The sequence below is a fragment of the Oncorhynchus masou genome, chromosome 19 (assembly GCF_036934945.1).
Source record: "Oncorhynchus masou masou isolate Uvic2021 chromosome 19, UVic_Omas_1.1, whole genome shotgun sequence".
In the NCBI taxonomy this organism is placed as follows: domain Eukaryota; kingdom Metazoa; phylum Chordata; class Actinopteri; order Salmoniformes; family Salmonidae; genus Oncorhynchus; species Oncorhynchus masou.
The window spans coordinates 19,634,358-19,756,934 of NC_088230.1; the positions used below are offsets into that span (position 1 = coordinate 19,634,358).

At 46.2% G+C, this 122,577-nt stretch overlaps 4 protein-coding genes and 1 long non-coding RNA gene across 9 annotated transcripts in view; 3 read left to right on the forward strand and 2 right to left on the reverse strand.

Annotated features, from left to right (window-relative positions):
- Positions 1–3,680: 3,680 nt before the first annotated feature.
- On the reverse strand, positions 3,681–8,502 carry pex3 (peroxisomal biogenesis factor 3). Its single transcript, XM_064925248.1, has 12 exons — positions 8,284–8,502; positions 7,869–8,000; positions 7,627–7,708; positions 7,485–7,528; positions 7,281–7,402; positions 7,029–7,095; positions 6,842–6,896; positions 6,547–6,697; positions 5,565–5,635; positions 5,342–5,473; positions 5,093–5,189; positions 3,681–4,996 (listed from the first exon to the last, which is right to left on the reverse strand). The coding sequence occupies exons 1-12, from the start codon at positions 8,354–8,356 to the stop codon at positions 4,913–4,915; spliced, it is 1,110 nt and encodes a 369-aa protein (XP_064781320.1). The 5' UTR covers positions 8,357–8,502; the 3' UTR covers positions 3,681–4,912.
- A 51-nt stretch (positions 8,503–8,553) lies between these two features.
- Positions 8,554–13,203, forward strand: adat2 (adenosine deaminase tRNA specific 2). 5 transcript variants are annotated; one of them, XM_064925252.1, is made up of 7 exons: positions 8,554–8,783; positions 9,232–9,336; positions 9,895–10,045; positions 11,385–11,494; positions 11,675–11,747; positions 11,863–11,937; positions 12,331–13,203. In XM_064925252.1, exons 1-6 carry the CDS (start codon positions 8,685–8,687, stop codon positions 11,889–11,891), a joined length of 567 nt encoding a protein of 188 aa, XP_064781324.1. In that variant the 5' UTR covers positions 8,554–8,684; the 3' UTR covers positions 11,892–11,937; positions 12,331–13,203. The 5 variants fall into 5 exon arrangements, with proteins under 5 accessions (XP_064781324.1, XP_064781323.1, XP_064781322.1 ...); XM_064925251.1 differs by having other exon boundaries at positions 13,054–13,203; XM_064925250.1 differs by having other exon boundaries at positions 11,863–13,203.
- A 1,859-nt stretch (positions 13,204–15,062) lies between these two features.
- Positions 15,063–68,076, reverse strand: aig1 (androgen-induced 1 (H. sapiens)). The gene is made up of 6 exons (XM_064925249.1): positions 67,704–68,076; positions 59,981–60,136; positions 50,633–50,734; positions 29,331–29,446; positions 17,667–17,830; positions 15,063–15,815 (listed from the first exon to the last, which is right to left on the reverse strand). The coding sequence occupies exons 1-6, from the start codon at positions 67,842–67,844 to the stop codon at positions 15,781–15,783; spliced, it is 714 nt and encodes a 237-aa protein (XP_064781321.1). The 5' UTR covers positions 67,845–68,076; the 3' UTR covers positions 15,063–15,780.
- Positions 68,077–77,732: 9,656 nt separating this feature from the next.
- Positions 77,733–85,957, forward strand: LOC135505558 (uncharacterized). The gene is made up of 3 exons (XR_010450287.1): positions 77,733–78,139; positions 84,842–84,957; positions 85,904–85,957. It is a non-coding gene; the product is annotated as an uncharacterized LOC135505558 (long non-coding RNA).
- Positions 85,958–112,960: 27,003 nt separating this feature from the next.
- Positions 112,961–122,577, forward strand: part of hivep2a (HIVEP zinc finger 2a) — a 51,650-nt gene continuing 42,033 nt past the window's right edge. Inside the window, exon 1 of the mRNA XM_064925255.1 lies at positions 112,961–113,465. The gene's annotated coding sequence lies outside the window, so the exon portion shown is untranslated. The remainder of the gene's footprint in view (positions 113,466–122,577) is intronic.

The following is a 122,577-nucleotide window of genomic DNA, read 5'->3' on the forward strand; positions in this document are numbered from 1 at the left end:
CAAGACAGGAATGTCAGTGTTCTGCCATTGCCAGCGAAGAGCCCAGATCTCAATCCCATTGAGCACGTCTGGGACCTGTTGGATCGGAGGGTGAGGGCTAGGGCCATTCCCCCCAGAAATGTACGGGAATGTGCAGGTGTCTTGGTGGAAGAGTGGGGTAACATCTCACAGCAAGAACTGACAAATCTGGTGCAGTCCCTGAGGAGGAGATGCACTGCAGTACTTAATGCTGCTGGTGGCCACAACAGATACTGACCATTACATTTGATTTTGCCCCCCTCTCCTTTGGTCAGGGACACATTATTCAATTTCTGTTAGTCACATGTCTGTGGAACTTGTTCAGTTAATGTCTCAGTTATTGAATCTTCTTATGTTCATAGAAATATTTACACATTGTTAAGTTTGCTGAAAATAAACGTTTATTTTTTTGCTGAGTTTACATGTGAGATGAGTAATGTGAGATATGTAAACATTATTAAAGTGGCATTATTAAAGTGACTAGTGTTCCATTTATTAAAGTGGCCAATGATATCAAGTCTGTAGGTAGGCAGCCGCCTCTCTGTGCTAGTGTTGGCTGTTTAATAATCTGATGGCCTTGAGATAGAAGCTGTTTTTCAATCTCTCTGTCCCAGCTTTGATGCACCTGTACTGACCTCACCTTCTGGATGGAAGCGGGGGAACAGGCAGTGGCTTGGGTGGTTATTGTCCTTGATCTTTTTTGGCTTTCTGTGACGTCAGGTGTTGTGGGTGCCCTGGAGGGCAGGTAGTTTGCCCCCGGTGATGCGTTGTGCAGACCGCACCACCCTCTGGAGGGCCTTACGGTTGTGGGCAGTGCAGTTGCCGTACCAGGCGGTGATGCAAACTGACAGGATGTTTTCAATCGTGCACCTGTAAAAGTTAGTGAGGGTTTTCGGTGACAAGCGAAACATTTTCAGCCTGCTGAGGTTGAAGAGGCGCTGTTGTGCCTTCTTCACCATAGTGTCTATGTGCGTGGACCATTTCAGTTTGTCAGTGATATGTACACAAAGGAAGTTAAAAGGTTCCACCTTCTCCACTGCTGTCCCATCGATGAGAATAGGGGGTGTACCCTTTGCTGTTTCCTGAAGTCCACGATCATCTCATTTGTTTTGCTGACATTGAATGAGAGGTTATTTTCCTGACACCACGCTCCCGGGGGCCCTCACCTCCTCCCTGTAGGCTGTCTTGTTGTTGTTGGTAATCAAGCCTACCACTGTAGTGTCATCTGCAAACTTGATGATTGAGTTGAAGGCGTGCATGGCCACGCAGTCGTGGGTGAACAGGAAGTTAAGGAGGGGGCTGAGAACGCACCCTTGTGGGGCCCCAGTGTTGAGGATCAGTGGAGGGGAGATGTTGTTTCCTACCTTCAACACCTGGGGTTGCTCGTCAGGATGTCCAGGACCCAGTTGCACAGGGCGGGGTCGAGACCCAGGGTCTCAAGCTTAAGGATGAGTTTGGATGGTACTATGGTGTTGAATGCTGAGCTGTAGTCAATGAACAGCATTCTTACATAGTTATTCCTCTTGTCCAGATGGGATAGAGCAGTGTGATGGCGATTGCATCATCTGTGGACCTATTGGGGCTGTAAGCAAATTGGATTGGGTCTAGGGTGACAGGTCGGGTGGAGGGCATATGATCCTTGACGAGTGTCTCAAAGCACTTCATGATGACAGAAGTGAGTGCTACGGGGCGGGTCGATAGTCTTTTAGTTCAGTTACCTTAGGTTTCTTGGGAACAGGAACAATGGTCGCCCTCTTGAAGAATGTGGGGACAGCAGACCGGGATAGGGATTGATTGAATATGTCCGTAAACACACCAGACAGCTGGTCTGCTCATGCTCTGAGGACGCGGCTAGGGGTGCCGTCTGGGCCGGCAGCCTTGCGATGGTTAACACGTTTAAATGTTTTACTCACGGGTGCCACGGAGAAGGAGAGCCTACAGTCTTTGGGAGCGAGCCGCGTTAGTGGCACTGTATTATCCTCAAAGAGAGCAAATAAGTTGTTTAATTTGTCTGGAAGCAAGACGTCGATGTCCGCGACAGGGCTGGTTTTCTTTTAGTAATCCGTAATTGTCTGTAGACCATGCCACAAAGGTCTTGTGTTTGGGCCATTGAATTGCGACTCCACTTTGTCTCTTTACTGACACTTTGCTCGTTTAATTGCTTTACGGAGGGATTAACTACACTGTTTGTATTCGGTCATGTTTCCAGTCGCCTTGCCATGATTAAATGCGGTGGTACGTGCTTTCAGTTTTGTGCAAATTCTGACATCAATCCACGGTTTTAGGTTAGGGAAGGTTTTAATAGTCACAGTGGGTACAATATCTCCTATACACTTCCTTCGAAACTTGTTGACCGAGTCAGCATATACGTCAATGTTATTGTCTGAGGCTACCCGGAACATATCCCAGTCCACGTGATCGAAGCAATCTTGACGCTTGGGATCCGATTGGTCAGACCAGCATTGGATAGACCTGAGCATGGGCGCTTCCTGTTTTAGTTTCTGCCTATAGGAGGGGAGCAACAAGATGGAGTTATGGTCGGATTTACCAAAAGGAGGGCGGGAGAGGGCCTTGTGTGCATCGCGGAGGTTAGAGTAGCAATGGTCGAGCGTGTTACTCACTCGTGTATTGCAATCAATATGCTGATAGAATTTAGGTAGCCTTGTTCTCAAATTAGCTTTGTTAAATCCCCAGCTATGATAAATGCAGCCTCAGGATGTATGGTTTCCAGTTTGCATAAAGTCCAGTGAATTCCTTTATGGCCGTCTTGATATCCGTTTGCAGGGGGATATACACGGCTGTGATGATAACCGAGGAGAGTTCTCTTGCGAGATAATACGGTCAGCATTTGATTGTGACAAATTCTAGGTCAGGTGAACAAAAGGACTTGAGTTCTTGTATGTTTTTACAAGTACACCATGAGTTGTTAATCATGAAACATACACCACCACCCTTCTTCTTACATGAGAGATGTTTATTCCTGTCGGTGCAACGCACTGAAAATCTCATTGGCTGTACGGACTCCGACAGCATGTCCCCAGCTAGCCATGTTTCCGTGAAACAGAGTATGTTACAATCCCGGATATCTCTGAAAGCAACTCTTTCCCTGATTTCGTCGACTTTGTTAACTAGGGACTGGACATTAGCGAGTGGGTGGTGTGCGCGCATCCGAAGCCTCACTCAGTTCAAATTCCCTGGGAGGTGTAGACAAAGGAGCCACTTTGGGAAAGTCGTATTCCTGGTTGTAGCGCTGGTTGTCACAAAAATATGTATTTGTTTATGTTTCACCTGAAATGGCCATTTTATATTCAAACACTTTACATTTAATCATATCTTTTCTACCCCGTAACATACTAAAATGTGTAGTCAAGTGAAAAAATAACAACCAGAAAAGGAGCTTAAAATGAAATTGAAATGTGAATCAATGTGTTTATCACAAAGGTCAATAACTAGATGTGATGTTTAGTCACACACTCATATGAACGATGTAATCTTTGAAAACAAGGGTTTAGGAGGTTTTGTTTGCCATCAGTATGTTCTAGGACTCATAAAACATGCCAACTACACAAAATACATGTTTTTGGTCATTTTCTTTAGGTTTAACTTCTTAAATAATGGTGGTGGATCCATTTGTTAAAATACTGTGAAATTAACAAGGTAGGTAATATAATGTATTTCCTAATAACATTTAATAGAGCTGTACTTATTCCATAGCAAGTTTTTATAGAGCAGGTTGACATTTATTGATATGAATCTTGTCCTGGAGGCAGTACTAAGTGAATTCCACAAGATGGGCCAGCTGCTAAGTCAAAATTGTCTATATATCGTTAATATATATTTTTTTGGTTTGTTTTAAGATTTCGGGTTTTAATTTAAGGTTAGGGTTAAAATCAGATTTGATTAATTTCTAGCTGTGCCATCTAGTGCTACCCTGCAGATGAGTCATCCGAATAAATGCCAACCTGCCTTTATTGGCAGCTTGAGGGAGTCAACGTTAGTCCTTAGTTCTGTGCTGCCCTCTGCTGCTGCGCAAAGGAACATCTTAAATCAACACTACAGTATGATACAGAAGCAGCAGTCAATGAAACGGCAACCTACATTTCTGTATAATAGGAAACACAAATCAAATACTGAATATATTAAATCATGTGTTTATAATTTTCAATGTCAACACTACAGTACTTACATTCTGTTGTCATTTAGAATGTTATGTTACAAAATATATAATACATAGGCCTACATTCTCACCTCCTGAAATTTCCCAATTTCCATGATTTAAGAAAACAAACCTTAAAGAAAACATTTCCAAAGAAGAGACAACATAAAAAGTGCAGAATGATGTATTAGACAATACTGAACATTGTTAAACAGGAATTAGACTGAGGTGTAATGAGAACTTGCAGCCTTGATGACACAGCACTGTTGATATTGGTAGATTAAAGGTCAAAATGGAAGGTAAGGGTTGACTCTTCAACAACAGTAATAGAAAGGAGAAAATAGTTCAAACTCAAAGCGACAGTAGTTCAACTTATGGTTAATGTATCGAAACAACGTCTATGTAAAGTGGGACAAGGCTTTCAGGATTTTATTTATTTTTTATGACACAGGAAAGTTACTTTGATTCAGAGGAGTCTGGCTGGCTGACTTTAGAAACCGTGAGCCAAAAACTCAACTTCCCAAGATGAAGTGGGTATCTCACCTTGAGGTCTACAGCTGGAGTAGGCGGCAGTTCATGGCATTACATTCCACAATGGAACAGTCCTCAAGTATTCTGACATGGTACAGCGAATAAGAGCATTTCTTCCTCCATTCGTGATGTCCACAGCAGGCAGCGTCATGCAAAGATACAGAGCAGGAAGAGCAGGCCAGGTCTACCAGGAATATGTCAACTCCCTTATTTCTGCAGTTCATGTGATGTGCTGAATGTCTCATACACATTGGCAGCAAACTCCTTCACTTGGTCTATCATCAGGAGATCCTTCAAAGAGGAAAAGTGTCATCCTTAGACTCTAGACTTAAAACATGCTGGGATTCAAAAATGGAAATCCTTCCCAAAGGCACATGAGCATCTTACCTGTACAAAGTGACTTGGTATTTCACTGCAGATGGAGTGGATCTGTCCATTCACAATGGGGATGATTTTGGCAACTGGGAGACTTACATGAGAGAGACTGGAAGAGATTGTGGAGGGGGCATTAATTGACAGGTAGATTCATTTTATACAAAAAAATGTTTTCATTTGTAGAATTCAGAAAGTGATTTACTATGACAAGTGACCTCCCATAAATTGCTGCCAACTAAATTCATCCACAAAAAAACAGACCTATCAGGTGTAGTGATGGGGGTGGAGTCTCCTTGTGCTCCGGGTGGGGGCCGGAAAAACTCTGCCATGTTGTCAAGGAAACGGTTGAAGCCCCTGTTCAGGCAGGTGTTGAGTACAGTGCCGAAGTCCGGGCTGGAGAACAGAGGGGGCACAGTTCAGCACACCCACACGCAAGATAAACCTCTCTAAATAAGGGTCAATGAGTGTTAGGCCTCCATTTTACCTTTCAAGCATGTCTCTGGTTTCATTGAGCAGCTTTATCGTAGTGACATCATTCTCCGTCAGACCACAGGCCTGTCAAACAATTAAATAATGTAAACCCCAGTTTTAACCCAAATAAACAAAACAAAAAAATACATAAAGGTGTATTGTGTATCAGTTCATGACCATTAATCTGACCAGGGTTGACAATCCAGCAATGGTTGGAACCGGTTCAGGGAACAGAAACGAAAACCAGATTTGTATTTATTTATTTAGGAACAGAACCGGAAGCCATCTATACTATTCCGGAACCTAATCGTTATTTTAAAAGCATGGGAACCAGTTAATATCATTCCAGGCATTTTTTCCAGTCCCACAGAAACTCTAAGAAATTGCCTATGCAAAGCCCTCCCTCTGTCGCTCAGAAACGTATATGCCAGTGTCTGCCTGCCAGCTGCAAATCTTTGCCAGTGGGTGTGTGTGTAGGCTACCTACCCCTCTCCTCTGAAGTATAGGTTACTGTAGCTTACAGCTGGCCAAGCTAGTGGAACTCGCTTAGTACTGCCTCCAGGACAAGATTCATACCAATAAAAAGCACGATTCAGGCATTAGGGAAATATGTTTAAAATAATAGATTAACTTTTTCCAAGTTAAGGATACTACAGCTTCACATTGGAAGTATTAACTACAAGATATAAGACTTGTTTTTAGCTTGTTCCCTAGCTAACATTTGCTCTGGTCCAACGTTAAACCAACTCAGAAGTCCAAAGATATTCAAAGTTCCTCCATAGAAGCCACTCTCTTTCCATAGGTATAATTCTGTGGGCCTAATTCAGATAATGCATGTCATAACAAGATGCCTCCATCCCCTCTCGCTTCACCCGCAAAATTTCAGTTGCATCTTGTGCCCTACATTGTTTTTGCTGGTTTAGTTTGCTGGTCTGCTGGTCGGAACAGTAAAAAAAAAAAAAAAAAAATAAAAAAGGGCAGGTGGGGGCTGTCACCTGTGCAGCCAGAGTGTTCTCCTCATCAGGCATCATGTACCAGGAGAGAGGTCTGTGTGTGGAGCCCCCGTCTCCCTCCTCCACCTGGGCTCTGATCTGGTTAAGGTGCTGCTCCAGCTCCTGAAGGGACAGATTCTGCTTCAGGGACACCCTGGGTGGGTGGGTGGGTGGGCGGGGAGACAGACAGACACACAGTCACTGACAGACAGGCAAAAGCATCACACGTGACTTAATCCTCCTAATGTGGTTTGAGGTGCTGCTGTGCAATGCGTGCATGTGGCTGGCACTGACTCACCCGCCCAATGTGTTCTGCACAGCTTTCTTAACAGCTGTTATCATCTCACTCAACCCTTGGGAGTCAGAGAGAATCCGTAAAATGCAAGGATGCTTTATAGCCTGTGGAACTCATTTAGGCTAATCAACAGAGGACTTGTTATACTAAAGGCCTAGCTATTTCAGAAAGCAGAGTAATTGTCTCTTACCATCCCCAAGGAGGTGCTGGATGCTGGAGAGGTATTGTTGTTGCACATCTGGAGGGGCCAAGGGCATCTGGTGAAGCAAAGAACACACAAATGGCATTTATAGACCACCCCACATCCAGAGGTGGTTTTATGGACACAGAGCCAATTCCTGAACAAAAAAAACATTTTAAATAGAGATTCTCCAGGCTAAATGTTTGTCTGGGAATTAAAACTACCCCATAGGGTATACGAGACTGAAGCTTAAAGGCTTACCATGCCACTCTTGCTGACAGAGTTGTCCAAGTATAAGTAGCCACCAATGATATTGAGCTGGACACGGAGTAAAACAACCAACATACATGTACTGTACACAGCCACAACACTTCGGGTGAAACCTGGGGGAATAGGAAAAAGAGTGATCAAATGACTTTAGTTATTGATTCACAACGTAATTGCTGTTAAGGAACAATAACTTACTAATAATCTTCAGGTCCTCCCATATGTCAAGTTTATTTGCTGGTCTAGAAGAGAAACAGCAGATGTCATTAATACCTTAAACTAATAATTTTGTTTAACTATAGCTTTAGCAATCCCCCGACAGAGGTCATAAGACACTTACTTGCTCTTCAGCAGTGTAGTGAGGCTCTCAGAGTTCAGATGATGTAAAATGGCTTCTCTTAATGTAGGGAGCATTGACAACACTAAAAAAAGGGGGAAAAGCATTAACAGGGTGTCAAACTGCACAAATAAGTGCTGTAAGTAACTCAATCGCTTGACATAATGAGTGTTGCAGGAGATTTCTTCTGGGACTATTACTAGGCTGAAGATGATGTGCCGATCAGGTAGACAGCAGTACTGTACCTGTCATGTTGCACGTTCTCTGGTTACTCTCGAAGTGGAACTGACGTCGGGCTTGAGCGATGTACTCTGATGCCTCACGCTCCTGCATCTCTCGGATTTTCTTTTGAGCATATTTACCAAGAAAGTACACACCTGGAACCGGCAAACGTAAGGTCAAGGTAGCTAGAATGAGATTAGCTATTAACTAGATTTACCTACCACGATTATCTTTCAGGACATTCATTTTCTATCCATTTACATAACTTAGCTTTATATATGCATAATCGTCAAAGTTTACATTAAACATTTCTGATAAAGTCCAGACCCACACAGGTAAACATTATGGCTTGCTCGCCAACTTTTCTAAATTATGAAAACGTTAGCACTTGGCTAACTAGCTCAACGTTATCTTGATAGCGTAGCTAGCTAACGTTACCTCCGACAAAAGCTCCAGCGAAAATAAATTTCCTTTTGTGGCGCTTCAGAAAATTCCACGTAGACGAAAACATTTTTGAGACGATTTATAAAGCAGAAGAAACAAAGCACCCAACCGTGTTATTTTCCACAGTCGCACATGACACGAATTTGAACGCTAGCTACATGTCAAACACGGAGGTGGGAAGCTGCGCAAAGCAACATCGATTGATCAGTGTTTCTGCGATCATCTGCAAAATAAATGCCTGCGTGGTCCGTCCAATATTATCTTCCCCTTCAATGTGCGCAAATTTGTTCCAGGTAGACGGTGGGAATTTTATAACTGTCGCATGAGCTCTCTGTAATTGGAGTAGCTAGTTGGTGTAATCTAATTTATCTAGTTTCTCAGACTGTACATTCAACATGGGGACAGAGCATGTGGGGAATGATGTCGTTTCTAAAGAGAACTTCCAGCCATGTGCCGAAGACATACAGAGGTGGATGGCTAATGCCTTTGACATGGTTGGTTTGGCATAGGGCAGCGTTTCCCAAAGTAGTTATTCGAGATCCCATGGGGTGCAGGTTCTGGTTATTGCCCTAACGCTACACCGCTAATTCAATTGATTAAAGCTTGATTAGCTTTGTAGTGCTAGGGCAAAAACCAAAACGTGCACCCATTGGGGGGCCGAGTTTGGGAAACCCTGGCGTAGGTGCAGGACCTATAGCTACAATGCGCCGTTGGTGGTCGGTGTTTAGTTATTTAGGCGTTTCAATAACTTTTAGAGGACGCCAAAACAAATCAGTTACTTTTCTTTTGCGTTTTCACTATGAAGACGCAAAAGAAAAGGAACGGAACCGCGACCACCAACGGCACGTTTTGGCAAGGCAGGACAGGTCAATCCCACCAGTAAATTACAACACACTATTTTAAATGGCTGGTGTACTAATAATAATCTCCACCTCTTTACAGGCAAAAGAAGCTTTGGAGAATGGTGAGGTGCCTGTTGGATGTCTCATGGTCTACAACAATGAGATTCTTGGAAAGGGGAGAAATGAAGTGAATGAAACAAAAAATGTGAGTAACTTAATCATTTCAGCTGAGCTATCACAGGCAAACACATCTCCTAAATGGTTATTTGCTGTGGTTATTGCCTTGTACGTGTCCAAACAAAGGCATTTACCAAAGCCATACCGGTGCCCTAATCTAGTGGTTCTCAAGCCTCTCCTCTTGGATCCATAGACGTTTCACAATGTTGTTGTAGCCCTTTACTAGCTCACCTGGTTCACCTAGTCATGGGCTTGAACTGGCTCACCTGGTTCACCTAGTCATGGCCTTGAACTGGCTCACCTGGTTCACCTAGTCATGGGCTTGAACTGGCTCACCTGGTTCACCTAGTCATGGGCTTGAACTGGCTCACCTGGTTCACCTAGTCATGGGCTTGAACTGGCTCACCTGGTTCACCTAGTCATGGGCTTGAGGATTAGTTGACTCAGTGTTTGGTCTATTCCAGAGCTAGCACTTGGAAGTGCTGGGGATCCCAGAGGAGAGGTTTGAGAACCACTGGAATCGTTATCTTTCTCCTATCCTTCCAACACCATGCCTGTTAATGTTAGCTGTCTCTGTGTGTTCCAGGCCACTCGCCATGCTGAGATGGTGGCTCTGGACCAGGTGCTGGAGTGGTGTCGTCATAGAGACCTGGACACCAGGACAGTGTGTGAGAGGACTGTGCTCTACGTGACTGTGGAGCCTTGCATCATGTGTGCAGGAGCTCTTCGCCTGACCAGTATCCTTATGACCTCATCAACCAGTCTCCACTTGGGTTCACCTAGTTTACTGTAGCATTTGTGTAGGTTTGTTGTGAGGGTTTACCTCAAATGATTCTGTATAGGATGGCCAATCAAAAATGGATATTTTGACCAATGGGTAAAATAATATGTTGTGTAAATAATCCTCCAAGAAAACCAATGGTCCAAACCTCATGTCTCATCATAATCTGTTCAAAAATTATTGTAGTTTTGACCCTTGTAAAATGGGGGTGACTAAATCAATGGAGGCCAGAGGGAAAAAAGTGGTCAAAAATCTGGAAAAACAGCTAGGCTGGATTCTGTGCAAGAATGAAGGTTACTGACTACCTGACAGGGTGGCGTTCCTGTTGAAATCGTCATCTGTCTTCTCGAATCCGCAGGACATAGATTAATATAGACATAAAATGGTTAGCGAGTTTGAGACATGGCATGTAGAATTTTCACATTTTAGTACACATTTGAAATTCCTGTTCTTTTCAGAAGATTTCTCACAAAACAAGCGTATCTGTGAAATGTCAACGGAACACTGAGCGTATACCAAGCTTTTTATTTTCAGTCGTTCACCTTTAATTCAGCTCTTGTCAAGCTAATTTAGCCTTTTGCGACCCGCTGATACAACTCTGAAGACGACAAATGTAAAGTCCTCAAATTGTTACGAGAAACCTGCTCCGCTATGTCAAAAGAGCCCAGTGCTTATTATTGGATGTATTAGGTTAATTAGGTTATGAAATCTGAGTTTTAGGATATCATGTTAATAATCTGTTAGAGAAAGACCCCACTGAACGGTTCAGCACATTTACAATCATATGTCTTGTTAAAATGTATTTAATAACATAAGGAAGTGGAATTTCATCACCAAAGCTCGTTTTCCACCCACTCTTGGAAGAATGGGTGGACACCCTACTCTGTAGGACATGTCCGAGAGCGAGTTTGTTTTGCCTGATGCCCCGGGTGGGTGGAAATTTCACTTGAGGCCCAATAGAATGGTCTAAAATGTGCGAACTCCGCCCACCCGCGGCACCCGGGTGTTTTAAACCTCTTTTTCCTTTTTAAATTGTATTTATGTATATATATTTTTTTTTTACCCCCTTTTTCGATCTTGTCTCATCGCTGCAACTCCTCAACGGGCTCTGCGGAGAAGGCCGAGTCATGCGTCCTCCAAAGCGTGCTTCTTAACACCCACCCGCTTAACTCGGAAGCCAGCCGCACCGATGTGTCGGAGAAAACACCGTCTAAGGCACCACCAAGTCTGTAGTGCCTTAGACCGCTGTGTCACTCGGGATGCCCCTCATGATCAATTTTACCTTAACAGTGCAGCAGACATTCCTCTAGTGGTCTATGGATGTAATAATGACAGGTTTGGTGGCTGTGGATCTGTTCTAGACATCCCCTCGGCTGATCTACCTCACACTGGCTCATCATTTAAGGTACAATATGTCGTCCAGTGTTCACAGCATTCTTTTTGAACCCAGTTTCTCTTTGTGCTTTTGTTGGAAAGAGACTGATTATCTTGTGCTGAAATGCATCAGAGCCTAGTCTAGAGTTGAGTAGGATCATTAATTGACTTCAGGAGGGCAATGATTAAACAATTGCTCCTTCATTTTCAGTGTATCTCTGGCTTCAGAGCAGAGGAAGCAGTGGAGATGCTGAAGGCTTTTTATAAACAGGAGAACCCTAATGGTAAGAACTGCTCATTTAGGATTTATCTCATTCTGTAACCAGCATTATACGTATCTAAGTATTATCATGTACATTATAGTTGCACAACTTTAAAAGACAGTGTTTTCCATTTCAGCTCCCAAGCCAAAGACGAGGAAGGAGTGATATTTTGTTGGTGTCCAGCAGGGGGCTCTAGACTTTAAGAAATGAGGTGTGGAGCAGAGAAGGATGATGTAAATGGAGTAGCTAACAAAGCTCTTTCCCTAAACAGACTTGGATTTGTCTTTCTGACAAAGGAATCAAATAGATTTTTTTTGTGTTCTCACTTATTTGCTCAGGCGTTTGTGTTAGCACTCATTTTCATTTTCATATTATTGACAGTGTATTAGACCCTTACAGTATAGTTTGGCTGGACACAAACGTCTGGAAAGTGGCTTGATTGTGACGCTTTGCAGGCTCTGTATCTTTCCTGTGTGGTTGGCTATGTGAGGAGCTGCTGCTGACTTTATTATGGTTATTAGTGTATAGTACCAAGTAGACAGAAACTGTCCGGACTGCATTATTGTCTGGGTTCTCTCCTTCTCCATGTTCTCATCTAACCCAGAATGTGATCTCACTCTGAGCACCCTGGGTCTAGGATGAGCTGAGCTTAAGGCAGGTACCGGGGGCCTCTCAGCAACCTCTAAAGGAGCTCTCTCTCTCTGGCGTCAGTCATCAACCTCCGTCATGGATCTGAAATCAGTGTTGCCCCCCGAGGCCATTTCCCACTCCAATGTATCATGTCTGTGATAGTTTCTGGGTTTGTTATGCATGTCTTGGATTGTTAAGTACTGGCGTCGTCATGTACAGTAGGATGGCGGTTCTCTACTTTGAAAATGTTGTTATTACTAAGTGGCATAGCTGCTTTGTGATTTATTTATTTTCTGCTGAAGAACAAATACGTATTCACAGCATTAGTCTCAGCGGGAGAAGGAACACTGAATAGTATAATAGATTGGGAGCGCCCATGCAGACAGTCCTGTCTCTCCTACTGAATGACTAGGCCAGACTTCACTGCAGAGGGACCATATTTCAATGTGGGACCAACTTATTTCAGATCAGAAAGGAGACAAATGTCCGCTCCATCGACTCCCGCAGGTATTTTGATCTCCGTCTCAGTAGCCACCAACACTCACACCAGCACTGCAGTTTGGTGTGTGACAAACGGAATGTGTTTGTAGCATAGAGCACAGCTGTGAGGGGTAATAGTCAGTCTGAAGCGCCTCCCCTTCACTTGCAGCAGGCAGGCAGCATCCCTCAGCCTTAAACCCTTCTCTTCCCTGGACAGGATCAGGAACAGAGGAAGTAACAGCCCAGTCAGCATCAGACAGCTCCGGTTGTACCAGCTCCAAGTGACTTCTCCACACTGACCTGCTGTAGCTTTCACTATGGTTTCAAACTCTCTCTTGTATATCTAATAAAACTTTTTTTGAAATGCACAAAATGTTCTCTTTATTTAGTTCAACTACCGTATGTAGTTTTATTCACCAATGTAAATGTTGTGGATAAACACTTTCTGAAGGTGACAATGTAAGTTTGAAGAATTGCGAACCTCTAGCTAGTGATCACCATTGCTATATCTACAGGACATTTGACAATTTATTTCAGATTTTCAGTAACTGACTGGTGTTTGAGAGTTTTCTACAATAAGAGAACAGTGATTATCACCTACCGGCTGCAGTGTAATTATTCTTAATCACTTAATACCGTCACGTCCCCCTGGATTTGTGTATTATGACTCATTCCTTTAAAGGTTTCAAATCTTTGATTGCGGCTGTGGTGAGTTAGATGCAATCTCTTGCCCTTGGCTACATTCTAACTATACAACCCCCCCAGAAAGTCACTCCTGCAGAGCTCTGCTGCTCCAGCCAAAGTACCACTCAGGATCCCTGTCTCAGACTGGCACAGTACACTTGCTCAGCTGCCCGCCCGCCCACACACATCCGGCAGACTCGCACACACACACCTTGCCAACGGATCTGTACTCTGTATTTTCTGTGCTTGGAGGCTGCAGGGGTTGAGAACCATCACAGTGAGTACTTGGAGCCACGATGCAGGGCTATATCTGGGCCGCCATCTTGTGGCTGCAGATTTAGCTGCGTTGTTTTCCACCTAGTGGGGCCTGGAGACAAAGTTGCATTTAAACAGCTTTTACCTCCACTGATGTCGATACACGTTGAGCGGTAATGTTATCTGGCTCTGCCATTTCTGCCTGTGAGTTTGTAGTCATGACACTTTTGATTGGCTTTGACTAAGCCTTGCATGTTGCTCAAGCTTTTCCTGCTTACCAAACACTGTTTTTGCCCTAATTACTATGCTAATGTATGCCAGCAAAATCCTTCAAAATGCATTCAATTTGTCACCTCCACATGGGGGACCGGCAGTGTTAATGAGAAGACTGAAGTGTCGTTCTCTTGTTATCAAGCTGACAGAGCCTGTGACTGTGCACACATTCCGCCATTACAAAAGTGTATACAAAACAACTTAACCGGGCAAAGATGTCATTCTCTATCAGGATGAAAAACCACAGTTGTCAAGACCACCTATTTCTGTTTCACTAGAGAGGGATGGATGAGAAGGGTTTCATTTTTCCATCTAATTGAGCTGACAGCTGTTATTACAGGAGTTGGTTCTGGTGGGACACTTTAAGAGGTTTTGTTGAATATAAAAGTGAGGATAGCTAGAGAGGAGATTTAGTATGCTGTGGTATTTGCCTGTTTTGGCTCTGTTTAAACATTGGTGTTAATAGGGTTGTAATAAATTGGCAGTCTGTTTAAAAATGATAAACAGCAGCGGAGATCATATCACTCTCGAAATAAACGTACAGCCACTCAAAGAATGTACCAAATGTTTCTATTATATACTGTGGTATACTTACATTATAGGCTAACATATTATTTCGAGAGAGCTTTTGAGGTCTGTCTCCCAGAGTCACTAGAGCCTTGGAATAGTTGTGAATAAAAATACATATTATGGGTACATTTCTTCTGCATTGAGCTTCTTGGTTATTTAGTGTGTCTTTATGGACTGGAATGTGTGTGTTTCTCGTTAAGTGCTTGTCCAGCGCTGCACAAAGGAATTGTTATGTTTGGACCGAGTGTGTCTGAAAAAGCAAGGCAGAAATTGCCAGTGAAAATATAGAGCAAAAATGAAATCATATGTGTGGTTATTTTTAATTGAATGGCTGGGCTGTCATTCCCATGGAACTTAGTGTTGTGTGAGTCTGTGCAGAGAAGAGCTGTAGTGAGACTGGCTGACACACACACACACACACACACACGTCCACGACACCTCTGACTCGCTCTAAATAACAACTTTTTATTGAAAGACCATACACTTTAAATGCGGTCATCCTTTTTCTTTTTTTTTTACGAAAGCATTAAAACAAGAAAGGTTATTTTGGAGCATCGGAGCTGCCAGTCTGGCTGTCCCAGAAAATAACATTCTGTGGTACAGCTGTTAGACAATACACATCCAAGAAAAGGCCATCATTCATGCCACTGTAGGAGATGCCCTCGCTGGAAAGCACTCCAGTCAAAAGAAAAAACAGAAGAGAATTTGAATACATGGCTTTTGCTAACTCTGCTGGCGTGCCTAAGCATCTTAAGATAAATATCATACCGTAGCAGTTAGTTCATTCCACTAATACAGTACACTCTGTGTTCAGATAATAACTTGAGCCTTTGAGGTGGATGAACAGGATGATTAAATATTAATAAGTGGGTAAATGTAATGTCATCGTCATACCTCCAGTGAATAGAAAGGTGGAGAATTCATATCCCACCTTGTCATCGACAGAAAAAAGGCATCTCAGTTCTTAGCTACAGTCTCAACAATTTTAAGAGGAGGACTCCGAACGCAGCTTTAAAAGCCAACATAATATTCCCACGTATTTTTCCATCATTTATTTACACAGTGGTTGTTATTCTGCAGTCCGGGTCGGGATTGGGCCCGTCTTTGCGGCAGCCCAGTGAGGACTGGGTCTTGACGGCAAGGTTCCCACACGTGTTGGCCTTCAGTCGGATTTAGCCTTGTCTGTGTCTAGAACACCTGGAAGACAGAGAAATATCAAGGCACGGTTTTCTCTACTTTAATCGTACACAACTCAAATCACTGGTGCTGAGGGAAATATGAAGTTGTATAAGACAGAACAGAAATATTAACAGTTTGTAAATGTAGAGAGTTTTCAGAGACCATAGTTGCAAATACCACTTTATATCCAAAATGAAAAACCAATTGAACATTCATAGCTGACCAATTGGCCTCATATATCTATCATCAAATGTCCCATATGGGCAAATTGAGGTTATGTTGGAGTGGTGAGATGGGAACATGAGCTCTGAAGGATGGAGCTAAATCACAGCAGGACTAAACCAAGGAGAGGAGAGAGGGGATTGGAAAGGAGAGAGCAAAAGAGAGAGCCAGGGAGAGTGGATTGGAAAGAAGTGAAGTGGGAGAGAGAGGATGGACTAGAGGATGAAGGGATTAGAAAGAAAAGAGAGGAGGGAGAAAGAGGAGAGAACATGGGTGAAGGGAGGGGAATGGTAGAGAGAGTGAGAAAAGAGAGGAGAAGAGGAGACCGGAGAGGACAAGATAAATGAGAATGGACAGAGAGATGAGGGAATAATGAGCAGATCAAAGGATGTAGAAGTTTGTGATAGGAAATGGAATGGTTGTGCTGATTTGTTGGGTCGGTGTCAAACAGGTGGGAGGAGAAGGGATGGAGGGATTTGGTGTCTGCTAGCTGCAGTCAACTCTTCTTCTCTCCTCTCATTTCCCATCTGTTACTCAGCACCGCAGGTAGCACTACTCCCACAGACCTCCCAGCCCGCACTTTTAATGGAAATGGGTACAGGAATGTGTGTGTGAGCTCAAGTTTGTGCAGGTGTGTGAGTGTATGTGCAGTGTGTGTGTGTGTGGGTAAATATGTTAGTGTTACACATTTTGCACTCGTTTGCACTTGTGTGTGTGGGTGAGTGCTGGTGTGAGTGCAAGAACTAATAGAGGCTCTGAAATCACAGGGATTCTGTGCAGGGATTTGCGCCAGGACAGGCACCTAACATGCTATTCTGCTTCGCACTATGGCTGGCTGGCTGGCTGGCTGGCTGGCTGGCTGGCTGGCTGGCTGGCTGGCTGGCTGGCTGGCAGGCAGGCAGGCAGGCAGGCAGGCAGGCAGGCAGGCAGGCAGGCAGGCAGGCAGGCAGGCAGGCAGGCAGGCAGGCAGGCAGGCAGGCAGGCAGGCAGGCAGGCAGGCAGGCAGGCAGGCAGGCAGGCAGGCAGGCAGGCAGGCAGGCAGGCAGGCAGGCAGGCAGGCAGGCAGGCAGGCAGGCAGGCAGGCAGGCAGGCAGGCAGGCAGGCAGGCAGGCAGGCAGGCAGGCAGGCAGGCAGGCAGGCAGGCAGGCAGGCAGGCAGGCAGGCAGGCAGGCAGGCAGGCAGGCAGGCAGGCAGGCAGGCAGGCAGGCAGGCAGGCAGGCAGGCAGGCAGGCAGGCAGGCAGGCAGGCAGGCAGGCAGGCAGGCAGGCAGGCAGGCAGGCAGGCAGGCAGGCAGGCAGGCAGGCAGGCAGGCAGGCAGGCAGGCAGGCAGGCAGGCAGGCAGGCAGGCAGGCAGGCAGGCAGGCAGGCAGGCAGGCAGGCAGGCAGGCAGGCAGGCAGGCAGGCAGGCAGGCAGGCAGGCAGGCAGGCAGGCAGGCAGGCAGGCAGGCAGGCAGGCAGGCAGGCAGGCAGGCAGGCAGGCAGGCAGGCAGGCAGGCAGGCAGGCAGGCAGGCAGGCAGGCAGGCAGGCAGGCAGGCAGGCAGGCAGGCAGGCAGGCAGGCAGGCAGGCAGGCAGGCAGGCAGGCAGGCAGGCAGGCAGGCAGGCAGGCAGGCAGGCAGGCAGGCAGGCAGGCGTCCTGAGGGCTTACATTTGGAGCCGTCCCAGATGTAGCTGTTGAGGATCTCTCCCAGGACGTAGTAGATGTTAATCAGGACAGTGAGGCAGAAGAAGAAGGCCACCTTCGCCAGGGGACTGATCTGCTCCAACAGGGGGTAGACCCACACGCCGGTCACATGGTTCACCCAGCACATCCTGACATGAGAGCGAGAGGGAGGTAGGGGTTAGACAGAGGACAAAGATATAAGGAAAGAGAGAGAGTGCAGAGTTTATACTTTTATATTACAGCCAGCTGTCTGTGTCAATAGAGGCTCAAAGTTGGCCAAAGTGGAGATCCTTTGTTGCTGCCATACACCCACTGTCTGTGTCACTTTGTCTGTCTGCCTTCTAGAGTATTCAGCCACATCCCTTTCATAAAGTCAGTCTGGTCCAGCGAGTGTCTGACAGACAGCACACCCACATGGTTGTCTTACTGTAGGAATCCAGACTAAACATTTTTAATAGTGAGTTGATGATATAAACGTACCCGTCCTAAACTATGCCGAACCACTGAAATGGAGTACATACAGTACATGTAATGCTATACTTAAACATACAGTACTACCGATACAGTACAGTGGTAGAGGACATTAGAAGGACCATCAGTGTCAGTGGATTGAGGCAACGTGCCCTCAAAGGAGAGAGACACTGCTAGGAGAGGTCTGAGAGAAAGAGACACTGCTATGAGAGATCTCAGAGAGAGAGAGAGACAATGCTAGGAGAGGACTCAGAGAGAGAGAGAGACACTGCTAGAAGAGGTCTCAGAGAAAGAGACACTGCTATGAGAGATATCAGAGAGAGAGAGACACTGCTAGGAGAGGTCTCAGAGAGAGAGACACTGCTAGTAGAGGTCTCAGAGAGAGACACTGCTAGGAGAGGCCTCAGAGAGAGAGACACTGCTAGGAGAGGTCTCAGAGAGAGAGAGAGAGACGCTGCTAGGAGAGGTCTCAGAGAGAGAGAGACACTGCTAGGAGAGGTTTCAGAGAGAGAGACACTGCTAGGAGGGGTCTCAGAGAAAGAAACACTTCTAGGAGAGGTCTCAGAGAGAGAGAGAGACATTCTAGGAGAGGTCTCAGAAAAAGAGACACTGCTATGAGAGATCTCAGAGAGAGAGACACTGCTAGGAGAGGTCTCAGATGAGAGAGTTTGCTAGGAGAGGTCACGAGAAGAGGTCTCAGAGAGAAGGACTGCTAGGAGAGGTATCAGAGAGAGAGACACTGCTAGGAGAGGTCTCAGATGAGAGAGTTTGCTAGGAGAGGTCTCGAGAAGAGGTCTCAGAGAGAGGGCCACTGCAAGGAGAGATCTCAGAGAGAGAGACTGCTAGGAGAGGTCTCAGAGAGAGAGAGACACTGCTAGGAGAGGTCTCAGATGAAAGAGACACTGCTAGGAGAGGTCTCAGGGAGAGGGACACTGCAAGGAGAGATCTCAGAGAGAGAGACTGCTAGGAGAGGTCTCAGAGAGAGAGAGAGACACTGCTAGGAGAGGTCTCAGATGAAAGAGACACTGCTCGGAGAGGTCTCAGAGAGAGGGACACTGCAAGGAGAGATCTCAGAGAGAGAGACTGCTAGGAGAGGTCTCAGAGAGAGAGAGACACTGCTAGGAGAGGTCTCAGATGAAAGAGACACTGCTAGGAGAGGTCTCAGGGAGAGAGACACTGCTCGGAGAGATCTCAGAGAGAGAGAGACACTGCTAGGAGACGTCTCAGAGAGAGAGAAACTGCTAGGTGAGATCTCAGAGAGAGAGAGAGACACTGCTAGGGGAAGTCTCAGATGAGAGAGACACTGCTCGGAGAGATCTCTGCGAGAGAGACACTGCTAGTAGAGATCTCAGAGAGAGAGATAATGCTAGGAGAAGTCTCAGATTAGAGAGACTCTGCTAGGAGAGATCTCAGAGAGAGAGACACTGCTCGGAGAGATCTCAGAGAGAGAGAGAGACACTGCTAGGAGAGGTCAAAGAGATAGAGACACTGCTAGGAGAGGTCTCAGAGAAGAGAGAGATACTTCTAGGGGAGATCTCAGGGAGAGAGACATTGCTAGGACAGGTCTCGTAGAGAGAGATAGAGACACTGCTCGGGGAGGTCTCAAGGATAGACACTGCTAGGAGAGGTCTCAGGGAGAGAGACACTGCTCGGAGAGATCTCAGAGAGAGAGAGACACTGCTAGGAGACGTCTCAGAGAGAGAGAAACTGCTAGGTGAGATCTCAGAGAGAGAGAGACACTGCTAGGGGAAGTCTCAGATGAGAGAGACACTGCTCGGAGAGATCTCTGAGAGAGAGACACTGCTAGTAGAGATCTCAGAGAGAGAGATAATGCTAGGAGAAGTCTCAGATTAGAGAGACACTGCTAGGAGAGATCTCAGAGAGAGAGACACTGCGAGGAGAGATCTCAAAGAGAGAGACACTGCTTGGGGAAGTCTCAGATGAGAGAAACTCTGCGAGGGGAGGTCAGAGAGAGAGACACTGCGAGGAGAGATCTCAGAGAGAGAGACACTGCTAGGAGAGATCTCGAGAAGAGGTCTCAGAGAGAGGGCCACTGCTCGGAGAGGTCTCAGAGAGAGGGACACTGCAAGGAGAGGTCTCAGAGAGAGAGACACTGCGAGGAGAGATCTCAAAGAGAGAGACACTGCTTGGGGAAGTCTCAGATGAGAGAAACTCTGCGAGGGGAGGTCAGAGAGAGAGACACTGCTAGAACAGGTCTCAGAGAGCGAGAGAGACACTGGTAGTAGAGATCTCAGAGAGAGAAACACTGCTAGTAGAGGTCTCAGATGAGAGAGACACTGCTAGGAGAGATCTCAGAGAGAGAAACACTGCTAGGAGAGATCTCAGAGAGAGAGAGAGACACAAAAAGGAGAGGTCTCAGATATAGAGACACTGCTAGGAGAGGTCTCAGAGAAGAGAGAGACACTTCTAGGGGAGATCTCAGGGAGAGAGACACTGCAAGGACAGGTCTCGGAGAGAGAGATAGAGACACTGCTCAGGGAGGTCTCAAGGATAGACACTGCTAGGAGAGGTCTCAGGAAGAGAGACACTGCTAGGAGAGATCTCAGTGAGAGAGACACTGCTAGGAGAGGTCTCAGAGAGAGAGGCACTGCTAGGCGAAGTCTCAGATGAGAGAGACTCTGCAAGGGGAGGTCAGAGAGAGAGACACTGCTAGGAGAGATCTCAGAGAGAGAAACTGCGAGGAGAGATCTCAGAGAGAGAGAGAGAGACACTGGTAGGAGAGATCTCTGAGAGAGAAACACTGCTAGGAGAGGTCTCAGATGAGAGAGACACTGCTAGGAGAGATCTCAGAGAGAGAAACACAGCTAGGAGAGATCTCAGAGAGAGAGAGACACAAATAGGAGAGATCTCAGAGAGAGATACACTGCTATGAGAGGTCTAAGAGATAGAGACACTGCTAGGAGAGGTCTCAGAGAAGAGAGAGAGACACTTCTAGGGGAGATCTCAGGGAGAGAGACACTGCAAGGACAGGTCTCGGAGAGAGAGATAGAGACACTGCTCGGGGAGGTCTCAAGGATAGACACTGCTAGGAGAGGTCTCAGGGAGAGAGACACTGCTAGGAGAGATCTAGGAGAGAGAGACACTGCTTGGAGAGGTCTCAGAGAGGAGAGAGAGAGAGACACTGCTAGGAGAGATCTCAGAGAGATAAAAACTGCTAGGAGAGATCTCAGAGAGAGAGAGACACAAATAGGAGAGGTCCCAGAGAAGAGAGAGAGACACTTCTAGGGGAGATCTCAGAGAGAGAGAGACCCAGTTAGGAGAGGTCTCAGAGAGAGAGAGACACTGCTAGTAGAGATCTCAGAGAGAGAGACAATGTTCGGAGAAGTCTCAGATGAGAGAGACACTGCTAGGAGAGATCTCAGAGAGATAAAAACTGCTAGGAGAGATCTCAGAGAGAGAGAGACACAAATAGGAGAGGTCTCAGAGAAGAGAGAGAGACACTTCTAGGGGAGATCTCAGAGAGAGAGAGACCCAGTTAGGAGAGGTCTCAGAGAGAGAGAGACTGCTAGGAGAGGTCTCAGAGAGAGAGACACTGCTAGGAGAGGTCTCAGATGAGAGAGACACTGCTTGGTGAGATCCCAGAGAGAGAGAGACACTGCTAGGAGGGGTCTCAGATGAGAGAGTTTGCAAGGAGAGGTCACAAGAAGAGGTCTCAGAGAGAGGGACACTGCTTGGAGAGGTCTCGGAGAGAGGGACAATGCTTGGAGAGATCTCAGAGAGAGACACTGTTAGGATATGTCTCAGAGGGAGAGACACTGCTAGGAGAGGTCTCAGAGAGAGAGACACTGCCAGGAGAGATCTCAGAGAGAGAGAGACACTGCTAGGGGAAGTCTCAGATGAGAGAAACTCTGCTAGGGGAGGTCAGAGAGAGAGACACTGGTAGGAGAGATCTCAGAGAGAGAAACACTGCTAGGAGAGGTCTCAGATGAGAGAGTTTGCTAGGAGAGGTCACGACAAGAGGTCTCAGAGAGAGGGACACTGCTAAGAGAGGTCTCAGAGAGAGGGACACTGCTTGGAAAGGTCTCGGAGAGAGGGACAATGCATGGAGAGATCTCAGAGTGAGAGACACTGCTAGGAGGGGTCTCAGATGAGAGAGTTTGCAAGGAGAGGTCACGAGAAGAGGTCTCAGAGAGAGGGACACTGCTTGGAGAGGTCTCAGAGAGAGGGACACTGCTTGGAGAGGTCTCGGAGAGAGACACTGCAAGGAGAGATCGCAGAGAGAGAGAGAGACACTGATAGGAGAGGTCTCAGATAGAGAGACAGTGCTAGGAGAGGTCTCAGAGAGAGAGACACTGCTAGGAGAGGTCTTAGATGAGAAATACTGCTTGGAAAGGTCTCGAGAAGAGGTTTCAGAGAGAGGGACACTGCTAGGAGAGGTCTCGGAGAGAGGGACACTGCTTGGAGAGCTCAGAGAGAGAGACACTGTTAGGAGAGGTCGCAGAGAGAGAGACACTGCTATGAGAGGTCTCAGAGAAGAAAGAGACACTTCTTGGGGAGATCTCAGGGAGAGAGACACTGCTAGGAGAGGTCTCGGAGAGAGAGAGAGAGACACTGCTAGGGGAGGTCTCAAGGATAGACACTTCTTGGAGAGGTCTGAGGGAGAGACACTGCTAGGAGAGGTCAGAGAGAGAGTGAGACACTGCTCTGAGAGGTATCAGAGAGAGAGAGACTGCTAGAGGAGGTCTCAGGGAGAGAGACACTGCTCGGAGACATCTCAGAGAGAGAGAGAGACTGCTAGAGGAGATCTCAGAGAGAGAGACACTGCTTGGAGAGGTCTCAGACAGACAGCCACTGCTAGGAGAGTATCAGAGAGAGAGAGAGAGACACTGCTTGGAGAGGTCTCAGGGAGAGAAAAACTACTAGGAGAAGTCTCAGGGAGAGACACTGCTTGGAGAGATCTCAGAGAGAGAGAGACACTGCCAGGGCAGGTCTCAAGGTGCAAGACACTGCCAGGGGAGATCTCAGGGAGAGAGAGCTCATACAGTACTGGACAAGGGCACATTAGTGAGAGGCAAAAGAGTCTACTGCGTCAGCTGGCCCACTCACAGCCTCCCCTGATTCCAAAGCAATCACTCAAGGTGACTGGCCCTTACCCTGGCCCTTACCCTGGCCCTTACTCTGGCCCTACCCTGGCCCTTACCCTGGCCCTTACTCTGGCCCTTACCCTGGCCCTTACTCTGGCCCTTACCCTGGGCCTTACTCTGGCCCTTACCCTGGCCCTTACCCTGGCCCTTACCCTGGCCCTTACTCTGGCCCTTACCCTGGCCCTTACCCTGGCCCTTACCCTGGCCCTTACTCTGGCCCTTACCCTGGCCCTTACTCTGGCCCTTACCCTGGGCCTTACTCTGGCCCTTACCCTGGCCCTTACCCTGGCCCTTACTCTGGCCCTACCCTGGCCCTTACCCTGGCCCTTACCCTGGCCCTTACTCTGGCCCTTACCCTGGCCCCTACTCTGGCCCTTACCCTGGCCCTTACTCTGGCCCTTACTCTGGCCCTTACCCTGGCCCTTACTCTGGCCCTTACTCTGGACCTTACTCTGGCCCTTACCCTGGCCCTTACCCTGGCCCTTACCCTGGCCCTTACCCTGGCCCTTACTCTGGCCCTTACCCTGGCCCTTACCCTGGCCCTTACCCTGGCCCTTACCTGGCCCTTACCCTGGCCCTTACCCTGGCCCTTACCTGGCCCTTACCCTGGCCCTTACCCTGGCCCTTACCCTGGCCCTTACCCTGGCCCTTACCCTGGCCCTTACCCTGGCCCTTACCCTGGCCCTTACTCTGGCCCTTACTCTGGCCCTTACCCTGGCCCTTACTCTGGCCCTTACTCTGGACCTTACTCTGGCCCTTACCCTGGCCCTTACCCTGGCCCTTACCCTGGCCCTTACTCTGGCCCTTACCCTGGCCCTTACCCTGGCCCTTACCCTGGCCCTTACTCTGGCCCTTACTCTGGCCCTTACCCTGGCCCTTACCCTGGCCCTTACCCTGGCCCTTACTCTGGCCCTTACCCTGGCCCTTACTCTGGCCCTTACCCTGGCCCTTACCCTGGCCCTTACTCTGGCCCTTACCCTGGCCCTTACCCTGGCCCTTACTCTGGCCCTTACTACCCTGGCCCTTACTCTGGCCCTTACCCTGGCCCTTACTCTGGCCCTTACCCTGGCCCTTACCCTGGCCCTTACCCTGGCCCTTACCCTGGCCCTTACCCTGGCCCTTACCCTGGCCCTTACCCTGGCCCTTACCCTGGCCCTTACCCTGGCCCTTACCCTGGCCCTTACCCTGGCCCTTACTCTGGCCCTTACCCTGGCCCTTACCTGGCCCTTACCCCCTGGCCCTTACCCTGGCCCTTACCTTACTCTGGCCCTTACCCTGGCCCTTACCCTGGCCCTTACCCTGGCCCTTACCCTGGCCCTTACTCTGGCCCTTACCCTGGCCCTTACCCTGGCCCTTACCCTGGCCCTGGCCCTTACCCTGGCCCTTACCCTTACCCTGGCCCTTACCCTGGCCCTTACCCTGGCCCTTACCCTGGGCCTTACCCTGGCCCTTACCCTGGCCCTTACCCTGGCCCTTACTCTGGCCCTTACTCTGGCCCTTACTCTGGCCCTTACCCTGGCCCTTACCCTGGCCCTTACCCTGGCCCTTACCCTGGCCCTTACCCTGGCCCTTACCTTGGCCCTTACCCTGGCCCTTATCTTGGCCCTTACCCTGGCCCTTACCCTGGCCCTTACCCTGGCCCTTACCCTGGCCCTTACCCTGGCCCTTACCCGCTGCACAATACGGCTGATCCCACTAATATGTCAAATTGCACTTGAGTCCACAGACGGAAGCTGTTGGGCATCAGTAAGGCGGTGAATTATGTAAATGCTTCAATTAGCTGAATTCAATAATTGGGCAATTAGTTGAATGGCACTTTTAAGTCTTCAAGTTGCACATGTGGAGGTAAACAAGGTGGTTTCTAACAGTGACATTAGTTGTTACATCCGTTGACCTCTATCCTCTTTTATTACGTTCTGTATAATTCCTTCCTAACCAAGAGGGATTTTAGACTATGTTTCTATGGATTCAGGGGAAATCCTTACATGCGATGTTCATTTTAGTAACATAGCATTTCATCACTTGACAATTTGTTGGTGTCTGACAGACTGTACAGATCAGACATGTCTGCCACTGAAGCTTAGCTCGTCCTACTTTAGGCTTGACATCTTTCTCTTTCGCTCTCTCTGTCTATTCCCCTCCCCCTCTCTCTCTGTAACTCCCTGGCTGGGAATCCCCATTTAAGGCAGCCAGAGGAGGCTGCTGAGGGGAGGACGGCTCATAATAATGGCTGGAACGGAGCGAATGGAATGGCATCAAACACATGGAAACCATGTTGGATATATTTGATACCATATTCCATTCATTTTGCTCCAGCCATTACCACGAGTCTGTCCTCCCCAATGAAGGTGCCACCAGCCTCCTGTGAAGACGGCCTATGGATTTACCCAACTCCAGCATAGGGAAACGAGGCAGATTCTCTGACCCTGTGAGACGTGTGGGGATATCATCATCTTCATTTAGCCAGGGATTAAAATGAAGAGAGGTGTTTGTTGCCTGAGGCTCCTACACGTCAGGTGGGTCTGGCAAATCGCCTTTTCCTTGCTGTCGGCCCTGGTTAGCTATGGCTGCAGTAGAGGGCTCCCTTGGCTCCAAGCCTCTCCTCTCTGAGAGCATTAAATGTGCCGTGCTCAGGACTAGGGTCTGGTCCTCTGGTTCTGTAACATGTGTTGTCACAAGGTAGGCCTCCCTGCCAGACCAGAGACAGATCCCCCTCTCTCTCTTTCTTTCTCTCTTGCTTGACTGATAGAGGAGGTTTAGAGGCTGTTTTTTCTGCAGCAGAGACTGTGTGTTACCATGCTCTGAGAAGGTCATCCATCATAAGTGCGTGGAGGGACAGAGCCATGAGGAACGTGGGAATGCAGCTAGCTGCCAGACCTCCGGGCCTGGGGAGGCAGAGGGGAGGGGCGGGGCGGCTGGACATCCCTGTCTTCTCATTAGCCACACAGATCACATTCATCATCAAGACACACAGTATACAGTATTTATACTGTGATGTTGCTGTCATGGTTTCTCTGTTCTGTACAGTATGTACTTATATGTGTCTTATGCCTGTTTTCAAGAGTCTGTTTTAATGGCCCCAAGTGGAAATGGACAATAACATTTTAGGCCTTTTCACACTGCATTGTTCTGAGCCCCTGGCTATCTTAGCCCTGGGCTAGTTTAGCCTGTGTTCACACAAGCATTTGTTAAACCTAGGCTAAGCTTTAGCCCTGTGCTGAGGATTCACACTTGTATTCCAAAGCATTGCACTGTAACAAATTGTTGTACATTTACAGCAACACTTTTAGTTAGCTACTGTAACTCTATATTAGAGTACAGTACTGTAAAGAGCAATGCATTATGAGGGCTCAATGGCATTCTGCTACACTGCTGTACAATTACAGCAATTTTACAGTGACATTCTACAGGCGTGCCTTGTAAGAGGCTATATTTGTTGCACCCTATTAGTGAGAATGCAGTAGCCCACAGAATGAAGTACCATACCGTATTTTTGTATATTCGTCCTGTAAATCTACAGTAATTTACTGGCTAGTGTGCTGTCAGTAATTTACTGTAATTCAGTACCACCTCACAGAATACAGTACCATACTGTAATTTGTGATCTGCAAAAAACTTTTGTGGGTGCATGGTATTGTTGTGGCTCATGAACCAATGTTGAGGCGTGCCTTGTAAGAGGCTATACTTGTTGCACCCCTTAGTGAGAGTGCTGTACCAATTTAAGTGATATGTGGTAGTAGTTCCCTAACAATTAAATGTACAGGGGACAGATTATGGGACGGATCAGAGTGGCTGCAAGTCTGTAATGGTTGGAAATGAAGCCATGTCCTTTTCGATATGTTTTGCCCTGTAGTCACATCCAGTTTGGGAGCTTTTGTTTAGGCCTCTAGAAGTGCAAGTGATGTAAAACACCACATATTCATAAATAGGCTGTAATATACAAATACCTAGCAGCCAACCTGCTTGTACTAATCCCATGTAATTATAGTAAAGTACTGTAAAATATCAACATGATTACAGTAGCATTTACTTTCTTACATTATAGTAGCCTAATTTTACAGTATTGTACTGTCATTGCTCTGCATTTTCCAGTAACTTACAGGACGCTGGTGGGAAGTTACTGTGAATTTGACAGTAATGTAGCCAGAGATAGGCAAAGATACATTCAAAAGGTAACTTGTAACAAATACAGGATATGTGGAAGACCAATGTATCCTTAACTACAACACCTTCCCACAAACGATCCCAGAAACGTGTTAGTCGCTTTGACTGTGATGTGCTGTTTTTGAATCAACCGTAGAGGAACGCACTGACTGTATGTCGCTTTCGACCAGAGCGTCTGCTAAATGACCAAAATGGCAATGTTAAAAATGAACATTTGCAAAGCACACTGGATATTATTCTAATGAGCTCCGCCCTCAAACTATTCGTATTTTAATCAAATGTGGCCTCGTTTGGGGGCAAAGGTGCTTAGAATAATATCCAGCGTTCTTTGCAAGTGTCCATTTTCACATTTACATTTTGATCATTTAGCAGACGCTCTTATCCAGAGCGACTTACAGCCAGCGTATTAAACTAAGTTAAACAAGAATATACCATAGTCATAGCCAGTGAAAAGATGATGTTACCGTTACAGAGAATGTTGTAGTTATGCGTGTTAGCACAACGAGCAGTATTTCTGTTACATATATTTGATATACTGTATGTATTTCAAAATGTGCAATTCCTATTTTTGACCTGAACAACAATTCATGTGACCTATTTTGTAACGGTTTAATTAGAATACACATATTTTCTAATACAAATATATACTTGCAAGTAGCCCGCATAACTGTAAATCTACAAGATTTTACTAAACACTGTGCTTCCACTGTAAAATCTAGAAACACAGCATGTCGCTGTAGTCAGGTGTTCCAGTAATATGCTGTAAATTTGTGTTCAAGTCAAGGTCTTGTAAATCTACAGTAATGCACTGGCTTATGTGCTGTAAGTAATTCAATGTAAATTTACAGTAACCTTCTGGCTACAGTGCTGCCAGTATTTTACAGTAAAAATTACAGGAAATGTTTTACAGTGTAGGCTAATGGACAAACACAATAATATAAGCAATTCGACATCAATTAACACATGATTTCATCTTGCTTCTAGCTAGCCGAGCATTGATTTCCAACAGTGATGGTTTGTATAAAACTTGCTGTCTGCCTGTCTGACCTCAGAAACAATGTTTCACTTTTGAAATTCGATCTCGCCCCTGTACAGAGTGCTATGGCGAATGAGACATCAACTTTTCTGATCCAGGTGAAATCATGCAGGGGCGGCAGGGTAGCCTAGTGGTTAGAGCGTTGGACTAGTAACCGGAAGGTTGCGAGCTGACCCCCGAGCTGACAAGGTACAAATCTGTCGTTCTGCCCCTGAACAGGCAGTTAACCCACTGTTCCCAGCCCGTCATTGAAAATAAGAATGTGTTCTTAACTGACTTGCCTGGTTAAATAAAGGTAAAATAAAAAAATTAAAAAAATGCAACAATACTATAATTGTGGATATATATGTAAATAGAAAATCTATGGAAACAAATGGTGCATTTACTGCCCATCCAGCTGTTGAGTTTTTAGTTGTAGTTGACCTTTAGTTGAAGTGAGAAGATGGTAGCCAGTCTGCTGTACAGCAACCATGTTTGTTAGATATAGCAACCAATGTTTTGTTTTTTGTCCTCAGGAAGAAGGATTAAATAGTATGAATTTACTTATCAAAATAACGTGCAGAATGATTACAGGCATCACAAGCATATGTCAATTAAGTGACATTTCAGCTTTTGTGATTGAACAGTAAGCATTCTAGGCATTGTTCATAACCCTATTTTGGAACTGTGTTTGATCTGGGTCTAAATCCGAAAAGTTGGTACTAACCCTGCTCTGGAGCAGGGTTGATGCTAGCCCACTTTAGAATGTGCAAGTGTGAACACTCGCTTAAATCTCCCTTAGCCCAGGGCTAGCCTTTTATGGTCTCTTATCAATTAGCAACACAAACCGAGGAAGAGTTCAGCCTGCCATTGTTGGAGGAAAGGGGCTCTTACCATATAACGTATCCCACGGCAAAGCTGCACACAGCTATCGTTCCACAAGGCCTGCTGGGATACTGGTGGTGCGTGGTCCTCATCTCAATGATGATGAAGGGGAGGACGGTGGTGTGCTGGAGCAGAGAACACAGAGAGAACACTCGTTAGCCACTCACAGATAGCAAGTTGGTATCTGCGACACGGTACATGTCTCACCTCAGGCTCAGTGACAACGATTGAGACATGATACATTAGTACCACACAGTATGGCTTTACAGCAGGGAGAGAGAGAGAGAGAGAGAGAGAGAGAGAGAGATGTTATGATGAGGCACTCAGGCAGACAGCCTATAGATAGGTTCATGTAAACTATGGGAGTCTAGAAGCTCTGTCAGTCTGGGATATTGAGCGCAGGGTCATAAGAGAGTAATGACGTTTTTTATCGAGCCGTGTGTGTGGGAGACCTTAAAACAGATGACGTGTGATGCTGCTGCATAGAGAGTGCTCTGCTCTCCAGAGTGAGTGTCTCATGATTCAAATCCCCACCGCTCTCCTCTTATGTTGTCTGTCTGACGGACCTCGCTGACATTTTACTGTTGTGACTTTCAATAATTCAGTAATCTGCTTGCTTTGGCTCAGGATGTGGGGCCTTTTTTCCTCCAATGTGCTCAAAGGATCAGATCGTTTTTGGAGTCTGCCGCTAAGGATGCTCCAGCGTGGTACAGATGTGTTTGCAGAGGGGCGGGCAGAGAGATAACATGAACTATTAATACCCTTTAATATTTCGTGGTGTGTGTGTGCTGCTATTTTTTACCATGTTTTTTCACCTAGCTGAAACCAGCAGACCGCTGGGGCCCGGTAGAGCCCACCTTGTCGCCCCTACCGCACACACTGAGTGATGCTCCCTCTCTTTAATCAATGTGCTCATGACTCACCTGCTGTTCTTATAGACCACCTGCGCTCTGTCAGGAATAGAACCATTACGTAACGTGTGTGTGTGTCTAAGCGTCTGTGCACGGCTGATTAGAAATAGAGGAAGTGGGAAGTTTGAGAGAACACTGAAACAGGCAGCAGCCATGGAAACAGGCTATTTTGTACAGTGCAGCATACTACAGTTAACCTTGCTTCTAGCTGTTTCTGATTCAGACGATTATTTTAGCATTGTCACACCAAATAAGTTGGTATCAAGCAGAAACAGAATGAAAACCAGGCTGTCATTGACAACGACACAGGCTGGGTGGCCGTGGAGGAAATGTTGCATGTGACTAATTGCAAATGGGAGCTAATGACAGTATCTCTAAAGGTGCTCTAGCCATTGGTGGGGGATGTGGAGGGTCACAGTTGAGAGACCTCTCTCCTGTGCTAATTGAAATCAAAATCAGCTCCCTGAACATACACTTCCACTGAGTGGGCCAGAAGTGGCCTGGGTTCATAATGCAGTATTAATGTGTGGTTCATCCAACATTTTTTGGTAGTTTTCTGTTCATTCCAAAGTGTGAATGGTAGTGGATGCTAGGCCCATGTAACCATGTGGTGAGAATGCCATTAACTGTGCTTTGGTCATTGGTATGTGGGTCTATAAACTAGGACTTTAAAACAAAGCTTACAGTGCTCCAATGGTTCATAACCAGTTAAAAGCTTGATGGAGGACACTGGCCTTTCCATGTATGCATTACTTACACCAGTCACCAGATGGCAGCCTTCTTACATTCAGACCAGCAGAAGAATCTCCTCCCATACCAGTCTAGCCTCAGTTGACCCAATGTTCTGTACACTGCATTATAACAATGACTATCAATGAGCCATGTTCCAGTCTAATCTGTTCTTAAATACCTGACATGTTGGCATTACACGGCTCTGCCCAGAAACGGCGGTTTACCCTCAACTCCTCATTAATGTGCCAGTAAATGATATTCAATGTTATTTATTACACCTCTTACTGGCCTCTCACCACACTACAGCAGAACATATTCTACCATGTCCTGGTCACACAAATGAAGCTCCCTAAAAACTATTGAATTGCGCTCATGACACACACACACAATGGGTAGGGTGTAGACTGAGGCTAAGCCAGTCACAGTGAGTGCACGCACGCACGCACACACACACACACACACACACACACACACAGACACACACACACTCCCCTCCTATCTTTGACCTCTATGCGCATCCACAGATCTCATCCACAGATCTCATCCACAGGTCTCATCCACAGGTCTCATCCACAGGTCTCATCCGCAGATCTCATCCACAGGTCTCATCCACAGATCTCTACCCACTGAGGCACACATCTACACTCTTCTCCCACACGCATACACACATAGTCACACACAGACATACACTTACACTCATCACCATGCAAACACCCACTCACAACATACGCTGCTGCTATAGCGATAATTATTACCATTGGTATATATCTTGCTACTAGTCACTTTTACCTCTGTGTACATGTAGAAACCTCCCTACCTCCCTCCACTACCCCTGCACACTGAACTCTGGATCTGTCCTTCTCCTGTTTTTTTATTTGATTTTATTCTCATATTTCTCATGTTTTTTCTTCTTCTATATAATTACTTTTATTGTGCATTGTTGGGAAAGAGCTCCAAGTAAGCGTTTCACTGTGCTGTTTTACACCTGCTTGTATCCTGTGCATGTGAAAATAAAGACACTATCGAGGATTGATCATGTGGGGGAGATAGACACATCCATACATCTCTCCTGTGCTATAGCCTGAGAGTGAACCTTGATGCGCGGCAGTTCCACGCAGCTGCTGGAAGTGCAAATGACTTAAGAAGTACCTCATCTCCACAGAGACATTACATACTCCCTTTCAGGAGAGAGGAGCTCTTCCACCGCGCTGCTCTCCTGAAGTTGTAAATGTTCCCAGGGAGAGCGTGCTGTGCTGTGCATGGTTTGTGTCCGAGTCAACGTCTCGCTCACTTATCTATCTGTCTTTCCCTCTCACTTGCTATCTCAATCTCCTTTTTTTCCTCGAATATAAATGCGTAGGCACGGAGACATGGACACTTTTTCAGACAGAGTTTATCTAAACGCCGAGGCAAGAATAACCTCTAGATTTACAGTATGGGTTTACTTGAGCAGTAATGGCCGTCATCGAATGGCCAAGCAGGATTAAGCGGAGTAGTGCAGAGCGGGTAGAGAGTTTAGTTAGCACTTCTGAGAAGAGTTCTCCCACAACAGACCCAGGCCAGTGAAGGAAGGTGGTTTTAACACAGGCTCCAAGGACAACTCTCCCCGCCAATATCACTCACACTTAATTTATTTTGACTTGCCATATAAAACCATGTCCATGATGAGCTTTGGTCTCATGCTTCCTGACAATGCGTATTAATTCATGCAATGGAGAGGTCTATGATTTCCATTGAACATGTTGCTTGGCAGATGCCCTGGTGCACAGTGAAGATACCCTGGAAGCTACTCAGACTCTCCGTTTCCCCACAGAGCAATTAGGGTGAATTTTATCACACAAGGCTTCCACAGCTGTAGCCTGGTTGGGATTTGAACCAGACACCCTGCGGTCAGGATTGTGAAGCCTCAGCTACTGGTACTTCTATTGTCATTATTGTCTGCTACTGCTATCCAAGTGCTGGGGACATATTTTGAGGACTTCTGAGTGTATGCTATGCAAAGTATGGTAATTACCACAGCCACCACACACAATGGACAACCAGAGAACAAATAAATAGACAACAAGAGAGAGCTTCACTTCTGAAGCCACAAAGACTCCTGCCTTTCCATTGCTGTCACGACTGACTCCGTTACATTAGACTATCCATACACAAATGAACTGGTTCAGACAGGAAATGCCACATATTCAAGAAAGATTACAATGCATGCAATGCATTAGTCCTGGCATTGAGCTCTGCTCCTCTGGGGTAGCTCACTGCTAGAGCATGCATCATGGTAAGATGATAACAATTACAGATAGTGAGCAAAAAACGCTGTGCAAATCCCTGTGACCAAAACAAAAGCAGTGCGCAAACAGGTGGAGTCTGGGGTGGGTAAGCAGGAAAGAGACATGCGTGGCGGGTAGAGCATGTAACAACAATAGCATGCCATCAGCAACACCAGCGCATAGCTTGTGAGCGGCAGCCATCAGAGAATGTGTGTGCAGAACTTGATTGACTAAATAGACAGCCATGTTAAGGTAGAATGAGGAATCTGATTGGTGCAATATCAGCTGATGCGCTTGATTTCTGTGCTTGTGGCAATAACTCGAAGTGACAATGAGAATGTAAGTATGTACAAACACTGGAGACACAGTGTCTTTTCTTACCCCCCCTACGGTGAGTGAACCTTCAGTAGGTTAGCTGACATTGGGAGGTGAGAGCGACCCTCCCCTCCACCTCTCCTGTCACGTATAGATAGAGCATGAATTATTGACTGGGCTCTCAGTTCCCTTTCTAATCAGTGACAAGATGCCTGACATGCTTAAGTCACTTATTTCACCCTGTGTACTTAGTGTCATGAGCTCTCCCCCTTCTCCCCTCCCTCCCTGCCAGGCCAGCCCGTGTGTGTGCTGCCGTCAGGGCATTGTGGGATTGTGGACACCAGAGTTATTTTGCTGCAGTGGGCGTGATGGGATGCCTGTTGGCCTAGTGAAGGGCTCCCAGAGGGTATTGGGTGACAGAAATAGCGCTCCCTCCCAAGGTCGGGTGTAGAGTCCCCCCCCCCCCCCCACACACACACACTGCTCCCTCCCTCCAGCCGCACTCCACCACCTGCCCACCCTCCACCAACCCACGCAACACACTCTCAGCAGCTCCCAGTCAACAGAGGGCTCACATGACCCCGTAGCCCCTCTTCCCCCGTCAGCAACACAATCTCTAGAAAATACCTCCAGGGGTATGCTCATTCTCATTATACCGCAAACACCAATGCTGATAAGGAGAGTCTTTTCGGTTTGTGTCCCTGCTCCTCTCCTTTCAGCTCCTCTCAGTCTGGACAGGGTGGAAATTAATTGATATGGCCGGACGGTGCATTTTTCAAGCCCCGCCCCCATGTTTGTATCCAGGATTTCAAATGACTCCGTCATGTTTGATTTTATCACTGTTTTAGCCCCCCTCCTCCCCCCACATGAATCTAATGTGACAGTCTCTGTCTCTCTCACTCTCTCTCTGACCACCAGATTGAGGAGCTCTCAGAGACCTATGGTCTGGATGCCAGTACTGTCTGTGGAAAATCCCCTCTTACAAAAAAAAGCGCAAGTCACTCAAGTGGTCCTGGAAAAACAGGATAGGCCATGTCAAACACAAACACTGGGGAGAAAGAAAGAGAGAGGAAGAGAGGAGCAGGTCTCACTGCACTCTGAAAACACTAAGGAGCGTATGATAAGTGAGAAAGCCAAGTGTCAAGACTTCACAATCGTATTATGCGTTGAGGAGCCAACGCGCACCATTGAATGCGCGGATGAATCACACCTCACCTGCTGCCATCCCACCAACAGGGTTGTGAACGCATTCTCACAAATGTTTGGAAATGTACTGCTAAAGCAGAGTCACACTAAAGGACTTTGTATTTCAACTAAATAAGGAATTGTGTTTCTCTAACCGATTTGCTCACGCAGTAAGATTTACATCGGCTTTGGGAACAATGGGCAAAAAAGCAAGCTGTGAAACGGCCATCGTTCACTGAGTCGAGATGAGTAAATATTTTCCCAGTTGTCAAGGATGAGCTAGTGAGCCAGCTATGCACCCGTTTTAATGACAGGGTTTGGACGGGGGAACTTAACTTAGTAACTTTTCCAGGCTCAATGTGGCCGGCGACTCAATCATGATATTGTACACCACTGCGCCTCAAACTGCCCTGAAATATTAGCATCCAGAAAAATTGACCTGCAATTATTGATCTTTTTTAAGTAATCCCCCAGCAGTCTGCAAACCAGAAGGAAATAGCATTGCAGAGAACACGGGAAAGGATTGTTTTTCTGGTGGAGAATCAATACCATTGAACACTCGTGTTCTCTCTCTCTTTCTCTATCTTCCCTCTCAGCCTCTCTCTTTTTTTCTCTCGATGTCTCTCACTCTCTCTCTCTCTCTTTCCTTCCCTCCCTGGGTTGTTGGAGAAGTTGGGTTGGTTCTCTCCGGCTAACTGAATCTGTCTCTCTCAGACACCGTGCACATCTGTTCTCCCGCTTCACACACAGCTGGCCCAAGCAGCAAGGTAGAGTCAGATTATTTTCAGCAAAATCTCCCCTCAAAATGTTCCCCCGCGGTAAGCATCTGCACGGCAGACAGGGCTCTAAGAGCACTACATTATAGTGTTTAACAATGAGTTGCCTCTCTGTTTTCACTTAAATAAGGTCAGTCAGGAGCTAGTGTCATGACGTTGCCGTCTTTGGGTACAGCAAGTGTAACGGATGTGAAACGGCTAGCTAGTTAGCGATGGTGCACGCTAAATAGCGTTTCAATCGGTGACGTCACTTGCTCTGAGACCTTGAAGTAGTGGTTCCCCTTGGGTGACTGTTGTTGATGTGTGCAGGGGGTCCCTGGTTCGCGCCCGGGTATGGGCGAGGGTACGGTTTAAAGTTATACTGTTACACGAGCACCCCTACCTCTGCACCAGCCCTTTTCTAGGTACCATCCCCCTACCCCCCTGTCTCCTACACCCAGGCTGCTGTGGTCAGAGAGAGGTCGTAAATTCCTGGAGGAGATTATCTCCTCATGGCCACAGTATAGAGAGAGAGAGAAAAGTTTCATAGAGAGAAAAATGGAATTTCTTCCACCTCACAGAACTGGAGAACTGAACAACATTTATGTTCTGGAGAAGGTATAAAAGATCTGTGAAGAATCCAGCTACGACCTGGTTTGTTTGGTAAAAGTTTGTAAACTCATGGGAGACAATACGGCCATATTACCATAACGATGTTTATATAATAGCCTCAGATATGAGGTTTACATCTAATTGTTGTATAAGATGAATGAGTGAGGATGATACTGTTTGTGAAATTGTGTTATGTGATTTTGGACTGTTTAATGAAGGAAACTCCAATTCCCTTTGCAGTTTAACTAAATCAGAGGACCGCCCATGAGCACAGTTATGGTGGGGCATCCTGGGACAGGCCCTTTTCTGAATAAAACCCCCACCTTGAGCATTTCTCAACAGACCATGTTGCTCTCAATTACGAGAGGACAAAGGTTGCAGACCAGCTTACTTCAATAACGAGAGGGCCAAGGTTTGAGACCAGACTGCTGAATCTTTTAACCATCCCACGTGGTTAAACTCTTAGACTATCGATACAGACAGAATAAGAACAAGTCTTTGAAATTAATTACTAGTCTGCAGCTAGGAATTCGGTATCATTGAACGCGAAGACCGAAAACCGCCGAAACATCTATCCAAAATGACATAAATGAATGTCACTCTGAACTATCCATTCTAACCACGTCAGAGAGGGCGGACAAACTCTCCAACAAACTCTCCAACTTTTCAACAGAGATCCTGACGACACACTGAGCGTAAATATATATATATATTGATTGCAATTGTTCCCGAATGAGTGAGCGTTCATGTGCGAAGGATTAGCATTTCAATTGTTATAATTATCAACTGTGTGTTGTCTTATCTCAGTCAACCCCCACTTCCCTTTTGTACACCAAGCCGCAATGCCGGTTTATGCCACTAGGGAAACTCCGTTAACATTTCCTTGTAACTATCTACTGTTTGTTTATGCATTTCTGTGAATGACTTAGTTAGTAAATAAATGATTTAAGACTGGGTTCGTGCAGATAACCAACAATTTACGACCTTTGGAATGAGACTAACGTGAGGTAAAATAAAGAATAAGTCATTAATCAGAAGACTAAATGAACAGATATTAAAATATCTGAAAAGTTGTATTAGGAAAATTATAACTTTGTAATCTGAATATTTTCCTTGGTGCCCCAACTTCCTAGTTAATTACATTTGCCTGATTAGTTAATCACGAAATGCTAATTACAGAGAATCTTTGATAAAAACTAAAAATCTTCAGTTAATGATAGTAAAGACATGACACTAGTCAGAGCATTGGCTGTAAGAAAGATCTTGGCTGAAAGGTCTTTCAGCTGAGTCTGCAGATGTCCACAGCCCTCATCATCTTGTAATCGCTCACTTTCCTGTCCGAAATTGAAAAAACTCACACTCAAATATCGATGAACTCCTCTGACACTGGAGGAAGTGTCTCTGATGGGGGCCCTGCAGTCGGGATGGCAGGGGGAGCAGCTCTGCGCCCACTACGAGCCTCTTCAGCTCATCACCACTGTGTGTGTGTCCATGTCAGGACAGGCTGAGGCTCCAGAGGCAGTGGCCAGGCCAGAGGTGATGAGAGCTGGGGTAGAGAGCCCCCCCCCCCCTCCCCACCTGCCAACCATGAACACATGTCACCTCCCTGCCTCCCTAACATGCTTGCTGGGACAGTGCTGACACTCACAGGGCCTCTTCCAGAGATACACAGCAGAGCCAGACACAGCCCCCATGTTATGTTCTCTTGTATGATAGTGGACCTCCCTCATTAGAATGGCCCCTCTGTGATCATATTAAGGAATTACTTTTATACTTTCATATCAACTAATTAGCTCCATTTGAATAAATGGAGGTCCCATAATGATGTAAACTATTTCTCAGACTATCAGATGAATCTGGAATAGTGGCATCACACTTGTGTCTGATGGGGGCTATATTAAAAAGCTTGTCTGTGTGACTGACTACCATCCGGAGACATCCGACTTCAGTTCATTTTCAGTTTCATTTCAAGTCTGTTGGGATGTGCAACTCTTTTAGTGTAACTGTAGCAGACAGAGAACACCCTTAAAACCTCCTGAGTCCCGGTGAATTTGGCCACCTCCTTGTTTTCATGGCCAGGCTCATCTGCACTTCCAAACCCATTTCTGGAACCCCGAACCAAACAAATTTCAGCAGAAAACGTGAAAACGTTTGAGCAACGGCCAACGTCTCTTAAACCAAATAAGCAAGTCAAAGTTGACGGGGAGAAGCGTACTGCTGAGTAGCTAATGATGCCAGGTCATTTCTTCTGCTTCTGCACTCCTCTGCTACATCCCCATCCCCTCCCTCCTTTTCCCCTCCACAATATGCTTGCGATATAAAGAACAGTTCATGGCAGCCCCACGAGGTCTCCGTGAAAAATGTTGCACGTTTTATACGCTCTTCGTAGTTTTATCGGCCTTCCCAGCGTTGTCGAGAGAGGCGTTGTTTTCCTCCAGCTTGAGAAGCTTCTCCCGATGTACATTTCAGGCGGAGTGGGTTCCTCTGTGGAGAGTTGCACCTCTTGGCAGAATCTTCAAGGATATTGTCTGAGGCTTCTGGTATGATGACTTACAACAGAGAAGAGTTTAACATGTCCTATGTTATATAAATTCAACAAGCAACTATGTCTCCCTCTTTATCCACGGAAAAGGGACTGCATTTGACTTTGCCTCAACATCTAATTTGGTAAAGCATAATCAGAGTGAAGGAAGGAAAGCTATTCTGTGACACTAGAGGAGCAGCAGAGCCGTATGGTTCTCCCACTGGGGATTTAGTTTCTGTGTAATGTCTCCCATTAGGAAGGAAAGAGGAGGATGATTGCACTCTATGGGAGCAGAACACTGGGTTCTACTGGCATTCTTAATGTGATTATCATGTTATGACAGGCCGTCGTGGATGAATACTCCTGGCACCACTGTTAGGGCTGGCAGGGCTGCTCCGGGCTACATGGGTACGCTGGTAAGTGATGTGCCTAACTCTTCATGCCAGCTGGGACCATGACCTTTGACCTAACACTGAGGACAGAACAGGCCCGTTAGCAAAGGCCAGCACTGGGATGGAGGGAAATGGGAAAGGGGGATACCTAGTCAGTTGTACAACTGAATGCCTTCAACTGAAATGTGACTTCCGAATTTAACCCAACCTTTCTGAATCAGAGAGGAGTGGGGGGCTGCCTTAATCGACATCCAGATTTTGGCGCCCGGGGAACAGTGGGTTAACTGCCTTGCACAGGGGGAGAATGACATCGTTTTACCTTGTCAGCGCGGAAATTCGCCTTTCGGTTACTGGCCCAACGCTCTAATCGAAAGGAAGTTCAAGGGGGTTGTGGGGTTATAGGTCACAGGCCCCTCAATACATAGATGGCACCTCTGGACTTGTGTTGTTATCACTATAGCCTCGAGCCAATCACAATAAGTTGTTTAGACCAGCTGTCCTTACTGGGCATTAGTCGAAATTAAACTGACCCATTCTGTTCTCTGGAAGAATACAGGGGAGCTGAGTCATATAAGAACGTCTGCCTGCCTTTCCCTTATTCTTCACTTGTCTTCTCCTCCCTCTGCCATCTCAGCCCCAACTGAGCAGGTCTTACACAAGACTAAGGTACAGTATGTCCTTAGTAAAATATTGGACACCTGCCAGTAATAACAGCCAGATCCCATCTGTCACTTTGCAGCTTTTCTAAAAGGCTGCAGGTAGTTAGCGTGTAAAAGACAAGACTTACATGACTATGTGACGGCAGGCTGAGAAAACATCAACAAGCAGTGGAAGATGAAGCAACCTGAGGTCAGTGGGGCAGGTTGTTTCCATGGAGTGGACCAGTGACAGACATGCTCAGTCAGATTATAACCAGTGTTATGCACTCTCAAGTACCCTGGTGTCTACTGAAGCACAATGATTGCACCCAGCTACCTTTAATACCGCCACCGGGAATAGTAGACTGCTATCCAGAGAGATGAATTGCTGCGCTGCCATCTCGGTCACACCTAACACTATATATAAGAAATCCCCCCAAAAAGAGTTACATATCTGCATTGTGACATTACATAGGGAATTCCGTGGGACTACCCTGAGTGATTGGTGTAGCCATCAGATAATGTGGGGAACACTAGGCCCTATAACAGGTCGAAATTATGTCAAGGTACCAATGTTGGAGGACCCACAACTGCCTTTGATGCCTGCAATAAAACGGTATCATGTCAGCCAATAAACGCTCCTTCATGTAGCCATGTACCAGGTAGCTACCTGGGCAATGCCCACCAGGGGGCAATCTTATTACAGCCACCTATATATTCCCTAGACTGTACCTGTGGTGTTTTATCAGTCCAAGACATAGGAAGCTGCACAGTGTTTAGAACCTGGGTCTTGCCTTTAACAGGATGATTTAAGTGGGAGTTGCAGTGCTGTAACCATGGCGGAGCCTGGTTGACAGTGGGCTACACCTAGCCATGCCTTTCTCATTATGGATGGGGTGTTCGTCTCATCTGTGTTTTGCGTTCCTGAGACTGCGCCAAAAACATCTCTGGATCCAAATGTACAGTATGCAATGTGAAGTGCAAAAGAGTTCTGAAAGCAGTTGACTTACACAAACACATCTGTTTCTTATAGTACAAGTGTCTTATCCTTGGTCTGGGTAATACCATTGGTTGAACTTACACAGTGTTTTAACTCCAAAGATGTAGCTCCTCAGATGTTGGTAAACCAAACATGTCATTATCAAGAATGTGGACACCATTAGAGTGCATTGGAAGCCGCAATCATCCCAGCAATATATTGGATGGGACGTTGATCGATTGTGGCCATACTGACAGAGACCTCTACTTTCACAAGAGTTACAGTAGGGACTGTAAAGACTGTTACTTTAAATGGCCATCTCCACTGTCCCACAGTCTAAACAAACCCCAAAGTCACAGCAGGAGCGTACAGTTACACACAATCTTCTCCTCTGCAAAGGGCCCATTCCACATTTGTCTGTGGGCACTGCTATTTTCCACTCTTAATGACTGCCCACAAATCCAGCAAAAGGAATTGGACTTAAACGCCACAAACAGTTCAGAGACAGTTTAGGAGGCAGTCTGCAGAGTTTACAGACTCTTCAGTCCTGTCGCTCTCTGTAAGACACTGTACTAACTTCAAAACTAAGAGACGGAGTCAGGGAGAAAATATAGCATTATACTGTATATAGAGATTCACATCTGGGAAAAGAGTACCACAATATGAGTCATAATACCCATAAAACCTCGCGTTCGAAGAAGGAAATGGTCCCAATCATTTTTCCACCACTAATTTGTCCCATATAGGGGATTTTAGAATAAGGGCTATGTTTGGTGTAGGCTTACCCTGGCGTGACGTTTTGATAACCGTGTAAATCTCTCTAGGACTGTCACGGATTGCCCCGGTACTGCTGCTCATTCCATGCCCCAGTTCCGGAGGTCTACCTCACCGGTCTCCAGGCGTCACTGAACTGTCTCATTACACACACCTGGTTCCAATTCCTCTAATTAGTAATTGTATATATGTGCCCTCTGTTCACCATTGTCCTGGTTGTTTATTGTTCCCATGTTCGTTGGTCTTCTGAGTACCTCTGCTTTGATGTTTCGGCTTTCGTGCCGCGTGTATTGTGCACTTGTTATTACGGGTCTCGTCCCGTGTATTGTTATTACGGGTCTCGTCCCGTGTATTGTTGTGCACTTGTTATTACGGGTCTCATCCCGTGTATTGTTATTACGGGTCTCGTCCCGTGTATTGTTATTACGGGTCTCGTCCCGTGTATTGTGTATTGTTATTACGGGTCTCGTCCCGTGTATTGTTATTACGGGTCTTGTTATTCGGGTCGTCCGTGTATTGTTATTGTTATTGTTTACGGGTCTCGTCCCGTGTATTGTTATTACGGGTCTCGTCCCGTGTATTGTTGTGCACTTGTTATTACGGGTCTCGTCCCGTGTATTGTTATTACGGGTCTCGTCCCGTGTATTGTTATTACGGGTCTCGTCCCGTGTATTTTTATTACGGGTCTGGTCCCGTGTATTTATTAGAGGTTTAACCTCGCTCTTTGTTTGGGTTACATCCCTGTGTTTACACGTGTTTGTTTTGGGCTTCATCCCCATGCCTTTTCAGGGCATGTTGTATATTTTGGGTGGAGTATAAAAAACCCTATTACGAATTCCTGCACCTGTCTCCAATCATTTATACAACATGACATGGACATGGTGACTTTTATCAATATATTTGCCTGTATTTACGCCCCAAAAATGCAATGCTAATTAGCTGCTAATGTGGCTATCATAAAGAACTACAAATGCCATGATGGTCTGAACGAGACTGTCGAGTCGAGGCAAAGGTAAGAATCTCTGGATTAACTACCTAATATTAGTTAAATTTAGTAATGAATAAATTGGCTACTTTTCTTTCAATATACAATTTTGTGAACTGTCTTGTGTAAGTTTTAAATTGACACATACCTGTTAGCAAAGATGTCAGCTAGAGACACTGCATTTGAGGCTGCATTTATTGTAGCTGGGGATTTTAACAAAGCAAATTTGAGAACAAGTCTACCTAAATTCTTACAGCATTTTGATTGAGCTACGTGCATGCACAATACCCTCGACCACTGCTACTCTAACTTCCGTGATGCATACAAAGCCTTCCAACACCCTCCCTTCGGAAAATCCGACCACGACGCCATCTTACTCCTTCCGTCTTAAAGGCACAAAATCAAACAGGATGTACCAGTGATGAGAACCATTCAACGCTGGTCCGACTAATCGGAAGCCACGCTTCAAGATTGTTTTAATCCGGTGGACTGGAATATGTTCCGGTCAGCCTCAGAGAACAACACTGACCTATACGCTGACTCTGTATGTGCGTTTATAAAGAAGTGCTTTGAGATGTTGTACCCACTGTGACTAGTAAAACCTACCCTAACCAGAAACAGTGGATGGATGGCGGCATTCACGCATTTAGCGCGATCCACCGCATTTAACCACGGCAAGAAGTCTGGGAACATGTCTGAATATAAACAGTGTAGCTATTCCCTCCGCAAGGCAATCAAACAAGCAAAATTACAGTACAGCGACAAGGTCGAGTTGCAATTCAATGGCTCAGACATGATACATATGTAGCAGGGTTTACAGGAAATCCCGGACTACAAAAAAAAATCTAGCCACGTCACGTAAAAAAAATCTAACCACGTAACGCTTCCAGACAAACTAAACACCTTCTTTGCCTGCTTTGAGGGTAATACAGTGCCACCGCTGCGGCCCGCTAACAAGGACTGCACCCCCCTCTCCTTCTCTGAGGCTGACGTGAGTAAAACATTTAAACGTGTTAACCCTCGCAAGGCCGCTGGCCCAGACGGCATCCCTAGCCATGTCCTCAAAGCATGCGCAGACCAGCTGGCTGGTGTGTTTACGGACATATTCAATCAATCCCTATCCCAGTCTGTTGTCCCCACATGCTTCAAGATGGCTACCATTCTTCCTGTACCCAATAAGTCAAAGATAACGAAACTAAATGACTACCGCCCCATAGCACTCACTTCTGTCATCATGAAGTGCATTGAGAGACTATTCAAGGATCATATCACCTCCACCTTACCGGCCACCCTAGACCCACATCAGTTTGCATACCGCCCCAACAGGACCAGAGATGACGCAATTGCCATCACACTGCACACTGCCCTATCCCATCTGGACAAAATGAATACCTATGTAAGAATGCTGTTCATTGATGACAGCATTCAACACCATAGAACCCTCCAAGCTCATCATCAAGCTGGAGGCCCTGGGTCTCAACCCTGCCCTGTGCAATTGGGTGCTAGACTTTGACTGGCCTCCCCCAGGTGTTGAAGGTAGGAAACAGCATCTCCACTTCACTGACCCTTAACACTGAGGCCCCACAAGGGTGCGTGCTTAGCCCCCTCCTGTACTTCCTGTTCACCCATGACTGCGTGGCCATGCACACCTCCAACTCAATCATCAAGTTTGCGGATGACACAACAGTAGTGGGCTTGATTACCAACAACGACAAGAGCCTACAGGGAGGAGGTGTGGGCATTCGGAGTGTGGTGTCAGAAAAACAACCTCTCACTCAACATCAACAAAACAATGGAGATGATCGTGGACTTCAGGAAAGAGGAGAGGGAGCATCCCCTTATCCACATCGAAGGGACAGCAGTGGAGAAAGTGGAAAGTTTTAAGTTCCTCGGCGTACACATCACAGACAAACTGAAATGGTCCACTCACACAGACAGTGTGGTGAAGAAATTTTCAGGAGGCTGAAGAAATGTGGCATGTCACCCAAACCCTGACAAACTTTTACAGCACAATCGAGTGCTTCCTGTCGGGCTGTATCACAGCCTGGTATGGCAACTGCACCGCCCTCAACCGCAAGGCTCTCCAGAGGGTGGTGCGGTCTGCACAACGCATCACCGGGGGCAAACTACCTGCCCTTCATGACACCTATGATACCCGATGTCACAGGAAAGCCAAAAAGATCATCAAGGACATCAACCACCCGAGCCACTGCCTGTTCACCCCACTACCATCCAGAAGGTAAGGTCAGTACAGGTGCGTCAAAGCCTGGACCGAGAGACTGAAAAACAGCTTCTATCTCAAGGCCATCAGACTGCTTAACAGCAACCACTAACTCAGAGAGGCTGCTGCCTACATTGAGACCCAATCACTGGTCACTTTAATAAATAGATCAATAGTCACTTTATACAATGCACTCTAAATAATGCCACTTTAATAATGTTTACATATCTTACATTACTCATATCACATGCACAGTTGAAGTTGGAAGTTTACATACTCTTAGGTTGGAGTCATGAAAACTTGTTTTTGAACCACTCCACAAATGTATTGTTAACAAACTATAGTTTTGGCAATCGGTTAGGTCATCTACTTTGTGCATGACACAAGTAATTTTTCCAACAATTGTTTACAGACAGATTATTTCACTGATAATTCACTGTATCACAATTCCAGTGGGTCAGAAGTTTACATACACTAAATTGACTGTGCCTTACAGCTTGGAAATTTTTTGTCTACTTGGTCAAGCATTTACTCTCTAAGTAATCTCTGATTGAGATCTGTATGTCTGAAAATAAAGACCTCAACATCTCTTGTTAAACCCTTCAGGCTTTCATTGAATACAGTTGAAGTCGAAGTTTAGGTTGGAGTCATTAAAACTCGTTTTTCAACTACTCCACAAATTTCATGATAACAAACTATAGTTTTGGCAAGTCGGTTAGGACATCTACTTTGCGCATGACACAAGCAATTGTATCACAATTCCAGTGGGTCAGAAGTTTACATACACTAAGTTGAATGTGCCTTATAGCTTGGAAAATTCCAGAAAATTATGTCATGGCTTTAGATGCTTCTGATGGGCTAATTGACATAATCTGAGTCAATTGGAGCTGTACCTGTGGATGTATTTCAAGGTCTACCTTCAAACTCAGTGCCTCTTTGCTTGACATCATAGAAAAATCAAAAGAAATCAGCCAAGACATCAGAATTTTTTTTAGACCTCCACAAGTCTGGTTCATCCTTGGGAGCAATTTCCAAACGCCTGAAGGTACCACGTTCATCTGTACAAAAATAGTATGCAAGTATAAACATCATGGGACCACGCAGCCATCATACCGCTCAGGAAGGAGACACGTTCTGTCTCTTAGAGATGAACGTACTTTGGTGCGAAAAGTGCAAATCAATCCCAGAACAACAGCAAAGGACCTTGTGAAGATGCTGGAGGAAACAGGTACAAAAGTATTGATCTATATCCACAGTAAAACTAGTCCTATATCGACATAACCTGAAAGGCTGCTCAGCAAGGAAGAAGCCACTGCTCTGAAACCATCATAAAAAAAGCCCGACTACGGTTTGCAACTGCACATGGGGACAAAGATTGTACTTTTTGGATAAATGTACTCTGGTCTGATGAAACAAAAATAGAACTGTTTGGCCATAATGACCATTCTTATGTTTGAAGGGAAAAGGGGGAGGCTTGCAAGCCGAAGACCACCATCCCAACCGTGAAGCACGGGGTTGGCAGCATCATATTGTGGGGTTGCTTTGCTGCAGGAGGGACTGGTGCACCTCACAAAATAGATGCCATCATGAGGAAAAAAATTATGTGAAAAAATTGAAGCAATATCTCAAGACATCAGTCAGGAAGTTAAAGCTTGGTTGCAAATGGGTCTTCCAAATGGATAATGACCCCAAGCATACTTCCAAAGTTGTGGCAAAATGGCTTAAGGACAACAAAGTCAAGGTTTTGGAGTGGCCATCACAAAGCCCTGACCTCAATCCTATAGAAAATGTGTGGGCAGCACTGAAAAAGAGTGTGCAAGCAAGGAGGCCTACAAACCTGACACAGTTACACCAACTCTGTCAGGAGGAATGGGCCAAAATTCACCCAACTTATTGTGGGAAGCTTGTGGAAGGCTACCCAAAATGTTTGACCCAAGTTAAACAATTTGAAGGCAATGCTACTAAATACTAATTTAGTGTACGTAAACTTCTGACCCACTGGGAATGTGATGAAAGAAATAAAAGCTGAAATAAATCATTCTCTCTACTATTATTCTGACATTTCATATTCTTAAAATAAAGTGGCGATCCTAACTGATCTAAGACAGGGAATTTTGAAATGTCATAAATATCAGGAATTGTGAAAAACTGAGTTCAAATGTATTTGGCTAAGGTGTATGTAAACCTCCGACTTCATCTGGATATACTGTATTTTATACAATCTATTGCACCTTCACCATTGCTCATCCATATACTTACATGTACATATTCCCATTCACCCCTTTAGATATGTGTGTATTAGGTAGTTGTTGGGGAATTGTTAAATTACTTGTTAGATATTACTATTAGATATTATTGTTAGATATTACTGCACTGTCGGAACGAGAAGCACAAGCATTTCGCTACACTTGCATTAACATCTGCTAACCATGAGTATGTGACAAATAAAATCTGATTTGATTTTGAGATGACCTGCTGGAACTTGTAGTCTTGCATTATGTCTACTTTGATGCTAATTAGCATTTTTGGGTTCTGAGGTAAATAGAGCTGTATATATTGATGAGGCACCTTGTCCCAGCGAGATTTACATAGTTATCAAAATGTCACGCCAGTGTAAGCCTACAAGAAACACAGCCCTTATTTGAAATGTTTTTAAAATCCCCCGTGGGAAAAATTAATGTGGAGAAACAATTGGAACCATTTCCCTGTTTCACCGCTACGCTTTATGGGTATGACACCTCCACTGTGGGGCTCCATGAGGTGATATTGTTACAACCATTATTGGTACAACCATCTGTGATGAAAACGTAATAATAATCCAAATACATTTCCACGTAGGTAAATAAATACACATGACAAAAGAACATAGAGAGGGAACACACCAAAGTAAAAGAGAAGGGACATGAGTAGTTGATGTGGGGGAATCAGAGGACTGCTCTTATGGAAAGGGTGCTGTGGTGTATCACATTGTCCCCTGGCTTTACACTTGGCAGCGCAACTAAAGGCCTGGCTGAGACGTAGGGGGTGTTTACCAGGGATAATCTGTCAGAAAGACCCCAGCGCACAATGAGGTCCATCTCAAGGCATAGTGTCATTTAAACGTCCCCTGAACTGACCTGCTGAATGAAATATAAGCCTGCCCTGACAGAGAGGGAGAGAGAGGCTTTCTGCGAACGCCACAGGGGCCCAACAAGAATAGAATACCTCCAACTTGTCTGGTTCTCTCAATCTTCCACTTGATTTGTTGGTTTCTGACTCTCGTTGTTTTTGTGAACCGGGACATTGGTAGCCAGCTGGCGCCAGCCCTACATATGTATCCTTCCGGGGGAATGTCAAATGTTTACTTGCAGCATTGACATGCATTGAGCTGCTTTGAACCTGGACTGTTCGTGGTGAGAGATGTCTGGAATGAACATTACAGTACAGAGACAGTCCTCTCTCAGCAGCCCACTTATAAGATAGTGAAGACTTGGATTATTGTTGAAGCGAGTTTGACGCAGGTGGAACTCGGTGGAACTCTCACAGAGAATCCGCAATGCCTAACTGTTTAAGTGGCCATGAAGTGACTCTGCCCTAATTGTCACAGTCACATTAAGGGAAGCCTGTTAAGCTTGCCAAACATGCAGCACCGGGATTTGACAACATCAAAACATGTGCTGAGGGAAACTGTTCCGTCTAGAATTCACACTGGTTTATTGTCTCTTCCTTTGTGTATCTTCTGGAAGGCAAATCTCTTGATGGCAGATGTACACTTTTGAAGTCACGTCTCTCTTTACTTTGTGAACTTGAAAGGAATATTCAGGGGGGGGATATTCTGCATAAATTAACGGAATGTTACTAGGACATTCAGTGGGATATCACTTTGACAGTACTACATGCTGTACTAACAGCATTGTAATCAGAGCCCTCCTTACACAGTCTATAAAACATTATTGTCTTCTCTTTGTGCCTTCCCTGAATAACGTTATCTCTAGGGCTGTGTGCAGCAGTGCACTGTGTCAGGGACTGTGTGAGGATGGTCTGTTGTATCTCCCACACTGAGGGAAAGGTGTGACCAGGTTTCTATCAACACCTCTCTCCCCTGCATCGCTCTGTGTGCATCAAGGCTTCATTGTGTGGTAGACAGGGTGCAAAATAATTCCTGCCTGCCTTCCTTTCCTCTGTTACATCCTGCTGCCTGTTTACCTGCGTATTTGAATTTTCAACCAGCAGCCCTGCGATATGCAGTGTGATGAGGCGATAGATATATAGGGCTGAACTAGGCCAGGCTCTCTTGCTCTGTAGTGAACTGTAATAGCAGACACAGGCCAGGCCAGACTGCCAAACAGTAACAGGGTCCGGTCACTCCCTCCTAACACAGAAGGGAGCGGGAGACAGTTGCCGTGGCAGCGGGGGTAAACAAACAAATGCGGTACCATGGAATGTGGCAAAATATTTACTATGGAGTAACTCTGCTGCTGCAGTCGTCACCCATCCAGTGCTCACATATCTGGAAGGTTTGCATATTATGAATTGTTTTCAGCTGTTGGACCCATTGTGGTTATTTCCTGGGGTTGGCCCTTAGCAACATGGTTAGCAGGACTGGAGGCCAGGCCACTTTCTGTGAGTGTGTCTGTTCTGGGTTGGACAGGGTCATGTTGGTCCACATGATTGTTGAGGCGCTGGGTAACATCTCGTCCTGATTTGCGGAATCATAATCATTGATCTGTTTATGTTTGATCCGAGCAATTGGGACTTGAATTGACCGTAGCAACCCAGATTCCAACACACACAACAAACAACACTCCTGGCTGCTGTGGATATAGTTCAGTGTAATAAGCTTGAGGATATTAGTCTGGCACTTTTGCATAGCGCCACTTGAAAATGATCTGATTTATCTCTCACGTGATCTCTACTGAATGGAAAGGTTGCATATCCATAGTTGCAATCTAAACAAGGCGTTGTTCCACGGTTGGACTGAAAAAGGTATGCTGATACTCGGTAGTATGAAACACCATTTAATATCATCTGTGATGCTTTGGACATTTGCATACACTCCAACCCAAATTGCATACACAGACTTTATCAAATTGCATACACAGACTTTATCGCAGTCTATCTGAACACAGTTATTGTTACGTAGCAACCAGTCTGTGTACTATTATTGGTTCGCTAGCCACGACACAGACCACTACAATATGTCGCATCCATTGAGACGTATTTACCTTACATACACTGTCTATGCACACAGCTGGAGGCTTGACTCCTGTTGTAGGAATGGGATGTGATTGTGGAGCCAAAAGACATGTAGCACATGCAGACACACACACACACACACACACACACACACACACACACACACACACACACACACACACACACACACACACACACACACACACACACACACACACACACACACACACACACACACACACAGTGAACACAGCCATCAATCACCAGTCTCACCTGCTAGAATAACAAGCCTATCATTTAATTGTGCCAGCAGGAGGGCTTCAGTTCCATCTGATTGATATCAGCAGTTGAAAAACTTCTTCCCATTGTTTTGAATGCTGACGTCAATATGACCATAGCGAAGGTTTGTTCTTATTGAGGAGAACAAAATGGGCCTCGCTACTTGTCTGCTATTATAGGAAGCGTTTAGGCACCATTAGCTGCCATTGTCCAGTGTGACTAATGTCTGGAGCTCCAGATATGCTCTCAAATGTGGGTTCTCAAATAGTGATGGGAAAATGCTTATGGCCTATAATAAATACCTCAACTGGATTAACTGTTCGTATTAACTGTGATAAATGATTATGTTAAATGACAAATATGACCACATAGACGTGTGGTGGGTGAAACAACATTTATCTTTGGGACTAAATAACATTTGTCTTTTTGACAAAAATGTATGCATAACCATTATCTTATTCTAGCTCTTTTTTTCTTCTAGACACCCTGTACTAGCCATACTAAATAATGTAACAGAGTAATGCTATGACAGGCCTGGGAACTGTATAGCAGACAGTCAGTACTCACCATGCCGTGGTTGAGCCACTGGGGTATGAAGTTGTCCAGCAGTCTGGGGTACACCAGTTCTCTGTCATACAAGTACAGGGTCCAGAACATGGTCACCACAAACTGCAGAGAGACAGGGACATAGGAGACATAGTGAGGACATAGGAGAAATAGTGAGGACATAGGAGCTATAGTGAGAACATAGGAGGCATAGTGAGGACATAGGACTAATTCAAAGTTAAACTTCACTGCACTTGGCATAGATGTATTTGTTGGTAAGTTCATGTTTTGTGCTGGAATTACTAGGTTGGAATATCGCGTAACGTGAGGTTGTGGTAGTCTATAAGTATATATATATATAGTCTATAATATATATGTGACACACGTACCATTACACACCCAAACGTACAGCACCTTGAGCCATGTCATAGGACACACCATCCAGCCTCGAGAAGCTATGGGCCCAGGGGATCAAATAACCATGAATGTTTACATGCTGCCCATGTTATGCCAAGAAAATATAGTTCAACCTATCCAAAGGGTAGATTTTTTTAAAGTACGGTAAATTGTGTTTTCAGCTCTAAGTCTTCATATTATATTATCATGTCATATTTTTCAGACAAGATAAATACGTCTGTAATTTAAATGGCAATGCAATGGTCTATTTGTATTTTCCAGACCATATCCGCCTGCGTTTTACACCCTCTGGAGGCGCGGTATCCCTCAGGTCATCATGTACCCAGGAAATCCCCTGGTTCTGTTGTGGGCCTTCTCTTCCCTGTCTCTCCATGAGGTTTCCTGCTTGGCCTGACCTGGCCCGGGTTGAGCTTGGCCCAGCCACCCCCACAGTCTGTTCATCTGAGGACAGTCCTGGAGCGCAGAGATGTCAGCCTCTGACCTGAGCACTAGCTATCTCCTCTATCCATTCCTCCTTCAAAGGCAGGCTGCCTGGCACTAACAACGAGGCGAGCTAGCGCTAAAGCCCACCATGCAGCCGTGAGGTGAAGCGAAGCGACAGTTCTGGGCTAATGTTTTCATATCAGCATACCATAATTAATCCCTAAGAGCTGACTTCTTCTCCTTTCCTTGTCTCTTATCCCAACGCTTCTCCACAAGCCCTGTATGCCCCCTGTAGGAAGGACAGTAGTCAGCTTGTGAGGATATCAAACGCACTGCAAAAACAAGCATGTTACTGTCAAGTGTAGAGGCTTTGAAAGGGGCTATTTGAAGTTCCAGCTCCATGGAGTGGAGCAGCTTCCTCGGTGAACGGATTCCAGTTCTGCCCGTAATTTCTTTGATCCAGACAGTTCTAACTGCTCCCGACCATACCCAACTACCCAACCTATTAGCATTAATCAACCTCGATTAGCGATGTGACAGAATCCTGTTTTGCTTCGTATTCTCACAGTATTTAACTGGATCTCTGTTTTCCAGTAAGTTTCCGATGACTTGCCGCTGTAGCCAAATAAACAGGCTGCGTTACAAGGCCACGGCAGACAGGCCTGCTGAATGGAGAGCATTGACACTGAGGGAGCAGCTTATTAAAGCCCCTCGAAAGCGAGAAACAGCATTTCTTATTTCCTCTCCGAGGTGCAGAGTACGAGTAAATGGACTCGGTCTGAGACAGGTAGTTTATTTAGACATTTCACATTTCCACACCCTCAGCCTTTTTAGCTGCATGGGCTCCATGTCATCGGGCCCGTAGGGAAACCACACCTGGCCCTGTCAGGGGCCTTCAAGCCTGTCCAGGAGCCAAACCATCCGCAGCCCAGTTAGGTGGATGGAATTACCTGGCCTACCATCTGCGCCTCAGAGGGATGCATGTGAGATGCCCCTGATATTGTGCCCTGATGGCACGCTCTCCTCTTTCATCATGTGGAGAGGTGGGAAGAATGAAGGGGTGCGCTCCACCCTGCCAGGGATGCATTCATACCCGACCAATTCAGGGAGGATACACACACACACACACACACACTAGAGCACTAGAACAGTCTAGAGATACACGTATATTATCATTACCAAACATCACCGTCGACGGGGGCTCATTTTTCCCGGCATTAGCCGCGACACTAATGACATCCATTGTGTGGTGTGTAAACTGAACTTCATGGCCAATTCTCAGACCGGGGCCAGTGCCAAGTGGCTCATCATATAGCAGCCTGCACTGCTCTGTGATGGTGACGCTAGCAACTGGTCGCTGGTTTTTAGGAGGACACCTAAGGAGCAGCGCGTGGTCTCTCTCTCTCTGCTCTGCTTCTGTATTGACTCATGTCTTAACACCTACCCTTATAAAAAACACACGTGAAATCGCATTTTCACGTGAAATAGCGGTTTTCACATGTTGAGGTTAAATTTCACGTGAAACCATTTTATCACATGTATTACACTTAGAGTTCACGTGTTAACACCATCTTTTCACATGAGAAGAAAAACATGTTTTCACCTCACACAATTGCAGTTGCACATGTGAAAACAGTGTCATATGTAAGAGACATCTGCATTTGAAAATATAACTTCCACATATCGAATTGCAAGTTTAGCTGTGGTGGCGAAACAGTGTTATTCTCCTCATGTGAAAAGGTGGTGTTAACATGTTGCAGTAGTAGCAGTGTTTTCACATATATATTTACAAATTCTGTAATGGCGTTCTGTAAAAAGGTAACTTGGCCTACCTGAGTATAAGCAAACAAGAAAACGTTCACCCAGAGGCGGCGTTCCTAGTAGCCGGGGACTTTAATGCAGGGAAACTTAAATCTGTTTTACCAAATTTCTATCAGCATGTTAAAAGTGCAACCAGAGGGGGAAAAAAAACATTGGACCACCTTTACTCCATACACAGAGACCCATACAAAGCTCTCCCTCACCCTCCATTTGGCAAATCTGACCATAATTCTATTCTCCTGATTTCTGCTTACAAACTAAAATTAAAGTAGGAAGCACCAGTGACTAGATCAATAAAAAAAAGAGGTCAGATGAAGCAGATGCTAAGCTACAGGACTGTTTTGCTAGTATGGACTGGAATATGTTCCTGGGTTCCTCCGATGGCATTGAGGAGTACACCACATCAATCCTTGGCTTCATCAATAAGTACATCGATGACGTCGTCCCCACTGTGACCGTACGTACATACCCCAACCAGAAGCCTTGGATTACAGGCAACATCCGCACTGAGCTAAAGGCTAGAGCTGCCACTTTCAAGGAGTGGCACTCTAACCCGGAAGCTGATAAGAAATCCCACTATGCCCTCCGATGAACCATCAAACAGTCAAAGCGTCAATACAGGACTAAGATCGAATCGTATTACACCGGCTCTGATGCTCGTCAGATGTGGCAGGGCTTGCAAACTATTACAGACTACAAAGGGAAGCACAGCCGAGAGCTGCCCAGTGACACAAGCCTACCAGACGAGCTAAACTACTTCAATGCTCGCTTCAAGGCAAATAACACTGAAACATGCATGAGAGCACCAGCTGTTCTGGAAGACTGTGTAATCACGCTCTCCGCAGCCAATGTGAGTAAGACCTTAGAACAGGTCAACATTCACAAGGCTGCAGGGCTAGACAGATTACCAGGACGGGTACTGCAAGCATGCGCTGAACAAATGGCAAGTGTCTTCACTGACATTTTCAACCTCTCCCTGTCTGAGTCTGTAATACCAACATGTTTCAAGCACACCACCATAGTGCCTGTGCCCAAGAATACTAAGGTAACCTGCTTAAATGACTACCGATCCGTAGCACTCACGTCTGTAGACATGAAGTGCTTCGAAAGGCTGGTCATGGCTCACATCATCACCATTATCCCAGAAACCCTAGACCCACTCCAATTCGCATACCGCCCCAACAGATCCACAGACAATGCAATCTCTATTGCACTACACACTGCCCTTTCCCACCTGGACAAAAGGAACACCTATGTGAGAATGCTATTCATTGACTACAGCTCAGCGTTCAACACCATAGTGCTCTCAAAGATCTTCAATAAGCTAAGGACCCTGGGACCAAACACCTCCCTCTGCAACTGGATCCTGCACTTACTGACGGGCCGCCCCCAGGTGGTAAGGGTAGGTAACAACACATTAGCCATGCTGATCCTCAACACAGGGGCCCTTCAAGGGTGTGTGCTCAGTCCCCTCCTGTATTCCCTGTTCACTCATGACTGCACGGCCAGGCACGACTTCTACACCATCATTAAGTTTGTCGATGACACAACAGTGGTAGGTCTGATCACCGACAATGACGAGACAGCCTATAGGGAGGAGTTCAGAGACCTGGCCGTGTGGTGCCATGACAACAACCTCTCCCTCAAGGTGATCAAGACAAAGGAGCTGATTGTGGACTACAGGAAAAAGAGGACCGAGCACGCCCCCATTCTCATCGACCTGGCTGCAGTGGATGCAGGTTGAGAGCTTCAAGTTCCTTGGTGTCCACATCACCAACAAACTAACATGGTCCAAGCACACTAAGACAATCGTGAGGAGGGCATGGGTCCTCAGATCCTCAAAAGGTTCTACAGCTGCACCATCGAGAGCATCCTGACTGGTTGCACCACCGCCTGGTATGGTATGGGAACTGCTCGGCATCTGACCGTAAGGCGCTACAGAGGGTAGTGCGAATGGCCATGCACATCACTGGGGCCAAGCTTCCTGCCATCCAGGCAGAAAAGAAGCAAGAAGAATAGATGGCAGTGGGAGTTTACTTGCTTGGATTCTCAGAAGGCTGTCCGATCTGCGGCCCCTTTCCCTGCGTCTTTTCTTCACGCAAAAGGCATGGATCTGGGCCTGTTCCCAGAAAGCAGGATATCCTTCTTGTCGGACTCGTTAAAGGAAAAAGTTTATTCCAGTCCGCGGTGAGTAATTGCTGTTCTCATGTCCAGAAGTGATTTTTGGTCATAAGAGACAGTAGTAGCAACATTATGTACACAATAAATAAAAAAATAAGTTACACAAAATGCCAAAAAACAAACAAAATAGCACTATTGGTTGGGAGAATGTAAAACTTCAGCCATGTTCCTCGGCACCATCTTGATCACTGCCTGGTAGGGCAACTGTTCGGCCTCTGACTGCAAAGCACTACAGAGGGTAGTGCAAACGGCTCAGTACATCACTGGGGCCAAGCTTCCTGCCATACAGGACCTCTATACCAGGCGTGTCAGAGGAAGGCCCTAAAAATTGTCAAAGACTCCAGCCACCTTAGTCATAGACTGTTCTCTCTGGTACCACAAGGCAAGCGGTATGGGAACGCCAAGTCTAGGTCCAAGAAGCTTCTAAACAGCTTCTACCCTCAAGCCATAAGACTCCTGAACATCTAATGAAATGGCTACCCAGACTACTTGGATTGCCCCTCCCTGTCTTTTACACCGCTGCTACTCTCTGTGGTTATCATCTGTGCATAGTCACGGTAATAACTCTACCTACATGTACATACTACCTCAACTAACCGGTGCCCCCGCACATTGACTCTGTACCGGTACCCCCCTGTATATAGTATCGCTATTGTTATTTTGTTATTTTACTGCTGCTCTTTAATTACTTGTTACTTTTATTTCATTCCATTTGGAGTGTTACAGCTGAAGGCTCCTCTCTTCTTCATACGTTGGTCAGTGACCGTTAGAAGAGGACAGAGAAGCGCTGACTGTCTTCTTGTTTATCTTTTTTACCCCTTTTTCTCCCCAATTCTGTGGTATCCAATTAGTGTTTGCAGTCTTGTCCCATCGCTGCAACTCCCGTACGGACTCGGGAGAGGCGAAGGTCGAGAGCCATGCGTCCCCTGAAACACGACCCTGCCAAGCCACACTGCTCGCTTCACCTGGAAGCCACACGCACCAATGTGTCGGAGGAAACACCGTACACCTGGCGACTGAAGTCAGTGTACATGCGCCTGGCCCGCCACAAGGAGTCGCTAGAGGGTGATGGGACAAGGACATCCCGGCCGGCCAAACCCTCCCCTAACCCGGATGATGCTGGGCCAATTGTGCACCACCTCATGGGTCTCCCGGTCGTGGCCGGCTGTGATACAGCCTGGGATCAAACCCTGGTCTGTAGTGACGCCTCAAGCACTGCAAAGCAGGGCCTTAGACCGCTGTGCCTCTCTGGAGGCCTATTATATATCCTTTTTGACATGTTACAATTTGCGCTGTCAGAGTTAATCAGTTAACTCAAGGTCACTTTTTGTAATTTTGGTGTGAAAGTGTTGAAACACTGAAAACATCCAACATACATAATCTATATACTAAAAACAACAATGTCAAAACAAGTTGACTTTGAGGTTAAAGAAAGTGTCTTTATCAATTTACCTGATATTCCTTTAATGATTTTTGTATAAATACATCTTAAATTACAGCTCAATTTGAGCAACTCATTAATTTGCGATTAATCCTGATCAATCACAGGAAATCCTGCGATGAACTGGATCAAATTTGTTTGACAGTCCTAGTTGACATGTACATGTGAAAATGCACATGTCAAAGTGTAGCGGGCATGAATCGGTCATGGTTGCTCATGGTCACGTGATGAGGTAAGCCCCGCCTACGACTTCAAAATGAGTGCTGGTCCTTTTGGTCGAATGTATGGAAACCACATGTCTGACTCACATGTTTTTTTTCACTTTAGGCCATGTTAAAAAAAGATGATGACATGTAATTGTCTTCTTACTTATTACACAGTGACTAGGCCACAGTTAGTGAACATGAAATGATGTCCCTATCTTTTGGCTCGAGGCCTGGAAAAACCATCATATTGGCAACCAGTATCTTCCCAGTACCTTATAAATACACATCTCTGTACGAACCCCTCAGCGCCTGCTGCCTGGGCACGCTGGCCCTTCTCCACCTCCTCACTGTATGAAACTAAAACATCACCACTTCCTGCAACAGAAAAAAAAGACGGCAGCAAAGATCCAATTTAAATATTTTCAGAGTAATTATCAGATCACGGACACAAGGGCATATAAAAGCAAGACAAACACAGTTTCCTTTTTCTCATTGCCTGACCGCTGCCTGCCCGCTGCCTCCAAGGCTGTCACATGACACCCATCCTGATAGATGACTTGGCATTTGCAAAGCAAATGGGCCGTGCTGCATCCAAGACAATGTGACTCGGTGTCCTTACTTATGCAAAGGCCCTCCCAGAGGCCAGTGCAGTCCAGTAGGACCACAGACAGCAGCATGCACCAGGGAAAGGTGTCCACTGACTCACACGGAAGGCTAGCTAGGGGACTTTTCCTTTCCGACAGCCTTTCGGTTTCACCAGTGAGAAGTGTGATGGATTTGGCTGACCAACATATAGGCTAAAGACTAGGATGTGTCTGTCGACCTAGAAGAAAAACAGACACTTGTTTAGTATGTAGAGTTGTTGAGTTTCTGTTATGCTTCTCAGATACGGTACCTTCGGAAAGTATTCAGACCCCTTGACTTTTCCCACATTTTGTTACCTTACAGGCTCAATCTAAAATTCATTTTTAAAAATAATACATCCGCAATCTACACACAATACCCCATAATGACGAAGCGAAAACAGGTTTTTTGAAGTTTTTCAAATGTATAAAAAAACATTTAAAAAATATCTTATTTACATAAGTATTCAGACCCTTTGCTATGATACTCGAAATTGAGCTCAGGTGCATGCTGTTTCCATTGATCATCCTTGAGATCCTTCTACAACTTTCTACAACTCCACAAGTGGTAAATTCAATTGATTGGACATGATTTGGAAAGGCACACACCTGTCTATATAAGGTCCCACAGTTGACAGTACATGTCAGAGCAAAAACTAAGCCATGAGGTTGAAGGAAGAGCTCCGATACAGGATTGTGTTGAGGCACAGATCTGGGGAATGGTACCATAAAATGTCTGCAGCATTGAAGGTCCCCAAGAACACAGTGGCTCCATCATTCTTAAATGGAAGAAGTTTGGAACCACCAAGACTCTTCCTAGAGCTGGCCGCCTGATCAAACTGAGCAATTGGGGAAGAAGGGCCTTGGTCAGGGAGGTGACCAAAAACCCGATGGTCAGAGTTCCTGACCATCTGGAGATGGGTGAACCTTCCAGAACGACAACCATCTCTGCACCCCTCACCAATCAGGCCTTTATGTTAGAGTGGCCAGACAGAAGCCACTCCTCAGTAAAAGGCACATGACAGCCCACTTGGAGTTGCCAAAAGGCACCTAAAGACTCTCAGACCATGAGAAACAAGATTCTCTGGTCTGATGAAACTGAGATTTAACTCTTTGGCCTGAATGCCAAGCATCACGTCTGGGGGAAACCTGGCACCATCCCTACGGTGAAGCATGGTGATGGCAGCATCATGCTGTGGGGATGTTTTTCAGCGGTAGGGACTGGGAGACTAGTCAGGATTGAGGCAAAGATGAACGAAGCAAAGTACAGCAAGATCCTAGAGGAAAACCTGCTTCAGAGCGCTCAGGACTGGGGCGAAGGTTCACATTCCAACAGGACAACGACCCTAAGCACACAGCCAAGACTATGCAGGAGTGGCTTCAAGACAAGTTTCTGAATGTCCTTGAGTGGCCCAGCCAGAGCCCTGACTTGAATCTGATCGAAAATCTGAAAATAGCTGGTGCAGCTACACTCCCATTCCAACCTGACAGAGCTTGAGAGGATCTGCAGAGAATAATGGGAGAAACTCCCCAAATACAGGTGTGCTAAGCTTGTAGCGTCATACCTAAGAAGACTCGAGGCTGTAATCGCTGCCAAAGGTGCTTCAACAAAGTACTGAGTAAAGGGTCTGAATACTTATGTAAATGTGATATTTCTGTTTTTTATTTGAATAAATTTGCAAAAATGTATAAAAACCTGTTTTTAATTTGTCATTATGCAGTATTGTGTATAAATATTTTTGGGGGAATAGGATGTAAGGTAACACAATGTGGAAAATGTCAAGGGGTCTGAATACTTCCGAATGCACAGGACTGTACATCAGTGAAGCTGTAGTATTGTATGCTGCACTGAGGATACTTGCATTAAATAACAATAATGCAATGAAGCACATATTCCGGTACATTAGCTGTTTCTTCAAATATCTTTCATCTATCCGTGAATGATTCTTGAAAGGGAACGAGAATGGAAACATATGGTTGTTGTGGATCTGTGGTTTCAAGCATCTAGACTGTCAGAGTAAGAAAGGCCGTTCTTAACAATGCAGAGCATTTACAGTGTCTTCTGCTTCTTTCTCAGTGAATTTGTGCATCGTTGGCGTACTGTAAAAGGGAAACTATCATAGTCCCAGATCTGGTTGTGCTGTACAGTATAGTCTACTTCAATGGTCGTTGAGTTAGCGGTACAACACAATCAGATCTGAGAGCAGACTCCAACGCTCCAAGCCTACTGTAGTGTTGTGTCGTGACTATCGCTCACCACTCCAACGGGGAAGGCCAGCACGGCCATCATCCAGTCCCTCAGGCCAATGAGCTTCCTAAGCTGCCTGTCTTGCTCCTGGTTCTCACTGCCCTTGGTCAGCAGTCTGGACAGGTCTGTCAGCACACACACGCCAAAGAAAACTGCCTGGATCACCTAGAGCAGGGAAGGTGAGGACAAAATGATGTGTTCTTAGAGATAAGAGCAGCCACAACAGATTACACAATAGTTAGACATTATCATGTCACTCTTTCTAAGCAGAATAGCTGATCCAGGAGTTGTGTCACGGGACAAAGAATTTTACAACACAATTTAAATCCGGAGAGGTGAACAGGAGATTATTTTGGGTCACAAAATCAGTAGAGTTCGTCATCTCTCAAGAGGACAGTAGCATTAAATATTAATATCACATTATATTCATGGGAAGCATATGAATCCCAAAAAGCATATCTATAAAACATTCATATGTATATCAAAAAGGAGTTCATTGAGGTGTCCTCTAAAACGCAACACATATTTTGCCATACATACATTTAAATAAAATACATATTTTATATAGCAATAAAATAATTATATAAGAACTGAACAATTACATAAACCTCATACTTTCGATGTCTATCCCCTTAAACTAGCATATGTCATATTATGTGGGTCTATGAGCAGTCTGTGGCAGCGGTGGGGATTATTTTGCATGAAATTAAGAGCTAGAGAACATAACAGGGTGTCTTTATCGCTAAGGCAAAAACCCAACAGACTGGAAAGTGTGACTTTCATTCTCATTTAATTCAATGTTTCATTTCGGATTCCAGGAACCAGCATTATCTTTTCGGTCCGAAAATTGTGTTGCAGAACTTGGTTCTAGGACAGGGTAGTGCAACAGCATTAGTGTGACACCTAGCTAACACACAAGACAGCTGTTTCATTTCTCAGGCGTTTTCGCAGTCTTTACATCTTTGACTTAGCTTTTTTGCCTTTGTAAGCAGCAGGTTTAGCCTGAGGCTATGCAAAAAAACAAATGCCTTCCAGGTTCTTTTTCACTTATCTCAAATGCAAGGGGTTTGGAAAACATAGCTCTCACAGGGAATGAATGCCAAAAGCTAAACATAAAACCCTTTAATATTTCTACAGGCTCTTTCCCTGCCCTGTATTGCAGGCACTTAGGAGCAACCACAATAATTCCTGGACTGGAGCTCAGGTTATAAAGTGTTGCTCCACACAACTCAAATGTCTGCAGCTGGGAGAGTGGAGCACAGAGGGAGTCTGGGAAGGAGAATATGGAAGCTGCTTGAACAATAGAGATACAGAACCAGTTTAGAAGTTTAACAGCTCTAGGAGTGATGATGTACATACTACAGCATAATGTAATTACAAGACAGAACATATCCAACATGTATTGCCGTATATAGACTAATGGGAAGCAATGTAATGTCTAGGAACCTAATTACCTCCACAGTTAGCAGAGGCTGACAGGAGAGTAGAGTAATGCATCATATCTTACCTAGCAAAGACATTAGGCACTGTCCTACACTCCCCCTTGCCCTCTTTCCATGTACTGTGTAGTGTGCTGGCCAGGTGCAGAGAGGGCCTTAATAAGTACTGGGTGGTCTAGGGAAGGGGACAGTATGTAAAGCCAGACATAATATCTCTCTGTCCACACCTGCCCCCTCTGGGCATCACCTGACACTCTGTGGCAGAGAGGATCTGCACTCTGGCACTGCAGCTTTGCCACTTATATAATGTGTGTGTGTGTGTGTGTGTGTGTGTGTGTGTGTGTGTGTGTGTGTGTGTGTGTGTGTGTGTGTGTGTGTGTGTGTGTGTGTGTGTGTGTGTGTGTGTGTGTGTGTGTGTGTGTGTGTGTGTGTGTGTGTGACATAAAACAGATGACACATGCTCTATATGGTCACTTATTTGGCTTAAAGGCTCTATACAGCTGTTTTTATCACACAATCAAATAATTTTCTGTGTAACAATTAAGTACCTTACTGTAATAGTTTTTCAATAAAATCGTCAAAAAGAAACAAAAATCCCCTTTCAGCAAAAAATATTTCTCAAGCAAGAATTTTGCCTAATTGGAGGGACATTATAACCTGAAAACTAGCTGTTATTGGCAGAGAGGTTTGGAACGCTCTTTGTTATTTTACCTTGTTATTTTAGCTTGTATACTGTTGTTTAGGGCAGCTCTCATTGTTTTATTTTACTGCGAAGCCCCTAGTCCTGCTCAACATGCCTCAGATAGCCCCCTTGTCCCACCCCCCACACATGCGGAGACCGCACCTAGCATAACTGGAGCCTCCAGAGATGCAACCTCTCTCATTGTCACTCAATGCCTAGGTTTACCCCCACTGTACTTGCACCCTACCATACCCTTGTCTGTACACTATGCCCTGAATCTATCCTACCAAGCCCAGAAATCTGCCCCTTTTATTCTCTGTTCCGAACGTACTAGACGACCAGTTCTTATAGCCTTTAGCCGTACCCTCATCCTACTCCTCCTCTGTTCCTCTGGTGATGTAGAGGTTAACCCAGGCTCTGTGTGTCTCCAAGAGGTCTCATTTGTTGACTTCTGTAACCATAAAAGCATTGGTTTCATGCATGTTAACATCAGAAGCCTCCTCCCTAAGTTTGCTTTATTCACTGCTTTAGCACACTCCGCCAACCCTGATGTCCTTGCCGTGTCTGAATCCTGGTTTAGGAAGGACACCAAAAATTCTGAAATTTCCATCCCCAATTACAACATTTTCCATCAAGAAACAACTGCTAAAGGAGGCAGAATTGTTATCTACTGTAGAGATAGACTGTAGAGTTCTGTCATACTATCCAGGTCTATGCCAAAACAGTTTGAGCTTCTACTTTTAAAGATCCATCTCTCCAGAAATAAGTTTCTCACTGTTTACACTTGTTATAGACCCCCCTCAGCTCCCAGCTGTGCCCTGGACACCATATGTGAATTGATTGCCCCCCATCTATCGTCAGAGTTCGCACTGCTAGGTGACCTAAATTGGGATATGCTTAACACCCCGGCTGTCCTACAATCTAAGCTAGATGCCCTCAATCTAACACAAATTATCAAGGAACCTACCAGGTACAATCCCAAATCCGTAAACATGGGCACCCTCATAGATATAATCCTGATCAATTTGCACTCCAAATACACCTCTGCTGTTTTCAACCAGGAACTCAGTGATCACTGCCTCATTGCTTGCGTCCGTTATGGGTCCGCTGTCAAACGACCACCCCTCATCACTGTCAAACGCTCCCTAAAACACTTCTGCGAGCAGGCCTTTCTAATCAACCTGGCCCGGGTATCCTGGAAGGATATTAACCTCATCCCGTCAGTAGAGGATGCCTGTTTGTTCTTTAAAAGTGCTTTCCTCACCATCTTAAATAAGCATGCCCCTTTCAAAAAATTTAGAACAGATATAGCCCTTGGTTCACTCCAGACTTAACTGCCCTTGACCAGCACAAAAACACCCTATGGCGTACTGCACTAGCATCGAATAGTCCCCGCGATATGCAACTTTCAGTGATGTCAGGAACCAATACACACACTCAGCTAGGAAAGCAAAGGCTAGCTTTTTCAAACAGAAATTTGCATCTTGCAGCACTAATTCCCAAACGTTTTGGGACACTGTAAAGTCCATGGAGTATAAGAGTACCTCCTCCCAGCTGCACACTGCACTGAGACCAGGCAAAACTGTCACCACTGATAAATCCACGATAATCTAGAATTTCAATGAGGATTCCTCTACGGCTGGCCATGCTTTCCACCAGGCTACCCCAACCCTGGCCAACAGCTCTGCACCACCCGCAGCAACTGGCCCAAGCCACCTGGCTATCCCAACCCCGGCCAACAGCTCTGCACCACCCGCAGCAACTGGCCCAAGCCACCTGGCTACCCCAATCCGAAGTTAAATCTAGAATCGGCTTCCTATTTCGCAAACAAAGCCTCCTTCACTCATGCTGCCAAACATACCCTCGCAAAATTGACTATCCTACCGATCCTTGACTTCAGCGATGTCATTTACAAAATATCCTCCAACACTCTACTCAGAAAATTGGATGCAGTCTATCACAGTGCCATCCGTTTTGTAACCAAAGCACCATATACTACCCACCACCGCGACATGTATGCTCTCGTTGGCTGGTCCTCGCTACATATTCATCGACAAACCCACTGGCTCCAGGTCATCTATAAGTCTTTGCTAGGTACACTGGTCACCATAGTAACACCCACCCATAGCACACGCTCCATCCGGTATATTTCACTGGTCATTCCCAAAGCCAACACCTTCAACACCGCCTTTCCCTCTAATTCTCTGCTGCCAATGACTGGAACGAATTGCAAAAATCACTGAAGTTGGAGACTTAAATCTCCCTCACTAACTTTAAGCGTCAGCTGTCAGAGCAGCTTACCGATCGCTGCTGCTGTACACAGCCCATCTGTAAATAGCCCATCCAACCAACTACCTACCTCATCCCCTCATTTTCTGCTCTTTTGCACACCAGTATTTCTACTTGCACATTCTCATCTGCACATGTATCACTCCAGTGTAAATTGCTAATTTGTAATTACTTTGCCACTATTGGCCAATTTATTGCCTTACCTCCTTACTTCATTTGCACACACCGTATACAATATTCTATTGTTATTGACTGTACTTTTGTTTATCCCATGTGTAACTCTGTGTTGTTGTTTTTGTCACACTGCTTTGCTTTATCTTGGCCAGGTTGCAGTTGTAAATCTGAACTTGTTCTCAACTGGCCTACCTGGTTAAATAAGGTGAAATAAAAAATATACATTTTGGCAAGTCAAAACTCTGCCCATGTAAAACCTGCTGATTAGAAGGTCCTGTGTAAATTGTATTTTCAAACAGCAACTATCTGGAAATAACTCTGATCACATTTATTCACACTTTCACAGTGTTTGTTTTTGAACAATATGATACAAAACACAGGAAAAACAAAATTGTTACTGCATTGGGCCTTTAAAACGGATTTATTTATTAACTAACAACTTGGAAGTGAGAGAACATTTTAAACCAAAAGTATGACTCAGTTTCATAATCTGTCTGCAAGGTGCCTCAGTTTTTATCCAAAGAGGCACTGTGCTAAACCACAACAAAACTTTTCAGATCATATGATTTGATTCCTCCAAGCACAGGGGTTAGACATTTTGTTCTGCCTATTGATTCATGTGGACAAAGGCCAGATCTCACTGGTGGAATCAACCCACTGGACAGCCCTGTGTTCTGCTCCTCATGTATCCCCGATGGAAACCCACATCTGAACCCCACACTCAATAATGAATGACTGAGACCCAATGAAAACAAATCTACAGGCAAAAATCACAGCAAGGCAGCCAAGGTCCTAAACCAAGTGAAGTGTAACATAATTAGTGTAGACAGACAGAGGCGTGGAGGTTAGGCCTGGCTACCGTGGCTGGTTTCTAGAGTTTTCCACTAGACTTCTATCCCATTCGCCCTGAGTAAGGTCTGATTCTAAAGCCTGCGAGCGAGTGGCATCTTTTGCTGTGATAATATTTCTTTGTTGTCTGTTCTAATAATAACTGCTTCATATAGCAACAATTAATCATGATGATGACGTATAGAACAAAACAAAACCAGTTATTCAAAAGGCCCAGCTGTTTCATGTCAAACTCAATCCATAACAAACCTCACATCGTGTTACCTTCATTTCTTGTGCCCCTATTTGTGTGAGCTAAAACAGAGCAAACTACCCACTACCAGTGTCCCACTGGGCAAAAAAACTGGTTGAATCAATGTTGTTTTCACGTCATTTCAAAATAATACAATCAATATGATGAGTTTGAATCAACACGGAAAACTGTTTGGATTTGTGAAGAATCATCAAAGTAAGGGAAACGTTATTTTCTTCACTCAACTTTGAACCTAAATCCAATGACATGGTGACACTTTCTATTGATTTCATGTTGAATTCACATTAGTTTACAAATCAACCAAATGTAAATCAAAACTAGATGTTGAACTGAAATCTGTTCACAGTGGGGTGTGAGTAGCAGTGGTGTAAAGTACTTAAGTAAAAATACTTTAAAGTACTACTTAAATAGTTTTTTGAGGTATCTGTACTTTACTTTACTATTTATATTTTTGACTACTTTTACTTTTACTTCACTACATTCCTAAAGAAAATGATGTACTTTTTACTCCATACATTTTCCCTGACACCCAAAAGTACTCGTTACATTTGGAATGCTTAGCAGGACAGGAAACTGGTACTTTCACACACTTAACAAGAGAACATCCGTGCTCATCCTTACTGCCTCTGATCTGGCTGACTCACTAAACACACATGCTTCGTTTGTAAATTATGTCTGAGTGTTGGAGTGTGCCCCTGGCTATCCATAAATGACAAAAGCAAGAAATTGGAGATGTCTGGTTTGCTTAATATAAGGATTTTTTAATTATTCATACTTTTACTTTTGACACTTAAGTATATTTTAGTAATTACATTTACTTTTGATACTTAAGTATATTTAAAACCAAATACTTTTAGACTTTTACTCAAGTAGTATTTTACTGGGTGACTTTCACTTTTACTTGAGTCATTTTCTATGAAAGTATCTGTACTTTTACTCAAGTATGATAATAGGGTACTTTTTCCACCACTGGTGAATAGCTACACGCTTTGATTCCTGATAAAAATAAAACTAATAAGCAGAAGAATGAGAGAATCCGTCATAAGTAGTAGGACATTGCATATTTTCATTACAGTAAATTGGGAGCTCAATCTAAGTACTATTCCTGGGGTTGGCATATTCACGTCACATTGGCGTTTTTATCATCACGGCAGTAATTCATCATGACTAAAGACAGAATCATGACTAAATAGTAAACACACACATGCACAAACATGCGCATGCACGCGCGACACACAAACTTTGTTGTCAGGATTTATACGATAGGCTTAAACTAGATGTTGTAATGCACAATAACAGAACATGTTTATTGCTGTTATTGCATTTAGCGCCATTGCCATAAAAATAGTAGTAAAATGGCTTCTAATGTGGAAAACATGAGTCATCTGTTGAAAAACTGACAACATCAGTATCTAAATATATATATGTATGTGTGTGTGTGCGTGTGTACATATACTTATAGAGTAAGCAACATGTGAAAATGTATTTCAGAAAACAAGAGTGCAACTATTCCTAGAAAAAAAGAAGAGCAAATCACAGACAGTGAGATAAAGAAAACTTCCTGGGTGTTTTTTTAGAAGGTTTTTTACTATCCAAACAACGTTCTCTTAAAATAAAGACTGTGTGATCTAACAGGGGAATCATTTGAACTCGGGATGTCGTTATCCTAATCACACCATCTCGGGTACCCACGGGCCACGGATGGTTCCTTAATAATTGTGATTCATGTGATACCAATGTTGCAACAAAAAAGGCAACTGACTTGCGCGCATCAGCAGCCGAGAAGAGGGGGAGCCTTTTTAGTGGGTGTGAGCTTTTAATGACCGTAACACTTGCCCAAAACATTGAGGAGTCTGTACAGCGCTGGAAGAAACAAAACATATTGTAGCTGACAGCCTAATAACACAGCAGGCCCGTTTCGCAACTGAGGGTGGGCGGTATCAACAACTGGAGGTAGGACACTGACTGTCTGTAGCATATCATACCATGACGTGCTAGCATTTCTGAATGACCAGGCTCCGGTCTAGAGAACAATATTACACTTACCAGGTCTATGAATGTTAAAAACTTCCAGCTCCCGCCATATGTTTGATGCGCGGGCATGTCAATTGCTTTATAATTGCAGAGGATGGAGAAATAGGACAGGAGAATGGCTACCCTTAGCACCTGAGATGGGATGAGCGCCATGTTTTTTCTCCGTGCCCTTGTCTCGTCTCCTGCTATATCCTCCTGTCAGATTGATGCTGCGGGTCTCGCACAGTGCAGGGGGGTCGTTGCCTCGGAGAAGGGAATCAGACAGAGGAGGTTGCGTACGAGATGTGAACGTGAGGAAAGGGAGGAGGAGGGGTGTTGCCATAGAAACAGAACGCAGCCTCTCCAAGACCAGGAGGAGCAGACCACTATGTGATGCTCTGCATACATACAGAGGCTCCTTCAATGATGTCTTTATAGTCTGGTCAATGGTTTTGGCTAGTCTAGAGTAACGGATGTGAAACGACTAGCAAAGTTAGCAGTGGTGCGCGCTGAATAGAGTTTCAATCGGTGACGTCACTTGCTCTGAGACCTTGAAGTAGTTGTTCCCCTTGCTCTGCAAGGACCGCGGCTTTTGTGGAGCGATGGGTAACGTTGCTTCGTGGGTGACTGTTGTTGATGTGTGCAGAGGGTCCCTGGTTCGCGCCTGGGTATGGGCGAGGGGACGGTCTAAAGTTATACTGTTACACTAGTATAATAGTGGGATAATGCTAATGTATTCACATTTCTACTGAGGCCATTGAATATTTGCACATGCATATAGTTCAAATGTGCTCAACAATTTATTTTAACTAAATATGTATATAGATTTTTCACTTGGGGGCTTTTAAACAATAAAAAATGGCAACACAAAATTAACACTGTGTTCTAACACAAGACTCTGCTTGTCCCTCCAATTGAATAAAACAATCTGTCTTCCTTCTGACATACTTACATTCTGTTTCAGGATAGAGGCAGTTACAGAGGAGGTTTGTTGCTCCAGCCGATACTTTCTGATATGTTATAATTAACTGCCTTTGGCAGGTAGCTTACTATTACTAGAAGTGTTTTACAACTCTACAATGGTCTCTAGGACACAAGGCCAACTGGTGGTGCTTAGATTATATCTGTTTACTACTTTATTGGCAGTCTTCAGGATCCCAAGGCTGTTATAAGTTAGATATTGTGTTATTAATTCCGTCACTGGGTTTTCATATTTTATTGATCCCGTAAACGTACAGTACTTTAACCAAAGCAAAGCACCACTAGGGGACTGAGGGCATGACCAGAAGAACATCAAAGTGTTGCGTGACTCTTCAGAGCTAAGAGAAGAGGCCTGGGAAATAAGTGGGCACCCAGCGCATCAGATCAGACACCATTCCGGAACAGAAAAACACCTAGGTTTTTCCCACTGACACATTGACTGCTTCACACAGTATTACCGTAATCTATAATTGCCAGCTCCAGTCTCAAAGCTTTTTGAGAGATGTCAGGCAGAGGCAGACTAACTCTCCCCCCTGTTAAAATCAGTATTAAGTTACGATAAGGCAGCCACAGAGGTTTATTCTATAAAAATCCCTCGCTAGAGACAGACAAATGGCTTCCAATCCCAGCTATTAAGAGGATAGAGAACTGGGGATTACAGCTTCTGGCCTCGGTCCCCCCCAAAGTCAGCACAAGATTGGAAGGCTGACTTGGGCAGGCAGGCAGAGATGGTATGGATGGATGGCCTATCCTGGTATAACCCTGGTGAGAGGCTTTGTGGGTCTGAATATGAGTCCTGCATCATTTGGTAACACAAAAGCTCCCAACTACCATAAATGCATAATTTCTACATTTTGGATCTAATACACTGAGTTACTCAAACATTCTGTCAGGAACATTCACTTCATGTAGAGTGCAGAAAACCTTCTCAATTGTTCTGCAAGTGTTCTTGGCCTGCTGCAGAGTTGCAGGGGTCTGCTGGAGTGCATGCGCTGGCTTTTGACGGTTTGTGGTTAGCCGTGGGGTGTTTGCTTGAGAGTTTCCAGTGTCACCGCCTGCTTTAAAGTAGAGGAGCTGATTCGCAGCCAGCTATTGCACACTCATCCAGTTTGCTCTGCACTCTCAGTGCACTCGGTGGATACAGCCGAAATCGTCCCTCTTCTCACTGGGATGTATTGGCTAGCGAGAAGCTTCTGTGCTGGGTGAACACAGCATGGGCTCCGTCTCATGTTTGGATATGATCTAGGAGTATAACCATTGGCGTGTTAAAGCATTGGAACAGCTTTGAGTATTGTTTTATGGCGGGCCTATAAAGGCCAGTAGTTGTGGGTTTAGCACTCCAGACTCTGACTATCACATCCACATACCGTGGCCTTTCTTTCTCTGTTCTTCCTCTTTGAATTTGTCATTCATTCTATGTTGACTGGAGATACCCAACACACTACAAGAACCAGACTGGGATTACGCCATAGATGTTGTGCGGCCTAAATGTGGCGGTCACAAATTCCCATCAGGTTAACTAGGGAATTTCAGTCCTTAATCCACTCGACATCTGTCCTCATCCAAGTATCCGTCTTTAATGACCTCCCCCTCGCCTCAGATAAATCTCCACAAACACGAGAGGATGTCCATCTCATCCAAGTCATCTTTCATTATCCCCCACTAGCTGAGCTGTGTAGGAAAGGTCGGGCTAATCCTCTGGCAGCCAGGGCAAGGCTGTGTCTTGACTGGCGCTACACGGGACATAAACCCTCACTCACCTCTCCTCTCCTCACCTTTCGCTATAGCCCCATAGATTTCAATACAGCATGCAAGTGACATAGCTCTCTCTCTCTTTCTCTGCGTGAGCTGGTTGGCTGGCTAGCTAGCTGGCACATCATGTCAAGGGCCTAAAAATAGGCCTCCAAGCCTCATTAAGGCCCTAAGTTTGTTTGCCTCGGTATAATGCCCATGCACAAACGCTGGCATCCATTGGCCCGGGTGTTTGTGTCTGTTTGCAAACATCAAAGTCTGGCCAATCAATCTAATGAGGAGAACGAGGACACACATCTGTTCTCTCGTGCCTGTCTTTTACCTCCATCCCAATTTTTGTAATTAGAGGTCCCCATGGTAAACCACTGCTTTAATCCAGATTGGTAATGATAAATAAATATTTATTAATCTGTTTAGTCGGGGCAAATGCTTCCAGCTTTAAACAGGGTTGGTTTACATAATAACCCCCCCTCCAGACAGTTTGATGAGGAAACATGGCCGATAAATGAATCCTTTAAGTGTAGTGGCTATAGCCCAGCTCAATGTGGAACATCTTCCATGTGCATACGCTGCACGCTTGGTTGGTTTATTACTGCGTTACAATCCTGAAGGAGGGTGAGTGTTTTTCGATTTTGAAACGGATGATGGTTTTTATGGTTTTAGCCTTTGACTTTGATCATGGCTTTCATGTTTGTCTGTATTTTGCACTCAAGTGAAATGAGTATCACCAACCTTGTGGGGGTAGGATTAGTGATAAAGAGCACTGCCAAGGGTCTCCCTGCCTGCCTCATGTGTTCTGATTAGAATGGATCATTTGATGAGATAAAGATGTCATGAGACGCACGGCAGAGCAGAACGCTAATTGTCCCCAAGCCTCTGACTGGCCTGAATGGGAGTGTTGCATGTTGTACCTACTTCTGTCTGCTTTCAGCATCGTCCTGATGACAGTGTTTAAAGGATGGCGTTTCTGAATAAAGCTCACTGTATCATATTCCTGGACCCATGGCCATGCCAAAATGTCCACGTTTAGTTGATTTCTTTTTAGGCTGACACCAGAGGAGAGGGGTCTCAGCCATGCACCTGTTGTGAGGAACGGCGCGAGGCATTGACAGAGGAGCGTGTCTATACCCTTGGATTTTGATGGAGAGGTGTGAAAAGGCCGGAGGCTGCCAATAGGAAGGTAAACACGTGTGTTTGTGCAGGAGAATGGCTGATTACGCAAGAGCGCCACAAAAAGAAAGTGTAGCTTGCACAAACACCAGGCTGTAAAAGCTTCAGAGACAAACAAAGGTGGCACGGAATGGGCCACAAAGGGACACTGACAGGTGAGGGTTGAATGGAAATAGCATTCTCATAACCTGCCTGTTACGTCAAACCTACTGTGGTGTATGTTTGTCTGTATAAGGACAGAACCTTTTCTTTTACCTAGTGGAGCTGGACTGTGCTGGCTCTCTGTCTGTTCAATCACTAGGCTACTAGTATGGCCTCTCCTTATTATTTACACGACAAAGTTCCTAATAAAACCGGGGATTTGTCCAAATGGAAAGAGCAATCACTTTGTGGAAAATATTATTCACAGCGACCGAGTGATATTAATATAGAAAATATGTATTTTGTCTGTCAGGGCTATCCCTCCACAACCACAGTATGACATTATAGCCCATTTACCAATCCCATCTGGATAATAAACAGAGAGATCTCATTAGCTAAAAGTATACTGGCCGCTGTTGCCGGTTATGAGCTGCCGTTCATCAGGAAGGGTCGTCTGCAGTGCACACAATTTTACTACGCATAGATTAAAACAATTTCATTTGTCCTGCTCCTGCCTGAGCTCAGGGAAAATATATGACTGTGCTGAAAGGTATAGAGATTAAACTGGCATGTCACTGTGTCTCAGCTATATGCCAGCAAGCTTAATCACCACCTGTAAAACATCTCAGCCTGGAATTGGTTTAGCTCAGTCGGCAATTAACATTGTCTTTGGAAGTGACTTTAAAGCCTTGCAGTATCATGCTTTACATGCTCACTGAGAGGATTGCAACGATGGGTGCCATGTTCAATTATTTTGTCTAGACTAAAATCACGTAAATGATCTAAGAGGGTCCTATTGCCTAGACTGTTCTGATTTCACAGCAGCCACGTTGAAGCTTGTGTGTCATGTGAGAAGAGATCAGCTTGTTTAAACCAGATATGAGAAAATGTCATATTCATACTGTTGAATATTACAGATAGACCTATACCTATAGATCTGAAGGGGGTTTAACACAGTGTAGTGGCAGACTAGAATAAACACTATGTAGAATAAACTCTTAGAATAAACTCGATGTATTGTAGATGAAGGTTAAACGATCCTAAATGGAAGGGTTGGGAACTCCGGCATGGGACTATTTGACAGGAAAGAGAAATCATAACGGGATCAGTGGCTGTGTCCTGTAATTTGGAGAATATGTTGACCCGGCTGATCCCAGGCAAGCAGAACAAGCTGCCAAGTCCTGGGTGGAAAGCATCCCTCTGCCAGGCTGCTATGTATTACCACTTTCTGTCACTTTCTGTCAGTTTCCAACTTCAAACACAGCACAGTCCCAGGAGTTTAAGAGGTGCTGGCAGCAGCCGGCTTTTTATCTCCCGAAATGTTCCACTGTGGGAAACTTTGCCTAGGCAACAAGAGCCCCAGTGTCCGGAGGTTGGAAATAAAAAAACAAGATCGGCCCATTTCCGAGGAAGAGGGGGTACACTGGCTCCCAGAACAGGGGTGCGTGTCTCTGACCTCACAACCTTGATGGGTAAGTCAAAACACTCCCACTCACAAAAACTACAAGGAAAGAATAGCCAAGAGCATATTTTGATTTATATATGGTTTGATTCTTGGAGCACTCGAACTTTAGTAAGTGAACAGAAGTGAACAGCTATCAACCTATCACCAATTGATGAGGTGATTATTTTATTTCTGACATTTTAAGTTGTATCAGGAGAAGTCAGATCAGGCATGCTGACACTGTTTGGGATTTCTCTAGTAACACAGACTGTCTGCTCTGTACCTACTTTGAACTTCAATCAACAGGAACTCTTAAGGTCAGAGACAGTTTCTCTAGTTTGACCACTAGGGGTCTTGGTTTACCTCTCTCGATAAAAGAGTGAAGACATTAGAGTTACCTATCTGAGAGGCTTTCAACAGGCCTTCTATCCAATGAAGGGCATGCTAAGTGTCATTTCTGTTAACATTTTCCATTTGGTTGGCTATTTCGTGACTCAACACAATTACGCAACTGCCATTCAAACAATAGTGTTGAATAAACTGACAACTCGGTATGCAAATGTGAAAATACTACCCCATTGAATAATAACAATTGAATTGAATTGAATATGTTTCATATGTGTTTGTCTATCCTATCAGTGAGAAGTGTTGTCCCTTTCTCAGGTATGTCTGAAGAAACCTGGGTGGTTTTATCATAGTCACCCATCTGCCTAGTGCAGTTTTTACAGGCTGTTTTACAGCCTGGGAGCAAGAGATGAAAGCAGCTCTTCCTTGAGGATTCACCAGTGGCCACCAGTCATGCTGCGTTAGTGCCCTGCCTTATCACTCACACAAAATGACCTTTGTCATAGTGTAGCACATGTACAGTATATCCTTATGTCATTTCCTGGCAGCGAGAGAGAGAGAGAGAAAGAGAGGTGAAGCTGGGATTCCAGGGAATGTGTGACACAGCACTGAGTGTTAGAGCTAATCAGAGGAGCTGAACTTGCACAATAGCAGCAGATTATTGCTAGGTACAACTAGGTGTGGAGCCTGAGAGGGTGGTGCCCATGCCTAGTGAGTAAGCACTGACAATACATCAGCTGTCGAGACCTCATTGTTTCAGAGGCACTGGTTGCAGCCACGGGATATGTGCCTGAGGGCAAGAATGTATGTGTTGTGTGTGTGTGTGTGTGTGTGTGTGTGTGTGTGTTTTGTGTGTGTGTGTGTGTGTGTGTGTGTGTGTGTGTGTGTTTTGTGTGTGTGTGTGTGTGTGTGTGTGTGTGTGTGTGTGTGTGTGTTTTTGTGTGTGTGTGTGTGTGTGTGTGTGTGTGTGTGTGTGTGTTTTGTGTGTGTGTGTGTGTGTGTGTGTGTGTGTGTGTGTGTGTGTGTGTGTGTGTGTGTGTTTTGTGTGTGTGTGTGTGTGTGTGTGTTGTGTGTGTGTGTGTGTGTGTGTGTGTGTGTGTGTTTTGTGTGTGTGTGTGTGTGTGTGTGTGAGTGTGAGTGTGTGTGTGTGTGTGTGTGTGTGTGAGTGTGTGTGTGTGTGTGTGTGTGTGTGTGTGTGTGTGTGTGTGTGTGCGCATTGTTCTGAGGAACTTTATAATGCTTTCGATGATACTGCAGCAGGACAACAGGCATGGAAATGGTCTCCAGTGCCTCTGTGTGCTTCAGGATGTGACCTGTTTATGACTGTGTACAATGTGTTGTGAATGGAATGGACAAGCCTTCAATGGACATGCTGTGTTCTATCTAAGCCATTACACAGCGAAGAAGACATTCAAGGGGCTTGTCTCAGGATCAGTTACAAATGAGCTTAATGAGTAGGAGCTCGAAGTATGTAACAGTAAAGGCCATAGTATCATCATTTGATGTGATTATGTATAATTAACATGGGGTTACAATTTAATATATTTTAGACATTCATAATAAAATCAGTCACCGTGTTTTAACAAGTATCATCACCTGCTTGGTTCTTGGGCCATTACGTTTCAGTGACTAAGTCAGAGTACAAAAAAACTTGATCTGTGGGAATACCCTCAGGGGTCCTTGGATGAATGTCAAAATATGAGACTCTTGCAGGTACTCGTACCAGCAGCTTTGACATCACCTTCGAGGAATACTGTACCAACGATGTTAGATAACCCAGAGGAAAGACACTGTTCTAACATGCCTTTTGTGGTCAAGAGGACAGGTTCTTTCTCTTGGTGTTGTTTCACCAGAGATAGTTTAAGGGGGTTTAGTAGCAGTGCTGGTTAACTTTTTTTAAATGTTATGTTGGATAACGTTTAGCTTTTTTATGTGTCATGTATATATGCATGTGAGTCCTATTGACGTATAGGCACACCATCTCTTACTAGTCAGCCCTTGAGCAGTATGACAATATTACTCCTAGAAGACCAGCCATGATTTAAAGACAGTTAGTTTAGGGCCATGGGAGCTGATCTCCCTTGGGAATGGCTTTCTAAAGATTACAGAGAGGAGGTCTCCATGGGGAGTCCCAAACCACAGCTGATATGATATGGCCATGAGCTACCAGAGACTGTAAGCCACTCTTGTTCTAGCTGATAATCCACTTAACTCTATATATGTACAGCACACACACACACACACACACACACACACACACACACACACACACACACACACACACACACACACACACACACACACACACACACACACACACACACACACACACACACACACACACACACACACACACACACACACACACACACACACACACACACAGGACCAGGGCCCAGGCCAAAGAAAGCATAGGCTGTATTAGACACACTCACTTTCATTGAGGAGTTGTGTTACCTCGCTCCTAAGGACTGGCTCATGTGTTTACCAAAAGAGGATGAGTTTACTGGATGTCTCATGATGGCTGTTGTGGTGGTCTGGTTATTTATAGACATTCACTCTTGCGATAATATCTAGAGTCAAATCAATAATTTTGTGTTTGAATAATTAGGGCTATCGAAATGACTGGAATACCCTATGTGAGGACTTTAGCCAGCAAGGCTATGTCCCTAATACCTACGTTACACTTACCTTTGTAACTACCATGTGATTGTATTGGGTTTTAGCTTCAGATGATATAGGGTGAGCCTATTGTTGTTCTATTGATGCACATGCAGTCTAACATAGGCTACATAAGTAGCACGGGTGTTATTCTGTTTTCATAATGTATGGTGACCATAGTCTCATGCAGATGAAACCATTAGCATCCATAAGGCCTCTTAATTTCCCTTCACTTTGTCTTTTTGCTTCTGAACTACCAATGGACTGCCGTAGACTGTTGATAATGAAAGGACTTTTCATTTTAGTTGCCTAACTCATTCTGTAATTGTTTATTAAGGGGTTTCTGAAGTATACAGCTCAAAGAGAAGCATGTACTCTCATGTAGACAGTGGCGGATTTAGGAAAAGCCGACCCAGCGCTGCATTTTCCCGGGGATGGCACGGGGCACCCGCACAAAAAAAAAGTGGAATGGTGACATTTATGTGACTGGTTTTCTATCGCGCATTTGCACGTCACGTCGATGATATCATGTCACTGTGTGGGACTGTGGGTCAATTAACCTTGTTGGAGTGGGCGCCCTGATTCTAGTTTGTGAGCTAGGCAGGCTACTGTCTGGGAAGGTCTCCCACTCAGAAGTATGAGATGGGGAGGGGGGCGGGGGTAGGTTGACCTCAGGTCTCCCCGAGGTAGGGGGAACAGGGGAATCTATCAAATAGCTCACCTCTAACTTTGTACAGTACTAATGCAATTAGTCAAATCAGTCACACTACGAAATGCTACCAAATAAAGCACAATTCATTCATAATACTGTGAATATATAGTTTCACAGACATATTGTTGTTTTTTTCTGGTTTGTGTGAAATTGTTAAGAATAATATAAAACCAGTTTGCACACCACCAAGGTGAACTGGTTTCGTCTTGACTCTTGGTTGACAGTGTTGGGGGAAGGGTCATGTATTGATGCTCAGTGCCAAATCAACACAAACTTGTGTCTATTTGTCTCTGTTTCTTCTTTTTGAAATATGTTTATATTTATATAGTTTTAAATGTTATGATTATTTATTTGTGTTGTTACAAATGTCTGAATAAAAATGACAGTTTTTGGGGGGTGGGGGGGGCGGCTGAAGGGGGAAGTTTCGCCCAGGGAACCATACAAGCTTGGACCCCCACTGCATGTAGAGAATCGTTTTCACTGGTATATATGAAGACAAAATAAACGGGTTGCATATTGTACCCGGAGAATAAAGAGCGTTTACACCTTTATTGAATTACATTCACTGTGGCAACAGTGACTGTAGTGGCAGGTACACGGTAATTGCACCATGGTATTTTATAAGATATGCTAGATACATATTTTATATGAATAGAGGCTAGAATAAATCAGTGAAAATACATCAAATTGGGGCTCCCATGAAATGTACTCTGTCTGTTTGCGTGTCACGTCCCCGGGCGCGCCGCTGAGGGAGTTCCCTTTGTGCAGAGCTCCGTTGAGAGGGGGACGGGGCCGGATTCTCCCTGTCCCTCTCCCTCCTCACACTGCTTCGCTCCATGGCTTCTGCCTCTCTCTCTGGGCCGAGCTGGGGGATCCGATGACGTCACGCACCAAACACTGTCACTCACTCCCTCTCTCTCTACCTCTGTCTTTCGCTCTCCCCTCTCCCTCTTTCAGATGTTCTATTCTGGGAAATTGTGCCAGGAATAATAGCTTCGGCGTCTTCCTCACAAACTGAAAAATCGTGTCGAGGAGGATGTTTTACTCACAAGGTGTCTTCATTTAGTAGCAGCATAAGGCTTTAGAATAGTCATACGGAAGTCGATCTTTTTTTGGTGCTAATTCTTGTTTAATTTTTCACTCTTGAGTCTTGAACGCTTTTATCCGACAATTAGCGAAGTGTCAAGAGCGTTGTCATAGGTTGCAATTTATTTGGGATTTTACCGGACGTGGGTTTTTGCACGGCACCTGAAGTGTGACACGGTAAGTGACTAAATAGAAGCTGTCAGTTGACTTCCAGTGTACAATTTCGTTGTTTTGCAACAAAACATCTATAGTGTTTGTTCTGTTTATTACGATAGCTATGTGGGGAATACCCAGTGCTTTGCATGCAGATTAGGAATGTTGCGTAATATCCTAAGGAATTTGCACAGCCAATGCAGCGGGCAAACGGCTTGTAAAACCTCGCTACAGTATGAGGCTGGATTCATGGCAGGAAGATTGTGTTTTTCTCTCTCTCTGCAGAACAGTCAAGGCCATGTACACCCCTCTGTCATTGTCACCTATCTGTACATAGTGTTGTATCCGTGTTGACTGTTGTGGTCTGTAATTCTATGTACGTCGTATGTTTCTGTGCTTGAATGTGTGTGTGTCTATGAGAGGGATGGTGGGTGGTACGCTGGCCCGTTCCGGGAATGTTCCATGACGTGTTCGCCGTCAAGATCGGGGCCCATCAAGGGGGTTCTCTGCCGCTGATCGTCTCCGTCTTTCTGTTGAAAATACAATATTAACATGAAAAAAAGTTACTTTATTTATGTTTCGTAAGTCAGACGTGGAGCCTATTAATTAGACATATATTACGCGTGGACTAGGCATGGGTTATGTATGCATCATATTACCCAGCTTTTAGCCAATGCACAGAGCTAGTGATGTTAAGAGTTATAATTTTCTGCTTTGTTTGTTTATTTTGTTCAGCAGCCTAAATTTGATTTCCTCTCAACCATTTGCTCAACATGCATTTCTATTATCATATTTTCCTCATAGAAAGCAAATATTTCAAAGGCTTTTTATTGGAAGGTACTCTAGAGAGGTCAGTTCTCTTGTGATACATTTTATGTTTAACATCCCGCCTCGCTGTTATTATGCTTGACCCAATTGAACCCATTTACCTGGTGTGTCCTCAAACTGTACATATTGTCACTCCATGTTATAGTCCGTCATCACGACAGTGACTGATGTTTGTTTTTAAATCAGCACAGCAGAACTATCCATCAAAATGCAACAGGTTCTCCCATGAGACATTCATGTCAATGGGTGTGCTCAAAGCCTTTACCTCCATGGTAACAGCCTATTAACATGGTACCGCAATTTAGGCCTATAACACCCGGTGGTATATTTGAATCTGTTTATCCTACAATACCTTCATTTAGATATCCTACATTGCTTTATTGCAGTTACAGCTATAACCTACAGTCCCATCATTGTAATTCACCTTTGTTGAGCATGATATGACTGAATGGATATAACTCAGGTTAGCCACCACCAGCCAAAGGCAGGGAGCAGTAGAGCTGCACTGTGGATATCCATCAAGCACTGGGAATTAATTCTGAAAGACCAACCTACATACGGTATCATCTGTCCCACAGCAGCGTTGTAGGAGAGGAATGGGATATCTTTTATCATACTGCACATACATTGTAGTGTGTCTTTCGCTGTACCAGCAACTTGACTGTGAGAGGAGGACGGAGAGGTTTTGAGCCTGGAATACAGAACGTAAGCTATATGATATTGCACAATTTTACAATAGGCACTTAGCAGTGAATGAAGAACTCTACCCGTCTCTTTGTGTATGGACGGTTTCTGTTTTGTGCCTCTGGTTAGGGAGCTGGCCTATTGTGAAACTTTCTCTGTAGATTCATCAGTCCCAATATACCCATAAGAGGCTTTCCGGTACTGTGCAGAGACACTGTGGATCATTTGGCACTTGCGGGTTAATGATACAGTCACGCCTTCTGTAGGGGGGTAAATAGATCGTTGTCTCTTGTCCCTCTCTGACTTTGAGCTACGGCCCTGAATACACACAGAACACGGGACACACACAGCCTGGAAAGAGGTGGTCCACTTTGCACCTTTGTCATTGTGGAAGATTCACTCTCACGTTGTGGTTTCAAAGGACAACCCATGCAACACATTTAATGACTTGATATCCCAGAGAGGGAAGGAAAGGCCATGATATCTAAACCTTGTGGTTCTGCGTGTATTATGTGTAGTGTATAGCTCAGGAGACTGGGGTGCTAGGTTATTACTGCGCATAGGGTCCTAAGTATCTTGGCCTCCATATACACTCTTCAGTGATGGGAAGATGACAGTGACTCACATCTGAGCAGTGTCTGGCCTCCTCTAAATCCTCTGAGTAATCTGTGTGTCTCATGCTCTAACCTCTGTCTGTTGTCCCCCATCCTAATCTACATGGGGACTCCCACGTGATCAAATCACATGCGCCAAATACAACAGGTAGACCTTACAGTGAAATGCGTACTTACAAGCCCTTAACCAACAATAGGCTTTAAGAAAAATAGGTGTTCAAGTATTTACTCAAATAATTTAACAAAACATTTAAGAAGAATGAATAGAAATAGAAAAAGAATTAAAAGAGAAACAATATCACAAGTAAGATTATGTGAGTTATATTACAGAATAACTGTTTGTTAGTGTGTGTGTGCGCGTGCGTGCGTGTGTGTGTTTATATGTGTGTGAGGAAGAGATGGTGTTCTGATTACTAGAAGAATGATTTCCAGTTGCACCAATGAGTCATGATGACTCAAAGGTCCAAGCATCTGAATGGCCTTCAGACTAGTCGCTCCCTTTGATCTCACACTTTTTCATTGCGGCTCCAAACAACGTCTTCAAACGTATGAGATGGTCAGACGGGTCAACTGGTTAGAGAGGTGGGTCAGAGATGGGGACATTGTGACTGTGTAGTTGTACGATGTGTACATTTTGAGACTGTTTATCCAGGTTATATTCCAATGGGTGTATAGGTCTGTGGTGTTGCTTGCTAGAAATGTGTTCACTTTAACAATCAGAACACTCAGACACCTGCATCCTTCATCTGATGCCATGGAAATGCCTGTAACTGAAAACAGCACCGTTGCACACACAGGAGCCTGACCATGGCTTGAAATCCTCACAATCATGTGATCACAATAACAAAAACAGCACCTACACAGGTGACTGTCTTCAGGTTCACCCCTCTACAGTACAGAATCTCTATGTAATGCATGTGTGTAATCCCCAGCAGTGTGTATGTGACCGGGGCCCTTTGAATGATTCAGCCTGAGCTGTGGCCGTGTCACCAGCACCGTGCTCCGTGCACCGCACACACTTAAATGGGCCGACTGGGTTCAGTGGCTCACCCTGCTAAACACTCAACCTGCTCTGTGGTTTCCCCTATTAGCTGTACATGTGCACCTGCGGAGCCAGGAGGCAGCGGAGGGGAGGGTAGGGAGAGGAGGGAGGAGGAAGGAGGGGGTGGCGGCATGTGGTGCTGACTACACCTCCCCTGGAGCAGCAGTGGAAGGAGGAGGAAACAACACTGGTAACCAAGGCGACTCTCACACTTTACAAGGTCACTCTACAAGGCGACTCTGTCACTCTGTTAGCCCAGCGCTAGCTCTGTTGAGCTAGCGCTGGGCTAACAGAATGTGACTTCTGTTGCCTTCCTCTAGTGTTATGGCCCATGTTTGCCTAGGGGCGGTCGGGCATCTGGAGAAAATGAGCGTCAGATGGCATTATAACAGCTGAAAATGTGCTCTGTGACTGTAGCCAACTGTGAAGTGATAGCAAGCTGTTCAAGGCTAATGAAAGCGAGAAGACCCTTTAAAAGAGAGAGAATTAGTAGAAAAATATGGCGACTAGTTTTATTCTTCCTCTTGTGCCTTGTGACAAACGTTCCTTATACGAAGAAAGGAAAACCCTGCACACATCTAATTGTAGATTCTTGTCGTATTTGCTTTCTTTAAACGTGTTTTCTTTGATTAAAGTGGTGATTTCTAGGGCTGGGAATCGCCAGGGGCTTCACGATACAATATTATCATGATACTTCAGTGCCGATACGATATGTATTGCGATTCGATGCTGTGATTTTATTGAGATTCAATGTTCCAAACACATTGCAGCAGAGGGACAAGAGAGTGCCATGAGAAAGCAAGTGTTAATCAGTCATGGAAATAAAAGTGCTGAAAACAAATGGGCTCCCTATTTAAAAAGAAGATGGAGAACAAGGTATGAAGGGAAAACACTGTCGTTTTGGTGCAGGTACAACCAACTTGCGCTAAAAATATATATTGTGATATTGTCATAACGATACTCTATATTGTCAAAAATATTATCCCGATATGCAACGGTGCCGATCCCCCCTTCACTAATGGTTTACAGTGTAATTGGCCCCTAGCTGGGTGTCAGTGCAGACAGGGGTAGGGTGGCTGGATGGGGATATTCACAGCTGAGTAATGACACTCATCCACATCATAGATCACTGTGACACATAGCACATTCACCCACACACAGGGCTATGTGTCTAAATGTGAACCCCTGTCAGTGGAGCAGGACATGGGCACTGAGGGCCAGCAGAGGAGGCACATCAGAAGACGAGGTCAGTAGTACAGGTGCATCAAAGCAGGTACAGAGGGACTGAAAAACAGCTTCTATCTCAAGGCCATCAGACTGTTAAATAGTCACCACTAGCCAGCCTCTGCCCAGTACCCTGGCCTGAAATATAGTCACTGTCACTAGCCGGCCTCCGTCCAGTACCCTGGCCTGAAATGTAATCACTGTCACTAGCCGGCCTCCGCCCAGTACCCTGGCCTGAAATGTAATCACTGTCACTAGCCGGCCTCTGCCCAGTACACTGTCACTAGCCGGCCTCCGCCCAGTACCCTGGCCTGAAATGTAATCACTGTCACTAGCCGGCCTCCGCCCAGTACACTGTCACGAGCCGGCCTCCGCCCAGTACCCTGGCCTGAAATATAGTCACTGTCACGAGCCGGCCTCCGCCCAGTACCCTGGCCTGAAATATAGTCACTGTCACTAGCCGGCCTCCGCCCAGTATCCTGGCCTGAAATGTAATCACTGTCACGAGCCGGCCTCCGCCCAGTACCCTGGCCTGAAATGTAATCACTGTCACTAGCTGGCCTCCGCCCAGTACCCTGGCCTGAAATGTAATCACTGTCACTAGCCGGCCTCCGCCCAGTACCCTGGCCTGAAATGTAATCACTGTCACGAGCCGGCCTCCGCCCAGTACCCTGGCCTGAAATATTATCACTGTCACGAGCTGGCCTTCGCCCAGTACCCTGGCCTGAAATGCAATCACTGTCACTAGCCGGCCTCCGCCCAGTACCCTGGCCTGAAATATAGTGACTGTCACTACCCCCTGAAATGTAATCACTGCCGGCCTCCGCCCAGTACCCTGGCCTGAAATGTAATCACTGTCACTAGCCGGCCTCCGCCCAGTACCCTGGCCTGAAATGTAATCACTGTCAGCCGGCCTCCGCCCAGTACCCTGGCCTGAAATGGCCTCCGCCCAGTACCCTGGCCTGAAATGTAATCAAAGCTGGCCTATATCCTGGCCTGAAATGTAATCACTGTCACTAGCCGGCCTCCGCCCAGTATCCTGGCCTGAAATGTAATCACTGTCACTAGCCTCCGGCCTCCTGAAATATAATCACCCAGTACCCTGGCCTGAAATGTAATCACTGTCACTAGCCGGCCTCCGCCCAGTACCCTGGCCTGAAATGTAATCACTGTCACTAGCCGGCCTCCGCCCAGTACCCTGGCCTGAAATGTAATCACTGTCACTAGCCGGCCTCCGCCCAGTATCCTGGCCTGAAATGTAATCACTGTCACTAGCCGGCCTCCGCCCAGTACCCTGGCCTGAAATGTAATCACTGTCACTAGCCGGCCTCCGCCCAGTATCCTGGCCTGAAATATAATCACTGTCACTAGCCGGCCTCCGCCCAGTACCCTGGCCTGAAATATAATCACTGTCACTAGCCGGCCTCCGCCCAGTACCCTGGCCTGAAATGTAATCACTGTCACTAGCCGGCCTCCGCCCAGTACCCTGGCCTGAAATATAATCACTGTCACTAGCCGGCCTCCGCCCAGTACCCTGGCCTGAAATGTAATCACTGTCACTAGCCGGCCTCCGCCCAGTATCCTGGCCTGAAATATAGTGACTGTCACTAGCCGGCCTCCGCCCAGTACCCTGGCCTGAAATGTAATCACTGTCACTAGCCGGCCTCCGCCCAGCACCCTGGCCTGAAATGTAATCACTGTCACGAGCCGGCCTCCGCCCACTACCCTGGCCTGAAATGTAATCACTGTCACTAGCCGGCCTCCGCCCAGTACCCTGGCCTGAAATGTAATCACTGTCACTAGCCAGCTACCACCTGGTTACTCTACCATGCACCTTAGAGGCTGCTGCCCTATGTACATAGACATGGAAACACTGGTCACTTTAATAATGTTTACATATTTTTTACTCATTTCATATGTATATTCTGTATTCTAGGCAATTCCATCCTATTCAACTATTGCTGTATATTTACTATTCTATCCTATGTATTCTACAGATATACTAAATATTCTATCCACGTACTGTCCATAAAGTCTATAATGCCAATACATCCCATCACATATATATATATTTCTTAGTTCCATTCTTCTACTTTTAGATCTGTGTGTATTGTTGTGATTTGTTTGAAATTACTGCACTGCTGAAGCTAGGAACACAAGCATTTCGCTTCACCAGCAATAACATCGGTTAAATATGTGTATGCAACCAATAAGATTTGATTTGATCTGTGACTGAGAGTAAACACACGGAGTAGTCTTTGTGTTGTTCTCGTCCTGATCCTTCTCCTGCTCCTCCTTTTCTGGGTGTCTGAAAGGAGTGTATTTCCTTGGCAGGCTGTGCCGATGCCCTGGAGGAGTGTGAACGCTGTGTGACGTCCTCGCAAGTCGCTCTCCTTGGCTGCACAACAGGAAACACTTGTGGCCTCCCTCCTTCCTGCGCTCAGAAAGAGGTAGTCTCTTTCTTTCTTCCTCTCCCCCTCTTTCTTTCTTTTCTATGGCTTTCTGTAGTGGTAGAACCAGCTGAGACCTACTTTTATGTCCGCACTCTGCCAGCAGCCACTGCTGGAGTGTTGCTGGTTCCATTGATGCCTCCTCCGCTCCCATCCAGCCAATCAGACCACAGCTGTTTATGCTGAAGAAATGTGATCGTTCTTTGCTCCAGCCTCTGAGCAGCGAGCAGCGCTAGAAGCAGAGCAGGAGAGAGAGAGCGAGCGAGCGAGCGCGCAGGCGGGCTAGAGAAAGAGGGAGGGCTGCAGACAGTAGAAGGGAACAAGCTCCTCTTAGAGCCGTTTGAGTGGCGCTCGTAGAGGCTTGTGAGACTCGGGTTCGGTGAGGCTGTGATTTGTACCCCCCCCACCCCTCTCCCCCGAGGCTCCCCAGCGCTGGAGGGATGCAGAGGACACCGTGTCAGGTGGGCTGCTGGGGGGGGGGGGCTTGGCAATTGAATACCGATGAATAATGTCGGGAGAGACATAGAGATGAAGGGAGCGAGTTAAAGAGAGATATAGGGAGTGGGCGATACAGAGAGAGAGAGCTCTTGTCAGAGTGTCTCGGTGCTGCTCTTGTCACCTGCCTCATCAGTGTAGGGGGGTGAGGTGACATCAGAGGACAGAGAGGGTCTCTCACGCATGGTGGTTGAGGCTCCACCACGCCACCCAAAGGATGAAGAGGAGCGTGGCAGACTGACAGGCACAGATACACAGAGGAACAATGTGGAGAGCAAGTCCACTGTTCACTTTGGGCAGAATATACATGACTACCAATACCTTTTAGTTGTAAATTTATTTAACCCTTTCACAGTGTTTGTCTATGTGTCGTCTTTGTGCATGGTCAGGCACGTTTAGCCACTAGTCTGTATATTCCTGACAGCTTTGTATCCCTCTCTCCCGATCACAGGGCGTGTGAAGAGGGTGTGTGCCTGGATAGGCTTGCCAGGACTGCCAGGCAGAAAGTCAAATCTGTCAAATACTCTACTGTATATATACTGTATTCTACCTGTACTCTACTGTACTCTACTGTACTGTAATCTACTGTATCTCTACTGTACTCTACTGTATATATACTGTATTCTACCTGTACTCTACTGTATCTATACTGTACTCTACTGTATATATACTGTACTCTACTCTTCTGTACTCTACTCTTCTGTACTCTACAGTATCTGTACTCTACTCTACTCGACTGTACTCTACGGCATCTGTACTGTACTCTACTGTATCTATACCTTACTCTAGTGTATCTATACTGTGCACTACTGTACTCTGCTGTATTTATTATGTACTCTAATCTACTTTATCTATACTGTACTCTACTTTACTCTACTGTACGCTACTGTATCTATACTGTACTTTACTCTAATGTACTCTACTGTATTTATACTCTACTCTACTGTATCTATACTATACTCTACTGTACTCTACTGTATCTATACTGTACTCTACTATTTGACTGTAGTCTACTCTACTGTATCTATACTGTACTGTACTCTACTGTATCTATACTGTACTCTACTCTACTGTATCTATACTGTACTCGACTGTATTGGACTGTACCCTATCTCTACTGTATCTCTGCTGTATCTCTGCTGTACTGTTTGACTGTACTGTGTTTCCTCTATACAGTACTGGTCTGTTCAGCCATTTCTATCTCTCATTCTTTACACAGTACTGTAGCTTCATCATAGGAGCACTTCTGCTTGGAGAGCCGGAACAGGCAACTAGCTAACGTGTGAATTTCTGTCTAAAGAGAGATTATTAACACAACCATTGAAGCCATTTTTTTTGCATAATACCCATCATTAGGGGCTAAAATTTAAGTTCTTTTGTCTTTGTCTGATAGATAGGGTTGAATGAGGCGTAATGTAGTCATTTTGTAGAATTATTCTCAATGTCGGCGCTGAATACCATGCTAACCAAATGACTCAGTTATAATCTTTTGCCAAGGGTATAATATCCAAAATGTTCAATGTTTTCTTTGTGTGTGCTTTTTTCCCTGTTATCCCTGATGTTCCTGCCGCTAGAATAATTCAGATTCAGTTCTTTCCATGCGATGGGCTTGATAAAAGAAACAGCTTGTGTCAGATGATGTGTGCTGTTGACGACGTGCAGCAATGTCGCCTTTAAAGGGTTAAAGAGCCTTCTGTCACTAGAGTCACCCGTGTCATATCCTGTGTGGCAGACTGGCTCTGTGAAGGAGAACTTTAACTATGTATTTTCTTCTGACAACCCCCCCCCTCTCTCTCTCTCCCCCCTCTCTCTCTCTCCCTCTCTCTCTCTCTTTCTCTCTCTCTCTCTCTCTCTCTCTCTCTCTCATTGCCCTTTGTACCTAGTTGTGTTGTTGTGCAGGTGGTGTGTGTTCCGCCTGCTCTTCAGCTCTTTGTCTGATAGCGGCTTGTGGTGTGGCTGCAGACACAAATAAACATGTAAAACACTGATAACTTTCACAACCTGATGAGAGCGTGTTTGTGTGTGTGTGTGTGTGCCCCCCACACCGCTGTCAGCGTTAGTGTGTGAATGTCAGCATCTCGTCACACACAGGAAGTGGGAGTGAGAGTGTATGGGGTGCGTCAGTGGCTGTGAACCGGGGTGACAAGCCGGGCGATGCCAGAGTAGGTGGGTAATGGGTGCACAGACGGGGATGATTGTCACTAATTGCACAGCGTTGTGTGGCAAGCTGCTTAACAACAAAAGGAAGATATTTCTTGCCTCTTTCTCTTTTTGAAAAGGAGAGCTTTCCACTTCTTGAAATGACTATTTTTATTGAGAACTTATCAACTACTATATTGCAATGCAATTTGACAGTTTATTCGTTTATTTTTGAGGGCTGGTGGTTTTGTTTTGCTCTGTTGTGGAGTGTATAGTCAAATCTGGTTTGGCTACTGTTTACACACATTCCAGGAGGTTAAAAGTCATTTGTAATCCCTCTCTGACTTGGGATCTGTCATGATGCAGAGTGTATGTGCTGCTGAAATCCACATATCGATCATGACAGGAGGGTACTGTAGTAGAGCCCTCCGGTTGTTGTTTTATCTGCTAATTGGAGACTCATGCAATCCCCTTGAAAATGGTGAGATCCAAAATGGCTGCCAGCGAGTCAGCTGAGCAGCAGTAGCTGTCAGAACCCGGGAGAGGTTAGACATGGGCACGTCAAAGTTCAATATGGCCAATATTGGGGGTGCAACTGAAGCTGTTGGTTGAGTGGGATGCATGGGGTTTTGGGAGAGAGGACATCAGTGGGGAACAGGTTATGGAAGCTCTCTGTATAAAAAAAAAGTTCAATATAGCCAATATTGGGGGTGCAACTGAAGCTGTTGGTTGAGTGGGATGCATGGGGTTTTGGGAGAGAGGACATCAGTGGGGAACAGGTTATGGAAGCTCTCTGTATTTAGGTCATGTTCTGTCCAATGGAAAATAGTTTCCATGGGTCTTCAGTGTAGACAGACCGACAGGGAAGTATGATTTATACAGTCTTGCCTGCGGGTGTGCAGAGCCATGACTCCTCCCTCCCACACAGCACCAATGGACTCACACAGAAGTGAGGTGAACTTAATGTGTTATAATTTATGAATAGTGGCTTGATACATGGTAACATTCATATTATTATGCCAAATGATTATCCATGCCTATGTCCATTGTCCAGTGACTTTTTGTTTTCCAAGCAGTAAGAATTAACCACTAAGTTATACTGACTCACAGACAGTGGTTGCGCTGAACTAGTGACAGTCGTGTCTTGCTGATCCATCCTACCGTCCATAGTGTCTTGTTCTCAGTGGAACTGCCTGCTACATGCCTACAAGTCAACCATAGCCACTCTGGCCCTGAGGTCACCTCGGCCCAGCCAGGCACCCAGGAGGCTCATGGGAGGGAGGATTGGGTATGGGACTCACACTGGTGCTTGCTGGGTAGTCAATAGGAAACCCCCCAACCCCCATCTATGTAGACTTGAGTCTATCTTCTGTGAAGTTTAATAACCATAGGAGAGTGGCTACTGTAGCAGAAGGTCAGACTACCACCCGCTGGGTCAGATAAGGCCTCTCTGATTTACATTTGACATTGTGTATGTCTGCCTGTGTCCAGTGCCGTGCATACATTTAGAGGTGGAGGTGGCTCAGCTCACTGGCCAGTCACACGATGCCCTTGAGTTCTGTGCTGTCACTGTGTGTCACGCTGCATCGACCCAGCCAGCTCGGCTCCCTCTGAAAGCGGTGGGGTTCTGTCAGCACCACCATCTTCAGGCCTCGGCTCGGGTCGGGGAAAGGTCAATGCTTCCAGGGAGAGCTGAGGCTGGATTCTTCCCTCCCTGGGAGGATTGGACCAATGTGCTGGGGCTCAGGCACACACCTGGCAGGGCTATGTCACATACAGAGAGAGATCTGGAGCTACACTGCCCCCCCACCCCCCACCCCCTGAAGCAAACACATTTAGGTACATCATGTTGGGTTGGTGGGATTTAACAATCCACACACGTAGACTTTCTAGCTAAGTAGATGTGGGTAAGGCAAATAGGGTAAGACATGAGACCTCTGGCGTAGTTGGTGTGTGTGTGTGTGTGTGTGTGTGTGTGTGTGTGTGTGTGTGTGTGTGTGTGTGTGTGTGTGTGTGTGTGTGTGTGTGTGTGTGTGTGTGTGTGGACTCCAGGCGTGGAAGCGCTGGTAAGCTGCACGGTTCCTCGGACCGTATGGACATGAGGAGAAGAGAACAGGCAGAATACCACAGCCATGACGTGACCAGGCACAACTAGAGCAACCCAGTACTGGAACCCCACGGCCCTCCCTGGCCTCCACTGGACAGCCAAGCCGAGCAAAAAGCTAATCCATCTCTCTCCCTAACCATCCAAAATGAAAGGGTCCACTCCAAGAGAAACACACAGCCATATTCGTAGGTGGCGAGAGAAAATGGCCGACCACTTTATGAACCACAGCAGGGATTCCAAAAGCTTGTCATATGGACAGAGGAGTTGAGAGGGAGAGGAAAATAAATGACCACTGCTGGTCAGCCTGCCGTTCGCTTTGATTCAAGCTGCCAGCGTGGTAGACAATAGACAGAGAGCCCTAAAGTAGAAACACACATTCTGTTACTATGGGAACCCTCAGCGCTCCTCGCGCCGCTGTGTCCTTAAAGGAATCAGATTGAGAGTGTAACAGTATAGACGGGACTGAACGAGGGAGGAGGGGAGGGGGGAGCTCAGCCTGAGAAACAGCTGTGGCCAAAGACTCTCCCCCGGGGGGGATCTAAATTTGGCTGGTAAGAATAAAGGCACATGTGATTAGCCTGTGTTTGCATGGCGACCGCCTCTCATGTGCAGCAGGTACTCAGAACCGCAACACATGTCCTCCTCCTCCTGAAGGACTGAGGGCTCAATCATGTGCTGAGAAGAAAATGATAGACAGACCGACAGACAGACAGACAGACAGACAGGAAGTGGTGACAATGGAAGGGTTGTGTTCGTCAGCAGCCCAAGAGTATGGCAAACCTACCATCATACAAATCTCACTGGGCAGAAAACTGTTTTTTTCTCTCTCATGTCTGAAATTGGTCATCTCCATATCTCTCTCTCTCCATCCCTCTCTCTCTCTCTCTCTCTCTCTCCCTCCCTCCCTCCCTCCCTCCCTCCCTCCCTCCCTCCCTCCCTCCCCCTCCCTCCCTCCCTCCCTCCCTCCCTCCCTCCCTCCCTCCCTCCCTCCCTCCCTCCCTCCCTCCCTCCCTCCCTCCCTCCCTTTGTCGGTCTCTCTCTCCCCCTCTCTCTCTCTCCCTCCATCTGTCGGTCTCTCTCTCTCTTTCTCCTTCTCCCTCTCTATTGATTGGATACTTTCTGAATTGATATGGCTGCATCCAGGAGTCAGGAGTGGTGGCCAGACTGATGTCTGTGCTACTGTGAGGAGGTTGTAGCTGGATCCTGGCTGCTGCTGACTCTCTGTGTTGTCTTGATGAAGGTGAAACCCAGACAGGGAATAGGTGAGTCAGTCAATATGTTTTAGCACAGCACTAGCTGTTGTTTGCGTGTTCACGCTGGTGTACACAGGGGTAGAAGCCAGCCAAAACGCCGTGCCTGCATCGGTGTAGGCTTTCTCAATTAGAACAATAGCTCTACTTTAGTCTACAGAGTGTGTGCAGGTGTCTCGTCTGATCCGGAGCGGAACACACACACACATCATGTAGGTATGTAGGTCATTTGACTATGTGTGTACACAACACTTCAAAGTCTCATTTATTCCCAAGCCCTCACGTGAACATTACCTCTGCTTTCAAGCAGAAATAGTTACACAAACCCATAACTCTAGGTTGTGTTGTGTTACCCTCATTTTGTCCTTCCTTCTGTCTGTGTCCAGTGATCAGACAGACAGACAGAGAAAGACACACACACAAGGTGGTCCATTTCTCTTTGGTGCTGGGGAGATAACCGAGCATTTGAATTTTAATAGCATGGATTGAAGCATCGCTGAGCACCAGTTTGTTTGCTCCCATTTTCTGTAAATACCCAGAAGTCCTTGGGCAGACTTTGTGTCCGTAGTCAAAGCACATGGAAAGCAGCGTTTGGGGAAAGGTGTGGCGCTGCGGCGGCTCAGTACAGTAAAACATAACGAGGCACGGTTTCATTTCCTCTTCCTCTTCATCGCACATGCAAATGAAGCCCCACAAGCTCGCATCTCTGCAGCCATGCATACTTTCTGTTTCGGGAAGCGTGCAGTCATGGCCATGGTGTGGGTCGGTCCTGATGAGAGAGGGAGGGATATTTAGGGCTGGAGTGATTGCATCCAGGAACACAGACCTGCCTCCTCTTTGCCTCCACTTTCTTCCCACGCATTCTGAAGGACGTCTTGATTAGTTACGGACTGGTATGTCCTGAGTGTAATCTGTGGGCCCTGATAAGCCCATACCATTGCTCACCTCAGCCGCCAAGCTATAATGTTGATAGACAGTAAGCTGTATCAAAACAGAAGACCAATCTGATAAGTTATATTCCACTAATGTATGTGTTACTACATCATGAGTGCAGTACACTGCAGTTCTACCGTAAGCCACCGCTACAGCCTAGCCAGTCTGGGTGGTACATCCCATGGTGTGACTGACTAGGCCAAAGAGGGATGATGAGCTACAGTCGGCTGGCTCAGGGGATCATGACACCAGCCAGGGTTAGGGATGATGCATGGCACTCTGCAGGTCTTTGTTCCCCCCAGTCAGTCCCACCCATAAGCCCCCTTCTCAATGCCCCCCTGCCTGCCACGTAGAGGACACAAAGGGATCCCCATCTCACACCTGTTCCTCCCTGTAACCCTGGGGCTTGATGCCCCTGTCCGTCTCGCTCCAACCTCCCTCTCTTGGTCCTCCTCCAATAGCCTGGCTGCAGATGGCACAGTCAGGTAGTATGTGTGACCTACTGTAGACAGATAGGAATGAAACTAGGGTGGTTTCACTGCTCTGTGATACAATGTCCAGGTTTATTGTAGCAGCACTTCCTGACAAACATTTTATTTGTATTTTTGATTTAACTAGGCAAGTCAGTTAAGAACAAATTCTTATTTACAATGACGGCCTACCCCGGCCAAACCCAGATGACGCTGGGCCACTTGTGCAGCCCCCCATGGGACTCCCAATCACAGCCAGATGTTTCGAACCAGGTACTGCAGTCACGCCTCTAGCACTGAGATGCAGTGTCTTAGACCACTGCGCCACTCGGGAGCCCATGAGGGGTGAATGTGTAAACAGGCTGGTGGAGGAAGCTGCCCCAGTAATAAACGGTTGTCTCTGGAAGGGAAGGAGTTAGTAAAAGGAAGCAAGGGAGTGTGGAGGGGGTTAGGCTCTCTCTTCTCCTTTGCCATGGCAGAACAGGTGGTGAGCTTGCTGAGGCACCAGTTGGTCGCCCCGGAGCCCGCAGCTGTGCCAGGCGGTGACTAAAGCGCTCCTTCACTACGCCCACGCTCTCAAAAGAGCAAATGGCAGGAGTGTCACTAGATAGCTCTTTCTGCTCGCTACGTGCCGACGGATGTCTGGGGACCGGGGGGGTGGGGGGAAGAGAGAAGGGGTGGGGGGAGGGGAACGGGTGGGTGACTGACAGAGGTATATGATTTGAGAGAGTGACCAATTTCATACATGAGAGAGATTTGTATGATGGTAGGTTTGCCATACTCTTGGGCTGCTGACTGACACCCACCTCCCATTGTCACCACTGTCTGTCTGTCTGTCTGTCTGTCTGTCTGTCTGTCTGTCTGTCTGTCTGTCTGTCTGTCTGTCCGTCCGTCCGTCCGTCCGTCCGTCCGTCCGTCCGTCCATCCGTCCCTCCCTTCCAGAATGTTATCCTTTTCTTCTCAGCACATGATTGAGCCCTCAGTCCTTTACATGGAGTGTGTCAGGCCACCCATGTGCAGCGTGTGAATCTGTGTGTGCGTTTGTGAATCTGTGTGTGCATCTGTGAATCTGTGTGTGCGCATGTGAATCTGTGTGTGCGCCTGTGAATCTGTGTGTGCGTATGTGAATCTGTGTGTGCGTATGTGAATCTGTGTGTGCGCATGTGAATCTGTGTGTGCGTATGTGAATCTGTGTGTGCGTATGTGAATCTGTGTGTGCGTATGTGAATCTGTGTGTGCGTATGTGAATCTGTGTGTGCGCATGTGAATCTGTGTGTGCGCATGTGAATCTGTGTGTGCGTATGTGAATCTGTGTGTGCATATGTGAATCTGTGTGTGCATATGTGAATCTGTGTGTGCGTTTGGGAATCTGTGTGTGCGTTTGGGAATCTGTGTGTGCATATGTGAATCTGTGTGTGCGTTTGGGAATCTGTGTGTGCGTATGTGAATCTGTGTGTGCGTTTGGGAATCTGTGTGTGCGTATGTGAATCTGTGTGTGCGTTTGGGAATCTGTGTGTGCGTTTGGGAATCTGTGTGTGCGTTTGTGAATCTGTGTGTGCGTTTGGGAATCTGTGTGTGCGTATGTGAATCTGTGTGTGCATTTGGGAATCTGTGTGTGCGTATGTGAATCTGTGTGTGCGTATGTGAATCTGTGTGTGCGTTTGGGAATCTGTGTGTGCGTATGTGAATCTGTGTGTGCGTTTGGGAATCTGTGTGTGCGTATGTGAATCTGTGTGTGCGTTTGGGAATCTGTGTGTGCGTTTGGGAATCTGTGTGTGCGTTTGGGAATCTGTGTGTGCATCTGTGAATCTGTGTGTGCGTATGTGAATCTGTGTGTGCGTTTGGGAATCTGTGTGTGCGTTTGGGAATCTGTGTGTGCGTTTGGGAATCTGTGTTTGCGCCTGTGAATCTGTGTTTGCGCATGTGAATCTGTGTGTGCGTATGTGAATCTGTGTGTGCGTTTGGGAATCTGTGTGTGCGTTTGGGAATCTGTGTGTGCGTTTGGGAATCTGTGTGTGCGCATGTGAATCTGTGTGTGCATATGTGAATCTGTGTGTGCGTTTGGGAATCTGTGTGTGCGTATGTGAATCTGTGTGTGCGTATGTGAATCTGTGTGTGCGTTTGGGAATCTGTGTGTGCGTATGTGAATCTGTGTGTGCGTTTGGGAATCTGTGTGTGCATATGTGAATCTGTGTATGCGGTTGGGAATCTGTGTGTGCGTATGTGAATCTGTGTGTGCGTTTGGGAATCTGTGTGTGCGTATGTGAATCTGTGTGTGCGTTTGGGAATCTGTGTGTGCGTTTGGGAATCTGTGTGTGCGTTTGGGAATCTGTGTGTGCGTTTGGGAATCTGTGTGTGTGCGGTTATGATTGTATGTGTGTGAGAGCCCTACAGGGTGGTGCTGCCTGCTGAGGAGATGGATAGAGCCCCTCTGACATATTGTCACTTCCTCTCCCTCCATCTCCTAATCTGACCTGTCTGCCATTCAGATTGCTTTTCATTGCATTAACCAGAGAAGGGAGAGAGGAGAGAGACGTGAAAGCCGGACAGACATTGCCTCTTCTCTTTATGGACTCCAATGATGGGACGAGGGGGCGACGGCGATGACACTCATCCACTCTGCAATCAGAGGCAGGAGCGATGGATGCGTCACAGTATTTGATTAGCTAGAGTTGGCCACTCAGCCTGAAGCACAGCTTACAGACCAAGATGTTTGTTTCCAGCGAAAAGAGGTCAATAGGCAGGAAGATGTGAGGTAGCTAACAAGCAGGTTGACACTACAGTCTGAAGATGGTACACTTACTGTAATGAATTGGATGACATCACCAGGAGTTGACGGACAGGGCTCTGTCTTATGAGATCGAGAAATCAAATGTCTTGTTCTCAGATGGATAGAGCTGTCTCTCACCTCACGGCGTTTTGCTACAATTTTTCCAACCTTGTATCCATCCAGGCATCGCTGCGCTGAAAGACAACCCTGAGATTGATGTCTGAGGTGAGGCACATCAGCCCAGTCACAAGTCCTTCACAACCTTTTTTTTTCTTAAAATAAAACAAATCTGTCTTTAAGCATGTTGGAAAAGGACCCGTAAGTAAGTAAGCATTTCACTGTTCATCTACACCTGCTGTTTACCAAGCAGGTGACAAAGGAAACTTCCTCAATGGAGCGTAAATACTGTAGCAGCCATGCCAAGACAGTGAGCTAAAACATCCTGAAACTCAGAGCCTGGTTTAGCTCACATGGCAACAACACGTCATACCTTATAAAGTGTTAACAGAGAAACTAGCCAATGTACAGACCCAGGAGAACCATCCCTCTGCTCTCACTGTGTGTGCGTGCTTGTATTTGTGTGTGCAATTGTCTGTGTGTGTGTGTTTGTGTTTGTGTACGTGATCTCTCATACTCTCCCCCAGCATCCAGCCTCTTTTTCTGGCTCTAATATATCACTCTCTTCAGCCCAGAGCAGAGCTCCTCATATTTACGTGTGGGATGAGAGTGACAGGGGCTTCTCTATTAGCCCTCAGGATGAGCCAGTGCTAGCTAGCTCCCAGCTCCCAGCTCACAGCTCCCAGCTCCCAGCTCCCAGCTCACAGCTCCCAGCTCACAGCTCCCAGCTCCCAGCTCCCAGCTCCCAGCTCACAGCTCCCAGCTCCCAGCTCCCAGCTCACAGCTCACAGCTCACAGCTCCCAGCTCACAGCTCACAGCTCACAGCTCACAGCTCCCAGCTCCCAGCTCCCAGCTCCCAGCTCACAGCTCCCAGCTCACAGCTCACAGCTCACAGCTCACAGCTCACAGCTCACAGCTCCGATCACAAGCAGCCAGGGTATGAAAGAGAAATCCCTTCATCACCAAAGTCGTAATGACTTTGTAACGACCCCATTTATTACATTTAACGACCCCCAAACTTTAAGCAAACAGACAACAAGAATAGACTAAGTGGGCCAATGTTGTAGCATATATTAGTGATATCCCAAAGTTGTTCTCGATGGGTGCTTTTGATAAGTTATATGTAAGATATGTGTGTGTCTTTGTGTGTGTGTGTGTGTGTGTGTGTGTGTGTGTGTGTGTGTGTGTGTGTGTGTGTGTGTGTGTGTGTGTGTGTGTGTGTGTGTGTGTGTGTTACCATCCGTCCCAGAGCTGGGCCCTTGATCACAGGGCTGGCAGTCTTCAGACGTCTTCAGCACCGAGTCTGCTGTGAAACGCAGTGTCAGAGGTCTTGATGAATACTCCTCGCTGCCTCCCCTTCAAAGCCCTAGCAATCTGTCTGTAAACATTGATCCTCTTCCTCATCCTGTCAGCGCGCAGCGACACCCCAAAGACAATATTAGCTTAAAGAAAATGGTTGATTTTCTCCGCACGTGTCAGAATGTCTAGCTCCGCTCTGGGCCTCTTCTTTATGTCCTCGATCCTTTTAACTGGCGAGGCGACAAAACATCGAAAAGCGCGTTGTGATGTATTTGTTTAAATTCTCTTCACTGTGTTCTCATTTGACATAGTGAAAATAGTGGCGTTTTGTTGCCACCTGAAATCCGATCGGCGCAGTCTGACAAAGGGTCCCACACATGGCAGGAACACTTTGCGAACACAGATACTACTTCACTGACAGCTCCAGACAACGCCATCAGCCTGATATTCAACCTCTTTTTGAACACAAACTACAAATGAACATGAACATGAAAGCCAGGCAGCTCTCAGTGTATACAGTGTCATTGTTTTTAGCGTGCTTCATTTGTCTAGTCTTGTTTAGCATTGAAGTCCTTGGCGCTCTGTTCTCTCTCGGTGACTACCAGTCAGACAGGCATGTCACCACACGTTTTCTGACATGTACTGTATGTTATCTTGGCTGTCAGATACTATCAGGCCCAGACATGGAAGCCTATGTTTTTCATACTGTATTTATAAACTAGTCTGGGCTGAACCTGCACTTCAATGGAGATGTTATAGCTTGTATTCCCTTTCTATTCTATATCTAAATAGGTTGAATAGTGCCAGGGACAAATTGGGACAGTTGTGGCAATCATCTCTTCCTCCCAACTAGTCACCTGCCTCCAGTGACGACAGTGCTGTTGGTGCTGCATCCTGCTCCTCTCTAAACAGACTGTGATTTGGGGCAGAGCAGAGAAGGTGTTGCCATTGCAGACGCACGCACACACACCCCACAACACACACACTCTCACATCTTATTTAGGTGGGCTGAGGAAGGGAAGTGTGAGCTGGCTCTGTGTCAGGTCTCTAGTGCTCCCAGCAGCCCACGCTGCGTATGGTTAGCAACCTGGCAGTGCCAGCACCCTGCTCTACACACCACCTCCTCCTCTCCCCTCCTGTCTCCTCCTCCCCCTCCTGTCTCCTCCTCCCCCCTCCTGTCTCCTCCTCTCCCCTCCTGTCTCCTCCTCTCCCCTCCTGTCTTCTCCTCTCCCCTCCTGTCTTCTCCTCTCCCCTCCTGTCTTCCACTCTCCCCTCCTGTCCTCTCCTCTCCCCTCCTGTCTCCTCCTCTCCCCTCCTGTCTTCTCCCCTCCCCTCCTGTTTTCTCCTCTCCCCTCCTGTCTTCTCCACTCCCCTCCTGCCTTCTCCTCTCCCCTTCTCTCTCCTCCTTTCCCCTCCTGTCCTCTCCTCTCCCCTCCAGTCTTCTTCTCCTCCCTCCTGTCTTCTCCTCTCCCCTCCTCTCCTCTCCTGTCTTCTTCTCTCCCCTCCTGTCTTCTCTCCCCTCCTGTCTTCTCTCCCCCCCTGTCTTCTCTCCCCTCCTGTCTTCCCCCTCCTGTCTTCCCCCCTCCTGTCCTCTCCTCTCCCCACAAGTCTTCTTCTCCTCCCTCCTGTCTTCTCCTCTCCCCTCCTGTCTTCTCCCCTCCTGTCTTCTCCTCTCCCCTCCTGTCTTCTCCTCTCCCCTCTTGTCCTCTCCTCTCCCCTCCTATCCTATCCTCTCCTCTCCCCTCCAGTCTTCTTCTCCTCTCCCCTCCTGTCTTCACCTCTCCCCTCCTGTCTTCTCCCCTCCTGTCTTCTCCTCTCCCCTCCTGTCTTCTCCTCTCCCCTCTTGTCCTCTCCTCTCCCCTCCAGTTTTCTTTTTCTACCTCCTGTCTTCTCCCCTCCCCTTCTCCTCTCTCCTGTCTTCTCCCCATCTCCTCCTGTCTTCTCCTCTCCCCTCCTGTCTTCTCCTCTCCCCTTCTCCTCTCCCCTCCTGTCCTCTCCTTTCCTGTCCTCTCCCCTCCAGTCTTCTTCTCCTCCCTCCTGTCTTCTCCTCTCCCCTCCCGTCTTCTCCTCTCCCCTTCTGTCCTGCCCCCTCCTGCCTTCTCCTCTCCTCTCCTCTCCTGTCTTCTCTTCTCCCCTCCTGTCTTCCCCCTCCTGTCTTCTCCTTTCCCCCTCCGGTCCTCTCCTCTCCCCTCCTGTCCTCTCCTCTCCCCTCCTGTCCTCTCCTCTCCCCTCCCGTCCTCTCCTCTCCCCTCCTGTCTTCTTCTCCTCCCTCCTGTCTTCTCCTCTCCCCTCCTGTCTTCTCCCCTCCTGTCTTCTCCTCTCCCCTCCTGTCTTCTCCTCTCCCCTCCTGTCTTCTCCTCTCCCCTCTTGTCCTCTCCTCTCCCCTCCAGTCTTCTTCTCCTCCCTCCTGTCTTCTCCTCTCCCCTCCTGTCTTCTCCTCTCCCCTCCTGTCTTCTCCTCTCCCCTCTTGTCCCTCTCCCCTCCCCTTCTCCTCTCTCCTCCTGTCTTCTCCCCATCTCCTCCTGTCTTCTCCTCTCCCCTCCTGTCTTCTCCTCACTCCTCCTGTCTTCTCCCAATCTCCTCCTGTCTTCTCTTCTCCCCTCCTGTCCTCTCCTCTCCACAGCTAGGGAGGGAAGAAAGATAATATTTGATAATATTTGTGTAGGGGCTGTGTCTTGGCAGGCAGGTATGCACCGGTAGCTAAGCAGAAAGTTTCTCTTTTATCTGATTTCTGTCAGTTTGCTTATCCCATCTGGCAGTTAGCAGACCCACAGTAGCTGACGTTGATACTCAAATCTTAAGCATCTAGTTTAAGCATTCTGCCTGACTGAAGGCTCCAGCCTGAAGTTGCATCTTCCGTGCTGTGGCATGCGACACACTTCCTGCCAAGCTAAAGGCTCTGTCTGTAGTTCATACACAATGCCGAATGATGGGAGGTGCACGACTGAGGAGCAACATGCTTTAGAGGACAGTGCCCGGGCTCGTGTGCATGGCATGGCTAGGAAGAATGCCCTTCATTTCTCTGCGCTGTGCTCCTCCATCCTCAGTTTAGCCCTCTGCTCTCCATAGAAGGGAACTAGTCAGTTCATCCCTTGGAGTATCTGTGTCTGTAGAGAATGACTTGGTGTTGAGACAGAGAGAGGTGGGGAACCCAACTCAATCCGGAGTAATTGAGGTCACAATGAGCCCTGAGTATCCATGCCTACTGGGTAGCATAGTGCTGGAGAGATTATGCAGAGAGATTATGCAGAGAGAGTTTGAAAAGAAACCATGTTTTACAGTGTGTCACATCTAGAGGACTGCATATATATTATTTGGTTGTAAAAGGGAGTCCCTGTAGTTTAATTTCATAGCTTAGGTGTCTGATGTGCCACTGTATGGAAAACAATCATTGAAGTGGTTTTTCCATACTGAGCAGACACCCAAAAAGCTGCTCTGGCAAGTTTGTGGGATGTATAAATATTGAAGCAGCTAATTCCGATGCTAATCGAGACTGTATTCCTGTAAAAGGTTGCCACATTTATTCTCTGGCTTTTCATGAGGAGAAAATGCATGTATTTTTGCTGGGACTGCCTGTCTGAGAGATTCTGGTCAGCACTGCTGTTGAGCTACAGGATCGAGCCGGAGGCATGTGTCCTTCAGCCTTCTTCAGTACTCCTCACAGATGCCTGTTTTCCCTAGACGCTCCCCCTCTCTCTTTCTGCCTGCTCTTATCTCCAAACAAACCGCTCCATGTTCATCTCAGAATCATGTTTCCTCTCCGTATGCTCCCACACATGACACCTCCTTAATTTCTCCAATGGAAATGAAAACAATGGTGAGTGTGTTGGTGGCCTTGTGGGGTGATTCACTTCTATACTAGCCTTGAGTATGAGGCTGATCCCACTATGTGCCTCTACTGTATAGGTGACTAACTGTTGGAGTTGAAGATGTTATGTCAGTGTTGAACTTATTAGGTTACGCCAGTTAACCAGCAGAGGAAGAAGGAAGGATCCAATCCAGGATACAGGTGAGGGAACCAGAGTGGCTGCCTGGCTGGTGTTACCCATGTGGTCCGTTGCTAGCAGAGGACTCTGGCAATGTTAGTGATCTCATTAAACACACAGCTGATCTGAGGAAGGCCCAGCAGCAGGCAGGGAGGCCAGGGAGGCAGATTGATTTCCTTTCCTTTGCTAGGACAGACCTGGGACAGATCTGGGCTCTCTGCTGATGAAACCTGGGTCTGCCCGTTCTGTTGGACTGGGGACCTACTAGCTCTCCCTCCAGTCTTGCTGACAGAAACCTTCCAGGGAGGCTGTTTTTCTCGGTTTTCACTATTGGCACACAAGATAGGGAGAAAGAGAGAGGGGTGTGACTATGTGTGCAAATTGACAAGTATTGGAAGGGCTGCACAGGGCTGAAAGTGTGTTGGTACCAGTGGTCGACCGATTAATCGGAATGGCCAATTAATTAGGGCCGATTTCAAGTTTTCATAACAATCGGTAATCTGTATTTTTGGACACCGATTTTTTAAAATGTATTTTTTTATTTTTTTTACACACCTTTATTGAATCTTTATTTAACCAGGCAAGTCAGTTAAGAACATATTCTTATTTTCAATGACGGCCCAGGAACGGTGGGTTAACTGCCTCGTTCAGGGGCAGAACGACAGATTTTCACCTTGTCAGCTCCAATTTTGCAACCTTACAGTTAAGTAGTCCAACGCAATAATGACCGTTGCATTCCACAAGGAGACTGCCTGTTACATGAATGCAGTAAGCCACGGTAAGTTGCAAGTTGGCATTAAACTTATCTTATTAAAAACAATCAATCATAATCACTAGTTAACTACACATGGTTGATGATATTACTAGATATTATCTAGCGTGTCCTGCGTTGCGTATAATCTGACTGAGCATACAAGCATACAAGTATCTAAGTATCTGACTGAGCGGTGGTAGGCAGAAGCAGGCGAGTAAACATTAATTCAAACAGCACTTTCGTGCGTTTTGCGAGCAGCTTTTCGTTGTGCGTCAAGCATTGCGCTGTTTATGACTTCAAGCCTATCAACTCCCGAGATGAGTCTGGTGTAACCGAAGTGAAATGGCTTGCTAGTTAGCGCGCGCTAATAGCGTTTCAAACGTCACTCGCTCTGAGTCTTGGGGTGGTTGTTTCCCTTGCTCTGCATGGGTAACGCTGCTTCGATGGTGGCTGTTGTCATTGTGTTCCTGGTTCGAGCCCAGGTAGGAGTGAGGAGAGGGGTGGAAGCTATACTGTTACACTGGCAATACTAAAGTGCCTATAAGAACATCCAATAGTCAAAGGTTAATGAAATACAAATGGTATAGAGGGAAATTGTCCTATAATTCTTATAATAACTACAACCTAAAACTTCTTAACTGGGAATATTGAAGACTCATGTTAAAAGGAACCACCAGCTTTCATATGTTCTCATGTTCTGAGCAAGGAACTGAAAAGTTAGCTTTCTTACATGGCACATATTGCACTTTTACTTTCTTCTCCAACACTTTGTTTTTGCATTATTTAAACCAAATTGAACATGTTTCATTATTCATTTGAGGCTAAATTGATTTTATTGATGTATTATATGTTAAAATAAGTGTTCATTCAGTATTGTTGTAATTGTCATTATTACAATCGGCATCGGCTTTTTTGGTCCTACAATAATCAGTATCGGCGTTGGAAAAATCATAATCGGTCGACCTCTAATTGTGTGACCTCATGGATGCTGCTTTCTGTTGGACTCTGTGACTGTGGAGCTGACTGGGGTGCCATTGTCTCCTCTCCTCCTCTCTCCCCCCTCCTGACAGGTCTTTGTTTCACTCCCACCGCATCGCCACGGTCACTCTGACTGATGTCATATGGGCTTTTTAGCGAACCAAGCATCCCCCCTGCCGTTTGTCCCCAGCCTTCAAGCCACTTGGTTGCGTTAGCTCCGGAGCCTCCCACTGCTTCCCAGCCTCCTGTTACTCAGATGGGCTCAGGGAAGGACCTAAAATTAGCAGCTCCCCATGCTCTGTTTTGCTTTGCACAGATCGCTTAATTAGCTGTAGAACACAGCATGGATGAGCCCAGACTTGGCCCATGGATGCATTATATAAGGGTTATATAATTTGATGCATATTTTATGCTGAATATTGCAGGGAGAGTGCTGCTTTATGGTGGTACCCCGCTCGTAGATCTGCGCTGTCAAGTCAGATAGGAGGCAAAAGGTCAGCTCTGCTTCCAGGGTTTGACAGGGAGAGGAGAAGTTACTTTACCTGGGGCCATTTACAGAGGCAGCGTCTCAGGCCTGGGTGCTAATAGTGTCTACTGCTGTATTCTCTACAGGCGGTATGTTTTGGGTGCTATTGATACATCGTATGAATGGAGGATGATTGCAGTATATGTAATCCTCCTGCAGTAAAGATGATGGAAAAAATAAGGTTCCCATATTTGAAGGTTGTCACCTATTATTTCCAATGTACTGTATCTATTGGTAGTGTCACCCTTTCTTTGAAGAGTAGCAAATTCATTTGTGACCCTCCGGATCCATGTTCCTCATCTAGAATACATTCATATGCCTAGCAAATTCACAACGGGAAGTAGGTTTTGTAGTATTGTTGACCTCCGCTGTGAATAAGCTACGTTATGTTGGGAGAAGCTCTCTTCTAGCTAACCTACAGATACATTACCAGAGGCTCTAGGTGTTCTGTGCACAGGCCTGTGTTTGTTTTTCTTCGTTGAAATGAAGAAAATGATTTGCTTACTTGATTATTTATAAACCATGTCTTACCATGGTGGTATGTGTTATTATTTTACCATCTCCAATTTTTTTTTCATTACAGTTGATGGGATGACCCTGGCGATACAATAGCTCCTTCCACAATGCGATGGCATCCACTTAGCACGACAGTGTTGTAAATGGTCACACACCATTCTTTACGCTGGCCAGGTTTACACGCACTCTACTGCTGTATAGGAATTGGCAATATCCACAGATCAAATCACAACATCACCAGTCACAGATATCTGCTCCCACGGTTTAATAGAACTCTATACATTTCCCATTATGGGTATTGTTGTTTGTGAGCCAGGATAAGCTTACAAAGCTTGTTGATTTGTCTGAGAAATTCCTAAATAAACGAGTGAGTCATGTTACTTCCCGAAACAAGACATTTTTACAACCGGGTCTACGGGCCCGGTGCCTGCCTTGGCAGTGCATAGTGAGCGGGGAAAGCAGGCAGGTCCTCATTAGGAGAATGTGGGGAAAGTAAGGGAAAGGGATCACATCCAGGATCGACAGGTCATTTTGTTCTTCCTCCGTCAGGATTAGGTTAGTTCTCCCAAGGCATTTTACTGTGGATTTATCCTTGAGGTGACATTGGGGCCAAACACTTCCCTCCAGTCAATGTCATTGATGTTGATCAGCTTGTTGGATGGATGTAGAGACAAAGAGGAACATGTGGGCTGAAGGTTGATGCCATGTATTGGGATTCCATTACCAGACCAGTTAGATACAGTATGTTGTAGCTCAACTCATTGACTGTGTCTGCTTTATTCAGCGTGGCACTCCATTCTTGTTAGCTAACAGCTCTGTTTACACATCCATCAGACAGCCATGGGATCAATCACTGGGCTGGGAGCTAATTGTTTCATTCAGTGTATTACAATTGACCTGCTTGGTCACATTGGTCCTGCAGTATTGGCATTGCTGATGGTGGGTCATGCTCTTCAGTCATCAAGTATTTATGCTCCAATAGGATGTGTGTTGAGAGAATTCACAGCATTACATGTGTGCATCGAATATAGTGTGTGTGGTGTGCTGGCTGGCCTGCCACGCGAGAGAGAGAGTGCCCCCTAGACACAACTACGACAAAACAACCAACAGAAACGGGTCACAACTCCTGCTTTTCTGTTGCACGCTGGAACTATACATAGTCAATGGTAGACTTCGAGGGGACTCCTATGGTAGGTATACCTATAGCTCATCTCTTGGTAGTTGTACTGTTGATTACTTTATCACTGAACTTAACCCACAGTCTGTAAGTGTACATTTAGCAGTAGGAAGCCTGAACAGTATATTTGACCTATCAGCTAACATATTAAGCAGAAAACCTAAGAAAATGAACAGCGATGACAAGTGGTTTAGCTCACGCCTTAAACAATACAGAAATACACTAAGAAAAAAACAAGGAACAGCATGCAAGAAAACAGCTCAATGTGATTGATGAATCCGTAGAATCAAATCACTTCTATCCAGAAATGGAGATGTGTGGATAAACCACTTCTCCATTATTTTGGCTGTATACCAAAGAACCAAGAACAAAACACATATACATGATAATGTACTTCACTTAGAATCACCTATCACCAGAAGCCATTAGATTCACTAATTACATTGTAAGAGCTACAGGACAAAGTACAAACCATCCAACCCAAAAAGGCCTGTGGTGTTGATGGTATACTAAACAAAATGAAACAGACCACAAATTAAAATAGGCTATTCTTAAATCTTCAACATTATCCTCAGCTCTGACACCTTCCCCAATATTTGGAACCAATGTCTGGTCACCTCAATCCACAAAGGTTTAGGCAAATTGGACCTCAATACAGCAGAATCTGCGTCAACAGTAATCTCTGGAAAATCCTCTGCAGTATCATCAACAGCAGAGTCCAACATTTACTTCCCCAGTGAAAACAATGTCCTGAGCAAATGTCAAGTTGACTCCTTCCTAAAATATTGTACAACAGACCACGTATACACCATGCACAACCTTATTGACAAACAAACAAAACAAAACAAAAGCAAAGTCTTCTCATGCTTTGTTGAGTTAAAAAAATGCTTTACTCAGTTTACATTTTAGTCATTTAGCAGACACTCTTATCCAGAGTGACTTACAGTAAGTAGACTGCAAACATTTTCATACTTTTTTTCTTCTTCTTCGTCATACTGGACACCCTTGGGAATTGAACCTACAACCCTGGTGTTGCAAGTGCCATGCGCTACCAACTGAGACACATGGGACCACTTTGGCATTAGGGTCTGCTAAACAAATGGTTGGAAATTGGCAATAAACATACACTTTCCTCAGGGCCGTGGGGTGAGACAGGGATGCAGCTTGAGCCCCACCATCTTCAACATACTGTATATCAATGAATTGGAGAGGGCACTAGAACAGTCTGCAGCACCCGGCTTCACCCTGCTGGACTTTGAACTCAAACGTCTACTGTTTGCAAATGATCTGGTTCTTCTGTCCCCAACCAAAGAGGACCTACAGCAGCACCTAGATCTTCTGCACAGATTCTGTCAGACCTGGGACCTGTCGGTGACTCTCAGTAAGCCAAAAATAACGGTGTTCCAAAAAAGGTCCAGTTGCCAGGACAACGAATACAAGAGAGATCATATTTTGACATCGTTGCCCAAGAGCATACCAATAATTATACCTACCTCTGCCTAAACAGAGGAACATACAACTCAACATCCCAATTAGGATCTGGCTCAGTCACTTATAGAACCCATTGCCCTCTGTGATTGTGAGGTCTGGGCTCCACTCACCAACCAAGAATTCACTAAATGGGACAAACACCCAATTGAGACTCTGCATGCAGAATTCTGCAAAGACGCAAAACCCCAAATGATGCAAGCAGAGCAAAATTAGGACTATACCCGCTAGTTATCAAAATCCAGAAAAGAGCTGTTCAATTTTACAACCACCTAAAATGAAAAGATGCCCACACATTCCACCACAAAGCCTTCACCTACAGAGATGAACCTAGAAAAGACTCCCCTCAGCCAGCTGGTTCTGGGGCTCTGTTTACAAACACAAACAGACCCAGGACAGCAACACAATTAGATCCAAACAAATTATGAAAATGCAAAAAGAGAATTATTTGACACACTGTAAAGAATCAACCAGAAAACAAAGCAATTTGGAATGCTATCTGGAATCAATAGATTAGATACGTGCCCACTGTCCACAGTGGAAACTGAGCTGCACTTCTTAACCTCCTGCCAAATGTATGACCATATTGGAGACACATATTTCCCACAGATCACATAGACCCGGAAATAATTTGTAAACAAATCAAACTGAATTCCCATTCCCATTCTGTCAAAATACCATAATGTGCCATCACAGTAGCAAAAGTTGTGGCCCATTGCCATGAGAAAAGAGAGCGAGAGATGCTAGGAGTTTAGTAACGTCTATGAGAAAAGAGAGAGAGATGCTAGGAGTAGAGTAATGTCCATGAGAAAAGAGAAAGAGAGATGCTAGGAGTATAGTGACGTCCATGAGAAAAGAGAAAGAGAGATGCTAGGAGTATAGTAACGTCCATGAGAAAAGAGAGAGAGAGAGATGCTAGGAGTATAGTAACGTCCATGAGAAAAGAGAGAGAGAAAGAGAGATGCTAGGAGTATAGTAACGTCCATGAGAAAAGAGAGAGAGAGAGATGCTAGGAGTATAGTGACGTCCATGAGAAAAGAGAGAGAGAGAGAGATGCTAGGAGTATAGTAACGTCCATGAGAAAAGAAAGAGAGAAAGAGAGATGCTAGGAGTATAGTGACGTCCATGAGAAAAGAGAGAGAGAGAGAGATGCTAGGAGTATAGTGACGTCCATGAGAAAAGAGAGAGAGAGAGAGATGCTAGGAGCATAGTGACGTCCATGAGAAAACAGAGAGAGAGAGAGAGAGAGAGATGCTAGGAGTATAGTAACGTCCATGAGAAAACAGAGAGAGAGAGAGAGAGAGAGAGATGCTAGGAGTATAGTAACGTCCATGAGAAAAGAGAGAGAGAGAGAGATGCTAGGAGTATAGTAACGTCCATGAGAAGAGAGAGAGAGAGAGATGCTAGGAGTATAGTAACGTCCATGAGAAAAAGAGAGAGAGAGAGAGAGAGATGCTAGGAGTATAGTAACGTCCATGAGAAAAGAGAGAGAGAGAGAGAGAGATGCTAGGAGTATAGTAACGTCCATGAGAAAAAGAGAGAGAGAGAGAGATGCTAGGAGTATAGTAACGTCCATGAGAAAAGAGAGAGAGAGAGAGATGCTAGGAGTATAGTAATGTCCATGAGAAGAGAGAGAGAGAGACGCTAGGATTATAGTAATGTTCATGAGATTAGAGAGAGAGAGAAAGATGCTTGGAGTATAGTAATGTTCATGAGAAAAGAGAGAGAGAGAGAGATGCTAGGAGTATAGTAACGTCCATGAGAAAAGAGAGAGAGAGAGAGATGCTAGGAGTATAGTAATGTCCATGAGAAGAGAGAGAGAGAGACGCTAGGATTATAGTAATGTTCATGAGATTAGAGAGAGAGAGAAAGATGCTTGGAGTATAGTAATGTTCATGAGAAAAGAGAGAGAGTGATGCTAGGTGTATAGTAATGTTCATGAGAAAAGAGAGAGAGTGATGCTAGGTGTATAGTAATGTTCATGAGAAAAGAGAGAGAGAGAGATGCTAGGTGTATAGTAATGTCCATGAGAAAAGAGAGAGAGAGAGAGAGATGCTAGGAGTATAGTAACGTCCATGAGATGCTAGGAGTATAGTAATGTCCATGAGAAGAGAGAGAGAGACGCTAGGATTATAGTAATGTTCATGAGATTAGAGAGAGAGAGAAAGATGCTTGGAGTATAGTAATGTTCATGAGAAAAGAGAGAGAGTGATGCTAGGTGTATAGTAATGTTCATGAGAAAAGAGAGAGAGATGCTAGGAGTATAGTAACGTCCATGAGAAAAGAGAGAGAGAGAGAGAGAGATGCTAGGACTATAGTAACGTCCATGGGACAGCCCATGATATTTTTAGCCTGAGCCAATCTGACAGCATGTCCTTCACTGCTCATCCACTAACAGCCGCTCAGTGTTACTCTACTCCCCAGCCAGGCCATAGGATCTAAATGACAGAGCATGCCCAGGCTATAAAGATGAATGGCATGTGTGCTTTAGCTTCGTTTGGCGCTGTGGAAGGATCTGTTTTTAGAAAGCAAGAGGTAAGATTATCGTCTCAGTCATTTGCAATGAAAGATTGAGAGGAGTGTATTTTAGGGGTAAATTGAGTGATTTATTTGAGAATGTTCCTCTATAAATGTACTTCCCTCTAGAACGTGCTTGCATATTCGTGGTGTACAGCATGGTGTATGAAGATTTCAAACACTTTGTGGGTTGTGTGGGGGCGTTTACTGGATATTCATGGGAGTCATTGAAATGAATTTTGAATCAAATCTGTCAATATTCAAGATGCCACTTACCACCCTCTCAGAGCCTCCTACGCAGTTCCTGTGTGCATGCTACAAATAGCTACAAATTGGCTGCCATTAAAACCTGTTAAAACCCAGATTATGTTAATCGCCTGTAAAACTGAAAGGTGTGATGCAACCCAATTAATATCATGTTTGATGGAAATTTTATCCAGCCATCTGTGATGGAGGATTTGGGCTGAGATTTGTCTTTCGAGCAAATTAAAAAGCGGTTAAATATGTGCTGTCAAAGCAATTGACTTGATTATGAGGCCATAATGCTCTTTCCAGGGCAATTGTTTGTCAGGGAAAAATATAATTTGTTAAATTAACTCTCATCCATGATCTTTCACGAATCATGACAGTACATTTGGTTTTGATTCAAGTCTGGAAAAAAACAAATTTTCAGTGAGCCAGCCTGAACCCAGATACCTTTTGATCGTTTTGTTCATGAGCGTGGCTCTTAGTGACTCACCTGCGCTCCCATGTGTTGTTGGTTGTAGAGGAGCTGCGGGCCATGGGACCCCAGCAGGGGTGTTCTGTTTGGGAAGCCCCCGGTGCTCATTCCCAGCATCAGCCAGCTGATCGGACTCAGGGCCAAGTCTAAAATTGTTACTGCTTATCTGGGTGATTGCCGTAAACTGACACTGGAGAGAAAAGGGGCCATGGGGGAGTGGGGGGCTCTCTGAGCTGGCCTGTCTGCCTGCTTTGCCTTACCGCTGGGGGTAACAGGTGTCACGGGCAACATGAGACCCGGTGGAGTGACAGGGACGGAGAGAAGGGCTTCGGGGCGGGAGGGGGTGGGGGGGGGGGGGGTGCAACGTTCCGAGAGGTTTTGCCCAGAAAGGGTTTCACCGTCGGAATCGGGAACAGCTGTGGGGTCGTCCCCTCAGCTGGCGGTGTAAAACACGCAGGCAGGCCTGTTGCGTAACTCCTAACTGGGTCCCTGATGGCTGGCTGAGAGAGTCACTGCCTCACACTCCAATGAGCAATTGTACCTCGGCTGCATGAGAGCGGGTTTGTTTTGGAGGGGCTGCTGAGCGACTGTTTTCATGATCGCTTGATCTCATTCTGTCAGGCTGCCTCACGCTCCCCCAAGGCCTGCTAGGAAGACCCACCCTCTGGCCAGGGACGGTCAGGGGTCGCCAGGTCAAATATGACCTTGTCATGAAAAAGCTCTGGTCCTATTAGAGAGGCTGATGCTCCCAGGAACACGTGACACACTGTGTTTCTACTTCTCCCTCTCTCTGTGCCTCCCTGAATAGAAGGAAAGAAACGTGTAAAGGGATATAAAATAGCGATAAAATGTGATGTGACTCATTCGATGTCTGCTTTGACTTAAAGGAGCACGTTCATTATTTTGTCGCACCATAAAACTCGGTTTAAAATGTAGTGTGTGTGTGTGTGCATTTGGGTACGTGTGTGTGTGCTGCGTGCTTTGCGGACTCCGCTCCCTGTGTGTTCCTCTGTCTCAGCTCCAGGGGGTGTATAAGTGAAACCCTCTGCACAGCTTTCAATAGAAAAATACAGAAAGGGTTTCCTCTCCCCATGTTCTCTGCTCCAGTTACCAAGGCGGTTTCCCCCTCTCTCTCAGTGTACATTAGGCACAGATATCAATATGTGTCTGATGAAAGTCCTGTGTGGCTCAGCTGGCAGAGCGTGGTGCTAGCGAGGGTAGGGTTGGCGTTTCGATTCCCACGTGGGACTAGTACGAAGATGTGTGTACTCACTACTGCAAGTCGCCCTGTGTAAGAGCATCTACTAAATGACTCAAATGTAACATCCTTAAGTTCAATGTGATTCCAGGTCTCTGATGACTGGTGGGATTCATTTCTCCTGAAGGCCATGGATTGATGTGGTGCCGTTGATGCCAACAGCTTTTGAAGTAACTACATTTTATAGCGTGCATTTAGGTTACAATTCTGTAGCTGGTTTTGTAGCCTTTTTAAAGGGTCCACTCCACTCAGAGTTTTGGGACTAACATTGTGCAGCCAGGGTCCTAGATGGCAAAGGTTGGAATCTTCCTCACCAGTTTATAACACGGTTATAGAAACCCACAGGACAAGGAATTGCCCTGAGGTGCCGGCAAACTTTCTTTAGATTAGTATTCATAGACATTTATAGAATTCTCCACTTGAAGAACTCTACAAGGTTGTCTAGTCTGTTTTACTAGCGAGGTAAATGGTTTTCAAACGTGAGAGAGTTTGTGCCTTGACAGGATGACAGGATGAGCTGATTTGGTCACACGCCGTTCAGCGTTTTATTTCCAAAATGCTAGAACTATACATACATTTTTCACATTTGTTGTTTTTTCTTCAGAAATGGGGTGGTGTACCTAATAAACTGACAACTGAGTGTATGTTTCTACTAGATCATTCTGTTGCTTGATATCCAGGTCATGTTATGTGTTTACATGAAGATGTGCAGAAGGGCCTACAGTATATGATAGAGAACTGTCCTAGTTTTTATACTCTGCTACGTTCAAAATATAAACATATGTTTCTCTCTGTTTATACCTAATGATGCTATTCCACCTGTAAAAGGCAATGGGGAACTATGTCTTTTAAGATGAAGTCAAATGGAGTGTTGAGTCTTGAGTGTGTTAAACACTCGACCTGTCTTTCTCTCATAACATCTGTTGTGTGCTATAGTTTTATTCTCTTTCTGCTGTCTCCCAGTGTGAATGCACATGCTCACGTAGGAATAGCTAGGCATGTCGTTGTGAACTGTGTCATTTCATCTTGTCCCACACATTGCATCAACTGTACCTCTGCTTCCTGCTCAGGAGTACTGCACTCCTACTTAGAGCTGAACAGTGTGGACTATTGAGTTTAGTTCACAGCAGGTGTTGGCTACTTTGGATAGCCAATAGGTGGCTATGGTGTCAGGTCTCCCTGCTCCGGGACAGTCCTTTGGGGGGGGGGGGGTGGGGTCAACTATTCCCAGTTGTTCAGTTTCTGATTTCTCATAGGGAGTTCAACAGAGGTCAAGTTATTGTTAGACCTGTAAATTGGATTCTCCAGTAAGGGCAAAGTAACAATGGTCTTCTAATAGAGGTGCACGTTTGACTTGCGTGACAGCACGGGCGTTGTTAGCCAGAGTATCACCAGCATGGAACTGGTGTCTACCCTGTTGCTCGAGTTGGTCCACTCAAAACAACTGCCGTATGTGTTTGTTGTCATCTGCCCATTGTTAAGGTGAATTCCTCTCCACACTGCCTGCGGATTGACAACGTGTGGCCCTGAATGTAGGCAATGCGGAGACTGTTTTACGGGAGCTCTCAAACGAGCCACACCACTGTCACTCATGACATACCTGAGGTTAATTCAGAAGCATAAACATGCATTAATATTCAATGCTGCAGCGAGGGTTGTGGCTGGAAGCTATTGCTTAGCTGGGCTTCTCTCTTCTCTTTCTCACTTTCTCTCTTCCATCTCTCTCTGCTGCCCTGTCCCAGTGCAGTCCTGTCCCAGTGCAGTCCTGTCCCAGTGCAGCCCTGTCCCAGTGCAGACCTGTCCCAATGCTGCCTTGTCCCAGTGCAGTCCTGTCCCAGTGCAGCCCTGTCCCAGTGCAGCCCTGTCCCAGTGCAGACCTGTCCCAATGCTGCCTTGTCCCAGTGCAGTCCTGTCCCAGTGCAGTCCTGTCCCAGTGCAGCCCTGTCCCAGTGCAGTCCTGTCCCAGTCCTGTCCCAGTCCTGTCCCAGTGCAGTCCTGTCCCAGTGCAGTCCTGTCCCAGTGCAGCCCTGTCCCAGTGCCGCTGTGTCCCAGTGCTGCCCTGTCCTAATGTCACTCTTCATGGCCAGTAATGTGGCGGTAGCCACGCACTGAAGGAGCAACACAGGAGCGAATCATATCGTTGACCGGAGAGCAGGGGATTGGGCCAGAGAAAACACATCTCTGAGGCCATTTTTCACTATTAGCCTGGCAAGTTATTTATAGAGCTGGGGAGGAGGAGGAGGAGGAGTGGGGAGGGGGGGGGGCAGGGGAAGCAGGGCGGGAGGGGTAGAGGGAAGGAGGGTGAGTAGAGGGATACCATGTTATGGCTCGCTCTTTGACAGGACACACTGGCTTCTGGATAGGACAACCCCCGGGGGGTCAGAGGTGGTGTGTCCAGACTGCTGTAGTGTGGTGTCGCCCGCCAGGCCAGCCTGATAAGGTTGTGCTGCTGTGTCACAACAACACAACACTTAGAGAGAGAAGCAGCCGGCAACAGCCCTGCTCCTGCCGCTCCACCCCATAACTGCTGTCTTTCACTTGACCCCTCTATTTGTGGTCATGTCTTGCTTAGGAAAATGTCATCTTACTTTGTAAAAAAAGACTGTGGAGGCAGCAAAGAGAGGGCAGGCAGGCCGGCAGGCCGGCAGGCGAGAGAGAGAGAATGAGCATGAGCGCTGCCTGCCTTCCTGCTCTGTGGGCCAGTGGAAGGTCCTCTAAATGTAGTCTGTTGTATAATCCCTCTGGGGGCCCTATTGCTATTTCTGATCCTGGATATGCGTCACAACTGACTGGGTATTTTCTCTGGTGACTAGCTTACATCAGTAGGTCTCCGAGCAAGCATACGCTCTCACTACCAGTGAGTGGCTATTCTGATTGATGGGAGTTTGGCCCCGCTGTTTTGGCTTTCTATCGGTGACCCCGGAGAATGGACAGGAAAAGTTTCACCCAAGAGGATTGCTGTTGGTGACTGGAGATGTTGTGGGACTGGGGAGCTGATATACCCAGGTAAGTAGACATACCGTTTCTCCCTCTCCTTTTCTCTACCTCGTCTCTCTCTCTCTCTCTCTGTGTGGTGATGCTGCTGAGAAGTGATTCCCTTGTTGTCAGTGTGTTTGTAAACTGAATGGAGGATGACAGTGGCTGTTGGATCTCCACCATACACAGCCTTCTTCTCTGTGTTTTGGTACAAGCTGTCTGCTGTGTGTTGTCGTGGCGATACAGCTGTCACTGTGCGTGTGTATTTGTGTGTGTGACAGATGGGGCTGGTCTGGGCTGCAGGGGCTCTGTCTACCGACGGCTTGTTTGCACAGCCCTGGCAGGTATTTAAAGAGACTGAGATAAGCGAGAAACTATGACATAACCTGACCCCTTCTTCGCTCCACAGAGCACGTCCCTCCCTCCCTCCCTACTTCATCCTCCTGTTCTCCAGCTCTCCTCCCCAGTGGTGAGGCACTTGTTGTTTAGTCCGTGAGGCAGCCTGAGGAGAGAGGAAGGGTAGCTGTAAAACACCCATTCACCCCCCCCCGGCTCCACAGACCAGCATGGCACTGCGAAGCCTCCCACCTCCTCCATCCCCCAGCCGCTGCTGTCTGTTTTAACTCTCACCTCTTCTAAATCTCACCTGTTCTAAATCTCACATAACAAGTCCGTTTTCCAGCCCAACACCCCAAGCCACTGACTCGCTTGCGGGCCTGTCTGTTTGTCTCACTCTGTGTGTGTGTTATCATACTGGAATAACTTGTTATGTGAGGGAAGGTCCTGGTGATAAGGCAGGGAAACACCACACATACACACACACACGCATGCAAACACACACTATTTTAAAGTTGTTGTTTTCGGAAAAGCTTATCTTCTTGCCGCTCTGCATGCCTAATGACGTACACCACCCCAACAACAACAACCCCAACCCCAGACTCCATCATCTGGAGCCCAGGGGTGAGATTACCACAACCTTGAAATTAGCTTCCATGGCTGGGTCCTTTTTTATCAACCCTCCCTCCCTCCCTCCTCTCCTCTCCTCTCCTCTCTCTCCCTTCTCTCCTCAGTCAGCCAGAGAGATTCCTCTTATGCACTCTCTCTCTTGTCTTTTTCTCCCTCTGTCTGTCTTTCTGTGGAGAAGAGAACTGTAATGCCCCTATCTGGCACCTGTGGAATGAGGACTCGTGCCTCTGCTAAGTGTGCTAAACTATTTTTCCATTCTCTAATTCTCAGACGATTTATAATGTGTGTGTCGCCGCAGCTCACAGTGCTTCAGGGGGTTGGGGGGGGGGGGCATTTTTGCACGGGCATGTCTCGAGGACACCCTCTCCCTCACTGTAGGCCCCCTGTCTGGTCTCCTACTGTCTCACAACAGTGTGGAGATACATTTTAAGAGACTCAACATCCTAATCCTAATACCAGGAAGTTATGGAAGGGATGTCTGGGCATGCTATTGCTAGTGTTTGCCCTGTGTATAGTGCTGTACGTCAGCATCCTGACAGGGCAGAGAGAGGGAGCGGAGTACCACTCTACCACATCGTTATTGGTGGGGTGATGGGGCGTGTTGGTCATGTGTCTGTCTATATAGTGTCTGTCTGTTTAGTGTCCGTCTGTCTGTTTGTCTGTCTGTCATTGGGGGCCAATCCAATTACCCACCCAAGTTGGATCCCATTAGCCCTCTGAGTGCGTGGTGTAATGTGATGCAGGTCTACATTAAACAGCCACCACTATGGTTACAGGGTTACAATGGAACCACACTGGGAACCACCTGATACGGACCCTGCTTTATCAGTTGCCCTCTCTTGGCAGCGGGACAGGCCAGTAATTGTGTGCAGGTTTTGGTACTGCATTTGTTGTTGCTTGTTTTCCGTTTGCTATTATTTGATTACCCTCAAGCCTGCCTGTGCGTGTGCGTGTGCGTGTGCGTGTGCGTGTTCGTGTGCGTGTGCGTGTGATAAAGAATAATAAGGCATTTCTCCCTGGATCCCCAACAGTGTGAAGGGTGTCTCCTAACTATCTTTGTTTTTCCATCTATCGAACTCGGTGTTTGCTGCTTGCGTCCAGACCTTTCTACAGTGGCGTGAAACAGTCAGTCCCACTCCCTCCACTCTACAATGATCTACTGTGCAGAGAGGCCTTACTGCTACTCGTTCGCTCCCACATCCATGACCTCCGCTGGGAATTATTTTACATTCAGTAGCCTATGTCCTCAATCTGAGTATTGTTTGGGGAGGTGTTCACCTCATGTACTTCACCCAGGTTTAGACTAGCCTGGTAGCAGATCAGTTTGTGCTTATTTCATGTTCTCCTTTCTTCATGTTCCGTGCCATGCAAAACGTGACACTGTGTTGGTCGACAGCACATAAATCAAATCAGATCTGGTGTAGCAAAATGCTTATGTTTCTAGCTCCAGCAGTGCAGTAATACCTGACACTCCAAAACAATACACACAAATCCACAAAATAAAAATAAAGGAATGAAGAAATATCAAGTATATACAGTTCTGTGACCACACTAGCAGCAAACACCAAGTACGTTAGATGGATAAAATGAAGTCTCCATTTCTCTGTCGTATCCAAACCGCTATCTGGCTGGGTATACAGATCCCATCCCTCTCTCCACCTTCGGGCTTCAGCCCCACCCCACTACTGTAGGAGAAGGGAACAGGGGGACATTAGGGAGAAGGGCTGTCCTTGTGCAGTGTCCTGCCTCTGTCTGCTGTAGTGTAATATCCAGGTGGATGGGTTCAGTGTGTTAACCTGAGACGCGTGATCCTCAGTGACCTTGTCCAAGGAGCGTTCGTTCAGCTGTCTGATTCAGAGGAGGGAGTAAATCAACATGTCAGCACTTTTAGCACTGCTCTCCTTTCTCTCTCTCTCTCTCTCTCTCTCCTTTCTCTCTCTCTCTCCTTTCTCTCTCTCTCTCTCTCCTTTCTCTCTCTCTCTCTCTCTCTCTCGCTCTCTTCTCTCTCTCTCTCTCTCTCCTCTCTCTCTCTCTCTTCTCTCCTTTCTCTCTCTCTCTCTCTCTCTCTCCTTTCTCTCTCTCTCTCTCTCTCTCTCTCTCTCTCTCTCTCTCTCTCTCTCTCTCTCTCTCTCTCTCTCTCTCTCTCTCTCTCTCTCTCTCTCTCAAAAGTATGTGTGTTCTGAACAGGACTTTGGCCACAGCGTGAGTGACTCTGCATAGTAACGCAGCCTAGCCGGTCGTATGCTCCAGTATTGACTTTTTCCTCTATCGACATGACCGATATCTGGTCCTCGCGGTGTAGGTAGTAACATAACCACACATCTAGAGTTACTGAAGCCAACATGACTTCCTTTAAGGTTCGCATTCTGAAGAGCTATCCGCTCAATACATTCTTCTGTATGGATACTCCCACACATAACCACTGTACAGCAGATGCCTGGTTGAATGGAAGCAGCAAAATCAGCCTCGCCGAATATATATCAGTCCTTGAAACACACACATACTGTAGGCATTATCATCATCAATGGATCCCTGGTTCTAGTAATACTATATTGAGGTGCATTGCGGCAAACTTATTTTCACAATTCTCCTTGTAGCTACACGCTGTGCTTATGGAGAGTTCTCAATTTTTTTTCATCTGAACGTTGTCAGGACAGACAGACAGTCCAGTAGTTGTAGTTGTGGAGGTGATTAGAGAGGGGAGTCTGTGTCCTGTTGGACTGTAGTGTCTGAGGATGAGTGTTACACTAAATATGTGTGGGGGTGGTCACTTCTCCCTCTCTCTTTCACTCTCTTGTGCTCTGTCTCTCCTCCGCTCCATTTCCCTCCCTCCCTCCCTCCTCCCTCCCTCCCTCCCTCCCTCCCCCTCCTCCCTCCCTCCCTCCCTCCCTCCCTCCCTCCCTCCCTCCCCCAGTGAATGCCTGTGTCCTGGTCTCTGACAGGGCGCAGTGGGTCTAAGCCCCTCACACCTTCTGTCCTTCAGTCCAGCAGCCATTGGTGCCAGGCCCGAGAGAGAGAGTGTGAGAGAGAGAGAGAGAGAGAGAGAGAGAGAGAGAGGCCCTGGTAGGTGGGCAAGCTCCCCTCTCTCTGCCTCCTACCCCCTTCATACCCAGCAGGCAGCCAAACACAGCCCTGCCTTTGGCAAACATGGCTTTGTGCTCACACTGTGCTTAACAGTTAAGATATTTAAAAATATTGAATTAGTGAGAGAGAGAGAGAGAGAGAGAGAGAGAGAGAGAGAGAGAGGGGAAACGGGGAGAGAGAGGGTAAACAGGGAGAGAGAGAGAGAGAGGGGAAAGGGGGAAACGGGGAGAGAGAGGGGTAGTGAGGGGAAAAAGACAGTGAATCAATTTCTTAGTCAAAAACATATTGGACCTCTCTGAAGTAGGTCCATCATGCCTCTTGTCCATTGTGTTCACAATCAGTATTCACACAGTTACCATGGGTTACTATTAGTCAAGTATGAAGCACTGGAACACACATGAATATATGAATATGATCAACTGTCAAACAAAAACAATGAATCATAAAAACATATGACCTTTGTCAACAATGCTTGCGTGAATCACACATTCAAATCGACTGAAGGTAAGCCTCAAGATTAGGGATGAGCTTGTATGGCTAGCATTGGCCACTGTTAGCATATCAGGAAGCCTAGTGTATGTGTTCTGTGTGTCTGGCTAGCTGTGTCAGGCTAGCTGTTTCCAGATCCTGGCAGGTGGGCTGGAGGTGCTGGGTCCTGGCCTACATTGGAGGATTAGCACAGATGCTAATGCTAATGTCAGTGGTTTGGCAGGGCAGCACCCCTCAGTGTGACCAGGACTAGCTGCTGGTGCTCTGTCATTACAGCCTGCTGCCAGCACTGCCCAGCAGTGGGAGGCCAGGCTCCAGGCCCGGACACACACAGAGGAAGTGAAAAGACAGGGCTGGGGGGCTTCTCAGACAGATGGCCCGCTGACACGGGACACATTGCCCAGGGAAGGCTGAAAGGACATGCAGAGAGAGAGGAAGGTGAAAGAGAGGTAATGAATGAGAGGCTCCATGTAGAGGTGAGAGAGAGATATTGTAATGTGGCCAGGAAAGCGTGGGACTGTGTTCCATGGTGTAAACACTTCATCTCCAGGTGGTGCCACCTGTCCACCCAGTCTTGTTCCTGGCCACGTCCACTCTGATCCCCCACACCCACAGAAAGGGGACTGGAGGCAGGGACTCAAGCCCAGAATGGAGCTCCAGTGCTGGGGTTCATTGTGGCACAGTCAGGCTACTCATCCATGGCTGAACAAAGCTAGCCGGCTAACCGCTAGAAGGGTAGCATTTTGTTAGCACTCAGTATCTTACACTATAGAGCCTTAAGTTGAGAGAGAGGCTTCATGAACTACAGTAGGATCAGCTTCAGCTCTCGTAAACGAAATCCCTCTGAAATGATCCAGTCACTGGCGCGACCAAGCTTCCTGTCTGCAGTTCGTTTGTTCAGACTCACTAATCTTCTCTCTCTCTCTCTCTCTCTCTCTCTCTCTCTCTCTCTCTCTCTCTCTCTCTCTCTCTCTCTCTCTCTCTCTCTCTCTCTCACGCTCGCTCGCTTCCAGAGACAACTGCTGCTGCACCGCTCATTCAATTCTGGAAAAATCACCGGGCCAGTCCGCCTGCATTACTCATAGCACAGGTGGACCCAAACCTCCTCTGTGGACTTATGCATATAGATGTCGTCATTTTAATGATCCCCTTTATTTTCCTATAAACCAGAGATTACAAGTATATATAATATTATTATTGTTTTTCCATGTCTTTTATTCTTGTCTTTTTCCATATCCGAGATTATTTCCATTTGTGTAGGTCCAGAGTGATAGTGGAGGGAAATGCCTGGAGACTAGTTTATCGTTAGCTGGGTCTGTAGGGTTGCATGGTTGTTGTGTGCAGCAGAGAGACAAAGGGAAGGAGAGAGTGGGAAGCAGAAATGGAGAGAGTGCGGTAGAGACAGAGAGAGTAAGAGTAGGAGAGAGAGAGAGTGACAGGGATCTAACTACTAGGGATGAAAACGGAGAGAGTGCGGCTAGAGTGAGAAAGTGGATGAGAATGCGGTAGAGACATGAATAGTAACTGTCCAGTGAGTTTACCAGCTGACTTAGAGAGCATAGAGAGGATGAAGGTGCGGTAGAGACAGAGAGAGGAAAACACCAGCGAGAGGAGAAACACTAAGAGTAGGAGAGAGAGGTTTAAAAACAGCAGTAGTGAGGGGAGAGTGAGTGTAGGAGAGAGAGAGTGCGGTAGAGACAGAGAGAGTAAGAGTAGGAGAGAGAGAGAGTGACAGGGATCTAACTACTAGGGATGAAAAACTGACAGCAGAATTGCTCCCTTGGTGAAGTAAAGTGGATGGAATTTTACACCCATGAATAGTAACTGTCCAGTGGGATTTACCAGCTGACTTAGAGAGCATAGAGACATGAAGGTAGACCGAGGAAAACACCAGCGAGAGGAGAAACACTGGTTTAAAAACAGCAGTAGTGAGGGGGTGAGTGAGTGGTGCCCACGGGTGCATAGAGAAAGCATGTGAGAACGGAGATAGCACACTGCCCCCAGCCTTACAGTAGCCCAGTGTACAACACAACCCGACACACTGCCCCCAACCTTACAGTAGCCCAGTGTACAACACAACCCGACACACTGCCCCCAGCCTTACAGTAGCCCAGTGTACAACACAACCCGACACACTGCCCCCAGCCTTACAGTAGCCCAGTGTACAACACAACCCGACACACTGCCCCCAGCCAGTGTACAGTAGCCCAGTGCCCAGTGTACACACAACCCGACACACTGCCCCCAGCCTTACAGTAGCCCAGTGTACAACACAACCCGACACACTGCCCCCAGCCTTACAGTAGCCCAGTGTACAACACAACCCGACACACTGCCCCCAGCCTTACAGTAGCCCAGTGTACAACACAACCCGACACACTGCCCCCCCCCAGACACACTTACAGTAGCCCAGTGTACAACACAACCCGACACACTGCCCCCAGCCTTACAGTAGCCCAGTGTACAACACAACCCGACACACTGGCCTGACTGTCTGTTTGAACCACATGCAAACACCGTCGAGAGGTCAGTTGTGATGATGGCAGGCGGATAGAACAAGGCTGCTCAGCCCTCTAGGGCTCTGTCCTCTGAAACGAATACAGACTCTCTCTTACTCACCTATGAAATTCATTATGTCTGGAATATTTCTACACGGATGATGAGACATCCAGTGGTGTTTGGTCTGTGTGTTTTTGTCCCCCAGCAGTAACTATGTGCTGCTGGTTCCTCTGTATTCAGCCAAACACAGGAGGAACCTCAAGAGCAGGACAAAAGGAAGAGAGGAAGTGATGCAATGTATCAGCAGTCATGGGAGAAACCAGATATTGTGTCTGTGTGTCACCCGGTGAAACCCGTGGGCCCACTTTTTCTAAGTTATCTATTTTGTCTATCGGATAGGACGAAATGCATTGAAATAGAACCAGAGTCCCCATTCGAGTCAATCATTTGTCCACTTTATTCATTCTATTTCTATGCATGTAATCCTCTCTGATAGGTAAAATCCAGATAAATAACGTTTGAAAAACTGGGCCCTGAGTGTGGCCAACCCCAGCATAGGTCATCTGTAGAGACCAGAGTCGGAGGGAAAATCTACTATCTGGTTCTGCTTGACGCTCCCAACGGTACAAAGGCCAAGTTTGTGTTAAGATATTAAGCTGGAGAATTACACGAACAGGGCACAAGCTCTGGAAACAGGCTGGAATTTTCTTTGTGGCTTTTTGACACAATAGGGGAAATAAGTAGTGTTATTACCACTGTTGCTAATAACATGATGATGTATTGTAAAGTACAGCACAGATCAGATTCCAATGATGATACCAGTGTAACATTCCGTCGGTGTGGTATTCTCACACCCCAGACCGATATGTCCATTGTTGGTGCCATATTTTGTGTGTGACTGTAGTGGCAGTGGAAGATGCTGTGCATTTGACTTGTGTGGTCAGCCATTCATACTTATGTGTTTAGAGTTGACGGTTTTACTGAATCCTTCCAGCTGTCTGTCTGTCAGCTCTACCCACAAACCTTTGACTGGAGTCAGACTTCCTCTCCATGAAAACACACACACACACACACACACACACGCACACACACACACACACACACACACACACACACACACACACACACACACACACACACACACACACACACACACACACACACACACACACACACACACACACACACACACACACACACACACACACACACACACACAGAGAGAGAGTAGTGAGAGACTTCTGAGAGGTACAGCAGATGTGTGGCAGTCGTGTCTGGCCCATGGAGAAGGAGGAATGTGAAACCTCGTAACGCACCTCCGATTTTCCGTTCCCGCTGTGTACACATCCCGTTATCAATGTTATATGAAGTAGGAAATTCCTTTAAAGCTCTGGCGCAATGTAGCTGCAGGGGGGCATTCAGCTAAGGGGGCTGTACAGGTCCAGGGCCCCGTGCATTCCTGGTTGTGGGGCATCTGGGCCAAAGGAGGAGGGGGAGGGGGGCCCATGCCTACACGGCCCAGGGTGGACCCTTCATGACCACTTTAATGGTGGAATTAAACACTGGTATGCTACTTCACCCATTCCCTCTCTCTCTCTCTCTCTCTCTCTCGCTCTCCCTCTCTCTCTCTCCCCCTCTCTCTCTCCCCCTCTCTCGCTCTCTCTCTCTCCCCCTCTCTCGCTCTCTCTCTCTCTCCCCTCTCTCTCTCTCTCCCCCTCTCTCTCTCACTCTCTCTCCCCCTCTCTCTCTCTCTCTCTCTCCCCCTCTCTCGCTCTCTCTCTCCCCCTCTCTCGCTCTCTCTCTCGCTCTCTCTCTCTCCCTCTCTCGCTCTCCATCTCCCCCTCTCTCGCTCTCCATCTCCCCCTCTCTCTCTCTCTCTCTCTCTCTCTCTCTCTCTCTCTCTCTCTCTCTCTCTCTCTGTCTCTCTCAGATAGATCTGCTTCGGGTAATTTGCAGCTGAAATGGCGTATAATTGGGTGAAATATGTTTTGTGTACGTTTGCATGACGGGTGTTGCAACTTTTGGAAGAGTGCTACAATTTGATTACCACTGTCAGTTATTAAACAGAGGCTGAGGAATATATGATTGTCCAGTGGGGAGAACT

Coding starts and splice junctions, on each gene's coding strand:
- aig1 (XM_064925249.1), bottom strand. CDS start 67,844: ATGGCGCTCATCCCATCTCAGGTGCTAAGGGTAGCCATTCTCCTGTCC. Junction 29,447..50,632: donor AGTGGCTCAACCACGGCATG/GTGAGTACTGAC, acceptor TCTCTGCTCCAG/CACACCACCGTCCTCCCCTT. Junction 17,831..29,330: donor GCCGTGGGATACGTTATATG/GTAAGAGCCCCT, acceptor CTCTCATGTCAG/GATGTGCTGGGTGAACCATG.
- pex3 (XM_064925248.1), bottom strand. CDS start 8,356: ATGTTTTCGTCTACGTGGAATTTTCTGAAGCGCCACAAAAGGAAATTT. Junction 8,001..8,283: donor CGCTGGAGCTTTTGTCGGAG/GTAACGTTAGCT, acceptor TGCCGGTTCCAG/GTGTGTACTTTCTTGGTAAA. Junction 5,636..6,546: donor AGAACACTCTGGCTGCACAG/GTGACAGCCCCC, acceptor ATTGTTTGACAG/GCCTGTGGTCTGACGGAGAA.
- adat2 (XM_064925250.1), top strand. CDS start 8,685: ATGGGGACAGAGCATGTGGGGAATGATGTCGTTTCTAAAGAGAACTTC. Junction 8,784..9,231: donor TGGCTAATGCCTTTGACATG/GTTGGTTTGGCA, acceptor ACCTCTTTACAG/GCAAAAGAAGCTTTGGAGAA. Junction 11,748..11,862: donor TAAACAGGAGAACCCTAATG/GTAAGAACTGCT, acceptor TTTCCATTTCAG/CTCCCAAGCCAAAGACGAGG.